A 144,179-nucleotide genomic window follows, 5' to 3' on the forward strand; every position below is an offset into this window, starting at 1 on the left:
GGCTCGTAGAATCACATTTAAGGATTTTACATTTGGATAAATAAATACATTTGTTTTCAGCAGTGTCCTTGGTGGTAAAACTAAGGACAGAGACATCTCTGAATTTAGATGTTTCATGTCTCATTACTGACCACCTTGTTGATTTTAGCAGTATTAACCCACATGGTCACTGAACAGGGATAATATGATCCACTAAACTGGTTGAACTAAAGATTAACCTTTTATTTAAATGGCTGTAATATTTTCAAGTATTATATTTAGCTATCTTAAAATTTCCAGACATGCAAACCCTCATTACACAACAGGATCTTTGTCACGCATATGAAGACAAATTTACAGAGCAGACACTGTGATGGTGTATGCAAACAAGCTTTGTTTCCCTTTGTCAGCTGCTTATTTGCACACAGATGAGATGTTCACATGATACGAGACAAACATGACTGCAGCTCGACATTTGACAGTTGAGTGGATTTTAATGTTGTGTGTGTTTATCCTCAGGCTATGGAGGGCTCCATGCTAACTCTGAGCCTCGCTAACTGGATGGAGCTTCCCGGACTCAAACTGAAGGACTGGATGAGAGAGAAACGCAGGTACAGTACGTCCACAGTAAACCATAACCGCTCTTTATTTGTTTTAAACACACAACAGGGTTAATAAAACATATGTTGGACTTTTCAGTCCACTCCCAGCCAGCTGTGAGTCCATCCAAACAGTAGCTAGCTGAAGCAGTTTGTTGTTTTGTTTCTGTACATCCACACTTAGCTGTCAACGTAAACAAAATGCTGCGAGCTAGCTGACAACATGGACCTAAAAGTTGTTAGCCAGCTGACAACCTAAACAAACTTGTTTGCTCACTTTCAACCTGAACCAAGCTGTAAGCACAGCTGGCTGATAACCTGAAGCTAAAAGGTATCAACGACATCAGGTTGTAGTTAGTAGTTTGTGGCCAAACTGGTACTAATATAACTATTCTTAAACAACTTTAGCTTGGGCTCATGTTAAAGTGACAAGGAGAAAATATTGTTATAAAGTTTTATTTTTGTAATCAGGATCATTAGACATAATAGTGAAGTACTGCATACAGAAATATGGGCCACAGAGCAAAGGATGTGTGTTCATGTGATACTCTCTCCTTCATTTGTTTTTCAAACCATTCCAGCCAAACTGATCCCCACTCACTTCACATAAGATGACAATTTGTCTCCATAGCAACTGATTTGAATTGGACTTTCTTCCTGTCCTGTGTTGTATTTAATCTAATCAGTGTATATGTTTTTTCATTGTTATTTTATTGCAGGAATGTACGAAATGACCGGGCCACACCGGCAGAGATAGCCTCCTACTATCAACACTACGTTTCCCAGATGTCCCTGGAGCAGAGCTTTGCCTGTGGAACCACCGTCACCTCAGTAACCAGACAGCCTGGCAGCCAGGACGGGTCTCCGCCCTGCTGGAGAGTGACGGGACTGCAGCGTAGAGAGGGAGAAGAGCTGGCAGGTACGGTGGATAAAACACTCGGATTGGTGTTTCAGCACAATGTTTGAAAAATCAAAGGAACTTCCTCATTCTCACCTCCTGTTTCCTTCCTCTTTCTAGATGGTTCCTCTGTTTCGGAGGAGGTGCCTTTCTCCCTTCTGGCCCACAATGTGGTGTTGGCAACAGGGACCCACGACATCCCGGCCAGGCTTGGCGTGGAGGGCGAGTCCCTGCCCTTCGTCTGCCACTCGTTCTGGGAGCTGGAGGCAGCCATCTCTCGCGGCGAGCTCGACCAGTCGTCAGACCCCGTGCTGGTGGTGGGGGCGGGGCTTACAGCGGCCGATGCGGTTCTGGCCGCCCACCATCTCAACACACCCGTCTACCACGCCTTCAGACGCTCAGTCACCGACCCTGGCCTCATCTTCAACCAGCTGCCCAAGCTGCTCTACCCAGAGTACCACAAGGTGAGGAGAGGAGAGTTTGATACCTGAAGCTGCTGATAGCCGATTATCTTAAATTATTTTATAATTCAGTACCTGAATTAAAGTTTTTACTCAAAAAAATAGAGATGTCATGAATCAGAGGTTCAATGTTTGCAGCAGAATTTAAGGAAAGAGGAATATTTCAACTGATATTTTTTTCTGTCTTTATACAACCTTCAGTTACACCACATGCTTGATAAATTAATCAAATTATAAAGACCAATCAATTAATCTCATCTGCTCTTTCCTGTCCTTCCTCCAGGTTCACCAGATGATGACTCAGCAGCAGCAGCGGCCGAGCGCTCCACCACAGGACCACGCTCAGAACCGCAACGACAACTCCACCCCTTCCTCTCCTTCCACATCCCCCTCCTCCTACACGGGTTACCTGAGCTTCCCACGCCACCGGGTCGTGGCGTTCCGACCCGACAAGAAGTGTATCCTGGAGTCAGATTCTGGCCAGCGGACGGTAGTCCAGGTCTCCAAGGCGCTGGTTCTGATCGGCGCACACCCCAATCTCTCCTTTCTGGAAGACAATGGTCGTCCACTTGGCATCTACCCCAACGAGACCATCACCTGCCGGAGAAACCCGATAGAGGTCGACCCATTCACGAACAGCGTGGTCACGGCAGACGGGCCTGGCATGTACGCCATGGGACCATTAGTCGGCGAGAACTTTGTCAGGTTCCTGAAAGGAGGAGCGCTGGCTATCGCTAGCAACATAGCCAAGAAACAGAGGGAGGAGAGTGGAAGAGAGGAAGGGGATTTAACCATTGACAGACTAATGGACAGATGGGTTGATAAGCAGGTGACCACACAGGCACGAGCAGAGGTTTGTGTTCTGGATTCGTAGCAGGTTTCCTGGGAGCGGACTGACGCAAACTCCAATTTGATCCAAGCCATGGATCCAGACAAAACAGGAACTGCTGCAATCAAAAGCTAGAGGTCATCCAGAAATCACAGAGTAGGGAAATCAAACACGCTGCTACGCCTGGACTTGCACTGGTTTGAATGCGCCTGATATCTTAACTGCAGATCTGGACGGCCTTCAGATCTGAGGTATTAAGCAGCTTGAAGTATGTCGACAGTTATGTTGGCAAAATCCTGCAGAAATACAGGTCGGTCATGTAAGTTGAAGTGATGGGGGGAGAATGAGAAAGATGCTGTAATCACGAAGGTGGTGGAGGAGAGACGGATGATGCGTTACCAACTGGAAGCTGTTTTTGGATGCAGTAATGACTTTGTGTTGTGACGTTTCACCTAGAGCTTTTCATCAACGCCCCCTGGTGGTCAAATGATGCAATGGCAACACTCATTCAAAAATGACCTCAAACATATCTTCCACATATTTGGCATTTTCTGTAAGACAATTTATAATAATGTACTGGTGACACTTATGTCTGTTTATAAGTTGAAATCATTTTATTGGTTTGACATTAAGTATATGATGGGCAACCGGCAAGTACCAAGTTTATGGTAAATACTGTGTATCCAAATGACAACCCTGACTCCAAAACAGATTGGACACTGTGTGAGACGGTTATAAAAACAGAATGCAAACATTTACAAACAAACTCTATTTTCCTAAAACTGTTTTACAAAGTGTTTCTGAGCACATGTAGTAATATCCTTTATACCAGGGCTGCCCAAAGTGGGGCCCATGGGTCAAAGTTGGCCCGCCGGATGTTTCTAGTGAAAAAAATAAGAAAGGAAAGAAAATGATAATAAGAATAACTGCCGTTTTATTTTTTATTAGGTGAAAGTGCTCTTTAAATATGTAATATCTATGTATTAATCGTTTCTCATCACCTGATACCAATGAACCTGTTGACCTGTGGAACGATCCAAACAGGTGTTTTTTCAGATCATTCCTCAACTGTCTGTCTTTTGTTGCAACTTCTCTGAAACATTTTTTCAGAATAAGCATAACTTAACAAAATCAATGAAGTTGATGAGGCAGTACAATAAATATACTGTCTTTGTACTGTTTTTTAAATTGAGTACAAGTCAAAAAGGATTCGCAAATGATCACATTCTGTTTTATTCATGTCTTACACAGCATCCCAACTTTTCCTAGGAATCAGGGTTGTACTTTATAACATGTTGTTCATACTTCGAATCTCAGTTTATGCCTGGCTCCAGTTATTTACACGCTGCAGTTTAAGGTAGAAGAAGTGATCCTTATCACTCAGAGAGCCTTGATCACTACAGTAACTTCCTGTTTAACCAGTCAGCATCGCACGTGACCAAAACGAGACACGTTGCCTCCGCCTCGCACTTTTTTAACAATGTACGAAGAGTGTAATTAACATGTTTCTGTTGTTAAAAATGTATTTCACTGTGTGCAGTCTTCGGCTACATGTTGCAACACTACACTGTAACAGTTGCTGTTTCACCAAAACAAGCTGGTTAACAGTTGATTCTTGCTTTTTTTTGTTTGTATCATTTTCTACTGATGTATATTATGGGTTTGTGACTCTATGGTGCTTTATTTTTCTGTTAATAAGACTTTTTAGTCATGTCACGGCAACTGTACCTACCTGATATCTTTGTAAATCTTTGTGATTATGAAAAGATTTTATACGTAACAAAACAACAGAGAAACTTGTATATTTTTTTCTACAATTCCTCTCACTGAAAATGTTTAATTTGCTGCTTTTGTAACATCAGAATTTCACTGTGATCAAAGATATAACATGGAATGAATGAAAAGATACCCAGCACTGGTTTGTAAGCCCCATTGTTTTTATTTCCACATGAATCCACCACAAAACTCTCTTCTGTGTTGTGGTTTAAGAGAAGGAGTCACATGACATCATGTTGATTTCAGCTGTAAAATACATATTCTCATAATTTGGATTTTTAATAACCATTGTTGGTTATTATCAGGGAGGACTATGGAAATAACCACATTTGAGAAAAGAAAGCAAGAAAATACATTTAAAAATGACCAATCAATTATCTAAATTGATGCCTACCAAGTTCTGTCAATTCATTAATTAATTGGATGATCATTTTAGTTTGAGTTGTAGTTATCAGTTGAAGAGTTTAAAAAAAAGTCTTTTTTAAACGTACATCCCATCCTACATGTGTTTTTATCTAAGGGTTAACACATTTTTGCCTTTATTTTGTAATTCTGAGTGACATTCGACAGCTGCTGCCTGGATGCTGAGAGTGAACTTTGATCTTCAGCAGTGCCTCGAAACACATTATTCACAGCAATACATTTTGTTTTATGTGAAAACGCCTCCATCTGAATGTCTCTTTTGTTTTAAAAACATGTTTGATCTTTTTTAACACAAGTTGTTCATATATGTTTTTATTCTTTTTGTATAACTGAGGTGATTCATATGTCTAATAAGTTTCCATCTGTATTGGCAGTCAAATCTGTATTTTCCATATTGATTTCTCTGTGGGTTTCTATTAAAAGGCAGTTTTTCATCAAACATATTTTGTCGTGTTTCTCTCTTCTCTTATTATTTGTCTGTGTTGCTGCCGTGGCCAAGCCTGCGATTTATAAACATTTATGGTCTGGGTGAATGCTCGATTCTGATTGGCTGGAGGTTGTCAATTAACTTTTGATATAAATTTAACTCAAAAGTTAAGTTTATATCAAAAGTTAATTGAATGAAAACCTCTGGAACTCCTCAAATAGTTGGCTGCCAAAGTCTCAGTGAATTTTTTACATGTCTTCCTGCAGTGAACATCACAACAGAGCAATTAGTTAAATGTGAGAACTGAATCAGAACACAAGAGGGTGCCATCATCCTGCTAACCAGGGATGTGGTTAGTAATGCAGACTAAATGTGTCATCATACATTGTGGTCAATGGTGTCACACTTATGTAAGTCAACAGAAGTGATCCTTTTCAGTGAAGACAAGAAGAAAATTTGGATATTCCTGGTTGTAGTTTGGCTTATGACTTATGTCTGAGACGAATGAGAGAGGTTACTGCATGCACTCCTACTTTCTATCAATAAAACTTAAACCCTTCACTGATATGAGAAGTGAAGGCTAACGTGATTTAATTTTCAAAGAAAACATGTAGAATATATTCTTCACTACATTTTTTAAAGCATTTACTTATTTTAATTTCTTTTAATTGGTACATTCATGCTCCCCTCAGGACTGATTCATTGGCTTTCCCCATGAAAACTTTGGTATACCTGAAGTCCGTGTGTTTTTTGGTTGTTGAGGTCATGACAGACTCTCAGATGTTTGACAAACTGTCTTCTGCAGGTCTCTCCAGGTCCTCCTCCTTCTCTGCTGCTGTAACCTCTCCATACAGTTGTCTGATGGAAAAAAAAGACATTTGTGGCCCTTGATAAAGGATGTCGAAGTTAACTGCAGTGGCAATAAAGAAAAACAAAATTTCTCATATGGCATGAGTAAACATTGGTAAAAGCCCAATTGTTTCTTTCTTCTCTGCTTTTCCTAAAAGCAAAAAGCCAGTGAAGAAGAGGGTTGTTTGTAGAAACATGATGTGAATTCGATGAACAAACTGAACCAGGTCTGTTTCATAAGGCTGGTTTGGAGCTCATGTGAAGAATACAGACAGTTTAAACTTTTTATAGCAAGATAATTATCAATAAGATCGTAATAAGACAATAAAATAGCCTCCCGCAGGGGTTCCACGCCTGCCGTTCTGCCCCACCTCCTGGAGGTGTTCCGCCTTCGCCGTGGGCGTCCTGTCCTGTCCCGTCCCCCCCTAACCCTTCTCTTAAATCCCTGGTTGCTGTCTGTCACTCCGCTGTCAGGTTTGTTACCAGGGATGCTCATCACTACTTACTGTCCAGTGAAAGCCACAAATCTCCACGTAAGCTAAATAAAGTATTTAAAAACCCCTCTAGGATAAGCTGTGGAGAGTGCATGATCAAAAAGCTGAAAACAGGCTGTATTTCTGACTTTTTACAGATATGTGTCTCTCCCGGTGACCTACAAACACATGATGTCATACAATATGATGCACTGCTGTAGATTAAACTAGATTAAAAAGCTTATAAAGGAGTTAATATTAGCCCAACATTAAACATCTACAGCCATAAAATGACACATACACATTAAGGCAGCAGTAATAAACATCCAAAAACATCAGATATAATGGTAAAACACTGACAAGGAGCATTTTGGCTGTGGTAACAGGAGGCGGAAGCACCGCAGATACTGTACTTTGTTCAACTCACCGGGGTTAGCTCAGGTAATAAGCCAATTAGTGCAAGCTCACCTCAGTAAAAGCTAATGTTAGCTTAATGTCACCTGTACTAGAGGGCTGTAATAATGACTGATCTAAGCCTTCAGGACTGGATTCAAGTCAATCAATGTTAAAATCACTCCAACTCCCACACAGAAATACATGTAACTTCCCTGAGCAGGTAATTGTACAAATAAACCACATTAACACAGGAAAGTTTACTCACCTCAGGTCCTCAGAGAAGCGGTGGGGGGTCCGTCCGGTCAGCGAGCTACCTTTAATGATTTACATTTTTTGGCGCCAATAGTCTGCCGTAAACCCTGAGATTGGAAATTTTGGCGCGAACCGCCTGCTGTCGCCACTGAGCCTGTGGGTGGGGCTTACTTTACGACAGCACCTGAGTGACTGTTATCTAGCAACCATAGCTTCCTAACTATTGACAACATGGAGGAATAATACATACATACATACAATTTTGGTTAAGAAAGTTTTCTTTAACTTTTCACTGATTAATTAAAAAAAAAAAAAAAAAAAAACAATTAATCCGCGTTAGAATGACGTCACAATATCAGGATTCCCCCCTTCAATCTCCAGCACATTGGACTATCCCATTTTACTGCGCATGTGCGGAAATGATCTACAAAACTAGCGAAACAGACCGCGCGAAAATGACGCAAAGGAAAGGTACCCCCAGGGTGCAGGAAGACGGAGGAAAATGTAGTGAGTAGTTTAGCTGATGGGGTTATAATTTCTTGGCAAAGTTTCCTTGTCTATTGGTGCATTTTTTGTCTGTTAAATTTATACCATCTCACATTAAATTTGCCTCAGAGTGTACATTTAGCTGTGGTCTACTATCTCCTCGCAATAACATCAACAGTTCTGCAGGTATAGCGTCAAATATTATGGCAAATTCTTTAGGTGTAATAGGAATTGCATTTTTTTTTTTTAAAAACTCAGTGTAGTTGTACAAATGTCCATTTTCATTCAATAACTGTGTCACAAACAAGATATTTTGGTCAAACCATCTCTTGAAAAACAACGATTTGTTCTTATATCGAATATTTTGATTATTCCAGATAAGACACTTGTGTGGTGAAACATTATAACCCTTCACTTTTAGATAACAAGATTCGTCCACTGATTGACAAATCTCTCAATAGCCACATATCACACTTTTTTAATTTTTTTTCAATCAGTGGATTAAAATTTAAGTCAACCCTTTGTTCTTGATTCTTGCATATCTTAATGCCCAGATATGATAGAACATTTTAATACAAATACCTTCTATTTCTGTCAGGTTATTCGGTCTGTCTTTTAAAGCAAAAAGATCACACTTTTTAATATTAACCTTCAAACCTGACACCAGAGAAAAAGCATCGAGACAGTCAATTGCTTTTTTTTTTTTACCTCCTTTTCATTCGTTAAAAAAATAGTAGTGTCATCTGCTAATTGACAACATTTCAATTGACTTTCTGCAAGTTGAATGCCTCTAAATTAATCTTTATGAATGTGAAGTGCCATAGTCTGAACCGACAGACTGAACAGTTCCACTTTCAGGTGTCCTGTTCACTATTGTGTGTGTGTGTGTGTGTGTGTGTGTGTGTGTGTGTGTGTGTGGTGCTGCTTATGAGCTGACTGAACTGAAATGACTTTGAATCAAAATGTTGGTTTCACACATTTCAGATGGACTTATTGTACTTTTGCTTTATCTATTTGTCAACATTAGTTACTTTGCTGATAAAGTGTTTCCTTATGATTGTTGAGCAGGATGTCCCCAGCCTGTAAAAGTCAGGTACTAGTTTCTCCTTTGTTTTTTAATGCATCTTACAAATACACACACCATCTCCTCTCTTGTGCGTCACTGTAGGTGTGTGAGATGTTTTTCAGAGGTTCAAAGCTTATCAATCAAATGTAAAACATGCAGCAGTCTTTACATATTTCTTTTTACTCTTTCACAACCATATTCAAGACATGTTTTTTGTGAGTATGCATCAGTTACACATCTGGCCCCTGGTTTGTTCCCCCTGCTGTTTTTTAATTAAGATTTTAGCACAGAACTGTGACTACGACCCCTGAATGAAGATGAGTGATGCTGAAGAGAATAAAAGGGATCCAGCAAAGTGCTGTGTAATCCAGTTATTTTTTCTTTACATATGCATTTAAAAATGTGTCGTCTCGGTCCAAATCTAGTTTTAACATCTTGGAAACATGCAGAGACAACCAGCCACCTTTAATTTACCAATCAAGTATAACAACTTTCGTCAAGTGCAAAATTTGTCAGTTGAAAATTTCAGGGCAGCAAAAAATCAACAGATTAGATGTTTTTTCCCCCAATCAGGTCATTTCTTTTAGACATTTTATGTACAGCTCCAGCTTTAGGCAAGATATCAGCATCTACCACCTTTTACCATTAAGCCTCCCTGATTCACCGCAGATCTTTAAAAATCTGACTTAATCAATAGTTTATGTCATGTGACCCAGTGACTCCAAACCAGTGCTGAATTGAAACTGAGATACAAAGATCTGAAACTTAAAGCAAATGTGGGCCAGTGATGTCAAATCGGGGGCCAATGGCTACTTCCTACTTCCGGTGCCCTTGCTCAGACCACATCCACCCTCCAACTCTGGCTACATATTGATCATATTACTTGTTTTCTCACTGTTTGTGTGTCAGCAAACATGCTGCATGGAGCCATATCACATTTAGACAGCTATGAACTAAAGAGCATATCATCTCACAACACTGGAGAAGCAGTAGAAGAGGTCATCAGTAAGTACTCAGTTGGCTTTAAAAGGTTTCTGACCACACTTTTAATTGTGCCTGTTCCCTTGGTCTCATTTAATAAAAGCATTTGTATTTTCAGATTACACTTAGTGATGTGAGAGTGTGAGGACGCCTTCACAAGTAACCGGCTCGGTTCGGTTACAACAGAACTTCCCAGTTAGTACAGAGAAAGTCAGATCAGCCTCAATAAATGAATTTATTTCAGGATTTATACATAAATGATATAAAAAAACATTTCAATACACATCATTGTATGAAAATGTAAAACAAATCCATATAAAAAGGTTTAAAATGTGTTTTTGATGCGAGCAAAACATTTTCTTGTTTTAAATGAATGTAGTAGAAATATGTAAATATACTGTGTATTTAAAAGTATTTACAATTTTCATCAAAAACATAATTTGAATTGTTACATTTATATACAGACTGTTGAACCTGCATTTACACACTGATTCATTCACTCATTTGTAAACTTCACTGCATTTGTGCGGGATTTTCTGAGACTCTCCTGATGTGAATCATTTCATGAATGTATTTTTATTTTCCCTGATGAGCAGGTGAAAAGCTGTTAGAACTGCTTTGCTTTTATCCTACTGTTTACTTTGTTGTTTCATTAGGTCCATTAAAAAGTGTTTCGGTGATCCCACAGTAAAAAGCTCCAAATCATGTACAAGCTGCTTCCTTTTGTCTCTTCCTGTTAGTCAGTATTCATAACATGTGATTTGCAGTCCAACAATAATAATAACGCTTATGATCAGTTACCTCTCGAGCTCTTTGTGACACCAAACAACATGAATATACAAACTAGAAGCATTAAAGAGCTGCATGAACTTCTGTCAGTCACCAGAATTTGATTTCCCAACGTGGGACCTGATGATGCAGGATGACAATCACCAAAATCCTTTACTCCTCTTGGTCTGTTTGTAAAAAGTCAGTGTGAAGAGGAGCCGGACCAGAACTGAAATGCATCACTCTTACCATCTTTTCCCCCCTTGGTCCTGATCGAATGAGCCAGACTCCAGGTGTGACCCTAAACAGCCAGCTGTTATAAAGATTCATCATCACATGTTTCTTGATTTTTCTTCAGCTTAACTTCAGATGTCTGGAAAGAGTTGGATCCGCCTCACGGAGAGCAGCGATCAGGACCGAGCTGGCTCCAGTTTCCTTTTTTCGTATTGTGTCGATCAACTCTCGTGCTTTATCCTGTATGACCGGTTTTGCTTTAACTGACTGCATTTCTTCATCATTTATAAAGTACAGATCAAGAAGTTTATCCAGAAGCTGGTTCAGAACCGGTCCAGACACTCGTCTTACAAACTCTGTCCGAATAGAGCTCAGCTTCTTGTCTGCCGGTACATTGTCCTCTGCTGGGACCCCGTCCTCTGCTGGCACACTCATCTGTGCAGCTCCCCTTCTTGAATCTGGAAGATACCCAAGGATAAAACTTTTAAAGAAAACTCTTAGAAAGTACAACATTTTAAAGTTCGACTGAAATTCCAGCCACCTAAATACACTCGATTATTTTCACCAAGATTCATTATTCCCAATGAAATTAACAAAATGTTGAAAAACTCCCCATCAGTGTTAAAGAAAGTGAGGAAAAGATTCCTGCATCTGTCCATTTATCTGGACCGGCACCAAATGTTAATGAGGTCTACTCTGGACTGTTCACTGCATCCTTTCAGATCTGAATGCATCAGAGAAAGAGCACACACCCTTCAACATCACCGCTTCAAATCTATCCTATTCCTTTCTGTTGTTCCATCAGGTGGATGAAGTCTTACCAGTGAGATCAACGTCATGCTCCCAGACCACCATCTGTCTTTGATCGTTGACCATTAAAGTCACTTCTTCTGTGGCTGTTTCCAGGCGGACCTCAAACGTTGGGAAGTAATCTGGTCCAAACTCCAGGTCGAAATCTGCACTCTGAAAACCAAAGTGTCAAAACCTTTATAGTGTTCAATGATGAATCGTGTCAGCATGCTGCAGCACTAACACAGACTTTTATTTCAAATACTCACCTTAGGCTGTATTTTAATGGCCTGAGGACAGTGAAGAGTGTAACTTTGATCTTCAATGAGTTTACATCTTGAAGGAACCTGGATGTACTCTGAATAACGCTGCTGTGTGCTCACCTGAGAAGACATCAGAATATTTTAACAAAGGGAAAATTACATCATGACAGTACAATTACTCACTTTAAGTACAGAACCTGTTCAAAGACCTGAGAGCAGCTGGAAGCTTTACCTCGTCCAGATGGACGTTCCACGGCAGGAGGAACACGTCAAGTTTCCGCCTCTGTGTTTTTGGGTTTGGTTGTCTGAGGAACAGCAGGACTTTGCCGCTAACTGGTCTCATTTTGTTCAACAAACTTTTAATAAAATTCTTCACTATGCCAAAGGCAGAGAAGTGAGAGACTGTGACAACCACATGAGTGTCTGTCACCTTCAGCGGCGTGAGGATGCCCATTCCATCACCAGTGATGTGGACGACAGACAGCAGACCTTCAGGCAGCGGAGCTGTGAAAACACAGAGCTGTGAACTTTTGCTCATTACAACTATAGTCCTAATTTTATTGAGTCTACTAGAACATTGAGCTGATTCTTTGTACAGCTGTTGTCCAGGTTTAGGGATTTATTGAACGCAACGTTCAGTGATGGAGGATGGGAAGCCGGTGAGGGACTATGCCTTTGCTCGTACAAGGAGAAAAAATAGTTGTGCCTGTGGGGAACTGTTAGTCAAAATTAACAATAAATGGAAAGCCAAATAAGTAAAAAGAAAGAAGAACAAAGTTTTTTTAAATAATATGAATACTCTCCAGATGATAAATCCAATGAATTTGGTGACCTTGTGAACTTTACTTTTCCACCATTCATTTTTACTTAGAAACAATTTCTATTTTTTTTATTTTAAGATTTAATGTCTGGTTAGCTGTTGCTGCACCCTATCCAGCATCCCAAATGTGGCTGTATTTTTCACTTGGTTGTCATGTTTTTATAGCCTGTATGAAAAACACCAAAAAATTATCAAAGATGGGCTATTGGTGGACCATCTTCAGAACACTATAGTTTCACCATGGCCAGAATCACTAACATCTGTAGTTGCATAATTACATTGGCAAGTATGAGCACAGTCGGATTCTCTCAGCACAGCAGTCGTCTTTTTCTTTTTCCTAATGAAATCTCCCTCACATCATGACTCGACCTTCTGACCTTGTCAATCGGGGTTAGGGAAAAGTGGTTCGGTAAAGACTGTTGAAATCGATGTGGAATATTACTTGATTATTGACTGTTAATTAAATAATTCATCGATGAAATGTATGTTATTATCATTCATTAATAATCACCAGAGCACCACCCTGGAATCAGAGAACAATAATGAAATGGGGTAAATCCGAGCACTGACTGTCTCAACCAGCTGTTATTAAAATATTAGATATGCAAAATAATAACTGCTCAGTTACAATCAGCAGTGCAAACGCTGTAGTTAGTCTTCTGGTTTTCCCCACAGGCCTCTCTATTGTCTGCAATATGTGGATGAGGTCCCAACAAGACATAGTGACTATTCGTTGGCAACGTGAGAAAGGATAAACTCTCCATTCATACAGCACAATAAAGTCCTTACCATCCATAACTTCACAGTGAGGCAGGTGGAGCTGACAGACAGCAGCACCCTCTGAACCCTTGATATCGAACAGCAGCCCTGCAGCCATCTTGCCAACTGATCTGAGGAGGTTCTCATCCCACTGGACAGTCCTGTACAGCAGCTCCGCCTCCTGAACCATAACAAACACCAGTCCAGTCGATTCACACTGGAACACACCTGGACCAGGACACCTGAACCTGTGGGACACAGAGGAGCTGTTAACAACAAGCCAGTCTGTTGTCAAAAGATCTGTTATGACATGCAGATGCTTAGCATTTGATGTTTTGTTACCTGTATGATGTCTTTCCAGACTCAGTTAGTAGTTCAGGTAGGAAATGTTGCTTCTCCTAAAATTAAAAGAGTCACAAAATTAGTTAATTAAACTAGACGGGAGAGTTAATTAAAACACATTGAGATGGGGGCAAAGACTGCAGCTCAACTCTCCCAGTGACGTACAGTTTAGTCTATATGCACTCCTTAATATTTATTCATCAGTTCATTATCCCTTGTTAAAAATATTATTATTATTCAGTGAAATTATCCTGCACAAGTGAAGCCTGCAGGACTGTGATGGACAGAATGCAGCAGGTAGTGAATACTAAACTCTGGCTGGGGTGAAACTAAGAAACCCCAGTCTAAAAGTGTGACAAACTGACATTTGTAATTTGAGCCTCCACACACAGAAGCTGATGCTGCTGGTTCGACCTCTCTGGATCATCAGGACACAGCTGATCCACTTTAACCTCTTTACTCTCCTCTCTGATGTCCTCAGACACAGGGAAGTCTGGCTCAGATGTGGATGGATCTAGGGGATGGGAGACACAGCAGATGTCAAACTTTCAGACATCCTGGTGACCCAACATTCATAAACTTTGCAAACAAAACAGCCAAGTCCACAGTTCAAAGCTGTTATCTATTGGCAAACCCTCCAATAAAGCCAAAATGTAGAAAATCAAGTAAAAAGTTTAAGGCCAAGTGCAGGTATGTTTAAGTCAAGACAAGGTCCAAAGGGAGTCAATGCAAATTTAAGAGCCACACTGTATAATTACAGAAAATTAACAAAAAGAGAGATTCAACGCCTAATAAGCATTGAGGCAAAACAAATACAAGACATCATCATTTCACAACAGAAAAGAAAACAACACAAAAGATCTGCTGCTGAAATTACTGAGTGTCATTAACACACAACAGCCAATCTCACAGTTACACTTTAATAACAGTTTACGTTTCTTTATGATCTTCCTGTAAGCTTTTACTCACGTTGTTCACGTCTGTCAGGTGGAGCCCTGTTGACGTTGCCAGGATGGCTGTCGAGTGGCAAGACTTGCCTAAGATGACTTTGATCGTACATGGCAATACTTCTCTTGATATGTGCCAGTTTGTTGTGTAGATCTTCAAGGCGTTTCCTCTCTTGAGTATAGTTCTTAAAGGGATATGAAAAAGCACAGTCACAATCTGATAATGTACTCGGATACATGATGATCAAGATACTTGATAGTCGTTACCTTTTTTATTTTCAAATACTCTTGAAGTAACTGACGATGAATTGTCTGAGAAGAGGAGACACAAAAAGGGCAAAGGACATGAATAAAACTGAACCAGTGAAATATAATGGGGCACTTTTTAATCAAGTTATTGTGGAACACAAGGAACAGATTTGTGGTTATCGTTTAGGGAATCTACCTTCTTATTTTCTTTGCTTTGCTGGACCTGTTTAAGCTCATTTTGAAGCTTAGTTGAGCGCTGGGAGATGAGCTCTAACTGAGCATGCAGACGCCGGTACTCACTGTACTCACCGTTGAAATCATCCCTATACCTCTGACACTGCTCTGGAGAGGTGATCACTGTGTACTTCCTTGGAGGGAAAGAGAGAAAATCTTAGTGAGAGAGGTTAAATATGTATAAATTTCTCTTTTAAGTATTTGGCTCAAGTGAGAGGAAGAATGATCATTAGAGGGAGACTTAATGAGAGGTACTAAGGCCTAGTCCTCATGTACATAGGTAGAAAATAATCACCTTCCAGACGAGCGCTTTAGCAGCATTTCAGAATAATCTCTGTGGTCGGTTGCTTAGTTACAGAATTCCTATGTTACATCGAAAATTGATGGAAATGACCCTTCACTTTCAACAATCGAATTCAAAATGCAGTACTGACAATTTCTTTACAAAGACGGCTCATGGAGGAAAAACTGAACTGACTGAACTAAAGTGATAACACTGGCAAAGATCCTTTCTTGATTTTCTTGGGAAGATGGTTTACTCAGGGAATAAACCGGTGTGTGAGTGTGTATGAATGATTACAGCTCCTGATGAGCATGTGGCACTGTACATGGTAACCTCTGCCACCAGTGTATGAATATGTGTGTGAATGGATGAATGCTGACTTGTGTTGTAAAGCGCTTTGAGACTGAGTCGGTAAGAATAGAAAAGCGTTTTATAAGTTCAGTCCATTTACCACTTAGAAATTCAGTTTGTTACAAAGTAAACCCTCTTCCCAAGCAAATTCGTAAAGGATCTTTGGCAATCAGTTTTTCCTCCACGAGTAAACCATCTTCTTAAATAAATGCACTAGTCCTGCATTATGAATATAAATCATTTAGCAGGACATTTTGTCTTCATCCTAAACACAGCATCTTCAGTCTGGTCAGCTTACAGTATGTTAAGGGTCTTACTCTGTGTCTGAGGGTCCAGTTACAGTACTGGGCTTGAAGAACTTTTGAAGAGGATCTTGGGACAAGTCAGTCTCCAAAGACAGCTGCTCCTCTTGACTCCTCTTCGTACCTCTGTGGAGACAGTCCTGTTTAACTGAACTGATTTTTTGATTGGTTTTTAAAAATAAATAATAAAATTATAGAAAAGTTATTGTTTCTTTTCCGTCTGAAATCCAGCATTCAGTCTGCAATGAAAATTATTTTTAATTTTTATTTCAGCTCCTTCACCGGGATTTAAAAATGTCATCGCTTCATCATTTTATCCTATGGGACATTTTACACATCACATTTTGTCACAATAACTGCATTAATTCTTGGGTTGTGGCCAAAAATGTTCTTTTGTGAGGTCACAGTGACCTTTGACCTTTGACCTTCAAAATCTAATCATCCTTGAGTCCAAGTGGACGTTTTGCTTTCAGATGTAAGAAAATTCCCTCAGGAAGTTTCTGAGATCAGGAACGGGACTGACAGATTTACATTTACATTTAGCTTTTGCAATTAACATTGACGCTTTTGTCCAAAGCGACTTACAATAAGTACATTTGTCACAAGAAAGAAACCACAAAATATCACCGTCGATAAAGTAGAAAAGAAAAAACAGAAACAATTTTCAAGCCCTCATCTGAGCAAAGTAGCTGCTTTTTACCAAGGATACCTTAAATACATAAGTGCTATGGTTTAAGTGCTAAGGGTTAGAACATACAAGTGCATATACGTTTTTCTTTTTAGATTGAAAACGAGGCGCGCTGCAGCGTTCTGGATATGTTGCAACGGTTTAGTCGCCGAGGCTGGGAGCGAGTTGCAGTAGTCCAGGCGGGATGTGACCAGCGTTTGGACAGCGTTGCGTCCTTTGTGAGGAAAGACCGGATCCCGCTACTGTTGATAATAAGGTGGTTTAAAAGTTTCACACTCAGAGGGAGATGTGGCAAATTAATTCCGTGTCAACGTTTTGTGGCAAACACTGAATTAGTATCAGTTCTCTTACTTTGTGAATGATGATCCAGGTTCATTACTGAACATTGGAGTATATTCTTCGGACCACTTTCTCTTCATAGACACATAGATGGATAGTGGAGACTCTGGTCTCTCTCTGTCGTATTGAACTCTGCAAACACCAGGACATTTTTATTCATAACTCATGAATCCTTCTTAAATTCTCTGATTCAAATTAAAGTAATGTAAAATGTAATTTTAGACATATTTTCAACATCAGCCAAACGTCTAGAGAACTTCTTGTGGGTCAAAATGAAAGTTGTGATCACAGCAGCTAACAGAATTGCAAATGATCACATTGTTTTACTTGTGTTTTACACAAAGGCCCAGCTTTGTGGGAGTCTGGGTTGTAAGTAACAGCTAAACCAGCTGCTGTAGACACTTGACAACAGGATGTGTGATCTGGTTATAGCTTGTGATTATGAAATAGATCTGCAAACTAGTGCTTGCTCGAAAATATGGAGGTCTGACAGAGTATTTCTTCAATTCCTGAAGCGTAATGTTACTCTAACATTTAGCAAATGGCAAAATATAATCAGCCAACACTGAATGAGTTTGTGTCAGTCCTCTTACTTTGTGTCAAAGCATGGAGGATGATCTTCAGAGCCGTCAGCCTTCACAGACAGACAGCTCGATCCTGGAGACTCAGCCCCGTCCTCCTCTTGCTTCACAGATTCACTCATCTTCTGGTCTGAAGTCAGTCTGAGAAGATAAACAGTGTAATAAAACCACCTGGTCAGCTTTCTTTAAGTCTGTGCTCGTTTTTGAATCAAATTGTCGAGTTCATAGAGTGGCGTAGTTTGTAGTCCTAAAACCCGGAAATCAGTATTTTTGTACTTCCGGTTCCCTCATCTCAAAGTTAACGCGTCTTTTTGATTTGGTTTTCAGTTAAATGCCTGAAATAGGGTGTGTGGTTACCACAGGCTGAAGATATTTACACGTTTTGTTCTACGACATAAAAAACATCATTAAATGTCCCACAGTTTAATAATAAAGCTCTTATGTGTCATAAAAACGGCGGTTGCTAAGAAGCGTCTAAATGAGACTACAGAAGTTGTCGCGGACATTAAACGTCATCACAGCGAACAGGAGAATCATCTACTCACTATTCTGTCTTTACAGGCCGACTTTAGTTACACACTATTCTAACTTTAACTTTACAACTTGTACATTGATCAGTTTATAGAAAACATGTATAGTGTATATAGTATATAGTATAGTATAGACGCTTAGTGGTGGTGACGTTTAAATCATGTGACCGTGATGTTGTCGGTAGCCTAACATTAGCTTTCCACTGCTAGAGATTTAATTTACGCTTCGAAAATCACAAAAGTGGTGTTCATCTGTGAGGATTATCTTTCTGGACAAAACGTGTAAATATCATAAACTTAGCTATGCTAACTTCAGTTAGCCTTCAAAAATGCGTCGTCCCTCCACCACTCGAACGTCATCGGTTCATTGACTGTCGAGAAAACTGACTCAGAGACTTTAATGGTAAAATAATACAAACGTTGTTTTCACACTCACCTGCCTCAGACTTCAGTCCTGCACCTGCTGCTCCGTCGACTCAAAATGGAGTCTGAACCGACAGACTGAACAGTTCCACTTTTAGGTTCCCTACCTGTTGACTGTGGTGTTTGTGTGTGTGTGTGTGTGTGTGGTGCTGTTTAACATGACGTGTTTATGAGCTGACTGAACTGAAACGACTTTGAATCAAAATGTTGGTTTCACACATTTCAAATGGAATTAATGTACTTTTGCTTTTTCTATTCGTCAACATTAGTTACTTTGCAGATTCTGATGATTAATACAGAAAATATTGATGAAGTGTTTCCAGCTGCTTGTTTTTTGAGTATCCTTTAACACTTGGAGCACAACAATCAACAAGCACAACAACATCAACACGACATTTCATTCACCTGCATTGTACTTGACTGTTATCACTCAGCAGTGTCTTTGCACGTCCATGTATTGCATATGATTGTTGAGCAGGATGTCCCCAGCCTGTAAAAGTCAGGTACTAGTTTCTCTTTTGTCTTTTAATGCATCTTACAAAATCCACACGCCATCTCCTCTCTTGTGCGTCACTGTTGGTGAGTGAGATGTTTTTCAGAGGTTCAAAGCTTATTGATCCAATGTAAAACGTGCAGCAGTCTTTACATATTATTTCTTCTTCAAAGATTCTGATAAAAAGGCTTCAGTTCTTCATTCTTTGGTTCCATTGGCCTTTTTCTGACTTTTATAGTCCCTGGGCTGCTTCAACAACCTCCTCAGTGTCGGCTATAACCTCTTGAAGGCCAGTATCTTCTTTTCGACTGAATTTTCCTTTTTGGTTGAATTTTAATTTACTTGTTTCACCGTTGCAGAAACATTAACTGCTGATATCTTCAGTGGGAGTTTAAACACATTGCTTATACATCGAAACATAATCAAGAATTTCACCACAATCCTCATCGTCAACACAATTATCACAGACAGACGGTAATATCTTCAGGGGGAGTTTGTTTCCCGTGCTAATGACCGGAAACAACTTCTCAGTGAAAGTGTGTGTGAAGGTGTGTATGTGTGTGTTCGTATCAGGATCAGAGAAGGACAGTTCTCCTCTGTTCCAGTCCAGATGAACTCTGATCCTCTGGAGCTCCTTTGGTGAGAAAATAGTGTATGGACCAGGTAGTGAGCATGTTGTGCATTCACCTTGATAGAGCCCTATTCCCCATAATCTGGACTGTAAGCCTGTATCTCCCTTTCTCTCAGCAGACTCTGCTGCCACACCGACAACCCAGACTGGACTTTCTCCAACCTCCACGTCCCAGCTGTGAGTTCCCGAGTCATAGCCCTCTGAGCCGAGGACAAAACGATAGCAGTCGAACCTCTCTGGATTATCTGGAAGCTTCTGTCTCTCTCCACGTCTCACACTGGTCAGATCCTCAGACAGGAGGAGTTCTGGATGAGCAGAGTTTGGATCCAGAATCACAGGAGTGTAGGAGACCGTCTCCTTCATCTTGTTCCAGATGTTGAAGCTCATGTTGCCCAGGTGTTTGGCCACGTCTATCAGAGCTCCTGAGAGCAGCTGTGGATCCTCCAGCAGGGGGCGCTGCTGGACTCTCTTCACTGCAGCCTTGTAGTTCTGCAGGAATGAGACGTCTTCAGCTCTCAGCTCCTCCTCTGTGGCTCTGATTGTGTTTAAAAGTGCTTTCATGTCTTTACTCAGAGCCTTAGTCTTCTTCTTCATCATTTGACTCTTCTGCTTCTCCTCCCCTCTCAGAGCAGAGATCCTGGCCTCCTCTTCCTCTTCTAGAAACCAATGAAGCTTCTTAAACTGCTCCTTGATCTGACTCTCTGTGTGTCGGGCCTGGACCTTGATGTGTTTTGCTGTTTGATCACAGTTTCCTTTAACTTGTTCAAAGACCTTCAGTTTCTCCTGTAAAGGCTTCAGGGACTTCTGGAGCTCCTCTTTAAGATCCTGTGCAGCTTCATCGATGGGTCTGAATCTGTGGTTGTTGTGTGTTTTTGAGTCTCTGCAGACGAGACACACCGGCTGCTGATGGTCCAGACAGAAGAGTTTGAGTTTCTCACCGTGCAGACTGCAGAGAGCCTCTGGTGAAGCTGAAGCTCTCTGATCTCTCTCCAGTAAGAAGCTCTCACACAGGTTCTTTATCACCAAACTAACAGGTGGTTCAAACTTTGATGACCTTCTCTTACAAATGGGACACTCCTGTGCAGGTTTCCTTCTCCACCAGCTCTGCACACAATCTTTACAGAAGCTGTGGCTGCATGTCAGGACGACAGGATCTCTGAAGATGTTATGGCACACAGGACAGGAGAGGTCAGCCTCTGATCGGGATGCCATTTTCTGTTTGAATGAAGCTGGAAACACAGCAGGGTGAAAGTACCAATGTTAATCAGTTATAGCTTCAGTCTTTCCTGTATAAAGTTCAATAAACCTTTGTTGACATATCAGAGTCAAAGGTTTTTACAGAGGGACTGTTGGGTATCTGTTTCTATCACTCTGTAAATCAGAAAATACTTCAAGATTAAGATGTAATCAGGTTAATGTAAGCAGGCGGTGAATGGTATATGAACAACCCTCTCTATAAAAACCATCAGAATATAGATGCGACTGGAAAGTGTGGTGTATGTAAGTGCTGCTGAAGAGATTTCTGAATCAGTCTTAGAAAAATGTCATGTATCTTTTTATAGACAAACACATGAAGGAATATGGTTAAAAAAACCAATAGTCACCATGATGTCCTCAGTTACTTACATTAGGACAATAATCTTTATATGTAAATATGCAAAAGAAGCCATCTTATTAGATATTGACTGCTTTGCATCAATGTCCAGAACAGATTTTGAACTAAAATTAACACCTTAATGTGTATTTTGGAAGTTTTTTCACCACTAGACCAAAAGAAGATGTTATGGAAAAAAAGTACCCACAAAATAGATAATTTTTTTGTTTGTAATTATTCTATAAATTAAATGAACTCACCTTCAGTGTTTGGAGTCGTAGCAGGTTGACGATGTGTTTTCTTTTTTCCCTTCTGAAACTGTTCTCTCTCTCTGGAGGTTTGTTGTGAGATCTTCCTGTCTGTCTGTTTGTGTGTCTGTCCTTGGAAAAACAAATCTTTCCCTGTTTGCTTTTCATGCGTCAGGTGATAGCTGGAGCCATTGTTACCTCTGTAACACATCAAGCGTTTATCTTTTTATACATGAATGACTGAAAGACGAGGTGCAGAGCTGCTGCATTAGTTCTGTATTTTGGTGTAATTGAACATATGTACATTTATGTCTCTCATATTTCACATTGAACAATTCACGTCGAACTGATATAAAGTGAGATCGATGGTCATTACAAAGAAATCAATATAAAGTTCTGTTGAGGTCAGAGACGGTCCAGCCTGGGTTGTCGGTGTTGCAGCAGTGTTGAGAGAAAATGATTAAGTACATTTTAATTTGTTATTTAAATATTATTTCTCTAAGTACATATTCAAAGTACACAGATCAAATGCCTTTTCTATTGTCAGTTGCTGCCTCTTAGCCAGCAGGTGTCACTGTTGTCTCACAGGAAATACAGCACTCAGCTCTGAGTCACACTTGTGGCTTAAATTTCCTAAAAGCTGTTTTTTCTTTGTCCGTACTGTAAGATCTTTAAGGTTAAATTGATCCCATTAAGCTTATTTTTATCAACTGGTGCAGGTGTGACACACACTTGTTCAGGTTTTTAATAACATCTATAGAAACAAATGAGTCTGAGCATTCAAACTAAACTCTCGCCTTAAAAAAAAAGTAAAATACTAAGGACAGGATTGAAAAATAATATAAAATCAGATACTAAAGCATCCAGATATAAGTACGCATGGCTCATACAAATAGTTTAAGACCTTAAGAGTAAAATTTACAAAGCACTCTGATGATAAATCCTCACTCCGGCCCTGTGGGATTTCATATTAAGTCATGTTTTTTCCTCTGTTGCTGAGTACGGAAGTTTAAATAGGACAATAAAACACACATACAGAAGTAAAAGGCCAGAATTAGGTTAAAATTTGTCAAATCAGGCGACACTTTAAAGCCTTCTGTCATCCATTTCATTTGTACATACATATACAACCTTATACAACTTCACTGAGCACAGAAAAACTGTTGGGCCGTCTTTCACACCTGTGCTGCTGCAAACAGTGACGTCAAATCAGTTTGACGATTAAGTAAAATCAGAGACTGTATTTACTGCCTGTTTGAGTGACTGCACCAGTCAGAGCACAGACAAGTGATCACAGGTGAAAAGAGGAAAATACAGTCTGTGAGTTTAAGGAGTTAGTAATAGAAATGATGACTCACCTGTAAACAAGGACGAGATGGATGAATGACATAAATTAACCTGTTATTGTTTATCTTGTGTTTTAATTACATTTTTTGTTTCGGTGTCAAAAACTTTGAGCTGCATTTCTTCTGTTTATTTTCTCTGCAGATAGTTTGTAATGAAATCACTGCTGAACCAGATCCCAGTTAAAAAAACAGCGATTTAGATTTATTATTGTATCATGTTTTATTACCGTTATATGATTCTGTATGAAGTCTGATGCTGCGGCCTCCTGTTCCTGTGATTCAGCAAAACACACACACACACACACTGCTGTGGCATGCTGGTTGCCATGGTAATCAGACTGGTAGGCCGGCTGCTGCAGCTGTGACTCAGCTTGTTGCCGGGTGAATCAGTAAAATACACAAAGTGTGTATGTTTGTGTTTATTGTTTATTATGTGCTGGTTGCTATAGAATAGAGTAGTGCCTGTGTATGCACTGAATAATTTATGAAGTGCATTTATATGATATATATGTTTACGTGGCAACAATTTTAATGATCCCACTGGGTTTAATAAAGGAATATATAATTAACGAGGCAAACCTATAGTCTCAACACTGTACAGCTATAATCAGCCAGTTGAAATCACTCAATAGCAACAGATACATATAATTTCGTTCAAACAGGTGATTTATATGGTCGTCAAAACATTATAGAGATAAAATCCCATGTTTTGTCATAATATCCTTAAAACCCAACTTTTAGTTTTAATGTCCACCAAAATTTGAAACCTTTAGGGGTTTTTTATGCTCCTAAATGATGCTGGTTGATCATTTTGTGTTGCTTAAAGGTACTACAACAGAATCAGGGAGTGTTTGTTCAAATAGTGGAACACAGTTAGGGGGATGGGAGAAGTGAGGAATCGAACACATTGGGAGAAAAGCACAAGCTTTCAGGCAAAATCGCTCCTCAGAGACATTCACGTCACTGCTCATTTGTTCACTTGCAAGGCGATGGAAGAAGTTGCCTGAGACATTTTTTAAAAAAGGAGGTGAAACAACTTTCACACATCTGCATAACTGATCAATCACATGGGGCTGGTTTTTGGTAGCCATTGGCACGTCTGTGTGTCTTTTACCAGAGAACAAACAAAATTGTAAATAATCAGTTCTTATTTAAATGTGAAAGAGGAAACTCATCATCAGACAGCAGTGGTCTAGCAGCAGTTTACACAGGAGCAGATTGGCTCGCTTGCAGGTTGAAGCAGTCGGTAGGTGTGAAGCAAACACAGAGGCTGTAGGTTTTAAAGAGTGCAGTGGTCTCTGTGGGCGTTGAAGGTAGAACCAACATGCACACCTCCCAAATCTCAAACACACGTCATGCAGTCCTGAACAACAAACAAGCGGACAGGGTGACCTGCGTACTGATGACCTCTGTGAGCTCAGACACAGGAGGAATTAGGGAAATGCAACAGACTGCATCAAGGTAAGTAGAAGCAACAATACCACAATGTAGAAATACTCTGTTACAAGTAAAAGTAAATCAAAATATTGCATTTTTTCCACTTGTATTTCATGATATACTCTTTCATTCCTTAATAGTTTTGTTTTAGTAGCTTAAAACTGCACTCGGTGATAATATTAGTTTTGTTTTATGTTTGTTCTGTTTACATTCGTCTCTTCTGTCTCCTCTGTTGTCTTTCTGGACGGTGTCAGTGAAGTTTCACTGGAGTCTCCGCTCTTCTTCTTCCATTTGGGAACATCTCCCACTCCGCTGTGTGTAGCTCCGCCCCCCCCGGCCCGCCGCGTCCTCAACACACAACAAACCTCCACCAGACACGCAGCTGCGTCAAGATGGCGGAACTCAGCGAGGACCGGAAATACTGACGCATTCAAAATAAAAGCCACAAATAACAAGTATTGAAAATCTGGAAGAAGAAAATAAAAATCAGTTTGTTAAACGGACGCTCGAGTTTTAGAAAGGGGCTTCAAATGCTACATTAAAACAGAACTTTAGAATGATTGTAGTAAATAAAAGGTAAGACAAGTTTAATTTCCACATTAAAAACAGTATAAGATGTACGAAACGATGCACAAGACATGTTATTTTTAGATTTTTGACATATTCATGAGATACTACATGAGAAAACAAACTAACAAACTAAATATAACAGCAATACTTGTCTGGCAGAATGGAGAAAACCAGACGTCTGTTCATCACAAATGGCTGTGAGTCAGTGTGGATGTAAAATTCACAACAAAAAAAACAAAAAACAGACATTACATTGTTTTTGGTCATAACAATTATTGAGTGTGAATAAACGTGAATAAATAAACTCATTTCAGAGTTTATTTTTATTTAGTGATTATTAACTTTTAGAGTGAAACGACAGATTTGCAGTAAATCCATTAAACAGATTTGTGTTGCAGTTTGTTACATGGTATTCAGAGCTGTAACAGAGTTCCTTATCTTCCTAAAATCTGTGTCTGAAGCTTGTATGAGCCGCTCTCTGTCAGAACGATGGTTCTCTACACACGACCTGTTTTTTGTGAATGTAGGTTGTGCAGCCTCCTGTGGCTCCGCTCTTATTTATAGCCTGCTGTATTATACTACTTCCCTTTCCCCTATTACATTTTTACTAGTGTTTCCCTCCAGTGAAGCTCTGCCAACGGGGAAATTACAAGAAGTCAACATGTTTTTAATGTCTCTTACCTGTTTTTATAATCTTCATCAATTTCATTTTTCATTCCAGGCTTACATTTGTCATTTTTCATATAATTACACACTTTACAGGTTCCCTTTAAAAACAAATGTTTTCTTTCTTCCTATTTTATGTTGGTCTGATTATAAGCTCATCACCTGTGGTACACTTTCAACTGCAGCAGTTTAAGACGTATTCAGATATTTTACTTACAATGAACAATACCACAGTGTAGAAATACTCTGTTACAAGTAAAAGTCCTGCATTCAGAGTTAAGATAAGATGAGATAAGATAAGATGAGATGAGATAAGATAAGATGAGATGAGATGAGATCAGGGAAACTTGCAAACAATACAGTACGAAAAGCAGCAGCACGTGTTGGTTGACTAAGAGAAATATTATACTCAAATAGATAAAGTATGACAATGAATCTGCCTCATTTTTTAAATTTTTTACTATACACTACCAGGTAGCTCATGATTTTCACCAAGGGATCAAGAAAGTCATATTTGTATTCATCATCATACATTATAATGTATTTATGGTAAATTTTAATAATAATAAAAAAAAGAATAATCAATAGAAATACTAAAATAAAGTAAAACTGTACTCAAATATACTTAGTTACTTTCCGCCATTGTTTGATTTCACTGTATGAAAGCAGCTACGCACATTTTGAGCGATGGACGAGAGGCGTTTTATTTTGAAACTCTTGGCCGGATGTGTTGCTTGTCACCGGGGCTAACATGGCGCGGTGTGCGGGGACTCGCGCACTCACTGTAGGTTAGGACTCCCGCTGGACCGACCGGAGCCGAGCGGAGCTGAGCGGCTGCCTCTCTCGGCAAAACTCGCAAGAAGAACCCCGTGAAATCACTCGGATACACTTCGACAAACAACGACTGGAGGATTTGCATCCGAGCGGGACCTCAGATAAGACCCGTATCGATTAATTTGGGCGAACTGATTGATCAACGGCTGTGTGTGTGTTTTCCTCTTGGAAAGCCAAACACACACACACACGCACACACACACTCAGTCACAGGTTGCTAGCGGAGTTGACGCTAACCTAGCTAGCCGAGTTAGCTAGCTGCGGTTAGCTGCGTTTTCCCTGCTTTACCCGCGACTTCAACCAGCCGGAGCTAAACTTAAAAAAACACTGTCAGACATTTTCCAGACGGCCTGCGCTATGATTCAGTCATGATGTGGTGTTTTTTCGGACGTTTATCAAGTTGGCCGGCTGGTAGCATCGGCTGACTAAAGCCTAACGTTCACTGAGAGTCTCGACCTGGATTTTTACTCCCGTGTGTGTTTTTCCTTCTTTCCCACTGCTGGTGTTTGGCTGTTTCTGTTTTTAAAGGTGGACTTTGCCCTCGGGGTGTTGTAACTCGCCCCCCCCTACCAAATAAAATAAAATAAAAAGCCTCCATTGATTCTTCTAGTGGAGTATTTCAAAACTTGGCTGGAAGCTTTTTTTTTTCTTTTCTTTTTTTCTTTGGGAGGTAAAAAGTTTGAGGAGGATTTTTCCGAGCCTGTGGAAAAATGGATGCGGGTATAGAGAAGGAATGCAGCGCCTTGGGAGGGCTTTTCCAGCTCATCATGAACGACATGAAGGTAAGAAATCTCATTAAATTAACTTTTGTGTTCCCTCCAGATCACCTCAGTGTGACCACTATCATGTTCTCTATTCATTTAGCCTTTTATACTCAAAACTCTCCATGTCTGCACTGCATTTTTAATTCATTTTCACAGGATTTCCCACATTTCTCTTCAATTCTTCTGTCTTTTGGTTGTTCTTATCTCATCTTTTCATGATTTTTGTCTTCTTTTAGCTCTTTACTGTAAAAGTCACTTGCTTTACAAACAGAGTAATGTCAAGTAAAACAAGTAGGTTTGTCTTCATTCATTCCGAGTGGAGTTTTTCCTGCATTTACACGTCCTCAGATATTAAAGCTGCACTATGTGGTGTTGGATGAAGACGTTTAAATCAGAAGAGAAAGATCTTCATTCATATAAACAAACGAAAGGGAAAAAACAAACTGACCTTAAAGGGGGCACGATGTCTTTTTGGTGCAGAAACGGAACACTGTTTGAGGCTAGAAAGGTGGCAGGGTCCGCCACATATAAACAAAGTGAAACAGTATGACATTGTGTTGTCCTTTTGTTTATTTAGTTTGTTTAGACATGAAAAAACTACATAGCGCAGCTTTAAAGGACAGCACAGTGTCATACTGTTTTACTTTGTTTACATGTGGCGGACCCTGCCACCTTTCTAGCTTCAAACGCTGTTCTGGGGAGCTTATTTTCTTCTGAGAACAGCTTGTTTATTCACTTATGAAGAAAACATATATTTCTGAGTTTGTACTCTCACCTCATTTAAATTCTGAGTTTGAATTTCTTCTCCAAAACTACAATGTCCCTGTTTTTTAAAGCTACAATCACAGACTGGAGACTTCATGCTAAGTCTGGTTAATGTGCTGAAAAGCTTTTACAATAATGCTGTAATGATGTTAAACCGATGTGAAATGTAAAATAAGGAGTCCCCTGAAATGAATGAGCAAGCTTGAAATATAGGTTATTATGGACTGGATTTAGAAGGAGTGGATGTGAGTGCTGGCGATGTTGATTGGGTAATGAATGAGCTGAGGTTAAAACTGGAAGTGGGCCATCTGAGAGGGTAACAGAGCTGGATGGGGGTGGATTTTACCAGCTGTGTGCTCTTTGATGTTTGTTAAGCAGGCTGCCCTTTGCTGCCTGTCTGTCTGTATGTCTGTTGGTCTGTGTTTCACTGCTCTCAGATGGTCATCGTTAGCGGCCTCTGTTTTCCAGTCGGCCCTGAACGCATCTTTTTGGGGCCAAATGGCCGGGGGAAGGCTCTGGTGTTCGTGAGGTTGTTGCTCCGACATTCACATGGCCAGTTTGAGTTTTTTTCACAAATAGATTGACGTTGGTGTGTTTACATTGGTCAATAAGCAACGAGAAATTACAGCACAGTGGAGTTAAACAAATACTGGTAAACACAGGATAAATCAATACATCAAGTGAATTCATTATTAATTGGTTATAAGATAAATGTCAGAATATCAGCTCATGACACGTCTGCCCACACCACACATTTAATGTTGTTGTGTTTGTGATCCATTTTAATTATCACTGGCTTTTAATTGTTTGTTTGTTTGTTTGTCATATCTTTGACTTGCGGACCGAAGCAAGACATTTGAGGATGTTGTCTTCGGCTTTGGGAAACACTGATCAATATTTTGTTTCACAATTTTCTGATATCTTATAGACCAAACAACTAATCAATGAATAGAATTAGTCATTGAAAGATTAAGTGACAATGAAAAAAATCCCTAGTTGATCAACAGAAAATGAATCTGCATCTATTTTGATAAATCATTCAGATTTGTCGTCAGTTTTTAAGCAAAATTGCCACTTATTAGATGTTTCTGCGGCAGTCTGACAGCTGAATATCTTTATTGTTGGTTCAACCGGATTTTTGGCTTTGTGAAATTATGTTTTACAGACCAAACATCTAATTGATAAGCAGCAGATTAATCAATAATGACAATAACTGCTCGTTGCAGCCCTAGTTGATATTAACAATCACAATATTTTGTGTTTTTTGTCATCAGCTTTTACCTAATAATTGAAATATCAATATGAGTGTTTGCCTCAGATATCCATTATTGGACAGGCTGTAATAATGAGTACTTATTGACTCTGTGTTACTGTCCAGACAACACAAAAACAGACACGTCAATACTTGTGCAACACATGTGACCCTACTGAAGTGATAATTAGTTTTCCACATGGTATCAGATTTAAAAAAACCCAAAAAAAACCCAGCATGGCCTCCTGAAAGTAAAAACTAGGAGACAGTTTTGTGCTTTGATTGTTTCTATTGTCAGAATATTTTTATGTTTTGATCTTAAATGTTCAATTCAGATACACAAAACTTCTGTAAGTGGACAAACTTCTTGTAAATTGTTAGTTTCAGCCTGATGACAGCCACCTGTCGATGACGAGGTACACATTCGTGAGATTTGATCATTCACATAGTCAATGCTCCTATAGGCTACCTGCTCCTCTGTGGCAAACTTTGATTTGCAAAGATGTCAGCTAGTATAAAAAACGTTGACGCTGCTGAGTTTCAAGTTGTAAACCAGTAGACAAGAGGGTAATAAGTTCACTGGCATCAGTAGTCCAATTAAAGGACCCGAAACAATGATTAAATATTAATAACACAACTGCCAACGATGACTCATCAGAGCGGTGCTGCTGTTAAAGACACATACAGAGGGAGTAGTCTGAGTCTATAAAACCTTTCTATAGCAAAGAGATCCGTCACTGAGATATTATACAGGATAATGTGATAACTTTCGGTGCAAGAGGGGATTATGGACAACAACCTGCAAACAAACCTGAAGCAGCTAGAGCTGCAATAATTAGCTGCATTTATTTATCTTTTATGACAGTAAATGAAGAGGCTTTGGGCCGGGACTGTTGGACAAAAGAAGCAATTAGAAGCCATCACTCTGATGAGCATTTGCCAAAATGTTTTGACATTTTTTTTAGGCTAAATGATTAATCGATTAAGTAAAGTGAAGTATGGTGGACTCACTGGAAGTCTGCAGAAAGTCCGCCTGAGGGCCCTTGTGGACTGGATGACTTGTGACTTTGGACCCACAAGTCTGCAAGTGCGGTGAAATCTTTTTTTTACTTACCACTCCTAGATTTCAATCGTACCTTTGACAAAGCTGGTGAATGCCATAAATTCTCTTGAATCGCTCGTGCGTGCAGTTGAAGAAAAAATCTTTAGACGTTTGTCTAAGCTTCCTATGTGGAAATGAACCGCAGATGATGATTCAGTCTTAAGACACACAGTAATATTGTGTAAGAGAGGATCTTAAGATGAATCACAGAAATCATTGAATCCCTGCTGTGTGCACTGCTGCTAATGCTTTGTGTTTTTAACAACAGATGTCACATTTTTATAGACTGACACCTTTGAGTTTCATCTCCACCCTGATTCAGACAGGAAGGTCACCCCGCTGTTATCAGTGACAGTACGTCAACCGAAATCCGCGGGTTGGACCTCTGTAAGATGAAGAATATGAGCAGAACGAGGCCGTCCTCATTTCACTGTGCAGTTAAAACATTTTGGATCGAACGTGATGGAACTTGCAGACGTCCTGTGGTGAGAACAGTGAGCACAGAACACATGAGTCACTTCTGCTGTCAGATAACAGGGAACAGGGATGGTTATGGTGGATTGTGTGTGTCAGTGTGTGTTTGTGTGTGTGAGATTCAGTCCTTGTGGTATCATATCCTGATATTTCACCAACATGGCAAAGAACCAATGGGGGCACTCCTGCCATCTGCCCCGCACGCACACAATTCATGTCTAATTAAATAGAGAGTTGCTGTTCGGATAAATCTCTCCTCGGGGCATCGCAACACGCCTCACGCTCCGAATCAGTCAGTAGACATGAAGGCAAGGCACAGAGGCTTGTTGCAGATTACAGGTCATTTAGTGAATTAACCAAGCAGCAGTTTAAAGTAAGGCAGGAGATTTTTGTATCATTGTGACACGAATCCACAAAGATAATACTTTGATTACAGTGGGCTTGCTGCAGGAGTTGGCGTTACCAGTGTGTTTTTCTTAAATGAATACTTTGTCACAGACGCTACAATTATAAAGGTGGTTGCCCCGTGCAGCAGCAAAGAGCAGCAGGGGTCACATTTCACTGATCATGTGACAAGAATAAGGGGACGGCACGACAGCGGTGGAGGACTAGTTGTCAGAGTGAAAAGCAACAGCGTCTGTTTGGCAATATTTCAGATTTAAACCCTAAAGGAAGGGAAAGGGGGGCTAGTTTCTTCACTGAGAAGTTGGAGGTGTGCAGCCTGTGCCTGCATCTCTTCATCTAACAGCTCCCTCTTGTTCCATTACAGGGTTCCCGCGGGGTCTTAAAAAGTCTTAAAAGCATTGAATTTATGAATTTGGAAATAATACCTTAAAAAGACTTGAAAAAGTCTTGAATTTTGATATCTGGGTCTTAAATTTTGTGCTGTATGTAACTTCTCCGTATCGCATTTTTCGTCAAAAGTTTCATTTGCATGGATTAAAGTCCTCCGTCGCTACGATGGATTTCCGTCATTCAAACTTGTGAGATCACTGTAGATCAGAGGAGAACTGTTGGCTGATGTTTATTGACAGATTGTCACACTCTACAGCCAATGGTATCGTTAACAGCGTGTGCTCACCTGACCAATGACAGTGTAGAGACCCACCTGGGGCGGGATCTCAACACGGAGCGGCGCTAAAGTTTAGCTGCTTAGCTAGCAGGGACTCGTCGCGCTGCTACGTTATCAGCTGAGTTTAGTCAGCACGTGAGAACTCGTCTGACACGGAGAGTCTCCTGTTGTGTGCTACATGTGTGAAACAACAACTATAGTCTGGACTTTGTCTGCAGTGTATCTGTGTAAACGGCTTCATTCAGCGTCTCTCCCTCCCCTCTGGCACCGTGAGTTACCATGGTTACAGGACCGCCCTGAAACTTTATAATGATGATCAATAAGAAGTGTTTGGTTAGTTTGACTGTACAGAGTCATGAATGTAGCCTGATTGTAGCTCAATGCTTAAATCTTGTATTATAACATACAGAGCAAAGCCTCAGAACTTCTTTGATTATTAACATGTTAGTGATGACAGAAAGTGAGAACTCGCCATCAGACTGACAAGGCTGCATAAGTTGCTGTTTGTATGATGTATTTTTCTGTTAAACGATAAGAGGCTCACTGTAAACAATATTATTAATAATAATTAATGATAATGATGATGAGAAGAAGTAGAAAAATAGCGTGCTGAAAAGTTCTGTAGATGGTTGATTATTTGAAAGAGTAAAACCTGAGAGAAGCTTGGCAAAAAAAAGGCACAGATTGATTTCATAGATTGAAAATTACATTGAATAGACAAAAACATTTTAACTGTGTATAGAACAGCTGTTCAGATCATCCTCCTGTAAAACACTGTCAAATATTTAAACTTGATGTCTGCAATAAAAAAAGAATATGGTGTGGGGTGAGGCTGTAAATCTCAAACTTATTTTTTTAGCACGTGTCAAGTAAAATGCCCTGTAACATGTTTCACAAATTACAAATTGGGAATATGACTTGGCTACAGCTCGAAAAAACATTTCAGTCAAAAGATTTTTTTTTGCTTTAATCCATGCATTTGTCAACCACTATTATTTTGATCAAAGAACGTAAATAAAGAGCGGCTGAAACATAGACTGTATGGACGGAACCAATAATAGCGAACGCAACGCAGCCCAAGTGAAATTGCTCAGAACGCTAGATTTACGCCAGTAAATCACATTGAGACATCTCTTTTGAGTACTGTGGACGTCTTTTGTTTGTTAAATAAATTAACACTCCGAAATTCAAGGATTTCATTCTTTTTTGCCGCTAGGGCCGTGAAATAGGCAGAAAAATAGGTATTAATTTTTGATATGAATGGTCTTAAAAAGGTCTTAAAAAGTCTTAAATTTAACTTGAAGAAACCTGTAGGAACCCTGCATTACTCCCACAGACTTAATAAAACTAACCCCTGGCGTAATTAAATCTCCTGTTAGTAAGAAAGTAATACTGACGCTTTTGGATTGTAGGCTGGGTCGGCCGCCGCCTGAAAGTGTCAGTATTTGATGTGTTGCGAAGGAGACCATCTTACTAACAGGAGCTTTGAAATCGACCTGCTGTCAATAAATGCTGGAAAAAAGTGTTGTTTTGCTCCGGAGGCACTTTTTTTTAGCCTCCTTCACAAAAAACATCAGCTTGCGTTTCGCCAGTTAAATGCTTTTAATGTGAAGCTGCAGCAGTGGGAAACGTTTGGTTTCATTGGCAGTAAATCAATACAGTTCTCAGCAGATAGTGAGCACCTTCCCTGAAAAAAGCCTGACGTGCCTGGTGACTCCCGTGTTGTCACAAGCTTGCTACTCGGTGGGAAACCTTTGTTTTGAGTACAATGTACAATGGACTAAAATGTGTTAAAACAATTGTGGCCTGAAGTGTATTTATAAATCATAATATTGTCAAGATCATACTTTGTTTACTGTGGCACCATTCCTCTGTGGTGCTTTGTGGTCATGATTACGTTCATTTTGTTAACAGAAAAATATTTCTTATAGCATGTTTGCTCAGCAAAGTAACACAGACAATATCAATTTGGTTTGACATCAGAAGTGCTAGTTTTCAGGAATTCAAACAATATATAGCCCTCGTCAAAACAGAGAGTTACTTAATGTATACATCAGATATGGAGTGCTCAATGAAACATAAAGGTATGAGTGTGGGCTTGCAGAAAAATGCTTTTTTTTAATAAGAAACATAAACTTTGGTGCAGATGATTTAGTGACCACACTTTCAGTTTCTGCTGCTTGTCCTGAGGCTTAAATTGGATGTCTGTGCTGTAAATATGTCGTACTGACAGTCCACAGCTCTTATGGGATAACCCACACTTTTTAAATATACACACAGGTGTGACAGCCTCACAACTGGTCAGTCGTCTTGAGACTGTCTGTTTGAGTGAGGAAAACATTTATTAAAATTGTAAATCCGGCCTTATTGCCCGGCCTGATCCAACTTCCTGTAAGAAAGATGTCATAGTTTGGATCCTGAAGCAGCTTCATGAGACCTTCCAGTCCTCCTGGAGAGAGACAGACAGCTTATTGATTTCTGTCTCAGCTATATCAGGAGTGACATTATGAGCCATCGACCTCCCACACCCCTCCATCCCTGCTCTCATCCGTCTCTCCATCCTGACGTGCTCAGTACATTCCTCCACTTTCACTCGTCCAGCCTCACGTTTCCTCCATTTTCCATCTTTTTTCTCTTTAGTCACTTCTTCTTTCCCCTCTCCTACCACAATCCTTGTTTTCTCCCATTTATCATCCATGCTTTCTCGTTGAGTTCTTCCTCTTCTCCTCCCACCTGCTCCTCCTGATGTAATTCGCCGTTCACGAGGATTTGATTAGTGCTCGAGTATTACATTTATTCTCCTCGTTAATTTGACTTTAAAGGAAAATGCCACTCAAAACAACATCGACCTGCCCTCCTTCCCCCGTAATGCATTAAGTGAAAGTGTGTGTGTGTGTGTGTGTGTGTGTGTGTGTGCACTGAAGGTGAACTGAATAAGATGTCAGCAGTGTGTGTGTAGAATAGCAAATAGCTTTCAGCCGTGTTCAGTTTCTACATGGACACACACACACACACACACACACACACACACACACACACACACACACACACAGAGTAAACAATGGATAAAAACTGCATTACTGTATTTTATACTCAGGAGTGACTATAGATAATTAACTGTGTGCATGAGAGAGACAGTGTGTGTGTGTAAGGTAAAATAGAGGTATTTCCCACACGTGCACAATAACATCAAACTCGCACACACACGTATACACTAGGACTTTATATTGCAGTGTTTTGTGTTTTTTGCGGTGACTGTATTATATCATGGTATCATAAAAACAGAAGGGTTTTTCCTCTTCAACATGATTCTGCTTGTTTTCACTCTATTGGCAATTTAAGACGGGAACACGTCTTAAAGAAAGAAAGATTTAAGAAGAAGAACACATTTAGAGTTATATAATTATATTGTATAAGGCTACATGTGTTTTGGGAGGAGTAGCCTGCTTGATGTAGGTTAATTAGTCAAAGTAATGTGATTCATTCTCTGAGTGAGACAAGGGGTGGTGTTTTTTAAGACAATTTTTAACCTCAACAGCATTTATTTGTAGAAAACCCAAAGAATATTTATTGAAGTGCAGTAATCAGCACGCCTCGGGGCTTGTCTATCATGTACATTTACATTCAGGGATCACGGAGCGGCTTTCGTAACGGTAACAACAGGCTGAGCTGTGTTGCAGAATTAAATTCCACAAAGATCAGCGTGACAAAACATTTTCCCAAATCTAGCCGACTGCTGTGGGTAATTAATCGGCTCCAAACGAAGCTTAACGCTCTTTCTCAACGTTTCTTTTGACCGTCCCTTAATACTAAATACCCAAACTTTGCTCACGCCTGCGACAGTAGAGGGAAAATAGCAAAACGTGCCGCAGTGAAGTTAGTTTTAAATTGGCTGACGCTGCTGGATCGAGAGTAAATGTCTGTACAGTATCCAACCTAAAACTGACTTCACTGCGGCAAACTTGTACCAATTCTTGAGTTTGAGTTTTAAAACATATTAACTATATAACATACAATAACTATTTATGTTGCTGTCCTCCATCGAAGAGAAATGATTAGCGAGCACATATAAGAGTTTTCCAGTTGTCGTGGGGTCATTTCCATCACAGTTAAAGTGAATCCACTGGGTCTTTACTTCCTGAGATGGTGGGAGTAGATGAAGACGTTTGTGTTGGTTCTTGCAGATGACAGCAGAGAAATCGCTTCCACATGTGTCTGTTTTTAAGTGGATATTAGCGAGGGAAGCAGTAGCCACTGGATGAAACTTGACTGCATGTTACGGCAGGCACACACTTTTTTAATATGCTAAAACATTTATGACAGTGTTGCAAAATCAGTGTCGCAGCAGAAAGTTGGGAAACGGGAACACTGCCCACCTGCAGTAAACACTCAAACACACCTTACAATGACAAGCCATAATGTGATGTGATGTCATCGAGGCTTAGTCACATCGCTTATATGATACTATGATGAGACTTTATAGTTTCTGATTGTGTGTGTGTGAGTGTGAGTGTGAGTGAGTGGTTGAATCCACAGAAGTCTCAGTGCTGACAGGAAAATAGGCAGCCTCAGGTGAATGTGGGCGTGGACACACACAGTCACAATTGGCTGCAAAACTGAACAGGACAAAGAGAAGGAAGTGACGGTGGAGGAAGCCAAAGCTATGGTGCGTTCAGGTGCTCCTCAGCTTCTAATCAATCAATTTGAACTTTGTCACGAGGAAGACAGATGAAATAAACTCGGTTAAAGAAGGCTGCTTTTTTCCAACTGCATTACGAGAGGCCTTTTAGATCAGATAGATCCTTTCTGACATGTTTAGTGTAGAAATCCAGACTTTTGGAGCATTCAGCTCATCGATTGGGACGCAGCCAGAGACTTGATGGAAAGTTTGGAGGGAAGGCAGAGAGATGGATGAACATGAGTCAACAGGTAGAGAGAGATGGAGGTGATGAGGCAGTATGGATGACTGCAGTTCAATAGAGGGTGTGGATTTATAAAACACACACACATACACACAGACTGATAACGCTGCCTACCCTCAGCAGGACCCACATGTTGAAGACTGTGAGGGCTTTTCCAGGTGGAGATCCATGAACAGATGTTCAGGGATTTTAAAAAGGAAATCTCATCTTTCAACGGAAACATTTTATCAATGGAAGGTGGAGAAAATAAATTGTGCAGAGTTAAATGTTTGGAATGGAAATTGGGTTCATTTCTTTTCTACAGTGAAGTGTTTTTTTGTTTGGAAGGAATTGATGTTGGGCAGTTTTATTAGCTGCTGGAAATAACTTTTAAAAACCGAGAATTGTATTAGTCCAGCCTTTGGATTTGACAGATTTTGCTGGATAACTGTAGCTGTGTTTTCCAATCTTGACCTAAGAATTGTATTGGAGACGGATGCAGAATCGGATACAAAGACAAAGAGATAAACAAATGGTATGCAAAGGAAAGGATCATAGAGGATCGCCACGTGGAGATCAGCTGCCACCTACTTCCTCTTCTCCACACCAACAGAGCCCATGGCAACACTCTGGCAAACGGACAAATGATAGAAAGGAGGGCGATAAGAAAAGAACAGAAAATATTATGAATTATGAATTAATTCTCAAGCTTTTGAGTTGGATTTGAATAGAAAACCACTAGAAAGTCCATCTTGACTTGTGACTCACTTGGAATCAACTTCATAATTCAGCAACTAACAACAGAAACCTGAGGTGCACAGTCTCAAATGGATGAGCACAGCAACGTTTTTTACTTTATATAATTCAAAAACTGCTGGTGAGTTTGCATAAACAGTTCTTTTTGGACTTTGGGTTAGAAGTGTTTTTTGTTCGGTCATTTATTGAAACAGCAACTTATTCATGCTGCTTCTGCTGCGTACTAGTTTGAGAGTAAGCATCATGATGATGTCCAGTGTCATCAAAAGCATAAAAATGCTAACTGTAAGGGGTATTCTGGTGCCTTTCGGGTTTAAGGCTCCAACTATGAACAGCAGTGACCCCAGTCTGAGCCCATCTGGCAACCTTTGTCACACATCTCTCCCCATCACTCTCATTCCTCTCAAGTAGAGCATGACATGCCCCTCAAAATACTTAAAATACTAACAGTTTTCATTGAATACCAAAACGTGCAGACATTTTCCTCTGCTCCTGATTCTTATCTAAAATCTGCAGTCATTCACAGTTGCGTCAGGAGGCAAATTTATATGAGCAAAGGCAATCAGTCTCTACAGTTTGACGTCTGACCATGTAAACAAACTCCAAGTAAAATTTGTTTTGGTTTTGGTTACTGAAACACTTCATGCACGTAAAAACATGTTACAACAAACTCATTGCTAATTAGGGAAATGTTAAGGGCTTTGGAGCAGTTATATTTGCCAGAACTATGAAAGTGTAAAGTTAAGTAAGATTTCCTGTATCTGTGTTTTTGAATCCGTATCGTTACAGAGGAAAAACGTCTTCCTTTGTGTGTTAAGATCGTCATGACACAGCGCCACAGACTCTTTTGCTTGTCTAGTCGGTAGGTGTGAGAAGCTGTGAGGAATTTGCTGGTGATGCTTCATGTCTGTCATTCTGCTGCTAACCTGTCTGTGTGACATCCAGTTGACCTGTCTGCAGGCGAGACGGAGAGAGAAAAAGGGTTAAAGAAAGAAAGAATCTTTCGTCTCGTCACTGCAGACTGAATGTTTTCAGTTTTCACCACCAGATTTTATTCTGGAGATCGATCGTTTGAGCCGATTTGCCTATAAAATATACCAAACTTTGTGAACAGCCCAACTATTTTAGAGATAGGAGATCGCATGCTTAGCAACCCCTAATACCACATTAACAGGAAGAACAACAAAGCTAATGGGAGCGATCTGCCTGCTGTTGGTATTAAAGAATAAAAAGATTATGAGTTATGTAAGAACGATAAGAGGAATGAGAAGTCCAAGCTCTCCTCTCTGTTTGTCTCTCTTAATAAAAACCTCATTGTTTCTCTTATAAAGAAGCAGGCAGTCGACTGAGTTGAGCACATAGACTTCACTGAACAAACCATTAACCTGGTGTTGACACACCCTTCCCGTCTACTTTCCCCTCTCTTTCTCCTCTTTCCTCTTTCTCTCTTTGAGTTAACCAATGTTGCTCAAACACGTTAAACAAACCATCAACCTGCTGTTTGAACAGCCTCAACCTCTCTCTCTCTGTTGCTTCAATATGGCGACTGTTTGCCTGAAACATAACTGCTAGGGCAGCGGTCAAAATGGGCCGTTTCTTTGTTTTTAATATGTATTTTGGGTGATATAGTGTGTATATAGCGAGTCTTTTTATGACGACTATATATCTGTGAGACGTTTTAAAGATTTACGCCTTCAATAGGAGCCAACGGGCTCGGGGCACAGGCAGAGAATAAAGTCATATAGTGTTGAGAGATCGACTCACATGTTGTTGCGTTTGGTCTGTTCATGAAAGTAATTGACAACAAGAGCAATAAAGCCTGAATGAAATGTCAGATACAGACATGAGGGAATGAAATGCACACACAAAGTCTTGACAGTATTACCTTTATGTTTTTTTCTCCTTTTTAAAAGGAAGGTAAACCAAAAGTGATAGTTGTGATACCTCTCTGGTGTGTAGTCATGCTAAAACTGGTTTCAGAGGAATTTGCACCATCACATTCTTTTGGCAACTCCCTCCTCCGCTCTGTGACAGTCGGTGATTTGTGATGAGATGGTCATCAATATTCCCATAAATCACATCCCAGCTCGTTTCCCCCCTCCTGCAATCAGTGAGTCAGAAGGAGTCATTTCTCAGTCAACACTGTGGGAGAAAATCTGACACAGACATGACTTCCACTGACATCAGAGCTTTTTATTTTATATTTTCAAAGTGATGGATGTAGGACGAGCACAGCGCAGGAGATTTTTGTAATGAGGAAGTGAACATTTAAACAACCGACCAGTGTTTGTAGTCCCAGTGTATTCTTATCACCTGTTTGGCTGCCACACAGCACAAGTGGCAGGTCAGCAAAGTAGGAATTATGCTTCACATAACAGTTCTGCAGATTTGTGCGGAGGAGGGTGTTCACAGCACAGGACTTAAGCCCTGATTAACCAGTGGCTGATGTTTTTTGGTGAGTGGCAACAAAAAGTACCAGTTGCACTCCTGTGAGCGACAGTTAGCTATGTTTGAACTGACCTGCTGCCGACGCCCGCTGGATATTGAGCAGACACCCACTTTTATCTGAGTATTTGAGTTTGTTCGTTAAATGGATGTTATATTGTTTATATTTAGAAAGAGACAAAAGGGCTTAGATAATACAGTGATGGAAGAGAGAGAGACAAAATGGCTGTTTACAATATTGTGCTGACCCAACAGCACCCTGCCTGGTTCATAGTATTTACAGAGTATAAAATCTGCTTCCTGTTTACAACAGCATGCACATGCCCAATGTATGTGAATAGTCAGAGGATATGTGCGGGTGTATGGACAGAGATTATTTCTAAAACACTCGTCTGGACGGAGGTCGTTTTTTTTAAATCCCTGTGTGGACCAGGCCTCAGTATCTGCTTAAGTTGCTGATGGTCCAGGGAGACATGAACAAGCTACAACTAATGAGAGCAGACACTCCTCTCCTGTCTCCCTCTGTCATCAGCCTCATCATTCATGTATTTGTATGGAGTGGGCTCAATATTGGCCGATAGTTTCTATCAGAATACATACACATAAGCTGTTCAGTGTTTGTAACCGTGTTGCTGAAACCCAATGCGAGCAGACAGTTTCATGTGTTTGCACAAACAACTCGGACCACGTCATTCCTGTGTCACGTCTTGCATGTGTGATCTTGTAATGGGGGACACCGTGTCACTGATCAGTCACGTAGTGAGCAGAAGACTCCTGATACAAGACATAAACTTGTGCAGTGTGAACAGCACAGCGATCTGATGACTTTGAAAGCTGTATACTCTCACCAAGGTTGTAGAGGAGCTGACGCACATACGTCCCAAATCACAAAAATTCTTTGCGCAGCGTTGCCTGCGAAACAAGCCGATTGATTGAGCCAGCAATCCTGTCAGGCGGCAGGTTAAAAGAGGACAGCCTTGAACAACATATGAGTACAGATACTGTCCTCTCTGCAGGTATCCTGAGGGTGAACACTTCAACTGGCTCACTGGAATTTATTTTCTTTCCACTGAAAAATACTTAAGCTCTCAGTAATTGTCACACCTCCTCAAACTGTTGTCGGATTATCTGGAAGTTAACAAACGCACAAACACTCAATCACAAGTACTTGGCAGTCAGCTGAATGCATGACTGCACATGCTCGAGGTATGACAGAAAGCCGTAAACACCCACACAACAAAAATCACGAGCAAGTATTCACACACATTTATACCAACATACAGTAACAACGTGTTTCTGAGGCAGTTGGAACAGTTTCAACGCTGCTGGTGATTATTATCTATTATCAGTTATCTATTTGATTGTGGTTCATCCGCTCACGCTACTCTGAGCTTCAAGTTGAACATGTTTAGCCACCGCAGTGTGCAGCGTGTGTGTTTTATTGTGGAAATGTGCCTTGAAAACACACCTAATGTTTATAATGACACTATAAGAACACTTATTTACTCATTGCACATTCAATATTTTGGGGTTTTAGTCAGACAAAACCAGCACGTTGAAGAAGTTGCCTTGAAAAAAATTATGAAAGACTTTTAAAACTATTTTCTCACGTTGATTTATAATAAAAAAATAAATGTTAGTTGTCTTTCTTGCTGACTGACTGACTGAACAAATGAAAGAATCACCAGCTCATTGGCTGAATGACTAAATAAGGTCTTTCTTGAGTCAGTCAGGACAAAAGTCAACAGGGGAGCGTTCTCACTTTCCTGACATGTCACGCCGGTCTTTCCTCCTCTGTCTCTCTTCTCTCTGTCGGTCAGTCGAGCAAGTCAGGATTATCATGGTAGGATTAGACACTGAAGGCAGGTGACAACACTCACAAAGAGACTATAAGTAACCGTATACCTGGTCATGCTGTCTGGTCGACTAGGCAGATAGGGTGACAGCTCTGTATATCTTCTATACATGGAGAGCTCCGGCTCTGTGAATAGAGTTTACTGTGTCAGTGCCAGCGGAGCATGGAGATGGTTTCCACTCATCTTTTCAGGCAGGTACTGAAGCAGTTTATGAAGAAAATACAATTTACCTCAACCAACACGGATAAAAGCAACCAATGTTTTACTTTTGAGAGCCGGAAAATGTATTTGTTCAATAGATATTTGGTATTTTAACTTTAAAAAACAAGATTTTTCAATTAATCAGATTTGTCATCAATTCATCTCGTGCAAGTAAACAGTTTAATTGACTGTCCTCTTTACCAGTACACAAAACTAATCTATTATTCTTTTTTTATATATATATATATTTCATAGAATATTGGCATTAGGACTTCAGCCAGCAATTATTGTCAATTGTTATTTTGATTATTTTCACGATTAATCAATGAATGAAATGAAAAGTTTTCAAAAATTATGAAAAATGCTCATCACAACCTCCCAGAGCCCAAAGTGACATCTTCAGATTGCTTCTTTTGTTCAACCAACAGTCCACAGAGTGGTGTGCGTGTTGACTTTAACTCATGTTACAGAATTATAGCTAAGATAAATACTGAGCGGGTCGTTTTACTGTTGAAACACTGTCCCTGTTTTACCTCACCTTGGCTTTTCCATACCACAATTTCTTGTTTGTTATTGACCAATATCTAAGCCAACACTTAAATCTCCCTGATGACCTAATGCAGATTTATTAGTCAGGCTCTGAAATTAATTGTGCTTCTTTTCAAACAATCGCCTTTACTTTTGACTCGGGCTTCCCCCTTAAAGTCAATGACCCCGAGTCGAACCACAATTTGTCAGTCCTCACAGTTCAAAGACCCGAGTAGTTCGCTCAGACTAACTCTGCCTTCCAGTCAGTCGAAAGTTGAAATTTCCAACTTCCTACCTCCAAGCGTTCCAGGTGTACGACCTCGACCTTTGGGAACAGTTGAACTGTCAGAAGTGCTGCCTCCTTACATATATACTTGAAATAGAGGAGGGAAAATCAGCATGAGGTATCAGATGCTATTATCAATTTCAGTCCAGGTAACCTTTATACTTGGGAATGTATCCAACTATTCCTTTTACTAGCCTCATAAAAATACTTAAGTCTACTAACACATGCTACCACTCTCATCATGGATGCTACCATTGGTGAGTGACATCCGACAACTGCCGCTTCATAAAGTCGGGGAAGATTTCTAGTGGGAGGTAAGAAAGTCTCGAGTTTTACTTGTCTGGAACACAGCGTATCATTTAATTAATTATGTTGTTCAGTCACTACCTTTATGATATTTCCTACTTCTGAGAACAGACGGCTGCTTTGTTGGCAGCTGTCAGGGAACCGTCTGAACACCATCAGCGACCCTTGTGGTTCCCAGGACCCTAATTTAGTAACCGCTGCTCTAAAGCTCTCAGTATCGAGCTTCAGCTGACCCTCATAGTCTGTCTGTGGTGTTTTCAGTCTCGCTGCTGCAGAACCACCGCTGGAATATTTTGTCTGCGACTGACTGTGACATTCCTGGCAGTCACAACAAATCCTGACAGAATTTAAGGTTTAGGCGAGAAGTGGCGAGGGAACAAGAGGGGCCTTCCAAGAGCTGCACAGACTGAAATATAAGCAGCAGAGAGGTTTTGGAGCATACGCTCGTAGTTTGTACTTTGATACTCTAGTGCAGACTGAGCTTTGGTGACGGCTCAAGTCGAATAAACTTCATTTCTTAGATAACCAACATCACATGAAGGAAGTCAAGAGTCAGAGCTACAGTGCTGTGATTATATTCCTGTGAACAGTCTGTCGGGGTGTAATGGTACACAACAGCCAGTGTTTGGTGTGTATCTTGGTTTGAGGGTCATGGTTTGGTATGTTTTCTGTGCAACAGTGCGTGCGAAAGAAAAGCAGATCTTTCTTACTTTTAACAATGTCAGCACTAAATGGTGGCTCATTGGTCATTATTGCATCAACCAAAGAGGTTATTTTTTCGTCAATGTCTGTTTGTTGGTTGGTTTTTTAGCAGGATTACACAAAAACTACTGAGCCGAATTCCACGTAATCTGGATGGAGGATGTGTCTTTGCCCAGAATAGACCCCATTAACTTAAAGGGACGGATCCAAGGTCTTTTATTTGACATTGTGAAATAGGGCGTTTCTTGACATTTGCATCAAATTCTCAGGGGAAAATGAGTGAATCTTAATTTCTTTTTAAAAGTCTGGTATCTGAGTGAGTACACAACTTAAGATAACATAAAATTGTTAAGTAGTTGTGAGTGGTTTAAAATTCAGAGTGTTACAGGGACTGTTGGACCTTGCTGTAAAAAAGGCATACAAAAATGAGCATATGGTTAAATAAGAGCTTAAGAGAAAATAAACTGTAGGTACGGCAGCAGTTGTTCACTGTAGAGCTGCAGCTAACGATTATTTTCATTACTGATCAGTTTGTCGGTTATTCTCACGATTAATTGATAAATAGTTGAGTGTTTAGTCTAGCCGACAGTCCAAAACAAAAAGACTCTTTATTTACTCATGTCATAAATGACAAAAAAGCAGCAAATACTCACATTTCAGAAGCTAGAAACAACAAACATTTGACCCATTTACTTGAAAAATAAAAAAAATAGATTGATTATCAAAATAGTTGGCAACTAATTTTAATCAGATTGATTTATTGTCTAATCGATGCAGCCAAAGGCCCCTGTGTCTGGAAATCATAATGCTCTTACAGGATCCATCTCAAGGACGTGGTGGACACCTGACCTGCTTACACTTTCGAACTTAGGTTTACATCCTAACATGTGCAGAACATAAGTGTATTAGTGCTAATTGGACAGTAATTGTTTGATTGCAGGCTGCGCTGAACTGAATAAAGACTGGACGTTCTGTACTGAATGTTTCAGGGCGGACACATGTACCGATACACCCTCTGATCAAAGACTAAGCAGACAAAAATGTACATAAATATGATAAAATACCAGCAACAGCGCACAAGAGGTACAAGAGATTTGAGTCTAGGCAGATTTACACATGACACAATTTTCCATGCATGGATTTTGTGGAAGATTAATACGGTGAAAACCCCCTTGCACGAGATGAGGTTTTGTAAAGATTACTTCAATACAACACACTCTATATTATTACATCTAGAAGTGATTTACCACCTGAAATGCACCATCATTCACCCTATATCAGCAGTTCAATACCCACTGATGATGTCAGCTCCAAGAACATTACGCTCAGTTCGGTCTACCCTCGATGTGCTTCATCTTAAATTTTACTTTGGGGCTTATGTTCCTCTTTTCTCTAAATCCCAATATAAATTTAGTCCAAGCTAAAACCCATTTCGTCCCTGCAGGGATCAATAATGTTTTTGGAGTGCAACCCATTTCTAATCATTTCCTTCCTCTTCCATTTATCCTACTTGTTTACCAGAGGCATTCAGCCGGTCACCTGCAGTATTTCATCATGTAGTGTTAAGTCCCTGCAGCTAGTAAACCTGTCAGCCCCATGCCGTGTGCATGCCTGGCTAGCTGTGAAGTGGGGGCAGGCTAACAGCTTTAGCGGTGTGGAGCTAAGAGGCTAATGGTTTGGCGTTAGGGGTTAAATCGGTATTATCCCCTCGGTGGTGGACCAGCAGATACAGAGGACAGACAGGGTGACTGGGTTCGGGAAAATGAAGAGAGAGAGAGAAAGTGGGATTCAGCCCTCTGTTCCAACAGGGCTTTCCTGCATTTTTAATTGAATAACCAGAGCAGCACACCAGCAGCTGTTGGTCACAGATGTAACCCAAGGTCAGAGCCGGCAGCACCGACCGGCCTTAGATTACATAATCAATCAGCTGCTGTTCCAAAATGCAGAAACTGTTTTTTACCCCCTAAAGGAATCGTTCAGCACCAGCAGGCGACAGAAACAGAAATATATTTTCCTTTCATACTTCAGTAATGTTTTTGCTTTATCGGTGATATGTGCAAAGTCCTTTTTTGTAAGTAATTTAATAACGGAGTGTAAATATTCTTAATTTCCTTCTTAGTTTGTTTTCATTAGCGCTGCAACAAATGATTATTTTCACTGTTGAGTAATCTGTATATGTATTTATTTCTCAATTATTAAATCAGTTGTTGAAAATGTCAGAGTTTCCCAAAGCCCGAGATGATGTCTTCAGATGTCTTGTTGGCATAGAGGAGTGAAGAAAACACACAATATTCACATTTAAGAAGCTGGAATGAGAGAATTTAGATGTTTTTCCTTAAAACTTTAATACTTAAATCGATTAATCGGTCATCAAAATGGTTACTGATTAATTTAATCGTTGACAACCAATAAATGAATCAATGAATGGTTGCAGCTTTAGTTCCTGTTCAAGTTTGAAACATATTACTGGAATTTCAAAGTAAAAAGTAAAAAACTTTTAATTAATTACTCAGTTGACAACTGTTTAAATCATTTGTCATTGTCAAGCAAAACAGCTACAAATGACTTAGTTCCAGTTTCGCAATTGTAATGTTTTTCTGGCTTTTTGAATTTCTCGTGTTTCCATTTGTTTTTTATTGTCCAAATTAAAAATATGTGTGAAAAAGTTGCACTAAAACAGTTAAAGTTCATGCTACTGTGGGGTTTGAACAGGATTTTGGAGCTCAGTGGTGATAAAACTGCACGTTAAGATGAGCTCAGCGTAAAAGCTTCAGTTTCATGAAGAATCAATCACAGCTGCATGACTGAGGCTTTAGTTTGCTTATATTTGGCTCTGCCTTCTTCTGTTTGTTTCTATATGTTTACGGTCGGCCTGAGGGCCCCGGCCTCGTCCTCATGTGTAACCCCGAAGCCAAAAATAACACGAGTCAGTCAGCTGTTGAAAGGTTTTTACGCCGTTCACAGCTGCTGCTGCTGCTGTTGTTCAGAGGAACTCCGAATGAAAACTGTGAAAGGAATGTTTCACTCAGTGGTAATAAAGAACGCACACGGAGCTGCAGCTATTAATCGATTAGTCGACAATAATTTCTATGTTGAGCATAACCCTGACCTTTGACCCCAGAGGATAATCTCTCCTGAACTGAATTAACACTCATTAAACTGAATATTATGTTCCGTCTCATCCTTCATTCTTCTATTTGTTTGCTTTCATTCTACCTCCTCTTCCCTCCTGTCGTCTCTTTATGTCCCGATACGTTTTGTTCTTGCTCTCTCGTTCTTTGCAATTCTTATTTTCATTTGGATCCAACCTCTAATTCATTTCAGTTCAGTCCATTAATCCCAGGTTACATCATTATGTTAGGATGGTAGAGAGCTCTGTGGTCGATGACTGCCAACCATTAGTTCTGTCTCCCCATTAAGGTCATAAGATTATCTATATATAAAACATACTGTTAAAACAGAATTCAGCCTTGTGTGAAGTTGTCAGAGGTTTAACGTCATTGTTGTTTTCTGTGTTTTCTGCAGGCCAGTTATCCTACATGGGAGGACTTTGTAACCAAAGGAGCCAAGCTACAATCACAGCTCAGGTAAAACACACATTCACACACGCAAACACATGCATATAAGTTTAAATGTATAACGTTGTTTTGTCTGGCCACGCATCATCTGTCAGCTAGAGCTGTACAGCTGCCCAAGACTGAACCCCTCTCATAACCTACATGCCGAGTCTCTTCCCTCACGCTTTAGCGTATTTGGTCACCATCAGTCATACTAAAAATCCAGAGTCAAAGAAATACAAGGTGTGCATCCTGGTCGTAGTTTAGTACAGGGCTCAGGGCTCAGGGACATGTGAAAAGAAAGCTCATTGTGCACATCAGGGTATTAGGTTAGGGGTGTACTACAGTACCTAGCTGCAATTTTCTGGCAATTATTCGCCAACATAGGAGCATATGTAGTCAGAATGTAACCTACATGTGAACAGTTGATTTACATATTAACATCTAGCTATTTGTACTCGGATATAATAATACTATGATAAAAAATAATAATCATAATTAGAATAATAACATAATAATCTAGCACCTTTCTTTCCATGATCACGAGGTGCTTGTACAGTGAAATGATGTACAATTCTGTACAGAAAAGTGAAAATGCAATTAAAAAAATATCAAAGCCAGTAATATTAAAAAGGTTAAAACCAGGACGATGACAGAAAACATTTAAAAACAAGCATTAAGACTGGAAAAGAAAAGAAATTTATTCAGACCAGTCGGCTACGAAGTTGGCTGAAGTTGGACAACCTGACGTCCTCGGGCAGGCTCTTCAAGAGTCTGCGGGGCATCACAGCAAATGTCTAAGATGTCAGATGTGGTCTGAAAAATCAAAAGTTTGGGTATTTGAGTCTGGAAAAGTGTGAAACTTTGAAATTGAAAATGTGGAGGATCCCTGTCAGTAATAAAATCCTCACACAGTTCAGAGTGTGTCTAGTGTGACAGCTCTGTCGATCAAAGCGCTGATTGCCCTGGAAGGCAAAAGAAGAAGAAGAGATTTCAGAGTGCGTTCACTTGACAGCGCTGTTGGAAACACTGTCTTTGACGTTGTCACTCATTCGTCAGTCAGATTTCGTCTGATCTGAATCTCAGTTTGTACGTTTTATCCTGTATTTTTGAAGCCCTTAGTGTTAAAATAGCATTACTGCTAATGAGAAGTTTGGCTCCAAAACATGATATTTGCAGATTTATCAAAACAATAACAACGTTCTCATGTCAAGCCGTTCCTGGTTATTGTTCTGTACTCGTTCTGTCCTGTACATGAATGCTGCATGTGTTCTGCCTCTCTCTGTCACATGCACACTGACCCAGTAGCTGGCTCAGTGTAATGACAGTATAATGGCTGTGTCTCCCAGTAGGCCAGTTTACTTTGATAAGCATCACCCTGCCTGCTGCACACAGTCACAGTCCATTAGCCCTGCCAGTCAGCCAGTTGCATACACACACACACACACACACACACACACACACACACACACACACACACACACATAAACGCAGGCACAAATAGGACATCCACCCTGTTCAAAGTGCTCTTACGTTTAATGCCACTCAAAAGATTTGCTGTGGATAATTTGCACACATAAAGCTTCAATCCAGACTCCACGATGTGTTTGTTTATTGGGCCACCATAAAAATCAAATGCCCTTTGAAATGTAAAACATAAAAACAAAGACGAGCCGGGAATTGTTTTTTTAAGGAGCTTAAAAGGAATGTTTGGTGCTTCTGAATGGTTCAATTTAGTGAACATCATCAGGACTATTAGGTCCGTACCTCTCAGCCTCATTACACTGAATCTTCACTAGAGAATATTAAACAGTTTAATGAAGTCTTCGCACATTTAGTGAAGGAAACGTTTAGTTGCCGTGGCTTAGAATAGAGCAGGACTTCATATGATTCACATGAGTTAACCTGTAGACAAATCTAAAGGCTTCAGACAGAAACACATCTGCAACAGTAGATGTGGTTAAAATGACATAAACGTGCCCTGAAGGATGGAGTGGAGGAGTTTTTAGTGCAGAAGGTCGCAGCGACATTCTCCTGCAGGACTCACTAATACGGTGGGTCTGTTTTTTATCAACATCATGGGAAGAAATCAAATAAATGAAAAATACATGAGAGTATTGTAGAGTAGTTAGTAGCAGGTTTTTTCGGTTCTTCAGACAGTTGTTGTGGTGAAAAGAAGCAGGCTGAATATTTATAGACTTATCCCATTATTATATATAAAGTCTGTATTCATCCATATGACTATTTACCGTATGATATTTATCATTAAGCTCATTTTGAGCACTTTTGGTCTCCATAGTTGAGTAGTTGGATACATGAATTTCATTGAAACATCAGTTTTATTTGTAAGTAAATCTTATTAGAAATGCATGATATGGTTATGCCAATAACTGATAATTACCTGCTTCTCACGGCCGATACTGATAATTTCACATTTTTATATTTTAAATATAAGCTTCTGACCTGTAGATTATGCACACCTGAGGGTTAAATAGGCTTAAATGTAGTGAGAAAATATAAATTATTTAATATTCAGTAGCTCTGGAAAGATTTGTGGTGTTAAACCTCGTAGACCTTTTCCCTGATCTATGAACCCGAATTGCAAATTGCAGTCGTGTTGTCATCCCCTTCTTGTTGACTCATTACAAAACCAACATTAAAGATTAAAGAATTTTCTTTTTACCAGAAAACGTTGTTCGGGGTGGGGATGATTATAATTTCTTCTCGTGCAGTCTCAGCCTGCAGTGCCTGAACTTAGGGTGTCGCGACACACAGGTATTGACGACTACAGTGTTTTTAACAAAGAAATATTGATATCATGTGAATAATTCACTACCTCTTATTTCTCTTCTCGCTTTGTCATATTATTTGTGGGTAACGCATCTATTACCACTCACAATAAAATATAAAAAGGACACAGTAACTAGCTAGCTGCTACCTCATTTTGCGGCTACTACTGCAGCGCAAAATCATGTCAGAGGAGATGACAGACGAGTGCGAGACACTTGTTATCGTGAAACATAACGGCATAATCGTGTAGTGAAAATCTGGTATTGCGACAGCCCTCGTCTGAACTTTAATGCAGCGTGCAGCAGCTGAGAGCAGACAAACCAGAGCTCCTGTCAGGCTCCACTTGGGTTTCTAGTGTCTTGTTGAGGAATGTGGGACTGTGAGTTTTCCCGCAGCGTCACCAGAGTGTTCAGGCAGCTGGGGATCATGAGACGGCAGATCAAACACGTCCGTGCACACATGAGGCAGCAGCAGTGAGTTTTAATTTTACGTTTCTGGTACCAGAACTTCAACACAGATGTTACAACACTGTGTTTTAGCGGCATGTTTGTTGCATCGCTGCTACTGTTGACTTGTTGTTCTTCACCACACGCAATGCAAACTTTGACTTTCAGGAATTGTGTGTGTGTGTGTGTGTGTGTGTGTGTGTGTGTGTGTGTGTGTGTGTGTGTGTGTGTGTGTGTGTGTGTGTGTGTGTGTGTGTGTGTGTGTGTGTGTGTGTGTGTGTGTGTGTGTGTGTGTGTGTGTGTGTGTGTGTGTGCGTGCTAATATGAAAGACAATTTTCTCTTGGTTCAGACAGACACACACTCGCACACAGAGACACACAAACTATTGACAGTGTCATCTGATCTTCTTAGTTAGGTTTGCAGGGGTAATGGCTGGCTGTGTGTGTGTGTGGGTGTGTGCGTGCACAGCTATAGAAACATAGACCTGACTGGTAATGGAGCGCACACACACAGACAATAGGTCCATTGATGATGATGATGATGTGTGTGTCAGAAGGTCTCCAGTTGCACTCCCAACACTGGCCTTTGAGGAAGTCTGGCCTCTCATGTGGCTCCAAAATAAAAGTCTTTTCTTTTTTCCTTTTTAAAACCCAAGCAGAGTTTGTTTGAGATGTGTCTTCTGCTGCAGCCTGTCGTCCACCTTCTGCTGTGTTCCTGCGAATCGAACCAGGGAATAAATTATTTCTGTTCTTTGTTTTGGTTCACACCACGCAGTTATAAAAAACAACATGACTCACATGACTCACATGGTCACCTGCCACCCGTCCTGCAGGAGCGGCGCTGCTTTTCTCTGGTGTTAACACCAGTTAAATATAGGGATGTTTATCTTTGCAATTACTTGGGTTCTTTATCTTTCTTTCAACTGTTACCACATAATTTGTAATTTCCAGTTGCATCTGCATTACACTTTTTGCTACTTTATGTCTTCATAGGAACTGATCCAAACTGGAAATCCTAGTCAAAGACAACATGCGTAGATTAAGTTTCCAAGAATTGTAACCCAATCTGAAAGGCAGCTGAGAACAGACACCAATCCCTCACCGGCTTCCCACCAGTGAACACATTTAGTGATGTTTGATGAGGCGCATGAAAAGTTGTCCTGAAGATCAAAGAGGTCCTTAGGAAACGTGGCAAATGACGGTCTTTGTTCGGTAAAAAAAGACTTCCTGTTATTAATTTGGTTACTGTGAGCATTCAGCAACAACACTTTAAATGAATGAAAGTTTCCCTGAGGTCTCTTGGATGTTCAGACAAAAATTACAACCCAGTCCAGTGAAAAATAAGCGATTGCTGAGGCTTAAAATACACAGACAGAGAATCACAAAAATCCTGAAATTTAGCTGCTTAAGCTAAAAAGTATTTGGAGTACAGCAACAGTTTCAAAATGTTTTTTTTTTCTTCTAGAAAATCCGTGACATGAACTCGTACACGTTCTGTTTTTTGGTTCAGTTGGCATTAAAATTACCCGAATGCGTATGAGTCTGGACTGAAACCTCTTTGTTCATGTTCAGTTTCCAAGGATCGTTACCAGTGGGTGCAGACTGAAAATGCCTACAGACAAAACCAATTTCTGCCCAAAAACCACAACCAATCGGTGCAACAAAACATGATGTAGCACCAGTGACAGTGGCAAAAGAAAAAAATGGCAGTTTTATTAGAAACCTCTTTCATATTACAGCTAAACACAAAACTAAAATGTGATTGTGTAAACATTTGAGGCGGGAAATACGCAGTGCAGTATCAGAATTTTGGACGGACTGGTTGCAATTGGATAAACCTACAACCAATCAGAAGACTGTCACCAGTCAAAATTTGAAAAGTCACATGATTCACTGCTGTGTCAATCATCGTATCAAACCCGTCACATTAGATAGTTGGTTGTGATCGGCCTGTCCTGGACACAGGTCCGTCTGAATGCAAGCATGGATGAAAGCTCAGATTTGTCCAGTTTGTAAGCTAGCTTTTAGTTTTTAACTGCAAACCAAAAATATCGCAGCTGTTCATGCTACATTGACTGTAGATTTCTGTTGTATGTTCAACAGCTGCTTTAACTGAAATATTATATTATATGGCAACAAGTCATCATCAACTCCAGGGATGCCCAGACTATAACATATTCACAGCGTGGTTGCAGAGTGGCTGATGGCAGCTCCACATGACACATTTGGGGGATGGTGCATAATTGCCAAGCACAATTGCTCTGAATCACAAGCCATTAGTATTGAAAGATAAAGTCAAGTCTTTAGTAGCCTATTTAGTTACATAATTACTGTTTAGTTTCTTTGCCAGTCAGTCGTCATGGTTTGGTACCAAATGTTCTGTTGCCTGGTGCCAGCCTGCCGCTCATGAACCACTGATCAACTTGCTGAGTGTAAACTCATTTGAGCATTTTGTTCTCTTTTTCATGTGTGATGCGTTTGTGTTGACTGCTTTCTGTTCTGTAAGCGAGTGTCGCTGCTCTGCCTGTTGTACAAAGATGGAGACCGACGTTTTGAATGTCGTATTTAATCCGTTCAGTTACATAATGTTTTGCTGTTTGTCTGTGACTCAGGACGACCATCGTGGTGACCGGAGCCTTCCTCGATGCATTTCAGAAGGTGGCAGACATGGCGACCGGGACCAGAGGTAAACAACCACACACACACCCCCACACACCCATGCAAACGCACTCATACAGATACCGAGACACACACAAACACACAGACACACAGTGTGATACAGCCACATGCAGTTAGACTGAGTTCTTGGCTGTGGGACAGAAGAACTCAAGAGGAAAATCATTCTGGGATCAGCTTCAGCTTTGTGTGTGTGTGTGTCTGTGTGTGTGTGTCTCTGTGTGTCTGTGTGTGTGTGTGTGTGTTTGTGACATCATGCAAGAGAGCCAAGGGACCTGTTCTCCCTCTTCTGTCTGTTCTTTCCTTCCTTCTTACAGTTTGATCTCTTTTTTTATTATAAATAGTGAGATCACGAGGGAGCTAATTAGCTTCACTGTGGACCAGGCTCTCTCTCTGTATGCGTGTGTGTGTTTATGTGTGTGCCTGCGATATAATATAATGTAGAAACCATTAAGGATTGTGCTACTGGAGAATAACATTTCTCTGGAAAATTGCCCCAGCCAATTTTCAGTAGGCTACAGTACATCTCTCTTTTTCTTTTCTTTCCTCGTCTGTTATTTTTGTGTGCTGTCGAGCTAACTCGCTCTGTCTGTTCGTGAGCCTGTCTTTCTTTTAAGTTTTTCCTTTTGATCTTCCCGTCTCTCTCTCTCTCTCTCTCTCTCTCTCTCTCTCTCTCTCTCTCTCTCTCTCTCTCTCTCTCTCTCTCTCTCTCTCTCTCTCTCTGAGACCTCATGTGCAGCTGTCTTGTTTCACCCTGGATAAGGTTACACACATTCACACATATACAATTCATAGTGTAGGGAGGTTCTTGGTTGGTTGAAGGATTTCCCCAGTATTGTGGGAAACACTCTTGTATTCAGAATTAGGTAGAACAATCAATAGCTGTTTTTATACTGGACAGCAACCTGCCAATTTGGCTGTCTTTTTTGCATCTAGGTCCACAAATTTAGACAGACTGCGGCATATTGGGGGTCTGTTTTGGTCGACCAATATGACGCCTCGGAGGGTACACTTTTCGCCGCCTCCATTGCTATGTAAATCCAAGGCGTCGATGTGCCGGCAATCGCGTGACGTGGGCGGAGTTGTGATGACATGCACTGTTGTGCGACCCACAGCCGGGAGTTTTAAAAGCAGGAAACAGCTGATCACAGCAGTCAGTTCATCACTTCATCCGCTGACGTCAAGATGAGCAACTGGAAAGCTAACCATGATGCTCGGCTGTGATGCTAACCATCACAGCCGAGAGAATCGTCAATAACCAGATCTTCACGTCACGTCACATGTTTACGCCTACCCCAGTGGCGGCTTTATGGCAAAGGATGAATATTACACCTCCGTTTCACATAGACAAGGCGGCAGATGTGGCGCATTTTCTAACTAAAAGGGGCTAATGTCAAGTACTATAGAGCTAAAGCTCTTGGCCATGTTGAAACATTGTAGCCATATCTGATAGCATTGTACTCCTGCAACATTGTTGGACTCACAATGGACAGTTAAAACAAAAGAGATAAACATTGATACAACAGAAGCTTCTACATTACCCACAATGCAACGTGACCACCGATAACTTATGCTACATCAAAAATCGCACACTATGCACTATATATAAGATACGTGTTCTCTCGTTCAGTGTACTTTTGTGTGAATGAATAGTTTGCACAGTTTGTATCTTCTGAAGCCGCTCGCCACATATCACATATCAGGTCATGCCCGAGAGCCTCCTTGCTAGTTGGAGTCATGTAACCGAGGTAACCCATGCAATGATTAACTTATTCTATGAAATATTTCATGTTTAGCAAAGTAAAACTTTGTACCAACACTTTACGTTTAGAGCTGCAACAATAGACAATTGATCGGTTAGTTATTTGGAAAAAAAAAAAAATTGTTGCCAACTGTTCTGATTGTTGATTATCATTTTAGTCATTTTCAAGCAAAAATGTAAAATATTTGCTTGTTCTGGTTCCTTAAACGTGAGAATTCAGGTAGGTAGGTTCAGGAGGTCAGGTAACTTCTTCACTTGTGGCGGTTTATCAGATTTCACCAAACTCACCCTGTAGCCTCAACAGACTTTATCCAGTTGTTTTCACATTTGCAGTAGTGCTACCTAACTGGCTCGGCCAGTGTACTGCGTGGCGACGGCGTTAGTGTTTGTGTTCACGTAGGCTGCGTGGCAAGGAGGGAGAGAAAGTGAAAGAGTGCACTGTTGTGTGTGTCATCTTCATGTCTGTGACATAATCTTACAGATACAGACATTAAAACTGTAGTAAAATGCTGGTATGATGTCGTTTCACTTCAGTTTTTTGCAGAGAACAGCCGCGGTGTCGTGGTAGAAATAGGCCGGACTCTGAATCTCTAGATGACGCGACGCAGCAGCCACGCTTGACACGCGTGTGAGAAGCACCAGGCATCCAGTGTCAACGGTCTAACCTGTTAACATGGATGCCAAAATGAAAAGCGAGAGGTAACGCCACGCAGCAGCGCTGCACAGGCATCCAGTGTGCCCAGCCTGTAGGTCCTGTGTACAGACTTTGGTGTGTAAAATTGGTTATCTGCCACAACAGCCTCCACTCTACTGGATTCAGGCCTGCCTGAAGATTTGGGAATCTTGCTACAGGGACTTGATCCTTTTCTGCCACAAAAACATTAGCGAGGTCAGACACTGGTGTTGTGGAGACAAAGTCCAGCTCACACTCCAGATGTTCCACTCTGAACTTGGAAGACCATTTCTTTGTGGATCTGGATTTGTGCACAGGATGTTTGCGATGTTGAAACAAGAGCATATCTTCCCCAAACTGTTAACACAGAGAAAGGCACTGTTGTGTGAGATACCTCTGGATACTGTACAGAGATATCTCCCCTTCATTTAAACTTGCAGGTTATATTTATGGACAGGGGTTTGTTCATTGTGTTTACAGCGATTATAAACCCACGTGGACCATTTTAATTGAAGGCCCACTTCAAACATCTTCTCTCCTGTGATAAAGCATCAGTATCCAGCCCTGCTGATGCAGACTACAGGCTGTATAAATCCATGGAGGAATGGGACAGGGACTACCAGTGTATTCAGCGCTGCAGTGCCTGTGTGTTGGGGCTTTGTTGAGACAGTCAGCTGCTGGTATGATTATGTAACACAGAAGTCGGTTGGTATTTAAAGGAAATCCAGTATCATGTGGGTGTGTGCGTGTGGGAGGTAAATCACAGCCGCTCCCCTCCGTGGAAGCCTCTGCAGACGAGCTCTGTCATGTTTGTTTTATTATATAAAAAAAAAAAAGGCAGCAAATGATAAAAAATAAAACAAACAGGGCAGATTCAGCTGGTTTGTGGCTGTGCAGGTCGTACACAGCAGAACAGACTGCAGATAAATAACAGCCCAGATGTTAAATACAGAGGTTAATGTCAAACAAGCAGCTTCAGGCAGCTGCAGAGCACATTCTGGAGCACATGACATCACCTGAAGCATAAGTACAGCATGGACATCCCGACATCATAAGGTATCATCAGGCATCTCACGTCACAAGACATACAGTATAGTTAAACACCAGGAGGAGAAAGTTTCGACATAGTACAGCCACACACAGAGCAGGCAGCACCTCCAGCATGTGATTATCTCTGGTAAACTTGCACGGACAGTGGTTCATACCAATATAATATGTACTTTCTGTGTGTGTGAATGACAACAGGTAAGGGGTTGCTTAAACCTACAAAACCCTGTGGAAGTCATTCTCATTGATGTTTCAGGAGCAGGAAGTTTACAGGCTCAAAGTCTGCAGCCAATATGTTTTTTTACTGTCAAAGTGTCTCCCAAACACTTCAGCCTGCTGGGGATGTGTCTCATTAAAGCTGAAATCACAGTCAGTGTGAAGGTCCAACTGGTGAATATTTTGTCACCAAGGGGCTGTACTGTCCGTCTGCACAGTACGCACCGACAAATGCATTAATTTGTCAGCTCTTCTGTTCGGAGACCTAAAGTAGTACAGCGGCATGACTATATGTGCGTCTGTTGTCCATGTCGGTCATTTAACACGTGTAAAAACTCTACGAGCTCTACGGTAGAAAACAAGTGTGATTCTTTTGGTTCAGCCCTGCTTTGTCTTGCTCTTGGCCTGGTTTAGCCTCATTCGGCCCGCATCTGGTTTAACCCCGCTTGGCTCTGCAGCGTGTTGCCATCTGTTAGCAGTTAGCTCAGTGTAAAGCTAATGCAGACTACACACACACTGCATGTTGACCAAGCACATTCCACTGTTCTCTGTGTGTGTGTGTGTGTGTGTGTGTGTGTGTGTGTGTGTGTGTGTGTGTGTGTGTACCTGTGAAGTGTGTTTTAACAGCTGTCTCGTCCTCTATAGAAGTATACTGACGGCAAAAGATCTGAGGGAGCACAAAAGAAGTCCGTCTCAGTCTGCAAGTCAACATCTGAGCATGCTCGGTCACAGAGTCGTACTCGCAGAAGTAGATTTGAGCGTGCAAATCACGATCTGGTGCTACGCTGGTTTCTGAGCCTGCACTCTCAATTATCTCCAGCTGCTTTGGCAGCTTCTAAACACTCGCTATCATGTAAGATTTCCTTATTATCTGCAACAAGACATTTCCACATCCAGACGTTAGTCATGTCTTCAAGTCAGCAGCATATCGCTCCTCTGTAACAATATGACTAATCAGGACAACTTATTAGTTGCACATTTTATGTCTATCTGACTTATGTAGCCTACAGCTTTAATTACTGTGTTGGATGTGGATGTGGATCTGCACTGTAGATTGAACCATCCTGATTTAACACAAAGCTGACGAGGCCACTATAATATTGGCTAGCAACTACTTTTAATTAATTTAACTCCCAAAATGACTCACGTTCAGTTGGTACAGTATGCACCCCATGTGCAGAGGCCTTGTCCTCACTGCAGCGGGAGTCCTGTTATTTGCAAGTCATCAGATTAGATTTGTGTACGCAGACATCTCCAGTCTATCTGCATGGGTTCCTGTGGTAACGACTGAGGTGTCAGTAACTACGTAGACTGCTGACGTGGCTTTCCAGTGCCAGCAGACAATTTATTTCAGCATCTGTCCACGGGTGGTTGTTTTCTGTGCTGTTGTCCTCCATACTGAGCTGATACCGAGCCGCTCCAATGCATTTCCATCACTCTTGACCTTGTTGTTTGACGTCAAGTTGCAAATGACACTTCGAAATCCGACTTGAGCGGCCAGAGCGTCTAGACTGAGAGGCACCGGTAGAAATCCGATTGGATATGCATATCAGATCACCTCCAAATGTGGTTTGGATCCAGATTCAAAAAACTGTTTTGGGCTGGTTTTTCTAAAATACGATGATACAGACACTAAATTCTGCTCTGTCTCTCCATTTGGTGGTTAAAAATTGCCACTGTCCTAACACTTATTTTGAAAGCAGAAGAAAGGGTCCAACAGCATGACCCTTCACTTCCAGGTCAAACTGAACAGGTGAGGCTCTGCTCTCAGTTTGAGTGAGTGGCTTTGATCATTACGAGCTTCAGAGACCCAGTTGCTGCTCAGATCATCTTTTTACGATTCTGTCCGTCCTCGTGGACAAATCAAACCCGTCCCTGTGAATCTGTACCTGAGCTTTCTTAGAGGTTGACTTGCAGACGGGGTAGTGTTTTTGTTTCTTCAGCCTGACAGCTGAGAGTCAAAAAAATAATTCAACAACTGACTTCAATGAAGCCGCTAATTACCTCTATTCTATTCCTCACACACACACACGCTGTTACACCTGTTGACAAGCCCTGTCAACATGTAAAAACACTTAATTGTTTTCTCCCCTTCAGCCCCTAATAACTCCTGCAGGGGTTTTTGTGTATATATGTGTATATATGTGTGTGTGTGTGTGTGTGTGTGAGAGAGAACCGGTCTGATGGGTCCGTGTGTGGGTTTTGTCGTTGGTTGCCACGGTAATACCCATGTTCTCATCTTTCTGTGATCTGGGAAGTGGAAAATACTGCGTGGCTAAAGATTGTTTACCAGGCCAGACAGACTGCTAGCTGGAAGCCCGGTGCCTTGCTCAAAGGCACCTCAGTGGTTTTGCACACCTGATGTGGGAACGTATTTCACTGTCAGCCGACTTTAACTGTAGTTTATCAGTGTGTGTGACTTCTAGACACTGACAGAGTCCTCGTGGTGTGTCACCTACAGCTGACCAAAGAACATATATTCTAATTAATGGGTATATAAAATTAAATTGATAGACAACAACCCACTTAACAAAAAAGTAAACTGCTGCAATCGAGTAAAACTGCGAGTTGATGTCTCTGATGTCACTGTTAACAGGACAGTACAGCTCCTGACTGTCTGAGTTTTTGTGCAAAAACTGAATAAAAACACCTACGAATGGCTAACATCACTGTCAGTACTCGTATGTGTTAAAGCCGTTGCACACCTGGTCAGAACCGAAATGTGGAAAGCCTGCAGCCATAAAGTTCAGATAGAACCGTCCTTTTGTACAGCTGGTCAGAAATGTGAGTCTCTGAGCTCCAGCAGTGATGATATTTTGATTTTTAACACATTTTGCAGAAGAATCATGATGTTCGTAGTTGTTTACAGAGCCACTAAATCGTTGTCGTATGAGGCAAAAGAAATTTCTTTTGTAGTCACGGGAGACTTCAGACTGCGGTGATGACTCGGATATAGACAATAAAGTGGAGAAAGGGTGACAAACTTGCTCTTATTGATCTCAATCCCATAACATAATTAAACAGACATGGATTTAATTTGGTCATTAATGACGTCAACATTTCAGAACAAAGACAGTTTCAAACAAAGTTGAACGTTTTGAGAGCGTTCCCATGCGTCCTGGAAAACCTTGAAAATCTGGAAAACAGTTGACCAGTTTTAAGTTTAAAGATTGAACAACAGATTACAAAACCCTTTGGGGCATAATGGCCAAAAGCAGGCAGCTTTGTGCTGACACTTATTGCCAGGGTAGCTGTCGAGGATCTTAGTGTTGGTGAAGAAACGAGTTTGTGATATGAAACAGGGTGGGACCATTTAAATAAAGAGGAAGGACTTTTAAAATCAGTTCTAGTAGAAACGGGAAGTTTTACACAACAGTGAAGTTGCGTAAAATGGGAGTTATGCGATTTGTCATTTCAGCTCTCGTTGAAAATCCTGGCGGCAACATTTTGACTAGTCTGCAGTAAATAGTTTTGCAATGGCAAACGTTACGTTAGTCAAATCAAGGATCGTGCATATACATTTGGAATTGATCTGGAAATGGAAAGTCTTTTCATGGCTGGCACAACAGTGGGCCGTGACAGTTAATGTGCCGTCTCTATTGTTTGATCAGTTTTTCCAAGAATCAAATTTAACGACCCCCCGGCCGAGCCGCTGAGCCATCGATTGTCTGATATAGATCAACAACCGATCGATCAGCGTGTCCCTAAATAGAAGCTGCGAGGCGTCGGTCTGTCTCTGCTTTTCACTGGCTGATGTGAGCTCTTTCCTCTGGGTGTGTGTTTGTGTGTCAAGTTCACATCAAATCAAATCACGAGACTTTATTCTATTATATTTCAGTAAAACGGAGACGAACGATCGGTGCTGTCTGATAACGCCAATCACTTTGTTTGGTCTTCTTCTAAATCGTCCTCTTTTCTTTTTCCTTTCTACACAAATTGTTTTAATGATCGGACTTCTGTTTTCTTCTTTAGAATAAAAGTGCAAAAGTTGAACACATAATACACTGACTTCTGCCTTCCCAGAGCGTTGACTGTACGTGTACTGACTGGATGTATGTGTAACGCTCAGAAACAGCTCAGTAATGTCTGTGGATGACTGCAGGCATCGGTGCTAATGTTCAGACGTGATGATAAAAACAGCATCACAGCTAAAAGTTGGCATAAATCTTGTCACCATCAGCTGATTTTGAAGCAGGTTCCTCTTGTCTCTTCTCTGGTGATTCCACATGACCGGTCTCCCCGGCAACGAGGGAACAGTTGACGTCTTTGGCATCATGGGGCTCGAAGCACGCACGCAAACACACACACACAGACGCACACAAATCACAAGACGTCTTACTGAGAGCTGACTAGGTCTAGCGGAGGTTTCCTGAGGTCGACTCTGTGCACGAGTTTGTTTTGGGTTTCAGAGGTGAGGAGACGGTTTGCTCCAGCCTGACTGACTGGTCAACTGGTTGGTTAATCAGTAACTGGATCAATATAAAGAGGCCGTGGGTGGGTGAGTTTGGGGCTGTTGCTGTTTTAGACTTGAGATGTTGTCATGGTGACAAGTCTAGTTTTGATCCAAGATGGGAGTGGTAGCTGTGTTTCAACTAGGAAAGTTTTCCAGGGACCGGGAACCTTTGGAGGAACATTTCCACCACATGGACCTGAATTGAAATTGAGCTTGTGGAACATTATTTTTCCTAACTTTCCTAACGTATGGTTACTTTAGGGGTGGGCCATCTCACCAAAAAACAATATTTCATCAAAATTGCAATCCGCAATATAAATTGCAAACTATTTTCAGAGTTTTGAAATACCCTGTAGACCAGACATGAAATAGGCTATGATTTTCTCCATTCACGCCACTAAAACTCACTAGTTAGAACCGCCTGAGGTATTGTTGTTTACAACACGGCATGTACTGAAGTTTCAAAATGGAAGTAAAAGGACATTAAATACAGCAATCTCCACAATATGCCTGGAAAGTAGTTAGGGACGTGTTCAAGAGTGATCACAATCTCAAATCAGCAGATTGTTTGTGATCGCATTAACATGAAATTACAGGAGAAAGTGTACAACAGATGGAAAAGCGATGCTCTTGCAAAGTGTTTAGGCTGTTTCGCAGAAAACAACATATGTGTCTCTATTTTGAAATCTCTACAGCACTTCATAAATCCTACCTCAATATCAGGGCGACTACGCTGCTTTTTTGGGTCGAAATGCAGCTGTAGTTTTAGGAGAAGTTACTGGGCACAAATTCCACATTTCTTAATATTGGTCAAGTTTCAGTCCAGCTGGATGTTTGTAAGATCACAATGTTTGACAGAAGCTCGTCTACCTGATGGTCACATTGAGAGCGTCAGGGAGCAGATTGAGAGAAAAATAAATCCTTTGTGGAAATAACCTGAGAGCAGAGAAATCAACAGGAGTTAATACACACACACACACACACACACACACACACACACACACACACACACACACACACACACACACACACACACACACACACACACAGGGAGACAGACTCACATGCACACACACACTCTCGCAGACTTCTCTGAAAGGGCCACATTATGAGCTGTGAGGAGGAGAGGGAAGCTGGAAAATCTGGGTTTAGTAGGAGGGTGAACAGTTCCCTCTCTGTCTCTCTGGCGTTGTGTCTTTGGAAAATGGAGGGAAATTATAAATGACTGGAGCAGCTTTTTATTTTCCTCTTCCTCTTTTTCCACACACAGGAGTTTATGACTGATTTTAGTCAAGTCATTCATACTTTGTGTCATGAGCATTTTTTACAGCAGGTAACAGAGTCTGCTTTACAAACAAGACACAGTGTGGAAATGATAATAAATGATTCACAGCGAGGCCGACGAGTGAGGAAAAGTAAACGTACACGAAACCGTAAATGTTCTGCTTTATATTCAGTGCTGAACTTGACTCAACACTGTGAAACCAGGATTTCTTTATACAGCATGTGTACACCCTTTCGTACTAATAAACACAAATCCCATTCTATTCTTATGTTGTTACGCTACAACATACAATGATATTTTAGACAGTAGTTTCAATTCACCTGTTTCCACTGGAGCCCGGCTGATACATCATCGTCAGCTTATACGTGGGCCGGTATGATATATTTCGTCTTTACAGAACACGTCGCAGAAAAAGATGCTCTTTTAGTGCACTGATGTCACTTTGGGCTTTGGAGTTTATTGTTATGCAAATTAAAAATGACAAAGAAAGTGACTGTCCAGCTTACTTGCCAAGAAAGTCCACGGTACATGTAGGCAGTCAGGCTCGCTGATATAATTAAAGTTATTAAGTTATTATTAATTCAATGGATACACCTACGAGAGTCTTCATCAGGGCAAGTTTATTGTTAAACTGCAGAATATCCTGCCTCCATTATGTAACGTTGTCACAAGTGTTCAACATGTGAGGATTTCTTGCAGTAATTATGTATACAGATAAGAATATCAACAGGATTTATCGATAGCTGAATTTTTTTTACACCCTAATATCTGTATTGGCATTGGCCCCAAAAATCTATTACAGGTCAAGCTCTAGTTTCAACATGATCGTTAACTCGTGCACAAAGTCAGGTCAGGACAAAAGGTTGTGGTGTCTGTATCAGAGCAAATCTCTGCAGCCAGCTTCCAAAATCTGGTGGAAACATTTCTGAGAAAACAAGAAACAAAACATAAAATGGTACAAACAAGATAAAAAAAGACAACACACCATAAATAAAACGATACAACTGATTACATAATAAAACCAATAAAATAACAGTAAGACAGGAGGGATAGAAGCCAGAACAGCAGCTTTACCATAAAAAACCTTCCTGTAAAAGTACGTTTTGAGACAAGATTTAAAAAAGGTAACAGACTTTACAAGTCTTTTGTCTTTTGCTCAGAAAGCCGACGCATAAACAGAGCTTTGTTTGTTTAATGCGCATAGTTTTAGAATGAGATATTCAACAATCACATGTAGATTTGTGTTGTGTTCATCTGTCAGCCTACCTTTGACCACGTGGTGTGTTTACATGACATGGTTCACCCACAGAAACGTGCATCTACACACAAAAAAGCTCGCTGGATCAAAATGTTTCACTTCTCCTCGATTCTGTGCTGATGGACTCAAACAGATAATTTATTCAGCTCAGTCATCAGGACATTTAAACCACAGCAAAACAAAATGTGAGAATCAAAAACAAACCGACTCCCACACTGATTCTGTCTGATCTTGTCAGGTTGCATTTTTCTCTAAAGTTACCTCCAGTCGACTCTGCGCTCCATTAGACATGTCTGAACACAAACGCAACGAACGCCTAGAGTGTTAAGCACCTGGCTACAGCACACACTCGCACACACACGCTCTATCACACGTCGTAATTAACGTGTCGCTATGTGAATATTCACCGCACTTAACAGGGCTTGGTTGTGATACTGAGTTTTATAATGATGTCTTCAATAAAAAGGCTGTAAATATTTATTCTGTCTGAGTGAAATGTCACAGGGAGGCATCAATAAACAACTTGTTGCGATGACCAAACGAGCAGACAGCAGGATGGTGTCTGTGCAGCTTCAAAATGAAAAACTCGAAGGAACAACTTATGTCTATCATTGTACTTGGGTTTTTTTTGTGTTGCAGTTGTAGTTTATTGATGGTGATGGTTTAATGTCCCAGTGCTGGGAACATGGTGACATCATTGTAAGTTATTTTGGAGCAGAAAATGAAATTACTACTCACGCTGTTGTAAACAGCCGCCACAGTTTCCAGACTCACAGCTTTGATTATTAATATAACCAGCTATTCATCTGTGATTACTTTCAGTTTCTCCTCCAAATAGAGCGGTTTGTATCGGTGTTTCCAGCCCGTCTGATCACCTGACTGCTCGAGTGTCTTGAGCTGTTCTTTGTGGCGATGACGCCATGTTGCCATTTTTAACGGGCCCTAATGATGCAGGAAAACATGCGTACAACAGAGAATCGCAAAACATTTCCATAGCAATATTGTATCAATACACGGACACGTGCAAATCTTTAATTATGAACTCTCAGGTACTAAAATAACAACACTAATTGCCTTTTAGTTCACTAGATTGTACTGAGGTGAGGTCAGCAGAGGTCACGGTCAGCAGGATTGGTTTTGTCTACGACAGTGTTGGTTAATCTGTGTCCGTGATAATCCCATTTTCCTGCTATGAAAAATAAAAGTGAGTAGAACAGACTGAAAAATGTATCTCTGTAGATAAAACAGATGATGGCGTAGATGTTTCCCTCTGGGGACTTAATTTACAGTTGAAAAAAGTTAATAAATTGCAATATGTCGCAATAAATGTTATCATTATATCACAAAATGCTTAAAATTGCAAGGGTATCATGTTGTGAGTTTGGTATTGTGATAATATTGCATCGTGGGGCCTCAGATGATTCCCACAGCTAATATTTATTCTATTTTTTGCTCAGGTTTGGTCTCCAAAAGTGCGTTTGAAAAATATCTGTCTCTTTAGCAGCTAGATTTCACTTTCTTCACCAGCTAGACTCTGAATTGTTGTTTGGTGCCTGGCAGGTAGTGTGTGGCGGGTTTATCAGAGCAAACGACAAATGATGGTCACAATAATATTTATTAGAGCATCTTTAAGAAAAGGAACATTGATTTGGCAAATTTAATGCTTTTAAACCAGACAGGATTTAACACAAACTCTCCAAACATCGCCCGACAGACTTTTGAAACCTTTGCTTTGGGCGCATTAGGATAATGTTGCTGCTGCAGTTCACTGTCCTAGACTTTAATGTTCCCTGAGCTCAGAGCTTCAAACAGGGAGGGACAGGCAAATAAAGCAAACATACCTTCGCCACACCTTCAACGATTAACCCACGCCTCATACCTGTGCTTGTGAGTGTGTGTGTGTGTGTGTGTGTGTGTGTCTGTGTGTGTGTGTGTGTGTGCCTGCCCTTGCCACGTTTCTGCTCATATATGAGAGCCGATAATGAATGTTTTGTTTCTGAGCAGTCGCAGGAGGATGGAGAGAGAGGAGAGGCAGAAGGACAGATGGAGGATGAGAATGAGAGGATGAATGGAGGCTAGATGAGTTTTGTGGGAACGAAGGAAGAAAAAGAAGTAAAGCAGCTGCTTCAGTATGTACAGGAAGACGGAGGGATGGAAGGAGTGAGGGTGGTGAATGAGTGTTAAGTGTTTATAGTCCAGGTTTGACTCTGACATCACTTCCTGTCAGCGCACACACCTGATCTTTCACTGTGTTTGCTCTCTTTTTTGATTTTATGTAACTCGGCAGTGACTCAGCGCGTTGCAGCGTGTGTGTGTGTGTGTGTGTGGCTCTCAGATTTAGATATTCAAATGACATGAAATGAGTCAGTGTGAACTCTCACATTCAGACTCTTCAGTGTAAATCTGCTGTGTCACTTTGTTCCTGCTCAGAGTGGAGCTGAGTGATGCAGATAAAATCAAAAAATGCCCCTGTATGCTCGGACTTAGTCACGGTTAATCTGGCAGTTATATATCTATTAATCATGCATTCATCGCGATGTCAAGTCAAAAACGCTTGTTGCAATTTCCCGGAGTCCGCGCTGACATTTTGAAAAAGCTTGCTCAGTCCGATCAATCCTCTGACTCACAAAGGTGTTCAGGTGTCATTGATTCAAATCAGAGAAAAGCTGCAAATCCTGATATTTGTGTTCCTGAAACCAGAGAATATTTTGGCATTTTTGCTTGAAATAAGACTCAAACGAGTTGCCCGTTCATTCTGATTGATTGACTCATATTTCATCTGTAATTAATCCTCTTATCACAGTAATATACTCTTGATCTTTATCAGGTAGTTCAGTGGGTAGAGTTACATCAAACATCCAGGACAAGAAGAAAACATGTACAGTATAAATGCACAACAGATTCCATTTATATACAGTACTTTTACAATGGGATGTTTATTAAGTACCACTCGATTTTATTGATTTCACGTGATTGATCCTGGAAAACGATGCGTGTCTGTGTGTGTGTGTGTGTGACAGAGAAGTCAGTTTAACAGGAAGCGTCATGTCCACAAATGTCTGAGTGCCACAAAGAAGTCATTGTGTGTGTGTGTGTGTGTGTGTCTGTGTGTGTGTGTGTGTGTGTGTGTGTGTGTGTCTGTGTGTGTGTGTGTGTGTGTGTGTGTGTGTGTGTGTGTGTGTGTGTGTAAAGATGACAGAGGACCCAGTGTGGATGCAGCTCTTTTCCGTGTTTCTCTCTCTGTCAACATTTATGTTTCCCTCCCAGTGTTGCACAAATCTGAATAAATGTAAAACAAAATGTAAATCCGTGTTTGTCTCCAGCAGCGTTATATGAATCTTCTTCTGTTGCATTAATTCATGTTTATGAGTTTGGAAAAAAGTTCCAGTAAACACATGTTTTTATTGCTTCTTTCAACTTTGATCAACCAGCTTCATGACAACGACTGTCTGAGATAGTTGGTGCTGTGTTGGTGCGATGTGTTGCCGGCATCCCAGCTATTATTGTCTCATGAAGTGCCGTCGGTTTGTTTGTTGTTGTTGGTTTGTCTTGGTGTGTGTGTGTGTGTGTGCGTGTGTGTGTGAGAGACTTAATATTGTTCCATCCAATTAAGCGAGGCCGATTGTGAAAGACGGTGGTTTCTTTCTTCTTATGTAATTCATTAACAAAATGAGACGCACACACCTATTGTTTCAACACACATTACAACACTTGTCATAAGATCTTAATCAGATGGTATTTCCTTAATGCCACGCGATGAAGCAATGATGACACACACACACACACACACACACACACACACACACACACACACACACACACACACACACACACACACACACACACACACACACACACACACACACACACACACACACACACTCTTTGTTAAACAGACTGTGTAATGTCGTTCAGCTACTGTTACGTGCTGGTTGTACATGAAAATACTGTCAATCACTTGAATAAGTTGCTTCAGGTTCACTTTGTTTCAATGCAGTTTCTCTTATAGTCCACAGTGTATTTTAGTTTGTCAGAGTTCACACACCAACTATAACAACAACGTCAGCGTGGAGCGATACCGTTAGGATCACTTCCAGAGCGATTCAATGAATCATAGAAGCACCAACAGCCAATCAGAATCCATGTTAATTTGCAGCTTGATTCCCGGGACTACAAAATAACGTTGCAGGAGTGCTTAAAAATATTGGTTTCTAACTGTAGCCGACCTCTTTTATTTAAGCTTATTGATCTAAAAGACACTTAAGACAACTTACTCAACACTTATGTAACGTATATTAGGCTGCAAATGACCCATACATAACACTATTTCACCTGATACATACTGCCACACTGGTCTGTGGTGCTGATGGAGACTCTGAAGTTTGAAGAATTTCATAAAACCATATGTTTTTTTTTTTGCATGGTTATGATTATAGTTACAGTTCTTAGTGTGGACAGACCCTTTAAAGAGGAATACATGTACAAAATCCTATTATGTCATCAGCTGGTATTTTATTTTGTAGTGTCGACGCTGCATCCTGAGCTTTATTTTTGAAACATTTCAGTTTCTGATTAAAACGATACTCATCATCTGATGGCTGTGTTGTTGTTTCGTCTCTTCAGGTGCGACCAAGGACATCGGCTCAGCGCTAACCAGGATGTGCATGAGGCACCGCAGCATCGAGTCCAAACTCAAACTGTTCACCACGTAAGAGACACACACACACACACACACACACACACACACACGGTAGCATCGCATGTGTTATTTACTAGACGATGGGAGAGCAGGTGAAAGTGTGAATGACGGTGTGATGACGCCTTTTTTCTGACGGTGCTGGAACGAGACGCTTTAATTACCGTCGGCTGACATATGCTCACACACACACACCAGCCAGGAAGTGTGTGCGTGTTAGTGTGAGAGAGCAGCAGTTGTGTGTTGTCCTGATTTCACCTGTTATTACCGTCACTCCTGCTGCTGCTGCATTCACTTTACTGTCTGCTGTCATTAGAGAAGCTGTCACTCAGATGATTCACACACATTAGCACTGAGGCTGAATGATGTTGGACAGTCAGGGATGATAACGACAGCCTGGTTTTAAACTCATCATTTACCTCAACAGAGGTCTAAAGCTTTCCATTACAGTGACAATAATTGATATTTTTATAATAAATATGTATCAAATGAAAATATGAATGAGGTCGCTGCTAGCAATGGACTCTGAGAGATTGATCACCTGAATCTGCAGCTCCCCTCTGCTTCACAGAGCTTATATAGTGTCTGTCTGCTCGTTGTTTATTGTCTAACTGCAGCTTCACTGTCACCGCTCTCATATCATCGAGTTTGGCTGCAGCAGACAGCTGTTTTAATAGAAAAAGCTAAAAACTAAAAACCCACTGTACACTACCTGCTCAGCACCAAACAGAAGACAGACACAGTTAGAAGTGAACTGAAAGTGAAGCATTTAGGAGCTAAAGAGCCAAATATTTCCCACAAGAGTTGTTGGAGACCAAAAATAGAGCCAAGAGGGACTAAATGTTTGACTTATATTCATCAGGTGACATGACAAATATCTGATAATATAGATTGTTAGTTGCAGCACAACATACAAATAATACTAAAATTAATTATTCTGACCCAAACTACCAGAGAGATTCTGGTGTAAATCCCAGATTCCTTGGGAAAGTTATTTTTTAGGATTAATTCAAAGAAAATGAAGCTGATTAAGTGAGACTTTAAATTGTCTTCTTCCTCAGAGCGCTCTCAGAAGGTCTCATCACTCCGCTCGAGTTGAAGATGGAGGAGTGGAAAAAAGTGGCCAGTCAGCTGGACAAAGACCACGCTAAAGGTATGTCCATATACTAACACACACACAGACACACACACACACACACACACACACACACAGACACACACAGACACACACACACTAACTCTACCTCACTGCCGGTCTGTTCTCGTTGTTCAGAGTACAAGAAGGCCCGAGCAGACATCAAGAAGAAATCGTCAGACACCATCAAACTGCAGAAGAAGGTGAAGAAAGGTAAGAAGAACGTCTGTCGGGTTCGACATCGCCTTCGTCTCACATCCTGCAGGTTTCCAGCAGCACTGAAACAAACACTGCGACGATAAAACTGTCTGTCGAGTTGCGTTAGCACAGCTGAATAGAAGGTGAAGGAAAGCAGTCGTGGTTTTACCTTCCAAGCAAAGCTCCAGCTAGCAGAGCTTGTTTACTTGAGAAGAAGATGCCACCTGCTGAATATTAAAACCATCTTCCACAGAGTGAGATAATCCTCCACAGTAAACATGACGCGTCTGTTTGATCCTGCCCTCATTGTGCTGAGATAAGTGTTTTCTGTGTATTATGTTATGCTCTGCCTCCTGTCAGTCACCTGACACCCCGAGGGAAGAAATAATCCCCTGGGAACATGTTTCTTTGCTAGCTGCCACATCCATTTTTTATGTGGTCTTGTTTTTAAGAAGACAGTCGGTTTCTTTATTTTCTGTCTGCTGGGTTTCAGCATTTATTTAAAGATCAAACCCTATGTCAGCCCTGCCAGTAGTCATTTTACTGATCTCTTTTAATCCATTTAGTGGTAAATATTATTTATTTTTACCCTCTGGGTACAGAGTCTGTAACATTTTAGCTCCAGTGGAAGATTTGTCAAATTGGCAAGTATTATAAAATGGATGGAGCCGGCTCACTTTGTACAGAACGAACATCTTGATTTGTACTTGTTGGATCTTTTATTTATTTGGGCTCGTTTATTTTTTTGACCCGGGGCTTACCAGTCTAGACTTGGGACAAATGTTAGTCCTCCTTTTGGACCTGTTGGGTTCAACTTGGTTCTATTTAGTCTTGACTTGGGACTTCTAGCTTTTGACTTGGGACCTTTTAGTCTTAAATGTGTTCCTTTTGACGTGAGACTTAACAAGTTCTGAGGTCTTAACTCAGAACTTGTTAATCTTGACTTGGCACTTGTTGGTCTTGACTTTGGGTTTTTGTTAATCATGACTTGGATGTTGTTGGTCTTGACTTGCGACTTGTTGGACTTATCTCTGGCCTTGTAAAACTTGTCCCGGCTCTGTTTGTGAACTGTTTCCAGAGGGTTTTCTTTTTGTGTACATGTCAGGGTTTTATCTTGTTAAATGTTGGACACTCAGACCTTCAGAGTAACGTTTTAAGGTTCGAAATTGAAGCTGCTGATTTCAGTATTTTTAATTATCATGTCTATGAATCGTGACTAAATTCAGACCGTCTGAGCAGCTTCTGTGCTGTGAGGCCTGTACTCGCTCTCAGCCTCGTGGTTCGAATGTTGCCATAGCAACCTAGACATAGTGCCAGGTAGGCACCTAGGCCACACCCCTTCCCGTTATCAGAGCACCACACCCTGTGGTTGCCATGGTTGCACCTGGCCCCACCATGGCATAATCAAAGACACTGAAAGCTGAAAGCTTGCCAGGAAAGACTGCAGATTGGCCTTATATGGCAGAAATAGAACCGAAACGCCCAAACACGTGCAGGCACACACACACACACACACACACACACACACACACACACACACACACACCACAATCAAAATGAAAACTGGAGGCTTTTATACAAATACTCTCTCTCTCTGTCCTCCCTCTCGACAAATCCACATGCAAATGCACGGACACAGAAATAGTCGGTACACACATCACACGCGCACTGACACACACAGACACACACAGTCTCAGCCCGGACCCGCCCATGGTAAACAGAGTGATGTCTGATGTGGCTTTAACATCTCTGAACATGTTTTCTGCTACGTGTCTTATTTTTCGGTCCGCTCTCTCCACACTCCTCTGTTCACTGTCTTTCCTCTCTCAGTCCAATCGATCATCTCGACTCTTTTACCACAAACTGAATCACCAGAACTGTTTAACACGGTAAACAATCAGAAAGAACTCAAAGCATTTGACGGATGGTTTCGGTTTATTACAACATGGTTCTTATTTTGTCATAGTTTTGCTTTCTGTTGGTTATGATCACACTGTACTCGGCGTGTAAATCAATTTTAAGCAAACCACCGTGAACTTCTGCTGCTTTATTCAAGTTTCATTTAAAGGAGCAGTCCTCTGATTAAAATATCTTCCCCAAAACTACAGAGAAGGATCTTCATTTTTCTGCCTAAACAAACTAAATACACAAAGTGACCTTAAAGGACAACACCATTTATACTGTTTTACTTTGTTTATATGTGGCGGACCCTGCCACCTTTCCAGCTTCAAACAGTATTCTGGGACCTTATTGTCCTCTGAGAACAGCTTGTTTATTCACTTATGGAAAACATACATATTTCTGAATTTGTATTATCACCTCATTAATATTGTAAATATTACAAGTCTGAGTTTGAATTTCTTCAACAAAACTACACAACGCCCCTTTAGCGATGCCCGATGGTGAAGAAACACAAGCAGTCAGACGATCTGACCAAGAAACAAACCAACAGTTTAACCAGATGACACTTTATGTTGAGGTCAACCTAAAATTGGGAACACCTGAAGTCTTTTAAGGCGAGGTTTGCCGCTCGGTAGCCATCTTAGCAGCGTCCCTGTGCAGTTATTTTGGGCTAACAAGGCGGCATATCTCTGGTGTCACAGACTTTACTGACAGTCCTGACCCAAAGTTTGTCTAACCACATCTCAACTATTAACTTGGTGAGTACGATGCTGTTATCACTCAAATAAATGGTGGACAAAACTTTAAAAAAATAAAACCAGAGTTGTAATAAAATCGCAGCACTGAAATCAAAGAACCATCCGACTGTAAGGCTCAGGGAGACGACAAGTAAACAAGTAAGCAAAAAGAAACTCAAACACAGGGACAGAGCCACAGCTTCACATGGTGTCACCACGTAATGACACAGCCCACACACACACACACACACACACACACACACACACACACACACACACACACACACACACACACACACAGCACTGTACAGCAGAGATAATTATAATGTGAAGCCTTGATTGGTGACTGTACAGAAACTGTTTTGGTACACTGTGCAGGGGAAAAGTTGTCTTCTTATGGGTGTGTGTGTGTGTGTGTGTGTGTGTGTGTGTGTGTGTGTAGACACCATATAATAAGTAAGGACAGACAGAAGGACTAAACTGCTGTAGCTGTTGTTGGTAAAAGAAAACTACCCCGAACAAAACTCAACAATAGACGTTCTGTTACCTTTCAGTCATTTTGTGGATGGACTGTGTTGAGTTCTTGTTTTCTGCTCAGTCTGGAGCTTTACAGTTCGCTCCACCTGTTTGCAGTTGGCACGTTTCTCCTCCATTAAAAGTACGATAGAGTCTCGGCTTTCTAATGGCTGCAGTTCAAATCCGGAAACTCTCACAAACTCAGGTTTTATTACAAGATGTAAAGAATTTTCTTTCTCTGTCCTCAGTTCACTTCAGTTCATTCTCCTTCTGTTATGTTGGTAAAATAGAGCATGCAAAGAAAAACAGTAAACATCTGTTCCATTACTAATCATTCCATATGATTGTGTGTGTTTGCTTTTGCTCTGTCATTATGTGGTGTGTAACCACTTCACATAGGGAATCTTTAACTGCTTAAATAGAGACATGATGGGAGGAGGCAAGTGGAACAGAACTACAAACATAAAGATGCTGTTTGTTATCCCTGTTGGTCTCAGCCTTTAATGCCTCGGTGTGCAAGTGGTGGTCATTATGAAATCATAAATAACATAGTTACTGTTTTAATGTTTATGTTTTAGTGCATTTAACTCGCGCCACTCAAAGCATCTTTTTTTTCTTTTGCCGGCAAACATCAAAAGCAAACTGACCCGTCTGCACCTACAGTGACGGTACAGACTGTGGTTCAGAGCTGTTTCCACCCAAATTACCAGAAAACTGCAGCGTTGATCAGGCAAATAAGTTCTCCGGCGTATGAAAAAGCGACCGCTGTTTTACATTTAATTTTTGTGTGTGACTAAAGCCGTCCGTGTGTTGTATGCTTTCCTTTGTTGCTCTGTGTTGATGTGCCGAAGCACAATGAACAAAAAGCAAACTTGTGGCTAAAATAAAATGTTGTGCGTACTCAACCAATCAGAAATGTCCAGCTTTGCAAGCCCCACCCCCAAAATTGTTTCAATTTTGTGAAGTACTACTCAGGTGTAAAATAATGTCCCGAGTCAAACCGAGCCGCGCTGGTTTGCTTTTCCATCACCAGTTTTACTGCGCAGAGTTGAGCTTCTCAGAGGCGGCGTACGTCCCCGGTCTGGAGGTGTTCCTGCTGATTATCAGAACATTTGTTAGCAGTTTCTTTAGCAACTAGTAACGCTACATATCTGTCAAGGCAGAGCAGCCCGAGGGCAGGAGAGGGAAAACCATCAAATCTATTCCCCAAAAAACATGACCCGGTTTCACCCAAATCACTGAATGAAGTGATAAAGACGTGTTTTTGTACAGTGATCAGTGAGGTCCGGTCCCGAGCAGCATTCGCCTCTGGCAACTTTCCTCTTTTTATACATCCAAGACAGCACCATAAAATAAAGAAAGCGTTTACTGGACGGGTCATTTATATACGCCCCCGAGTGCAGGATGAGTCATCAACATTTTTAATGATTTTCCATAAAGCTACAAATTCTAAAATATCATAAAAATACCTACAAAACAACTTTTTTGCCACTGTTGGGCCGAATACTGGTGAATAGATGAGATGTGGAGCAAGACACATGCTAAAAAGACTTACAAAGCGTTTTTGCTGTCATAGTCTGTGAAGTACTTGAGTATAATAAATCCATGAAGAAGAAGATGGAGATATGACAAGATCAAAATGGCTGCTGACCTTGTTCTCTGTGTGGCTGTACAAAGAAGAGGAAGGAGGACAAGACAGGGATGGAGGGAGGGGTTGAAGTCATCCTCTCATGGCGGCAGATACTGTGGTTAGAAAGATAAGAAGAGAAACAGGGAGTGAGAGGAAGAGGCTGGTAGAGAGAAGAAAGAGGAAATTAAATGTTTATAATGATAGAGAGAAAATAGGGATTCCCCAACCCCAAGAAAAACAAAAAGACAGGAGAAGAGGGACACAGATAAAAGGAGAGAATGATGGGTGATGTAATTATCTGTTTTTAAAGTGGTTGCATCAAAGAAGGGGGGGATGACCGAGTAACAAGATGATGTCATGTGGCTCTCATGAGGAGAGGAAAAGACGAGGAACGGAGAGGCTGAAGAAGGACGAGGAGAGGCTGAGAGATAGGACTGGGGGGAGGAGTAAACAGAAACGTCAAATCAGGAGAAAAGTTAAAGGACAAAGATGTGGAAGGAGAAAGAGTTTGGAAGAGATAGAAAGTGAAGAGAGGTCGACGGAAGACAAAGAGGAAGTTTGAAAGAGAGGAAAGGTTAGTGAAGACGAAGGTTAAGAAAAGAGAAGAGCTGAAAGAGGAGGAGAGAGGTTGAGGAGGAGGAGGCAGAAGGACAGAAAGGAGGACAGCGGTATGAAGCGAGTGAGGAGCTGTGAGGAGCTGTGAGGTCAGAGAAGGTGAATCGTTGTCATTTGAATCTCGAGGCGTTTCTTTTTGCACACAGCTGCTTCGTGTCTCGACCTGCTTCACAGCTCCACAGAAGCCATTGTATCATCTGAACTAAACTAGCTGCCCACCTGTCTGACGTTGATGACATCATCAGCGTGTGACGCAGGCGGTCTAGACTGTCGGATGAATAAGCCTTTGAAAGCAGAAGGTTAGCGTTTAACTTTCCCAGAAAGCTGAGCTCTCTCATGCAGCAGTCTAGTCACCGTGATTAAAAACACACTGAATGTTGCGGGAGTCAGCAGAAAACACATAATATCACTGACGCAGCAGTTATGTGTCATCATAAACTGTTCACCAGCATCTGCAACGTTATTAAGAACATGTAGCAGTGAGTCTATCAGACAGATTCACAGTTTGCATTAGTAATTAGGGGTGTTAATGAGTCCATGGTGACAGCACGGTCCTGGTAATCAGCTTCAGTTAATCGTTAACAAGATGCTTATTAACTATGTAATTTATTGACATACCTATTATGTCATAGAACCATTTAACAAGATATTTCACAATCACAATTATCGCAGCATGAAAATATGATACCAGCTCGCACCGACGTTTGAATTTCACATTTTGCGTCAGTGTTGCAGTTTTTATAATACGACCAAAATAAACCAAACTCCAGAGAAATCTTAATGATCTCCCAGCTCTGTTTCCCCGACACCAAGCTGAAACCAAGCTGAACACCGCTACCGTTATATCTTTTAGCAAAAAACATGTATTGTCTAAATTAATTTCAGAATAATTGTCAAAGTAGCGTTGAATCTTATCTAAAACATTACAGTGCACCAGACCAGATACCTTTGGTGAACCTCTGTAGTTGTTTCCATGAACACAACATAAACAGGTTGAGGGGTAGATTCCCTTTAAAGACGACGTGCTGAAAACCCTGCAGTCATCATCTAAAGGATCTGAACCAACACACAAACTCTCAGCAGCTTGTTGTCGCTGTCGGTGACTCCTCAGTTACTCCAGCCTGAGGCAGCAGCACCTGAGCGAGCGAGTGAGGAATGCTAACGGACCAGTTTGACTAAAGAAAGTGTAACTAATGAGGCTCTGGAGAGCTGATGGGTTGTTACTGTTGGTTTCACACTTCATGCCTCAATACAGGCGACTCTGTGATGTTATTTAAAATCACATTATTATCAAATAACACAATCCCCTCCTCTCTGCTAGTGTATCTCAGCATTTGGCAATATTATCTGTTTGTCTCCTATTAATAAATCCTATGAAATAAGTTTGAAGAGTGTTTTTGGCTTCTCACATGTGAAGACGTAAATCTTTAAGAAACGGCTGTATAAAATATATCGTCTCATTATTTAAAATAATACTCAGCAATGTAGATTTTGCCAATATTTCTCAAACAGGAGATAAAAGTGCATTTGTTGGGGACTATTTTGGGCGGTGGAGTAATACACATTTGGTGCTCTGGTGAGTATTTCCGCCAGCAGGAGGATGTGAGACTGAGTCAGAATAAACTACTGTGCGTGTGTGTTCACAGTAATGAAGGAGAACCGGACCCAGTGTGACTCATTGATGTGTTTTTTTTAAATAGTTTTTGACAACAATGGAGTTCGAGGACACAGAGAATTTAGACGTATCACTACGTAAACAACACTTGTGAGGAGGGTCGATTTACTTTTCACGTTTGTTTGTTGACATAAAGGAAAAACAAAGTGTACTCTGATGTTTTGTTTTAAGTTCTCAGTTGGAGGAAACAAAAGTGGAAGACGTGTATAATCAGTCTGAGCAGCGAGCCGAACAGAAAAGTGATAAAAAGTAAAGACGCTCAAACTTTATCAACAGGAAACACAAGAGACGGAAACATCACAGTCCTATATGTTCATATCCAGTCTTAATGTTACACACTCTGATAAAACATCTTAAAGTGCGAAAAATAAGAAATAAGAAGGGGAAAGTGATGAATGACTGAGGCTGCATGTTTATACAGAAGAGAGGAGTTAAACAAATGTTCATATGAATGTATGAAAAGATCGTTTTAAGCATCTTACTGATATATAACTTAATAAAGTGTTATGTTTTTATTTACCTGACACTAGTGAGTTTAACTTAAAGTTATAGTCGGGGTCTTTTGATGTGGGGTCGAATGGGGAACTTAATTCTCGTCCCACCTAAAATATATTTGTTAAACAGCCTTTTCCTTTGGCGTGACATTCCCTTAACCGTCCGTATTCCTACGCGCAAGCCGAATGAGCGATGTTGAGATGATATTGAGATGATATTTCGTGCAGCCCTGAACCGAACCGAACCGAACCGAACCGAACCGGACGGCTTAGTGGAGACGAGGGTTTTGATTTTGATTGACAGTGACAGGAAGAGACCCCTCTCATACTTCCTCGGCTGGTGACGTGTTTGTCTTAAATAGAATTAAATCAGGATTAAGTTATTAAGACTCTGGCTGACACGAGGCATTGCGTTCGTTAGCTCTTCAGTCACTTCTGTAATATTTGCTGCCACATCAGAGCTCGGTTATGTTACAATGACCGCATGATCTCCTCCTCTGAGTCGAAGTGATAATCGAAGTTGCTCCTAACCTGTTTGGATGCAAACATGAGGTGTTACAGCACATTTTCCCAGCTGGTGAGGATAAGTTTCGTCTGAACTGCGTTTCACCTCTAACGGAGTGAACGAGTCGACTCGGTGCAGAGCCGAGCTTCTGAGTTCAGGTCTTTGTGTTTTTGTGGGTTTGGAGCCAGAGCCTTGTAGAAACAGTCCGACAACACGCAGCCTGTCTGTGTGTTTCCACAGCGGCCAGACGTCAGGCGGACCAACAGCACGCCGACACTGAGCTTCTGTTCGCAACGTGGAAAGCTCCCCCCCCCACACACACACACACACACACACACCTGAGAGAACAGGTCGTGTTTACGTTGAGCTTTACGACACAAAGTCTGCAGTGTGTGTGTTGGGCTGTGGAAACTGCTTCTCTCTGTTTTCCACAGGATTTACCGCCTGTGTCTCTGTTTTTTCTGCCTCCTTCTGTCTCTGGAAGTCAGAGAGAGGTTTTGTTTTGACCGTGTTTGCTAGAAAAATACCTCAACGTTTGATAAAGAGCAAATTCAACCAAAATCAGGTGAACAGAAAAGCCCAGAGATCAGTTTTCCAACCAAAACAGTCACGCTGTGTTCATGTGAAGGTGGGAAACAGCAGTAGAAGAAGTGTTCAGGGTCTTTACTGAAGTAAAAGAAGAAATATTGCAGTTAAAAGTTCTCAATCACATTTGTAGTCAGTAAAGTTAGACAATAAGCAAAATGTAATCACGGTATCTGAGTTACAGTTCTCATGATGCAGCGGATGGCCCCTATCTTTGTGATATAATATGATTATCATTGATGAACTATTGCTGTCAAGTAAAAGTAAGAGAAAAACTTCATTTCTTTGTTAGATGTGGAAGTTTAAAGGAGCATAAAGTAGAAGAACGAGTCCCCAAGTTCAGATGTAGTTAATGAGACGATGATGGAGGCTGCAGCCCTGTGAGCTGTACTTAAACTCCTCTGTGTCGGTGAAGCTCTGCGCTCTCCCTCCTCCGTCTCTGGACTTATTTTTACATTGAGTGGGTGTGTTTCCACAGCTGGGTGGTCCGCAGGTCAGAGCACCGTCTGTCCCCTCTACCTGCAGGTCCGAAACCCACCGGGCTCGGGGCAGATCGGGTGAGGTCTGAGACATCCTGGGTCCATCAGTGCAACTTTGTTAAATATTAAATGTTGGTGTGTATGTATGGAGACTGCTGGTCGAGGAACTGAAGGGTCTTTTGGTCCAAACACTGAAAATGTGTGACGGCTGAACATGTAACGGGCCGGTTCATGTGTGTGACGGACTGCAGTGATGATGAGGGGGTGTTACATGTGTTACATTTGTGATGAAAGAGCCACAAAATGTCCTCGATCCCCAGTCAGACGGCTCCTCTGGTCTCTTTCTAAGAAAGATTGGAAGTTTTTCTGGCGCGGCGAGCTGCGCTTCAGTGCGCTGTTCTGGTTTCAGGACCGGGATCGTAGGATGAGGCCGGTCTGGATCACATGCCAGTGGTGGAGTCCAGTAAACAATGTAGTAAATCACATCAGAGAGAGAGAGAGAGAGAGAGTGAGGTCTCATCTGTCTGTGGTTCTCAAATTCACATTCTTTCCCTACAGTATCACCATTTCTCTGCGTTCGTCAGATGCTGTACTGTCATGAAGCTACTAAGGAGCTGTAACTGAAGTAGTTGTGTAGTAAAAATCAACTGATCAGGTGGTCAAATTAATGTGAACAGACTGAGACATGCTTTTAGGGGAGTAGCTGTTTTCTCATTATCTCACATTTCAACACAAACTGCTGCTCAAACAGGACGAGAAGGTCAGGCAGCATGTGTGTGACGAACAGCTGACACTCACCGCTCTGTGTGAACATGTGTGTAGTGTGTGTACATGTGGTTTTGTGTGTCTCTTCATGTCTTCCCTCCCTGCAATTACACCAGAGTGTAGTGTTGTGCTGCCTCCTGCTGGTAGGATCTGGGTCTCACAGCCTGACAGTGTGTAGTAGTGTCTTTGCTGCTCATAAATAAAAAAAACTTTGCTGAAAAGTTCGGATCAACTTGCTGTAAATCGCCAGAATTAAACAACATCGCCGGAGGAGGCAGTCGGAGATCTTGATGACCTGTCTGAGATGTTCGGTCCGAACAGGAACCAGATGATGTTCTCGCTGCTCGCCTCTTCATCACTTCCTCCCGTGTGTGTTTCTGTAGGGAAGGACGAGGTCCGGGGTCAGCTGGACAGCGCACTGCAGGACGTCAACGTGCGTTACGCCGTCCTGGAGGAGACGGAGAAGCGGGCTGTGTGCAGGGCGCTGATCGAAGAAAGAGCGCGCTACTGCAGCTTCGTCACCATGCTGAAGCCTGTCCTGGTCAGTGTGTGTGTGTGTGATGAATCCACCTCTACAGACTGTTGGACTACAATAAAAACACTGATCATCATTCTCTGTGTGTGCAGGACCATGAGATCAACATGCTGGGTGAAGTGACTCACCTGCAGACGATTCTGGAGGATCTGACCAACCTGACAGCTGAGCCCAATAAACTCCCAGCAGCCAGCGAGCAGGTACCTCCTCTTCCTCCCTCAGACGTTTCCTCTAGCGCCACCCTCAGGCCACATGTTACACATTTAGCTCCACGACTGTTAAAAATCAAACTATTTATTTGTGAGACGCATCTTCAGCAGGAACCAGTTGGTTTGGAGACAGAATAACACATCACCTTTTCTTTTCTTTGTTGTCAAACATCTGGAAGACTTCCTGTCTTATCCTGTGTTGTTTTTGTGTCTCTCAGGTGATTTTGGACTTGAAAGGTTCCGATTTCAATTACACCTATCAGACACCTCCAGCTTCTCCTAGCAACACCATGTCCAGGAAGAGCAGCATCAGCAGGTAAAACACACACACACACACACACACACACTACACACTCTGATTATATCCTAATCTTGTCAATCATTTGATTTAACCAATTTCTTGCATGGTGGCTTCTGTTGAGACGTCTTTAAATATTTGCAGAGTCAGCTCTCTTTTGTTAAATGAAGGAAAATGTTTTGGAGAAAAACATGAAGTACTGTACTACTACTACTACTTTACTTTTTTGGGTCATTTTGATGAACAGAGCCTCAGTGATGTTTATTCTGAAAGGTTTGGTTTGTGTGTGTTTTGTAGTAACTACCAGTCTGGATCAGTGAGACACGTTCCCTCTTTGGACTCTATCAGCTGTGCAGTCGATGGAGTACACATCCAGGTAACACACACACACACACACACACACACACACACACACACAGTGACTGACACACAACAGTTTGTTTCTGTGCAGTATTTTAACGTTTAGCTCAAAAGAAAAAACACAGAATGAGTTTGTTCTTTAAAAATAGCTGAATTCTTTAGATTTCCTTTAATCCTTCTGAAAACGACGTTACATGTTTAATGGTTGTTTCAACAATATGTGGCCAAAAGTATTTGGACACCAAACGTTTTAGCTTACTTTATTGGTCTGGCAATCTTCCTCTTCTTCTTTTTTTCTGGTTCCTTGAATGGGAATCTTAAAACTACAGCGTACAATAAAGTTCTGGATAGTGTGCTTTGAACGTCATCATAACAGTTTGTGTTTGGCACAAAGCCGGGTCCATTAATAAAATGGTATTCCCAGCCAACAGAGGCCCGACCTTAACACCGTCAACACCCTCCATTAACTGGACCGACGACTGTGAGCCCGACCTGACCCCCCAAAATCAGTGTTGAAGGTCATTAATGCTCTAAAGTATCATATTTGGATAAAATGTTATGGTGTCCACATACTTTTGGCCATGTACTGCACATCAGCTATACAGAGAATTATCTTATTTCAGGCGACTCAGTAAATGTTTGCTTTCAAACCTAAATCCATTAAAATGCCAATTCTGTTTCAACATGTTTAATATGTTAAAGGTACATTTCACTCAAACATTCACTCGTTCACCACCCCACACTTTAAAATGACTGCTGGCTTTGAGGACCTACAAAATAAAAGCTTTGTCTCCGTGATGAAGACGACACACACACATCGCTCTAACCCTCTCCTGTGTGTAGCGCTGCTCCTCCCCCTATCTGATGATTGGCTGTGATGAAACCAGCCGGTCCCTCAGCGAAGGGAACTCCCCCTCTCGCCTCGGCCGTCAGGGCAGCCGTGGTCGCTACGGTTACGCCGCTGGCCATGGCCCCCGCCCCGCGCTGAGCCGCCGCGTTAGCCGCAGGGATATGACCACCGTGAGAAAAAAACTATTACATTCCTCCCAACCCGAGTACCGTCCTGTGTTCATATCGTTTGTCTTCCATCGGTTTGAACCCATCTCACATGACTCCAGACGTTTTATTCCTCATGTTTCCATCGGGTCACTCAGGACCGAGTCCCTTTGATTCCACCTTAAATGTCTCCGACTTCATCGTCTCCACGTGTGTCAGTGAACCTCGTTTATCTCTGATCCAGCTCCGGTTTCACCTCATAAAATCTGGAGTTTACGTCTCATGTTAAACTTTATTCTTCTTCCACAAAACTTTGTACATTTGTGTGCGTTTCTCTTTTGCAGTGATAGTGTTTGCCTGAGTGTCTGTGTGTTCATGGTATATTTTCTGCCTTGTCGGTGTCTTTTAAACGTGTTGTTATGTCTGTTTGTATCTACGATGTGAATCCGTCCGTCGTTTCGTGTCTGTTTGTCTCTCCGTCTGTATGTGACTTAACAATTCAGTGGAGTCTTTATCCAATGACTGATAATGTTTCTTACTTAAAGCTGTGAGCATAAAGAGAATATTCTCACATTTGAGAAGCTGAAACCAGAGAGCATTAAAATATGATCATCGAAATCATGCCTGCCAACACCAGGCTGCCAATCAGGAGCTCAGCGGGAGAGAGGGTCAGAATCAGCAGTGTTGGCAGGAATGGAAAATGAATTATTGACTAATCGTTTCAGCTTTTAATTGTTTTATTCTTCTGACTTAATATGTTGAAATAGCTGCAGAATAATCAAACAGCCTGTGTTGATCTCCAGACAGTTTCAGGGCATTTCCTCCTCGAGTTTTAATCAATCGACAGTATCAATATGTTGCACCTCCTCGCTGTATATCCAACTTATCCGCATGTGATCACCTCGTCCCGCCCTGCAAACCTCAACCAGCCTTCGTCCCACCTCGTCATATATCTCTCTCCTGTCACCGAGTGACTGTCGTGGAGCTTTGGTGTGATTTACACGGTGTTGATATTGCTGTCAGTGGCGTCTCGTCCGTGGTCCTGTGATTACTGAGTGTTTTCTTTGCCTGTGTAGTCGAGATGGACGTATATCAGTTCTGTTTGCTTTGAAGGTCCAGTGTGTCGGATTAAGGAGGATCTATTGGCTGAAATAAGATCAATTAATCAAAATATTATCGGATTTGCAACATGTTCAAGTGAAATATCAACAAACCGTTATAACTGATGCATTGAGCCTCGGCTTACAAATCATATTCTCCAGACTTGGGATGTTAATGATTAATCATCAATCGATTAATCACTGTTAAGAATTTAACCTACGCTAAATCCTACAGACTGGACCTTTAAATTGAGTTTATTCCCAAAGTTATATTCTGTATTTTTCTTGTCGTTAACAAATCCCAGAGGACCAAAACTAACAACTAACTGATCCAACAAGTGCTTTCTGTTTATTTAATATCTAATATCTTAGTGACATTAATCACACGGAGCAATGTTACCCAAAAACTGTTAAACACACATCGATGACTCACGCTGTTACACTGACATGTTTTCCTTCAGCACCTTGAACACACACGATCCCCCCACACACCGTCCATAAGCACCAAATGTGGATTATTCCGCCGCTGAAAATAGTCCCCAGCAAATATACTATTCCTTTCTGAGTAATAAACTACAGCGAGCAGCTGTTTTAGGAAATTATTTAACCTTTTTTGAACAAGAAACTACATATGTGTAAGCCGTCAGACAAAAGAAAGTCATGTCTAGTTTTGAGAGACGGACTAACAACTTTGTTGGTATTATTTTTTATTTATTTTTTTTTCATGGGATTTGTTGAGAATAAGAACAATACAGGCAACACCAGCTTCTTTAAAAGTGTTTTAGCTGTTTCAAAGTTAAGATTTCTCTCTGGACACTGTGGAGTAGAAGCAGATTTTCTCTCACGCTGTGTTGATGTTCAGACCTGCAGCCAATGTCGAAGTCCTGCTTCATACAGTCAATACGGCATTTATCTTAACAGTTATCATTTTAAAAATTTACTTTATTTTTTATAACATGTACACAAGGAAGTAGATGTTAACAGCTTTGATTCAATGATGTTAAACCATGTTCATACCTGCTGTCTCAGCTGCTGTACAGAGACGCTGTGTTGATGTGTGTTGGACTTCTACGTCGGCTCCATGGGATTATATTCTGTGACGTTGTGTCGTTCACACTGACTGTACCTGATCATTAAACTGACTGACTGGTTTATTTTTGACAGGATGCTGTCGGCTCCACCAATCAGCTCGCTGCTGGGGGGAGCGGAGGGGCGGAGAACGGCTTGTTGGCGCCCCCACACGCCTACTCACACCACGGAGAGAGAGCTCGGGCCATGTCTGCGTCTGGGAAGGTAATTAACACGGAGCAGCGCGGTTATAACTGAGGTCCAAACAAACATTTCACTTCTAATTAAAACACCTGGAGAGTTCATACTGATTTAGAAATCAACATGAACCACAGGTGGGCAGCAGGAGACCAGACAACGACACCTCCTCATCTGATCTCCTCTCCTTTTTCCTCATCACCTTTTCCTTCCTCTCCCCTCATCTTTTCTTTTCTCCTTTCTCCTTGTTTTCTCTCTAAACCTATCCATTCCTTGTCTCCTTTCCTCTCCTTGTTTACCCCCATCTTCTCCTTCTCCTTTCCCCTCTCCTCCCTGTCCTGTTATCTCCTCTCTTCCCTCCTCCTCTTGTCCCCTCATTCCACTCCTCATCTCTGTCCTTGTTTCCTCTACTTTGTTCTTCTTTTTCCCTCCTCCCTCCTTGTTCTCACCTCCTCGGTTATCTCAATAGCCCCTTTTCCACTAACACCATCCTGGTTAAAGTGGCTCAGAACTCGAAAAGTTGGTTCCCAGCAGCCCTCTGTTGATGAGGCGTCCTCGACTACAATCATTTGGCTCAAAACTGGAGGACAAGCGGGCGAGTTTGCTTGTTTACAAGGTTACGAGAATCTTAAACAGTCAGTTCAAGAACCGGAGTTGATTTGGTGGAAAAGGGGGTAAACGTTCCCTTTTCTCCTTGTTTCATCCTCCCTTGTCTCCTCCCCATGTATCCTCACCTCTCTATTTCTCTTGGTTAAAATCTCTCCTGTTATTTTGAAAAACCTAAATGTAATATCAAACATTATAACCTCACCCTCTCTTCCTCTCAGTCGTGCTCGGCCCGGGATCAGCTGGCGTTGACGTTGGGTGCGTTGAATTCGGACGCCCCGAGGAGCAGCAGGGACTCTCTGCATTGTTCCAGCGGCTACAGCACTCAGACCACCACCCCGTCCTGCTCTGAGGACACCATACACACACACAGTGAGTACACACACACACACACATATGCACGATTAAAAACACACACAACCAAGGAATCCAAAAAAAGAAGGAAGGGTCATTACGTCACTGAATCTCACTCTGGTGCCAGGTTGTGGTTCCAGCTGTATTGAAGTCAATGGGAGAAACATGCAGAAACACTAAAACACGACATACAGCATCTACATTGTTTGACTTCTGGTGAAGAAAGGCCTCCAGAAAGGCGGAAGAAAGAAATCAGAAGTCATACGACATCGAAATGTTGGGTTTTATTGTGTTTCTCCTGTTGACTTCACCACAGTCTGGCCCCAAAGCGAGATTCAGTGACGTAATGACCCGTCCTTCATTTTTAGATTCCACAACCAGGAAGAACCAAAACACATTTCTGCCAGAAAATAATAATTGGTTTGGTTTTCTGCATCATTCAGCAGTCACAGAAAAAAACGAGAGAAAATGTCTTATTGTGCACTCTGAAGCAACTGAAAGCTGTCTGACTTAAAGCACTCTGTGATCACATAGACACTAAATAGGCAACTTCACCAACAAACACAAGTCTGTTATATTAGATCAGAGCATGGACACGCTGACTGAGGAGCTCTAACACTGAACCTGATGAACTGTCTGAACCTCTCAGCCGTCCTCTGCTGGTGATGAATCTGACTCTCAGTCTGTCGTCTCACTTGATCACTAGTTTCTTCTGTATCTCTCTGTGTTGCTGGTGTTCTCTCTCCTCTCTGGTTCTCTGGTTGTCTGTAGTTTTGTGTTTTCTCGGCTAAACTTCCTTCCTTCTCTTCCAGCTGTAAGGAGAGATCCTCCCCTCTATGGTAGGTCTCTGACTACCTGTCTGTTAATGAGCCTGTCTGTCTGCCTGCCTTCTTATCTCCTCAGTTAGAGTCAAAGCTTCAATCGCATGTCATGATAAACATCATGAGTAATGACCTATCAACACTGAATCATCTCAACCATGTAACTAGCCAATATAAAATAAATATAAATAATAAAAAGTCTCTAAGTCTCAAGTACAAGTACCACAAAGTTGTACTCGTAAAATTCCATCATTGTTTTTTCTCAATTTTGACACTAAGATTTCAGTTTTTACTGCAAATACACATCAGTTATCGGTCTCCTGGATCTGCATCAGACCTGAAACAACATACTGGTCGATCTGTAATTATTAGTCTGTAAAATGTTAGAAAATCTTTTTCCGTTCCCAACGTTCAGAGTGCCGTCTTCAAATTACTTTATTTTTAAAACTCGGAGATATTTTTGTTGCTTATTTTCACAAATATAATGACCAGAAGCGCTGCAAATCCTCACAATCAACTTGTTTGCTTAAAAAAAAAAAAAGACATAAATGTTTTAGCGATTATAAAAACTGCTGATCATCATCATTATTATTTTTGTCAGTGAAATGTTTTGGTACTAAAACGAACATCCTTTATGTAAATCATCCGTTTGTTACTGTTGGCTGCTGATGCATGAAGAGAATGAAATGTTTGATTATCATTTTGATCAAAAAATCAAAAATTAGGAATGTTAGTGATTAATTGCCACTAAGAATTAAGATATGAGATGGGCACAAACACATCAAAAAGTATCTTGTTACTTTAAATGTGTATTTTTTTAAATTTAAGAAACACAAAAAACATCCTGTACCGATATTAGTACATTTTAGCTGCTAAGTATCATTCAAGTAACCAGGTGTTTAACTCACCTGTTGTTTTAACTCATAACCTCCTGATTAAAATAGTGTTCTAATAGAAAAACATCCAATATTTCACACATCAGGCCAATTAATGATTAACTAATAATTGATTACAACAGCTATTGATTAAAGAAATTGCTTAAAATTGTCATCCCTAATCAAACTACAGAGAAAACAAACTCAGCAGGGTTGAACATGTGATTTACATCCTCGCCTTGTGTTTGTTTGACCTTTGATGATGTTGTACAGTTTTACGTCATTCCCACGAACATGGTGTCTATTTATAATTTCATTATTCAGAACATTGTGCTGGATCTGTGTGTGTGTGTGTGTGTGAGACGTTAAACTGATTGGGTTGTGTGTTCCCTGTTTGTTAGGTAAGAGTTTCCACAATGATGCATCTTATAATTGTTCACACGCAGACACACATCGACCGATGAGTCACTGATGTGATCGCGTGTTCTGCTGCTTCTGTTTGTCTTGTTCACGAGGACGTGAGAACATTTTATCAAATGTCATCAAGATAAGAAATAACAGAAGTCCAATATCTTCTTTGTCTCTCTCTCTAGTTGACTACGAGTCCATCTCTCTCCATGGAGACGCCGACTCTATCTCCTTACATCACCTCTCCCACGGCAACAACCAGTCGGACTTCGACAAGTCCTCCACCATCCCGAGGAACTCAGATCTCAGTTTCCAGTACAGGAAGTTTGCTCAGTCCAAGCGACCCTCCTCCACCGTCAGCCTATTGGCCGAGCCCGAACTGATGGGCAGGTCCGTCCGCCAGTTGCCCTCCCAGACGGCAACCATCAGGCGCAAACCGTCGTCCAAGCCGGCGTATCGCAGAGGCACGATCAGCGGTGGGGTTCCCATCCCCATCTCTACCCCGCAGGTCCCGCTAAAAGCCCTCGCAGGAAATGGAGGGAGTGATGAGAATGTTTTCACAGCGCCCTCTGTTGGAGGAGCAGGAGGTTTAGGTTACAGTAAACTCTGCACCTCCACACAGAGCCTCAGTGCCTTACCTCCCTCCTTCTCATCATCACCGTACTACCAGCTGGTCCCTGGTCAGATGCCCATCCCGGTGCCTGTACCTACTGTACCCACCCTGCCTCCAGAGGGCAGCAACGCCAAGCAGCTACAACAGAGACAGTACCAGCAACATCTACAGCAACAGCAGCAAATCAACCAACTAAATCATCAACAGCAACACAGTCAACTACAGCAGCAGCAGCAGCAATATCAGCAGCAGCAGCAGCTGCAATATCAGCAACAACTACAGCAACGGCAGACAATCAACCAACAACTCAATCATCAGCAGCAACACAGTCAGCTACAGCAGCAGCAGCAACACAGTCAGCTACAGCAGCAGCAGCAACTTCAGCAACAGCTGCAACATCAGCAGCAAGTGCAGCAACAGTTTCAGCATCAACAATCACTGCAGCAGCAGCAGCAGCAGCAGCCGCCACCACATCAACAGGACCTTCAGCAGCAGCTGACCCAGCAGCAGAAACAGAAGCTGTTCCTGCAGCAGCAGCAGCAGCAGCAGCAGCAGCAGCAGCAGGCCCAGCTCCAGGCCTCTGCGTCCCAGGGAGAGCCCTCCAGTGTGGGCCACAGTGCTCACTATCAGCCCCAGGCTCCTCCACCCTCCAGCCAGGACCAGGACCCGGAGCAGCTGCCCCAGGGTGGAGGAGGAGACATGCTGACCCAGATCAGAGGAATAAAACTCAAAAGGACCATCACCAACGATCGCTCCGCCCCTCTCCTGCCCCCACCGACCAATCACAAATGAGGCTGACCGGCTGCAGGTTTACTGTTCAGTTGAATGTGTTCAGAAGTCCAACACACAGACTTCCTGTTGGACTGATCGATCGCTGGAGCTCGACGTGTGTCTTATTTTATTTTCAAAAACTCTGCTTCCTTTTAGGCCGTTTAGATTTCTGTTTGTTTTAAACATTTTTTGAGACTGTGTTCATTTCCTGTTGCTGCAGCAACCATCTTTTGCCTTTTTTCAGTTCATGTTTGCATTTTGATTGTGCATAAAGTTTTTGTCTGACGCAGTCTTACCCATAGAACTGTTGATTGTTTTAGTTTAGTCCTCACTTCCTGGTCAGATGATCGTTATGTGGCTTGTTAATCAGCCACACAGGAAGCTTTAGTGTCTCAGATCCTCTTCAGTCCGGGGTATGTTTGATTTGCCTTTTTGCATAGACTCTCAGACGGGTGGGGTTTAGTAATTAGTCCAGTAGCTCGCGCTGTGGTTGAACCATGGTGTGTGGAGGTTTCAACAGTGTCGGTCCAGTGTGTCTGAACGGCGAGTGTTTGGTTTCTCAAAGAGTCGAACACCAAACAGGCGCTCATGAATAAACCGTCGACTGGGTCTGTAGAACGTAAATACCTTTGAACAAACAAAGCTTTGTGAGCACCTGAGGAGGTTGGATGTTTGCACCGTGCAGAAATGTGAACTGAAGAGAATTTTGATTCCCTCACCTTCAAGTGGCAACAGTCTCCACTCCTGGGACGCCAAACGGTGCCGCCGAGAGCTCCTGTTCGTGGAAAAAGGATTAAAAACGTTACTGTGTACGAATGTCTGGTTTACTGTGTAAATAAGTAGCTGTTAAACATGAGGAATGAGAAGAAGAGAAGACGGCGGGTTTGTTTGCAACTTTTAGAGGCGACGCTGTTGTTTGCGACTATAGCTGACGTTATTACTGAGAGCATAGCGGGCGATGAGAAGCAGAAGTATGAAGAAGGGTCGAGACGGTCACAGCTGCTGGTGACCAACAGATCTGTGATGTTTGAAGGCAGATTTATCAGCTGTTACAGGAACACGCCGCCATGTTGGAACATAAAACTGATCATTTAAAATCTGAACCACAAGATCTTTGAGGCTGACTTTGATATATGGGAGCGATACTGACGATTATTTGCATTTTAACATAAATAAAAAGATTTGATGGTCTATAAAATGTTAAATCATATGTTCCTGAAGCCTGAAGTTACAAAGTTTTGTCCGTCTGAAACCAAAAGATATTTACGTTACTGTCACATAAACTGAAAAAGCAAAAATTCCTTGTGAATTTTTACCGTGACAATCAATTAATGATTAATTTTCTGATGATCAGGTATTAGTTTCAGCTCTCATTGTCTATTAATACAGTTTCAACTGACATTTTCACAAATGAATAGAGTCAGTTGTTTTATTTTCCTCAGGTCGACAGAGGAAGAGCTTTCATGTGTTTCCTTCTAAACTATTAGAAAACAAAACTCGGTGACTTTACACATTAAAACAACTTCCTGTTTTACAGTTACAGGATCTAATATGGTCGAGGAAGACTCCGCTAGAATTAGATTTTGTTTGTTTGAGTTCAGCTCCCCCTGAAATCCACTTCAGTCAGCGTCTGAACTGGGAAAACTCAGCACACTTGAGTGTTTTGAGTTCTTGAATTAGCTCCCGACAGCCAATCAGAGAGCAGGACTGTGAGGACTTTGTGTTTGCTTTAAATTAAAGGGTATTTATCTACAGAGGTTGGTTGGGCTCCAATAGCTGGTTCTATTTTGGATCCTGTTTAGATCTGTTCATTTGTTAAATCTCTGTTTTATCTCCTGTGTTCTTCGTCTTTTTGACTTAGATCTTGTGTAAGATAAACTGATTCCACCTCTCAGTCACTGCTCAGCTCAAATATTTAGCATTATAAGTTCACTTAAAGAATTAAGTCTTAATCCCCCTTTCCCCAAACTGGATTTCAGACTGAATAACGACGTGTCGCCTCTGAAAGTTGCTGCCTGAATGTGCTGGGACGCAGAGCCGTAGCTTCTACTGAGGACTGAGGTCCTCCGTTAATTTCAGGGAGGATTTAAGGAGTTAATTGACACAAGGAGCCTGCAATCAATGATTGTTTTAATAAGCAATTAATACATAAAACATTTGGTCTAAAGAATATCAGAAAACACTAAAAAACAATGCCTATGACAATTTCTCAGAGCCACGAGTATGTCATGTTTTATCCAAGTCCACAGGTGTTCAGTTTACAATCATAAAGACTCGGCAGACATTTAAAAAAACATTTTTGGCTGTTTCTGATCTATTTTTAGACCAAATATCTAAATGTGACATTTCCAGCAAGACATTAAAGTTCAAATTAAGGTCATTTAGTATTTTCTACTAGAATTACGAACCTGAATGTGTAGAAGATTATTATTATTTTTTTTTTAAATACGCAAAAAAATTGAATGGAGTTTGGTTGGCGGCTCATCAAACATTAGTCTTCATTGTGACGGGCTCTACTGTGGGACCTCAGTATTTTCTCAAACTCTGGCTTCAGCCCTGCTGGGAAGCTGCCAGCAGAGACCAGCTGCATGCTGGGAAATGCAGTCCAGTCTCTGGTCAGCTGGTCCCAGTCTGCTCTCAGAAACATTTCTGTGTCTTTCATGATTCCCTGCAGCTGATTAAAGTGTTAATATTGTTGACGAGAGAGAAATGCTGCCTTCTGAACAATCTGAGAGCTTCTGATATTCAATTGATTGATTGATTGACTGGACCCAATAAGACAGACAGCAGTTGTGTGTGTGTATATATTAGTGCTTCTAATCCTGGGAGAGATCTAAATCTATATATAAAATGTATGTAAACATATCCTGATTGTATTTTTGTTGATTTATCGATCAGACGACGTGATCAGATCTGACACTGCCATCGGTCGTCACTCGTCATATTTTTGTAGAAAAGCTTTAAAGGAGGAAACCCGGTGAACTTCCTGATGATCGAGGATCTGAAACCTGATTGGATGTCTGACTGTCGACAAGCGAACGAAGGACTAAACCGACGCACGGACGACTTGAACCAACAGAATGTAGAAATGTTTTGTTTTTCATCTTTTGATGTTCGCTGTGGGATCAATAATAATAATGATAATTGATTCATCAATCCTGGTGGTACTGTTTTCTTTTCTGTCCTGTATTTACTGTTAAAGCTGGAACGGTTAATATTCAGATGTTTAGCTGCACATTTGTTTATTTTTTAGAACTTTTTTGGGGAAACACACATTCAATAAGTTTCTTGAATATTAAATTTTAAGCAGAAGTTGAGTTACAGCACGATGTTTCCTGCTGACAGACATGACGCTCATCCTGCCCTCACAGCTGTTGAACAGTCGGCTGCTAGAATATTTCATACTACAGTTTTTTTCTACATCTTTTAATATTTTCATTATACATATAATATATGTCTTAAACACACCCTGAGCCCTCTGCTCTTAACAGTAGGAGAGATTCAGTGTCAAAAGATTTTACAAGCCTTCATAAACCTGAGTTTGTGCTCCGGCTGCAAATAAGGATCGTCTGTATTATTGACTAATCTGATGATTATTGACACAATTGTTTGTGCGATGTCTTAAAATAGTGAAAAGTCTCGCAACTTCACAGTTGTGTGAATATTCAGTTAACTATCATATAAGATAAAGAAGATTTGGCATTTTTAACCTAATCACTCAAAATTAACACTGATAATTTTTATCTTAATCGACTTAATGTTTAGTTCTTCATTTATTTCAATCTTGTTGGAGTGTGTTGTAATGCTGCCCTCTGCTGCTCACATCTGGGTTGTAAACATTAATTAGCAGGAATAAGTCGGTGTACGTGATGGATGATCGACTTAACTGGCCACGAATTGCCTTTAATTTTAAGGATAAGAGGAAAATTATATGATTCCTAGTGGGTGGTGTAAGAGTAACTAGCAATTATCTTTATTATCAATTCATTTATCATCAGATGTTTAGCTAAAAATGCCGTTTAATTTCTTCGAGCCCGACCAGATTTATTTATATTGCTCAGGAGCACTTCGTCAAACTGCTGTCAGTGAACGCAGCTCGTCTGAAAATGACTGCATCCTGTTTTTAAATCCTGTTTCACAGCCTCACAAATGTTTAGTAATCGACAATGTAATATCTGATCAAAGCGTTCCCACACTGACATCACATATAAAGTGCTAAAGTTGATCTAAATAACTTATTAGGATCAACACATTTTTTAAAATAAGTGGCTTCATACGCACCAGACAAAGGTACAATTTTCAGTTACTTTACTTTTATTTCCATTTTCTGCTGCTTTATGCTTCCCCTCCTACATTACCACATTTACTTGGTACATTTAGTTACTGGTTACTTCGCAGACTCTGATTATTCAGTGTTTATAGGCTGTTGCACATTTTTTAAATAGTTTATTTTATTGGCAAGAAAAATCTCAGGTACAGATAATCAGAAAAATGCTGAATATCTATCAGGATAATCTTGAGTCATGTTTTTGTCCACCTCGTCAACATCAAGTCCAATCTTTGCTCTCTTGTACAGTAGCTCCATTTTTGGTCTCCACCAACATCCTGGTGAAATACATCTGTCTTTTTTTAGCTGCTTAATGCTCCACTATGTTCACCAGCTGCTGTTTGGTTCTGAGCAGGTAGTGAACAGTGGCTTTTTAGACAGACGGCTATAAAATAAGATGAAACTCAACATAAAGCTCTGTGAAGCCAAAGGGAGCTGCAGATTCAGGTTATAACTCTCTGCAGCGCTTCATCCACAACAAAACAACCCGACACCACAGATCTGTTTCAGAGCAGCAGAGCTCCTCTGAGTCACACTCACTGTGGTTAAACATCCTCAGTGATTACCCATGATCCTCGGGGTGTAATTTAGGCAAGGGCAGGGCGCACACACACACCCACACACAAACACCAAACTCTCCAGGGGTTACTGTGAACACACCATGTGTGAGTGTCAGCCACTCACAGCAGTAGGTTATGATTAGCTCCCTTTCTTATCATCATGTGTTGTCACTTCAGTGAATTATTTCCCTTGTGGGACACACATGCTGCTGCCAGGACAAGGTAAATCACACTCACACACACACACACACACACACACACACACACACACACAGACACACACACGCACACACACACACACACACACACACAGACACACACACACACACACACAGATGAACTTGTTGACCTGAGTTGTGTCTGGATTCACACGTCGATCTGAGCTGTGCTGCTGTGACAAACACTGAACAAACATCTTTTCTACTGAAGCTTCCAGAAGTAGCCACGGCCTCGCACTGACAGAAATAAAAAAAGTGTCTCTGGTCTCAGGCCGACCAGCAAAAGACATCTCGTCACATTTTTGTTCCTGTGTCACATCTATCTCGTGTCATCAGCTCCATCAAATGGGATTAACATCACAGGGGAAGGTCAGGGATTATAATCTGGGCTCCTCCGTTGTGTAACTAACTGCTCCAGACTCTATTTTAAACACCAGGACATGCTCTGTGACAAAAAACCTGCAGGACAAGCTGAACGACAGAGCCAAGAGTCTCCACGGGGGGGCGCAAGAGAGCTGAAGGTGACATGAGGCAAAGATACTGCATGAGGGCGTCATCATTCAACTCATAATAATACAAGAATGGCCCAGCAGTCCTCTTTAACCACCATAACTGCTTAACTATAATTTAAGGTCACCAGATACACATCAAACTATTCACTCATAGATACCAGCCACCTGAATACATTAATGATGTCTATGGGGTTAGGGTTAGGGTTGACCCTAACCCCAAAAAAAAAAGGCTTTGGTCCTATGAAATTTTTTTTTATTCAGTTTCACACACAAAAATGTTTTACTCGTTTTTCTATAATGTGAAAAAAAGTTTTTGTTTTTGCGCCAAGGAAAAAAAAATCACGATTCACAAATGAAATAAACAAAAAAAATGTAATCATTTTTCTAAAATGTAAAAAAATATATAGTTTTGTTTTTGCTGATCACAGACGAACCAAGAAATATTACAAATTACTAGAGGATCACAGGTAATACTGGGGCTAATGTCATATAGTGTGTTTTCAATCAAATTTGCAAAGCATGTTTTAATTTTTGTTACCATTTTCACACAAAAGTCCATATTTAAACAGAAAGTCAGTGATCCACTTCAAAATACAAGGACTCCTCTCTACAAACTGATTTGAATTACAGCAGAACAAGCAACTTTACATCGTTGTTTACAGTAACGACAACTGATGAAAATCAGACTTTTCATGCAGTGATTCACACCCTGGATGGGGTTAAACTCCCTGACAAGTGAAGTAACATTAAGGTCACCCCTTCTGACTGAATGAAGTGTAATATATGAAACCCATGTGCATAGATTAAAAAAATTAAAGTAGTAAACTCAGAGAAGATAAAGAGGAGCAGTGTATTGTGTCAGACGTTTTCCAGGATTAAGGCCAAACTTGAACGTTATCTAATATCAACAGTGACTCATCATCTCTCCTTTGATCACCTCCACAGCAATGACTTATCCCACCTCTTATTTCTCTTTTCTTTTCTTTCCACATCTGCTCTTTCTTTTCTCTCTTCACCTGCTGCCTGTGAGTCATCTGATGCTCGGGGGGGGGGGAGACAGGTGGACGGCGAGGGGCTTGGATTACACACACACACACACACTCCTCCATCCAGTAAATCAGATGTTATCGTGTTGACATCAGACTGTTTACAGGCCAGAAGAGGCACCGAGCGAATGAGAGAGAGAGCAGTAAGACAGGTGACTCGGTCACGATCAAAGGCGCTTAGTCATTGTGAGATATAAACACACACACACACACACACACACACACACACACACACACACAGGCAGATGTCACAGTGGTGAGTCAGACCGACCCAGATACTGAAGTAGACAAACTCTCTCTGTGTGGCAGCTGCTCGATGACTCAAAGCTCACATCACTGTGACTCTGCACAAATCTGTGTGTGTGTGTGTGTGTGTGTGAGTCAGGTGTGTTGCACCAGTGTTGCACCAGCTGCAGTTCCTCTCTGCTCCACCAGAGAGCGCAGCAGACCACTGACCTCTTGCTCGTCTAATAAACACTACTGTTTCTCTCTGACAGTCTTTGAATTTGTCCTCAGAAAACAACGACTGTCTAATGTTTTATATTCAGCTGCAGTGCTGGATGAAATACTCACATCCTTCACCTACAGTGAGTAAAAGTACAACACTGTAAAATGATGTACTGCATTAAAAAATCACAAAAAAGTACATACGTATTGAAAGTTAAATATGTTTAAAGTACCAAAAGTAAAAGTACTTCTTGAGAAGTAAAAAGATTTTCCCATCAGACCCAGTTATTATTCCCTGAAAAATGAATGAACATGTCAGGACTTCTACTTGTAACTGAGTATTTTTCCAAGTGTGGTATTAATACTTTACTTGTCAATGCTAGCAACACAGCAAGGAGAAAATATACACAGAGGGTCATTTTACAGGACAAAGAGACAGACAGATGGATGGAGATGGGTGTGTTTGACTCACGTTGACTGACGTGTTGATTGAAGTTCATTCACCTTTTCGTCAGGATGGCAAGCTAACTGCTAGCATTAGCGGAAGTTGGACGTGTCCATTAGTGTATTCACTGTGAGGCCGGAGAGCGATTTACTTCATTTAACTCACAATTACTTTTAGTTACTGACCGGGCTTAACTTTTCTGTTGACGGGTTCCTGAAGCTCTGTGTAATTTCCCCCGTTTTTTTTTTGGCAGTGAAGGTGGTTCATCAATAACGGATAAATGAGCAGGTGTAACCGCAGCAGGTTGACCTGGAAGCGGACTGGGGTCACCGCCGGGGGAGCTGACTTCCGGGCTAACCTTCCGGGCAGAGGCGTTTCTTCCTCCTCAGCTCTTAGCCTACTGTTTTTTTTTAAATATATTAATTCTATTCAATTTTATAATCACGCCTCAATCATGCTTGTTTCGCCATTGTTGTAGCTAGCATTGTTAACGTACACCGCCAACTAACGTTAGCTAGCCAAGGAGGAAGAGCTGTGTTGTTACCATAGGAACCAATTAGAGCCGAAGTCACGCCCCTTTCCGGGTTTGTCCCACGGGACCTTCCGATAATGTTGATCAAAATACATTATTAAACAATAAATATTAAAACATACATATAAAATAAAACAAATAAAAACATTTACTTGATTTATTGCTGACTTGTGTGTGTTGAAGATTTAAAAGGGAGCTGTTGAAGCAAGTCGTGGGAATCACCGGAATGTGATTGGTTCCTATGGGAACAACACTTCCTTCCTGCCGTCAGCCGGCTAGCTAGCGTTGTAAGTTAACAATGCTGGCTACAACAAAGGCTAAACAAACATTATTTAACCGTTATTATAAGCAAAAATAATGTATTTAAAAACCAGTAAGCTAAGAGTTGAGAAACAAGAAACGATACTCCCTCCATAGAGATCTGAAGCCACAGCACTTCCGGTTTAAAAAAAGATGGGGGAAACCGGAAAGGGCCTTATTTCATAAAACGTTGTATGTTAGTGAATGAAGAGACAAATAATTTATTGATGCTGTTTGAATTTGACACTGCATTTCCAAGATTTAATTAACTTCATATATTTTGCGTTTTCTAGCACCTGTCTGACATTTTAGGAACATCACATCATTAAAAATCAGAACCAGGGACATTTCCAACACCGTGGAGTCACTTCCGTCTGTGTATTGTGGCTGAATGTTATTTAAAGCTGTGTGTGCATATCTGCAACTGCATTAGTCAAGTTTGTGCATGAGTGTAAATCAAAACCTTAATGCTAAGACAGACATGATGACCTTTTTTTCTCCACTATAGTACTGTTGGCTAATGTTTTTTTTTTAAATAAATAAACACTTCTTTGGGCTTGTGGCAGTGATGTGTATTAATTTACTATAATTTTAGTCTCTCTTTATTTGTAGAATAATTGACACTGCTGTTGGATTATTCCTATTGTACATTAAACTGTCAAATATGAATCAAGTGAATTGTTTCAGTGAAATATTCTGCAGCTATGATGCAAGAAGTTCTTGTGTGGGTGATAAATATGAGGAAACTGAAACTTGCACAAAGTTTATTGCACTTAAGAGGAAGAAATGATGTTACATAAGTCAGCTTCTCTTCTGAGTTACCATATGAAGAGTCCACATAAAACAGGTCCTGATATCAAAAACACAGAGACAATTTGATGGTGATGAAGTGTTGCCCTAGTTTTAAAGACTGAGGCTCTGAGCAGAGACATAGCAGCTCTTTTCAGACACAGTCAGAACCACAGAGGAGGAGCTGAGAGCTGAAGACGTCTCATTCCTGCAGAACTACAAGGCTGCAGTGGAAAGAGTCCAGCAGCGCCCCCTGCTGGAGGATCTACAGCTGGTCTCAGGAGCTCTGATAGACGAGGCCAAACACCTTCAACACCTGGAACAAGATGAAGGAGACGGTCTCTCCCACTCCTGTGATTCTGGATCCAAAGTCTGCTCATCCAGAACTCCTCCTGTCTGAGGATCTGACCAGTGTGAGACGTGGAGAGGGACAGATTCTTCCTAAAAACCCAGAGAGGTTTGTTTACAACACTGCTGTCCTGGGCTCGAGGGGCTTTGACTCACGACTGGGATGTTGAGCTGTTAAATCTGGTCTCTGGGTGCAGCTGCAGAGTCTGTCAAGAGGACAGGTGAAAGTGGGAAATAAAACTGTCAGATGGTAAATATTAAGCCTGCTCCCCATCAGCCCAAACAATTATTCTCTTGGGGAAGAAGATGTTTCATCTGATCAGAGTCAATCTGGACTTTGAGGTCATTCTATGATCGTAATACTAACACAAACATACACACATGCACGAGCACTTTCACTCAACAGAGATCAATCCACAATTAGGATTTTACCAAGAGGAGGATGAGGACGACTCTGATGACAACAATGATGATGATGGTTAGATAGTGTACGCATACAGCAATCAATATCTTAAAAGGGAACTACCATGTCATTTAATCTAATGTAATTTTGTTGTATTTGAAGACACGAGACAGCGTGGACAACTCCACAATGTTCCTCTAAAAGTTGAACGTTTTGAAATTCTGCTTTAACCCTAATTTTATCTTATTTGTGTTCACATTGTTTGTGATTTAAAGACTAAAACTGTCTCTGCTGTTCAGTCACTCTGAATAAGAAAATCACAAAAAGTTACAAATAGCTGATTATGTAAGCAGAGTGATGAAATATGAAAACAACACCAACATATGGATACTGACTGTAAAAGAGTTTTTAGACTTAAAGGAAGTTTAGTTCTGCTGTAGTTACACATGTGATCTTGCTGTGAGGTTTTCTACTGACTCATCATGACTAATTGCACCATCACACTCTTTCCCACCACCTAGCAGGTCTTTGTTGTGTATTGTTTGTGTTTGTAGACCAATAAAGAATGAAGGAAAGAGAGAAATGTGTTCAGATTCACTGACTATATTTTTACTATATTTTGATTTATCATCACGTCTCAGAAAGTCGACTGAGCACGAGCCAAAATCAGCCTGGCTGTTTAAAGTTCAGATCAAATGTCAGAATGACTTCAACACAGGGTTATAATATTCTAGTTTCACATAAGACTTATTTCATTTACTTGTGTTTATTCAGTGGTGGTGAAAGAAAATCTCATTTAAATCGTTTTTGTGCTGCATTCACAGAACAAACTGCTTCATTATATGTGGATGACACAGAATCTAAACCAAAGACAGGCAGAGAAACACCTCATTGCTCTGCCGGTGAACTTAAAAATTAAGTTAACAGTTGGCAGCAGTTAGCAGTGACTTTGGTGATATGCTGCCCCCTAACACCTTTCTGAAAGTTTAAACAAAAAGTTTAACATCATCATCTTGAATTTGTGGTAGATCTGTTGGATTACAAATTGCATTTATTGTTTAGTACAAAAGTATAGTACAATAAGTACAGAGTAAAATTACTGATTACTTATTTTACTGGTGGATCTCTGTAAGAGAAACTGAAGAAGAATGTTGGGGTTGTTACTCAAAAAAAAAAAAAAAAAAAAAAGAATTACACACTGTTTTACAAAAAGTATTTTTTTTAATTTTATTTATTAATTTACTCCCTGTAGAAAGTAATTTACATTACTTTTGTGTTACTCCACAGCTTCACACAGTGTGTACACCTCATGAGTCTTTAAATAGCTTAAATTAGGAACAGTAACTAGTGACGTTACTGCGTTAGAGACAAATGTAATGTGATTACAGTACACACAAAATATCTACTTAGAATATTAATTTTACTTCACTTAAAATATTTATTACATGAATCATAGTCGAGGTTTTTACACCTATTTGTGTGTCTATGAGCAAAACTGTGCAACTTTTTACAGTGTGTGTTAGTATAAATACAAAACAGCCATGTTTACGATGCGTTCTGTGAACTTACTTCGTCCCACTAAAGAGGCCATTTTGATGAAACATTATCCAGCTACTGTTCAACTGGACGGTTTTAAATAACAACTACATTTACAAATAAAGTAATAATATGTAATAATAATAATAATAATATGTTTGAGTGGTTGTATGGTTGTGACCATAACATTTCATAGTTTGAACTGACTGTAGTCATGACGATGTGATAAAATTCCATCATCAACCTGTTGAGGGAAAGATCTTCAAACTAAACTAAACTAAACTAAACTAAACTAAACTTAACTTAACTAAACTTAACTTAACTAAACTACTCAAGATGACTGACCGAGGCGCATCTTCAGACCAGCCAGGCTCCGTGTTTAAAGAACTCCGTCTGGAGGGCCACCTCTGTGATGCAGTCATCAAAGTCCAGGATGTGGAGTTTCAAGTCCACAAGATCATCCTCTGTGGATGCAGCCAGTACTTCCGGTGAGTCAGTAATCTGATATGAGGGGGAAAGATTATAAATTAACATTCCTTTAAATAAGCAGATAAACAAAATGATAGATTCACGAGCAGGTTTGATTCATGAGCAGTTGTGATGAAACAAGTTGACCTAGGAGTTGGGACATGAACGACCTGATGGAGAATATAGATAACATGCTTTAAAAGATAATTCAAAAGTATAAGTTTAATTATGATGCAGGTTCCCTGTCTGCTCACACAGTCAGATGTAAGTTTAAATGAAGGTCTTGTGTACAATAACCTGTTGTTGTTTTTTCATTTTGACTCTGTTGTTGTATATCCTGTCTCTCGGTGCCATGCTACAGTACTTTTAATAACTGAATAAAAAGGGGCTGAATAATATATACTTAATGGAAGTTATTATGCACACTTGAAACAGCTGACTGTTGATGTACTTTTGTCCAAACATTCAGTACACAAATGGAAATTGAAAAGCTGATCCCAGCTGCTTAAAAAAACAACAACAAAAAAACCCCAAAAGAAAAATATTTTCGGATGTTGGAACAGTGCACTGAAACAGTAACCTCACTTGCAATTAAATAGTTATAAATCAGTGTGCGGATGAAAGAAAGATGTTGAATACTGTTTATTTTCAATCCTCTCCTGTGTTTTCATCCTGACCCACAGAGCTCTCTTCACACGCTGGTCAGCCCCAGACAAAAAGGTCTTTAACATCCCAGGCCTGTCTCCTGACATGATGCAGATCATTATTGAGTTTGCGTACACCGGCTCTCTCTCTGTGACAGAGGAAAACGTACAGGAGCTGCTGATAGCAGCCGATCAGTTCAACATCATGGACATCGTACGAGCCTGCTGCGACTTCCTGGAGGAGCAGCTCAGCCCGGAGAACTGCATCGGCATCTGGCAGTTCACCAACGTCTGCCCCTGCTTTGAGCTGCAGGGAAAGGCCTTCAAGTTTGTCCTTGATCACTTTGAGGAGGTTGTTTCTACTGAAGAGTTTCAGGATCTCACTGTGCAGGAACTCACTGCCATCCTGGAAAGAGACGACCTCAACGTGAGAAAGGAGAATACTGTGTGCGAGGCCATCCTTCAATGGATCACCCACAGACCTGAAGAAAGACAAGGACACCTGCTTGTGCTCTTGTCTAAGGTAAGTTCTGCCATTAGCTTTAGCTTGGATTTAGCTGACAGCAAAAAAAATCAGTATTGTTTGATCACCTGGTTGCTTTCAAACCTGCAGCTCCACTACAAACAAGCCTGAAGTCATGTTAGACCGACTGTTTATAAAGAGGGCAGAGCTTCTGGGAAGGAAAAGTGAAGCCACTGCAGTCCAATTCAAGGATTTTCTCTTGTTTTCTCCGTGTAGGTCCGACTGGCCTTGATGAGTCGAGATCACCTGACAACTGTGATGTCCAGTGAGCTGGTGAAGAGCAACGCTGAGTGCTCTCAAATGGTGATGGACATCATGGACAACAAAGACCACCTCACCTCACCTGCCCTCGTCATGTGTGACTCTGTCGCTCGTCCTCGCCTGCCTAACGCCATCCTGTTGGCCATCGGAGGCTGGAGCGGAGGTGATCAAACTAACGGCATTGAGGCGTATGACATCCGCGCTGACCTCTGGATCGACCTGACAAATGATCAGGAGCGCCCTCGTGCCAGTCACGGCACTGCCTTCCTCGATGGGTACGTCTACTGTGTCGGTGGCTGTAGCGGGGAGGAGCATTTCAACAGTGTTCGCAGGCTCGATCTGAGCACACATACCTGGCAGGAGGTCACACCCATGCACTACCGCCGCTGCTATGTGTCCATCACTGTGCTGAACGGATGCATCTATGCCATGGGAGGTTATGATGGGGATGTAGACCTCAGGACTGCAGAGCGCTACAGGCCCGACACCAACCAGTGGACTATCATTCCATCCATGCATGACATCAGGAGCGACGCCGGCTGCGCAACACTCGACGACAAGGTGGGTGAAGTGAAAGAGCAGCTGGGACTAGTAACAGAGAGATGTATGGTGCTGACTGAACATTGCTAGTTTGATTTTCTACCTGCTTGGAAAAAGAGTCAGAGGGAATTCAGACCTGGTATTAACATCCACCCTGAGTTATCGATCACAGGTGGTCAGCTCAGAACCCTCCAGTTCACACCTCGAGTGACCAATTGTGATGTGACTCTTAAAATCATCTGAAGTTGAGAAGTGCCAAATAACTTAATGTCCCTTCTGTCCTTCCAAGATCTACATTTGTGGAGGGTCCAATAGGGATGATTACCTGCAAACCTGTGAATATTACAGCCCTGAAACCAACCAGTGGACGGTGATCACCCCCATGAACAGCCAGCGCGCTGGAGTTGGCGTTGTGGCGTATGCAGACCGCGTCTTTGCAGTGAGTACATAAATGTCAACCTCTTGAGACCAGATTTCTGCCAACCCGTCTTATAGATTGTTCATTGAGAGCAATGTGCTGAGAAAGTGTTTCCATTTCCTCACACAGGTCGGTGGATTGGATGGCAGCGCCCATCTGCGCAGCGCTGAGGCCTATGATCCCCTCACCAACACCTGGCTTGAAGTGTCCTCCATGGTGACCGCCCGCAGCAACTTCGGCATCGAGGTGATCGATGATCACCTCTTTGTTGTGGGCGGCTTCACCAACGATGACTTAAACACCATGTCCAGCGTCGAGTACTATGACGTGACTACGGATGAGTGGTCTGAGGCCTGTGACATGGAGATTTTTCGTGGCGCCCTCAGCTGCTGCGTGGTGCGTGGACTCCCAAACATGGCAGAGTTCACTTTGTGTCGTGACGCCAGGCCACTTTTAGAATCCACTTAACAGTCCTTCACACGGTCCGGCCCTGTACCACCATCCACACCGGCAAGACTTAGTGACAAAGACTTATCAGCAACTGTAAATGAACTGTGCCCTTTGTAACATATTTAATTGCCTTCTGAATTCAAGATGAGTCATAAAAAATATTTTTATGTTTTACAGGAGTAAGAAAAGAGAAAGATTTTGATTTAAAAGCTGCAATGTATTCTTAATTTCACTGTGCCTTTAAAGCAACGTAATGTAACTTTAAATAATTTTTGATGGTACAGTTGACAAATTGTTACCAACTTGGGATTTGTATCTACGACAGTGGTGTACCTGTAACTGTGGGGATCGCCAAATGACACAAAATGTTTTGCTTTAGTTTAAAGTTTTGTATTGTTCTCATTGTTCTAACTGTTGTTCAAAATGACTGCTGTCCCTGTCATTTGAATTCACTTTGAATATTAAAATCAGCTGTAGACTAGGCTGTAAATGCCAAAGCTTTAAGATTTTGATGCTCGCAATGTAATGTGTAACTTGTTGTGATTGTTTTCAACTACTTTTATTTATATGTTTTTTTTAAGAGGGGGAAAGAGGTAAATGTGTTCAGATTTATTGAATGTTGTGGTGGATATGATTGTATTTCCTTGTAGAGAAGTTCACAAGTAAAAGGTGAATCAACAACAGGTTTTTTCTTTTTTGAAAGGACACAGCTGAGTACACAGGAATGTATTTGTTGAGCCTGACAAAGAAGTTTTCAATAATGATAATTCAGTCATTATCTACTCCAATGTGTTCAGCAGCAGGCAGGTTCAGTCAGGATATCTTGTCCTCTACACACACACAACACAGTGTAAGGTAACAGAGTACATTTCCTCAAGTACTGTACTTCAGCACACATTTGAAATACTTGTACTCTAGTTGAGTATTTGTGTTTATGCAACTTTATACTTCTACTCCACATCTCAGAGGCAAATATTGTACTTTTTACTCTTCTGCTACTTTGACTACATACATCTGACAGCTTTAGTTACTAGTTACTTGACAGATTGTTTTCCTGTCCAGTGAAAACCCTGTGAATCCAAACAATGATTTTGAATATGAACTGAAGGATGAAATCCCTCTTGGATCAGCAGGAAACTACATCGTCACAAAGCTGAAAACAGGCTGTTCTTCTGACTTTTTACAGATAAACGGTTCTCACAGTGCAGCCACACTACAAACGTATGATGATCTTACACACTATGATGCACTGCTGTAGATTAAAGTAGCCAACCTTAAACATCTACAAAAAGAAATGACACATACACATGAACGCAGCAGTGATATTAATCCAAAAACATCAGATGTAAAAACACTGACAGGGACCATTTTACTGCATAATGAGTACTCGAGGTCGACCGATACGTTTTTTTCAGAGCCGACACTGATACCAAAATTAATCATCAAGGAGACCGATAATCGATAGACATTTGCAGTAAAAATAAAAAATCTAAGCGTCAAAATTGAGAATAACCACTGCTGGAAAGTAACCAACTACAATTCACTCAAATATTGTACTTGGGTATTTTCATTTTGTGCTACTCAACACTTCCACTCCACTAAATTTATCTGATAACTTTAGTTACTAGATACTTTGTAAGGCTGATAAGCGGTCTACCCATTATGAGTACTTTTACTTTTCACTCTTTCCAAGTTTAATTTTACCGATAATACTTGCATTATTACTTATTAAGTAGCTTGTAGTGGAGTAATATCATACAGTGTGGTGTTAGTAATTTTATTTAAAAGGTGCACTATGTAGTTTTGGGGAAGAAATCAAGAGAAAGATCTTCATTATTCTGCCTAAACAAACTTAATAAACTGTCTTTGTTTTCACGGCTGAATAAACTGAATGAACAAACACAATTTCATATTGTTTGACTGTGTTTATATGTGGCGGGCCCTGCCAGCTTTCTAGCTTCAAACAGTGTCCTGGGACCTCATTTTCCTCTGAGAACAGCTTGTTTATCTACTGATAGAAAAAAATTGTGTTATTACCTCATTAATATTGTAAATATTAAAATTCTTTGTTTTTGATTTTCTGCTCCAAAACTACGTATTGCGCCTTTAATGAATAGAATGTGAATATAGGTCAATATTCAGTTTAATTTACCATTTCGTCGGTTTTAATACTCACTAGTTGTTGCTCGTCATGTAGAGTGAGACTTGTGTTAGCATCTCCAGTCGAGCCATCCTGCTAACGTTAGCCGGGTTGACGCTGTTAGCATCGCTAGTGCTAACACAAGCAGCGCCCGCTCCTTACTGCTGTTCAGTAATGTTGTCATCAGTCGTGGCCACTTAAAACAAGTTAGTCGTTTTTGGTAGTTTTGCCACAAACTTTCCTTTTTCCTCCCGCTTCCTCCGTTTTTCCGCCCCGTTGAGGGACTTTAAGTTAGTTTAAACTCCGCGCCATTCAGTTTGTTTTGCCACTCTCTTCCGGAATCATTTCCGCGCATGCGCAGTAAGATGGAATGGTCCAAAGTAGTAGGGACTGAAGGGGGCGGGCAGAGATACTCAAAATGGATTAAGCCTTGTGAAGCAATTTTAGCGCATGGGTTTTTAGAGAAGCTTAATAAGTTAGCGAAAGGCAAAAGAAAACTTTCTTAATCACAGGTTTATGAGGCCTTTAACGGGGCTCTTGGTAGTTTGGAGCCTAAGGCGACCCCTGCCTGATGGTATGTACTATGAAACAGCCCACTGGTCCATCTCAGTTTACAGCTCAGCAGTCACAACACCAGCTGGTGAGGTTCCTCCCCTGCATGACTCCCCAGAGACAAACCCGGAAGTGCAGTGAGTTAACTTTCGTTTCTCAGTAAAAAGACACTCCCACACACACACACACACGGGAGAGAGAGAGAGACGGGGACAGATTCACAACTTCACTGAGAGGACAGAAACAAGAGAAAACCTGTGTAACAGCTGACTTCACACACTGAACGTGAGTTTACCACTAACAAAAGAATAAAACTTAAATGTTAACTTTTCAGTTGATAGACACGATCGATTGATTTGCAGTGTGCTCACTTCCTGCTTTGTTTTCAGCATTTTTCAACCACAATGGCCTCCATCTTAGAGGACGATCTCTCCTGTTCTGTCTGCCACGAGGTCTACAAAGATCCTGTCGTCCTGGCATGCAGCCACAGCTTCTGTAGAGACTGTCTGCAGAGATGGTGGAGAGGGAAACAAACAAAGCAGTGTCCAGTGTGCAAGGCAAGATCTTCAACAAGTAATCCACCTCGTAACCTGGCATTGAAGAACCTGTGTGAGAGCTTCGAACTGCAAAAAGACCACAGACCTTCGACGGAGTCTGCGGCTCTCTGCAGTCTGCACGGTGAGAAACTCAAACTCTTCTGTCTGGACCATCAGGAGCCGGTGTGTGTCGTCTGCAGAGACTCAAAAAAACACAAGAAACACAAATTCAGTCCCATCGATGAAGCTGCACGGGATCTTAAAGAAGAGCTGCAGAAGTCCCTGAAGCCTTTACAGGAGAAACTGAAACGCATTAAACAAGTTAAAGGAAACTGTGATCAAACAGCAGAACACATCAAGGTCCAGGCCCGACACACAGAGAGTCAGATCAAGGAGCAGTTTAAGAAGCTTCATCAGTTTCTACAAGATGAAGAGGCGGCCAGGATCTCTGCTCTGAGGGAGGAAGAGAAGCAGAAGAGTCAGATGATGAAGAAGAAGACTGAAGCTCTGAGTAAAGACATCGCAGCTCTCTCAGACGCAGTCAAAGCCACAGAGGAGGATCTAAAAGCTGAAGACGTCTCATTCCTGCAGAACTACAAGGCTGCAGTGAAGAGAGTCCAGCAGCGCCCCCTGCTGGAGGATCCACAGCTGCTCTCAGGAGCTCTGATAGACGTGGCCAAACACCTGGGCAACCTGAGCTTCAACATCTGGAACAAGATGAAGGAGTCGGTCTCCTACACTCCTGTGATTCTGGACCCAAACTCTGCTCATCCAGAACTCCTCCTGTCTGAAGATCTGACCAGTGTGAGACGTGCAGAGGAACAGATTATTCCCAAAAACCCAGAGAGGTTTGTCTACCACCCCTCTGTCCTCGGCTCTGAGGGCTTTGACTCAGGGACTCACAGCTGGGATGTTGAAGTAGGAGACGGTACAGACTGGTCTGTGGGTGTCGCTGCAGAGTCGGTCAAGAAGAAAGGGAACGTAAAGTCCAAATTATGGAGAATAAAATTCTCTGATGGGAAATATAAAGCCTGCTCCCCTGCAGCCACACCAGTTGTTCTCTCAGGGAAGAAGAAGAAGCTAAATGAGCCAAAGTATCATCTGATCAGAGTTAATCTGGACTGGGACGAACACGAGCTGTCGTTCTCCGATCCCGACACTGACGCACTCATACACACCTTCACCTGCGCTTTCTCCGAGAAGCTGTTTCCATATATATGCAACAAAGATAAAAACCCGATCAAGATTTTACCGCAGGAGGACGACAACGACGATGATGATGACGATGACGACTTGTTCGGTTAAAACCCTGAAATAGACCGTAACACACAAAACATGGGTGATGATCCTGTCTGAGCTCAGCCTCAATCAAAATGTGAATTGTAAATTACTGACACCGTTTGTGAGCAGACACATGTCTTCTGATGAAATGTGAAAACATCTCCAACACATAGATGCTGTCTGTGAAAGAGTTTCCAGACTTTAATGTCTCTGTTGGTCATTTTGTCAGAGTAAGAGACACTTTATTGAAAATTGTGGGATTGTACTTAGTTCCCTTCTCAGCTGAGTCGGCCTTTATCACAGGAGACATTTTGACAAGTCAAAGTAGAATAAAGCACAGATGTGAACGGTAACCTTTTATTACGATGAATTACATTTAGCTGCTACAGACTCAGAGTCCTGCTCTGTTGCACGATCACAGTTTACAAGGACATTTGAACAGAGCTGTTGTTTACAATATCAGTAACACTGAGTGTGTTTTCCTACTGCGACGAGTCAAAATGTCGGCTGTGACGAAGACTTAACGGCCAGCTGTAAGTGAACTGTGCCTTTTAACGTGTTATTGCATTTTGAGTTCAAGATGAGTCATACAAACTATTTTTGTGTTTTACAGGAGTGAGAAAAGAGAGATTTTGATTTTAAAGCTGCAAAATGTAAGAATTTTGATTTAATACATACATTTTTTTGATGAAATAACAGTTCTGACATTTTGTCACAGATGTGTTATGTTGCAGAGATGTCCACTGAAGTTAGCATGCTAAGCAGCTAGCTCCGGCCTTGTTCTGTCTCGCTTTACAACCCCAAACTCAGTCTGGACCGTTAGCTGCGTGGCTAACTGAGCTAAATAGCTAAAGGCAGCTGCAGTTAGCGACTGTTTGAGATTGAGGTGGCCAATTCTTACATATTGCACCTTTTAAAGGGGATTTTTTTCACACATACTTTGCATTTCTAAGAGATAAATGAATAATGAACAAAGGGACACAGGATTGAAACCTGGAAAATGTATTCTTAATTTCACTGTGCCTTAAAGCAACGTAATGTAAATTTCTTTTAAAACTTAAAATAACAGCTTTAAATCATTTTTGATGGTACAGTTGACAAATTGTCTTGTTTTTTCTTTGTTTCTTGTGTGAATGCAGAAAAGTTTCAGTCTAGTTTTGCTTTAGTTAAAGTTTTGTATCGTTCTCATTGTTCTGAGGTTTATACTGTTTGAAGTGAGGAGCAGAAGGTAGACAGACGATTAAGATTGTGGGCCTGTTGTGGAGTATCTGTACGCCTTAATCACATCATCACACTCCTGTCCATGACTGGTTATTGTGGGCGTGGAGCTTTCACTGCTGTCGCTTTCATGCCAAAGCTTTAAGATTTTGATGCTCGCAATGTAATGTGTAACCTGCTTTCAGCTACTTTTGGATATATATTTTTAATGAAGGAAAGAGGTAAATGTGTTCAGATTTATTGAACGTTGTGGTGGATATGATTGTATTTCCTTTGAGAGAATGATCAAATAAAAGGTGAATCAACAAGAGGTTTTCTTTTGTATTATTTAATAGAACGATAAAACAGAATAACAGAAGATAACAGAGTCGATCTGTTTCAGCTCAGTACACAGGAATGTACTTGTCGAGTCTGACAAAGAAATACAGTCACAGTCACTTTACTCAATAAAGTGATAAAATGGAGGTCTCAGGAGGAAGGTGCGACGGCACCGAGCACAATCACAACACCTGCTGTTGAGCTGATAAGTTTCATGAAACGGAAATGTTCATCTGTCGCCTCACGCAGTGAAGCACCTTACTTACACGACCAGCTCACTACAAGTACACACTGTAGAGGGTGATGATACGCTTCATTACTACAAATGTCATCTTGTGTTTTGCGTTAGTGTCTGTTCTTCATGTCTCTGCTCTGCTGATAAGAGATTGTACTGAGCATGTGCAGAAACAGCCTGACTGTGTTCAAAGTTCACGTCAAACGTCAGCATGACGTCGACACAGGGTCTCTAGTCCCACTTAAACTCGTTTTTATTCAGTGACACTAACTGTGGGAAGAGAGCGTCTGCTGCCACATCTGTCGAGGAAACTGGATTCAAACCAGATACAGACAGAAAAACAGCTCGTTGCTGTGTGAGTAAAATGAAACCAGGATATAAAGAAAGACTATGAGTGTACTAACCTGTTGATCTCCTCCTCACATGTATTAAAGGAAACATTTTATGCTCATTTTCAGGTTCATAATTTTATTTTAGGTCAATACTTCAATAGGTTTACATGCTTTAATGCTCAAAAACATCAGTTCTCTCATTTTGTCCAGCGCTGCAGCAGAAACACTGTTTTAGCTCCTGTCTCTTTAAGCCCCGCCCCTCTCCTGAATACCCAGTCTGCTCTGATTGGTCAGCTCACACACGCCTGAGCCAGCACTGCTAACAACAGCAGAGCCAAACTAGCTGCTAGACATTAATTATGCAAATATGTGACATGGTGACATAGTGTGATGTCACAGAATTAAAGGCGGGGCTTCTGACGAGGCGTTTCAGGAGCAGTGTTTTCTGTGGGAGGGAGGAGCGTCTGTTGGTGCAGACTGTGACCTCCACTTCCTAGATCTTTTCCATGAAGAAGAACAAATATAAAACAGTGAAGCAAAGGAGAAAGTGAAAAAGCGTAAGAGGTCTTCCTTGATAGCATACACAAAAAAATCTCTGTGTGTCTGACAATCTTTAAAATGGCTCCTACTCCTTTTCAGAATATATGACTATAATAAGCCACCTCTTAAAACCTGTTTTCACACTTTCAGTAATGAATAAGGAAACAGTGTCAAACTCTACTCATACATCATTCTGCACAGTGAAGCTCAAACACTCGACTGCAGGAACAAGAAGAAAAACACATTTCTGACTTTAACCAAAACCAAGAAACTGATGGTTGATTTTAGAAAGAGCTGAGCTGAGGTGGAGCAGGTGAGCAGTGATAGGACAAGGCTCTACTTCCTACAGAAACTTAGGAAGACTGGATCTCAGAGCCAGATTCGTGTCAGCGATTGTCAGCAGAGTAGCAATATGAAGCATCCTGACTGGAAACATCACAAACTGTCCTGGTTCATCACAGTCCAGGACAGGAAGGCTCTACAGCGGCTGATTAAAACCATCCAGAACATCACTGGTACCATCTACAGAGCATCAGTGACATCAGTGAAGTGAGATGTCTGCACAGAGCCCAGAGGAAACTAAAACACAACACCCAAACACAGTCTGTTCACCCTGCTGCCCTCTGACAACAGATACAGAAGTATCTGCTGCTGCACCACCAGACTACACAGCAGCTTCACTCCTCAGGCTGTGAGACTCCTCAATATATCCTCCGTACTCGACCAAAAAGTTTTTACTATTTTTCTTTTGCGTGCATCATCAAGGGATTACAACAATCATTTGTTTTTCACAACCCTCTGTTGTAAAATCATAAAAACATGAACCTTGTACCTTTTAAATGAAATGTGCCATGTTTGTAAGGCAGCCTTTATGTCTTCACTTTGAAAATCTGACTAAAGAAGGACAGCTAAGACTGGCTGGTTTCAACCCAGATAGGTTGTGTTAACACATTAGTATTTGGCCTCGACTCCACTTGGAGCAGTTATATGACAAAAATGAACATATAGACTATTACAGGTAACAAACCTACGCCCTGCGTGACTCACCAGAGATAAACCAGGAAATATAATGTGTAATTTTTCAGTGCTGTGAGACGGAGAGACAGCCAAGGAGAGATTTACCTTCGTTGCGGATTGGAAACTGCTTCTTCAACCTGCAGCTGACTTCACACACTGAACGTGAGTTTACCACCAACAAAAAAACACCAACGGTTAACTTTCTAGTTGATAGACACGATCGATTGATTTGCAGTGTGCTCACTTCCTGCTTTGTTTTCAGCATTTTTGAACCACATGGCTTCCATCTTAGAGGAGGAACTCGCCTGTCATGTCTGTCAGGAAATCTTCAAAGATCCCGTTGTCCTGTCATGCAGCCACAGCCTCTGTAGAGACTGTCTGCAGAGCTGGTGGACAGAGAAACAAACACAGGAGTGTCCAGTTTGTAAGAGAAGATCATCAAGAAATGAACCACCGTGCAACTTGACACTAAAGAACCTGTGTGAGAGCTTCGTACTGAGGAGAGATCAGAGAGCTTCAGCTTCACCAGAGGCTCTCTGCAGTCTGCACGGTGAGAAACTCAAACTCTTCTGTCTGGACCATCAGCAGCCGGTGTGTGTCGTCTGCAGAGACTCAAAAACACACAACAACCACAGATTCAGTCCCATCGATGAAGCTGCACAGGATCTTAAAGAGGAGCTCCAGAAGTCCCTGAAGCCCTTACAGGAGAAACTGAAGGTCTTTGAACAAGTTAAAGGAAACTGTGATCAAACAGCAAAACACATCAAGGTCCAGGCCCGACACACAGAGAGTCAGATCAAGGAGCAGTTTAAGAAGCTTCATCAGTTTCTACAAGAGGAAGAGGAGGCCAGGATCTCTGCTCTGAGGGAGGAAGAGGAGCAGAAGAGTCAGATGATGAAGAAAAAGATTGAGGCTCTGAGTAAAGACATAGCAGCTCTCTCAGACACAGTCAGAACCACAGAGGAGGAGCTGAGAGCTGAAGACGTCTCATTCCTGCAGAACTACAAGGCTGCAGTGAAGAGAGTCCAGCAGCGCCCCCTGCTGGAGGATCCACAGCTGCTCTCAGGAGCTCTGATAGACGTGGCCAAACACCTGGGCAACCTGACCTTCAAGATCTGGGAAAAGATGATGAAGGCGTTGTTCTCCTACAGTCCTGTGGTTCCGGATCCAAACTCTGCTCATCCAGAACTCCTCCTGTCTGAAGATCTGACCAGTGTGAGACGTGGAGAGAGACAGAAGCTTCCTGATAACCCAGAGAGGTTTGATGACCACCCCTCCGTCCTCGGCTCTGAGGGCTTTGACTCAGGGACTCACAGCTGGGACGTTGAAGTTGGAGACAGTACAGACTGGTCTGTGGGTGTCGCTGCAGAGTCGGTCAAGAGGAAAGGGAACGTAAAGTCTGGTGTATGGAGGATACGATTCTCTGATGGTGAATATAAAGCCTGCTGCCCAGAAGCCCAACCAATTGTGCTCTCAATGGAGAAGAAGCTTCAGAAGATCAGAGTGAATTTGGACTGGAACAAAGGAGATCTGTCGTTCTCTGATCCTGACACTAAAGCACAAATACACACCTTTACACACACTTTCACTGAGAAGCTCTTTCCATACATACGCAATAGAGATGAATGCCCAGTTAAGATTATACAAGAGAAATATGAAGTTGATGATGATGATGAAGATGATGATGATGATGATGATGATGATGATGATGATGATGATGAGGTTGTGGAGACAGAGTAAAGTACCATGCAGCAGAAAGATGTAATTTCACTGTATTTGTCTTGAAATGATGAGTCGAACAGGAGAATAGACAACAGGAAGAACATGAGACACAAACATGAGACAACTCCAGAGATGATCCTGGATTTAAAAGCAGATGAATGTTGATTTTACTTTGTCGCTCATGTTATCTTATTTTGTGTTCAGATTTGTGGTGATGTTGATTTACAATACAAGTTCAATAAATAGAAGATAGAAAATAAATGTGTGTGTGTGTGTGTGTGTGTGTGTGTGTGTGTGTGTGTGTGTGTGTGTGATCAGATCTGCCTCAGCACATGAGCAGCAGTTTGTGATGATGTTGAAGTCATTCTTAGCTTGTGGATCCAAACTGTACCTGTGGAAAATTAATCAACAAGTATTAATCTGTTCATTAAAAACAATGTAATAATAATATTATTAATTATAATAATAATAATAATAATTGTAACTTTATTTATAGAGCGCCTTTAAAAACAGAGTTTACAAAGTGCTTTAACAGACAGCAAAAGCATCTAATCTATAAAAACCTCCATTTTATTGTAAACTGATTATACTTTTATTAAAATACAGTCAAGTTATTATAATAAACTGTACGACATGATACGATATGATACATCGCTCATAATGTAACAGTATCTATTGTTGGTCAAGACATTTAGTTTTCTGATGAAGAACGAGGGAAGCAGACAAACATATTTATGCACCTGCTACTCATTTAGACATCTCGTCATAAAGGTACTGGTAGTTTTTTTCACTAAAAAGTGCACAAATATACACTATACAATTTTATAAAATGGTGGAGGGTGTATGCAGTGTACTACAATGCAAATATCAGAGGTAGGACGACTGATTTTAAAGTCAGTGAAGAGACAAACACACATTTCTTTTTACAGGAGGAGAGATTCACACTCAGAATTTTAGTTTTGTTTAAGTGAATAAATAAGCTGTTCTCAGAGGAAAATAAGGTCCAGAACTACGTTTGAAGCCAAATATGACATTAACATTACTGATCAGCAGTAAGAAGCAGGCGCGGCTTCATTTTGTCGAGAAGTCGGGACATTTATGGCGACCGAAGCAGACATTTTAAGCCAAAACATGATCTTTCTCCAACCCTCACCTACTGATTTTGTACGTAAACCTAAACAGAGTATAATCGTGTCATTGTGACATGAAATTGAAAAACACAAAGTTTCAACATATCCGTGGTTTACAGGAATGTTGATAGCTAAAATGTACTGTGGTGACTGGTGCTGCTGAATATTAGAGCAGAATCGACTTACAAACGACTTGTGATGTCACAAATCTCACCTGTAAGCCGCCTCTTACAGATTTCACACTTTCAGTAATGAATAAAGAAACAGTGTCAAACTCCACTCACACATCATTCTGCACAGTGAAGCTCAAACACTCGACTGCAGGAACAAGAAGAAAAACACATTTCTGACTTTAACCAAAACCAAGAAACTGATTGTCAACCCAGGTAGGAAGTGTTAACACATTAGTCTTTGGCCTCCACTCCACTTGTGGCAGTAATGAGAGAAAAATGTACACACAGTCTATAACAGGAAACAAATGCACGCCGTGCGTAACCCGCCAGAAATGAACCAGGAAACCAGTTTCCTTTCTGTGCTCTGAGGCGGAGAGACAGCCAAGGAGAGATTTACCTTTGTTTCAGATTGGAAACTGCTTCTGCAACCTGCAGCTGACTTCACACACTGAACGTGAGTTTACCACCAACACAGAACACAAACAATAGTGAACTTTTTAGTTAATAGACATGATGGATTGATTTGCAGTGTGCTCACTTCCTGCTTTGTTTTCAGCATTTTTCAAACACAATGGCCTCCATCTTAGAGGACGATCTCTCCTGTCCTGTATGTCAGGAAGTCTACAAAAATCCTGTTCTCCTGGCATGCAGCCACAGCTTCTGTAAAGACTGTCTGAAGAGCTGGTGGAGAGGGAAACATGTAAAGCAGTGTCCAGTGTGCAAGGCAAGATCTTCAACAAGTCATCCACCTCGTAACCTGGCGTTAAAGAACCTGTGTGAGAGCTTCGTACTGAAAAAAGCTCACAGACCTTCAACGGAGTCTGTGGCTCTCTGCAGTCTGCACGGTGAGAAACTCAAACTCTTCTGTCTGGACCATCAGGAGCCGGTGTGTCTCGTCTGCAGAGACTCAAAAACACACAAGAAACACAAATTCAGTCCCATCGATGAAGCTGCACAGGATCTTAAAGAAGAGCTGCAGAAGTCCCTGAAGCCCTTACAGGAGAAACTGAAACGCATTAAACAAGTTAAAGGAAACTGTGATCAAACAGCAAAACACATCAAGGTCCAGGCCCGACATACAGAGAAGAAGATTAAGGGGCAGTTTAAGAAGCTTCATCGGTTTCTAGAAGAGGAAGAGGAGGCCAGGATCTCTGCTCTGTGGGAGGAAGAGGAGCAGAAGAGTCAGATGATGAAGAAGAAGACTAGGGCTCTGAGTAAAGACATAGCAGCTCTTTCAGACACAGTCAAAGCCACAAAGGAGGAGCTGAGAGCTGAAGACGTCTCATTCCTGCAGAACTACAAGGCTGCAGTGAAGAGAGTCCAGCAGCGCCCCCTGCTGGAGGATCCACAGCTGCTCTCAGGAGCTCTGATAGACGAGGCCAAACACCTGGGCAACCTGAGCTTCAACATCTGGAACAAGATGATGGAGAGGGTCTCCTACACTCCTGTGGTTCTGGATCCATATAACATTAGAATGCAGGAGTACTACTATGAAGATAATGATGACGACGTGTTTGGTTAAAACCCTGAAATAGACCATAACAGACAAAACATGGGTGATGATCCTGTCTGAGCTCAGCCTCAATCAAAATGTGAATTGTAAATTACTGACACCGTTTGTGAGCAGACACATGTCTTCTGATGAAATGTGAAAACATCTCCAACACATAGATGCTGTCTGTGAAAGAGTTTCCAGACTTTAATGTTTCTGTTGGTCATTTTGTCAGAGTAAGAGACACTTTATTGAAAATTGTGGGATTGTACTTAGTTCCCTTCTCAGCTGAGTCGGCCTTTATCACAGGAGACATTTTGACAAGTCAAAGTAGAATAAAGCACAGATGTGAACGGTAACCTTTTATTACGATGAATTACATTTAGCTGCTACAGACTCAGAGTCCTGCTCTGTTGCACGATCACAGTTTACAAGGACATTTGAACAGAGCTGTTGTTTACAATATCAGTAACACTGAGTGTGTTTTCCTACTGCGACGAGTCAAAATGTCGGCTGTGACGAAGACTTAACGGCCAGCTGTTAGTGAACTGTGCCTTTTAACGTGTTATTGCATTTTGAGTTCAAGATGAGTCATACAAACTATTTTTGTGTTTTACAGGAGTGAGAAAAGAGAGATTTTGATTTTAAAGCTGCAAAATGTAAGAATTTTGATTTAATACATACATTTTTTTGATGAAATAACAGTTCTGACATTTTGTCACAGATGTGTTATGTTGCAGAGATGTCCACTGAAGTTAGCATGCTAAGCAGCTAGCTCCGGCCTTGTTCTGTCTCGCTTTACAACCCCAAACTCAGTCTGGACCGTTAGCTGCGTGGCTAACTGAGCTAAATAGCTAAAGGCAGCTGCAGTTAGCGACTGTTTGAGATTGAGGTGGCCAGTTCTTACATATTGCACCTTTTAAAGGGGATTTTTTTCACACATACTTTGCATTTCTAAGAGATAAATGAATAATGAACAAAGGTACACAGGATTGAAACCTGGAAAATGTATTCTTAATTTCACTGTGCCTTAAAGCAACGTAATGTAAATTTCTTTTAAAACTTAAAATAACACCTTTAAATCATTTTTGATGGTACAGTTGACAAATTGTCTTGTTTTTTCTTTGTTTCTTGTGTGAATGCAGAAAAGTTTCAGTCTAGTTTTGCTTTAGTTAAAGTTTTGTATCGTTCTCATTGTTCTGAGGTTTATACTGTTTGACATTAGGAGCAGATGGTAGACAGACGTTTAAGATTGTGGGCCTGTTGTGGAGTATCTGTACGCCTTAATCACATCATCACACTCCTGTCCATGACTGGTTATTGTGGGCGTGGAGCTTTCACTGCTGTCGCTTTCATGCCAAAGCTTTAAGATTTTGATGCTCGCAATGTAATGTGTAACCTGCTTTCAGCTACTTTTGGATATATATTTTTAATGAAGGAAAGAGGTAAATGTGTTCAGATTTATTGAACGTTGTGGTGGATATGATTGTATTTCCTTTGAGAGAATGATCAAATAAAAGGTGAATCAACAAGAGGTTTTCTTTTGTATTATTTAATAGAACGATAAAACAGAATAACAGAAGATAACAGAGTCGATCTGTTTCAGCTCAGTACACAGGAATGTACTTGTCGAGTCTGACAAAGAAATACAGTCACAGTCACTTTACTCAATAAAGTGATAAAATGGAGGTCTCAGGAGGAAGGTGCGACGGCACTGAGCACAATCACAACACCTGCTGTTGAGCTGATAAGTTTCATGAAACGGAAATGTTCATCTGTCGCCTCACGCAGTGAAGCACCTTACTTACACGACCAGCTCACTACAAGTACACACTGTAGAGGGTGATGATACGCTTCATTACTACAAATGTCATCTTATGTTTTGCGTTAGTGTCTGTTCTTCATGTCTCTGCTCTGCTGATAAGAGATTGTACTGAGCATGTGCAGAAACAGCCTGACTGTGTTCAAAGTTCACGTCAAACGTCAGCATGACGTCGACACAGGGTCAAATTCTAGTCGCACTTAAACTCGTTTTTATTCAGTGACACTAACTGTGGGAAGAGAGCGTCTGCTGCCACATCTGTCGAGGAAACTGGATTCAAACCAGATACAGACAGAAAAACACCTCGTTGCTGTGTGAGTAAAATGAAACCAGGATATAAAGAAAGACTATGAGTGTACTAACCTGTTGATCTCCTCCTCACGTGTATTAAAGGAAACATTTTATGCTCATTTTCAGGTTCATAATTTTATTTTAGGTCACTACTTCAATAGGTTTACATGCTCTAATGCTCAAAAACATCAGTTCTCTCATTTTGTCCAGCGCTGCAGCAGAAACACTGTTTTAGCTCCTGTCTCTTTAAGCCCCGCCCCTCTCCTGAATACCCAGTCTGCTCTGATTGGTCAGCTCACACACGCCTGAGCCAGCACTGCTAATAACAACAGAGCCAAACTAGCTGCTAGACATTAATTATGCAAGTGTGACATGGTGACATGGTGTGATGTCACAGAATTAAAGGCGGGGCTACTGACGAGGCGTTTCAGGAGCAGTGTTTTCTGTGGGAGGGAGGAGCATCTGTTGGTGCAGACTGTGACCTTCACTTTCTAGATCTTTTCCATGAAGAAGAACAAATATAAAACAGTGAAGCAAAGGAAAAAGTGAAAAAGCGTAAGAGGTCTTCCTTTATAGCACACAAAAAAATCTGTGCGTCTGACAATCTTTAAAATGGCTCCTACTCCTTTTCAGAAAATATGACTATAATAAGCCACCTCTTAAAACCTGTTTTCACACTTTCAGTAATGAATAAGGAAACAGTGTCAAACTCTACTCATACATCATTCTGCACAGTGAAGCTCAAACACTCGACTGCAGGAACAAGAAGAAAAACACATTTCTGACTTTAACCAAAACCAAGAAACTGATGGTTGATTTTAGAAAGAGCTGAGCTGAGGTGGAGCAGGTGAGCAGTGATAGGACAAGGCTCTACTTCCTACAGAAACTTAGGAAGACTAAATTCCTGAGCCAGATTCGTGTCAGCGATTGTCAGCAGAGTAGCAATATGAAGCATCCTGACTGGAAACATCACAAACTGTCCTGGTTCATCACAGTCCAGGACATGAAGGCTCTGCAGCGGGTGATTACAACCATCCAGAACATCACTGGTACCATCTACAGAGCGTCAGGTGAAGTGAGATGTCTGCACAGAGCCCAGAGGAAACTAAAACACAACACCCAAACACAGTCTGTTCACCCTGCTGCCCTCTGACAACAGATACAGAAGTATCTGCTGCTGCACCACCAGACTACACAGCAGCTTCACTCCTCAGGCTGTGAGACTCCTCAATATATCCTCCGTACTCGACCAAAAAGTTTTTACTATTTTTCTTTTGCGTGCATCATCAAGGGATTACAACAATCATTTGTTTTTCACAACCCTCTGTTGTAAAATCATAAAAACATGAACCTTGTACCTTTTAAATGAAATGTGCCATGTTTGTAAGGCAGCCTTTATGTCTTCACTTTGAAAATCTGACTAAAGAAGGACAGCTAAGACTGGCTGGTTTCAACCCAGATAGGTTGTGTTAACACATTAGTATTTGGCCTCGACTCCACTTGGAGCAGTTATATGACAAAAATGAACATATAGACTATTACAGGTAACAAACCTACGCCCTGCGTGACTCACCAGAGATAAACCAGGAAATATAATGTGTAATTTTTCAGTGCTGTGAGACGGAGAGACAGCCAAGGAGAGATTTACCTTCGTTGCGGATTGGAAACTGCTTCTTCAACCTGCAGCTGACTTCACACACTGAACGTGAGTTTACCACCAACAAAAAAACACCAACGGTTAACTTTCTAGTTGATAGACACGATCGATTGATTTGCAGTGTGCTCACTTCCTGCTTTGTTTTCAGCATTTTTGAACCACATGGCTTCCATCTTAGAGGAGGAACTCGCCTGTCATGTCTGTCAGGAAATCTTCAAAGATCCCGTTGTCCTGTCATGCAGCCACAGCCTCTGTAAAGACTGTCTGCAGAGCTGGTGGACAGAGAAACAAACACAGGAGTGTCCAGTTTGTAAGAGAAGATCATCAAGAAATGAACCACCGTGCAACTTGACACTAAAGAACCTGTGTGAGAGCTTCGTACTGAGGAGAGATCAGAGAGCTTCAGCTTCACCAGAGGCTCTCTGCAGTCTGCACGGTGAGAAACTCAAACTCTTCTGTCTGGACCATCAGCAGCCGGTGTGTGTCGTCTGCAGAGACTCAAAAACACACAACAACCACAGATTCAGTCCCATCGATGAAGCTGCACAGGATCTTAAAGAGGAGCTCCAGAAGTCCCTGAAGCCCTTACAGGAGAAACTGAAGGTCTTTGAACAAGTTAAAGGAAACTGTGATCAAACAGCAGAACACATCAAGGTCCAGGCCCGACACACAGAGAGTCAGATCAAGGAGCAGTTTAAGAAGCTTCATCAGTTTCTACAAGAGGAAGAGGAGGCCAGGATCTCTGCTCTGAGGGAGGAAGAGGAGCAGAAGAGTCAGATGATGAAGAAAAAGATTGAGGCTCTGAGTAAAGACATAGCAGCTCTCTCAGACACAGTCAGAACCACAGAGGAGGAGCTGAGAGCTGAAGACGTCTCATTCCTGCAGAACTACAAGGCTGCAGTGAAGAGAGTCCAGCAGCGCCCCCTGCTGGAGGATCCACAGCTGCTCTCAGGAGCTCTGATAGACGTGGCCAAACACCTGGGCAACCTGACCTTCAAGATCTGGGAAAAGATGATGAAGGCGTTGTTCTCCTACAGTCCTGTGGTTCCGGATCCAAACTCTGCTCATCCAGAACTCCTCCTGTCTGAAGATCTGACCAGTGTGAGACGTGGAGAGAGACAGAAGCTTCCTGATAACCCAGAGAGGTTTGATGACCACCCCTCCGTCCTCGGCTCTGAGGGTTTTGACTCAGGGACTCACAGCTGGGACGTTGAAGTTGGAGACAGTACAGACTGGTCTGTGGGTGTCGCTGCAGAGTCGGTCAAGAGGAAAGGGAACGTAAAGTCTGGTGTATGGAGGATACGATTCTCTGATGGTGAATATAAAGCCTGCTGCCCAGAAGCCCAACCAACTGTGCTCTCAATGGAGAAGAAGCTTCAGAAGATCAGAGTGAATTTGGACTGGAACAAAGGAGATCTGTCGTTCTCTGATCCTGACACTAAAGCACAAATATACACCTTTACGCACACTTTCACTGAGAAGCTCTTTCCATACATACGCAATAGAGATGAATGCCCAGTTAAGATTATACAAGAGAAATATGAAGTTGATGATGATGATGAAGATGATGATGATGATGATGATGATGATGATGATGATGATGATGAGGTTGTGGAGACAGAGTAAAGTACCATGCAGCAGAAAGATGTAATTTCACTGTATTTGTCTTGAAATGATGAGTCGAACAGGAGAATAGACAACAGGAAGAACATGAGACACAAACATGAGACAACTCCAGAGATGATCCTGGATTTAAAAGCAGATGAATGTTGATTTTACTTTGTCGCTCATGTTATCTTATTTTGTGTTCAGATTTGTGGTGATGTTGATTTACAGTACAAGTTCAATAAATAGAAGATAGAAAATAAATGTGTGTGTGTGTGTGTGTGTGTGTGTGTGTGTGATCAGATCTGCCTCAGCACATGAGCAGCAGTTTGTGATGATGTTGAAGTCATTCTTAGCTTGTGGATCCAAACTGTACCTGTAACTGTAACAAGTATTAATCTGTTCATTAAAAACAATGTAATAATAATATTATTAATTATAATAATAATAATAATTATAACTTTATTTATAGAGCGCCTTTAAAAACAGAGTTTACAAAGTGCTTTGACAGACAGCAAAAGCATCTAATCTATAAAAACATCCATTTTATTGTAAACTGATTATACTTTTATTAAAATACAGTCAAGTTATTATAATAAACTGCACGACATGATACGATATGATACATCGCTCATAATGTAACAGTATCTATTGTTGGTCAAGACATTTAGTTTTCTGATGAAGAACGAGGGACGCAGACAAACATATTTATTCACCTGCTACTCATTTAGACATCTCGTCATAAAGGTACTGGTAGTTTTTTTCACTAAAAAGTGCACAAATATACACTATACAATTTTATAAAATGGTGGAGGGTGTATGCAGTGTACTACAATGCAAATATCAGAGGTAGGACGACTGATTTTAAAGTCAGTGAAGAGACAAACACACATTTCTTTTTACAGGAGGAGAGATTCACACTCAGAATTTTAGTTTTGTTTAAGTGAATAAATAAGCTGTTCTCAGAGGAAAATAAGGTCCAGAACTACGTTTGAAGCCAAATATGACATTAACATTACTGATCAGCAGTAAGAAGCAGGCGCTGCTTCATTTTGTCGAGAAGTCGGGACATTTATGGCGACCGAAGCAGACATTTTAAGCCAAAACATGATCTTTCTCCAACCCTCACCTACTGATTTTGTACCTAAACCTAAACAGAGTATAATCGTGTCATTGTGACATGAAATTGAAAAACACAAAGTTTCAACATATCCGTGGTTTACAGGAATGTTGATAGCTAAAATGTACTGTGGTGACTGGTGCTGCTGAATATTAGAGCAGAATCGACTTACAAACGACTTGTGATGTCACAAATCTCACCTGTAAGCCGCCTCTTACAGATTTCACACTTTCAGTAATGAATAAAGAAACAGTGTCAAACTCCACTCACACATCATTCTGCACAGTGAAGCTCAAACACTCGACTGCAGGAACAAGAAGAAAAACACATTTCTGACTTTAACCAAAACCAAGAAACTGATTGTCAACCCAGGTAGGAAGTGTTAACACATTAGTCTTTGGCCTCCACTCCACTTGTGGCAGTAATGAGAGAAAAATGTACACACAGTCTATAACAGGAAACAAATGCACGCCGTGCGTAACCCGCCAGAAATGAACCAGGAAACCAGTTTCCTTTCTGTGCTCTGAGACGGAGAGACAGCCAAGGAGAGATTTACCTTCGTTTCAGATTGGAAACTGCTTCTGCAACCTGCAGCTGACTTCACACACTGGACGTGAGTTTACCACCAACACAGAACACAAACAATAGTGAACTTTTTAGTTAATAGACATGATTGATTGATTTGCATCGTGCTCACTTCCTGCTTTGTTTTCAGCATTTTTCAAACACAATGGCCTCCATCTTAGAGGACGATCTCTCCTGTCCCGTCTGCCACAACGTCTACAAAGATCCTGTCGTCCTGTCATGCAGCCACAGCTTCTGTAGAGACTGTCTGCAGAGATGGTGGAGAGGGAAACAAACAAAGCAGTGTCCATTTTGCAAGGAAAGATCTTCAACAAGTCATCCACCTCATAACCTGGCGTTAAAGAACCTGTGTGAGAGCTTCGTACTGAAAAAAGCTCACAGACCTTCAACGGAGTCTGCGGCTCTCTGCAGTCTGCACGGTGAGAAGCTCAAACTCTTCTGTCTGGACCATCAGCAGCCGGTGTGTCTCGTCTGTCTGCACTCAAAAACACACAACAACCACAGATTCAGTCCCATCGATGAAGCGGCACAGGATCTTAAAGAAGAGCTGCAGAAGTCCCTGAAGCCCTTACAGGAGAAACTTAAACGCATTAAACAAGTTAAAGGAAACTGTGATCAAACAGCAAAACACATCAAGGTCCAGGCCCGACACACAGAGAGTCAGATCAAGGAGCAGTTTAAGAAGCTTCATTGGTTTCTAGAAGAGGAAGAGGAGGCCAGGATCTCTGCTCTGAGGGAGGAAGAGGAGCAGAAGAGTCAGATGATGAAGGAGAAGACTGAAGCTCTGAGTAAAAAGATAGCAGCTCTCTCAGACACAATCAGAACCACAGAGGAGGAGCTGAGAGCTGAAGACGTCTCATTCCTGCAGAACTACAAGGCTGCAGTGAAGAGAGTCCAGCAGCGCCCCCTGCTGGAGGATCCACAGCTGCTCTCAGGAGCTCTGATGGACGTGGCCAAACACCTGGGCAACCTGACCTCCAACATCTGTAGCAAGATGAAGGAGACGGTCTCCTACACTCCCGTGGTTCTGGACCCAAACTCTGCTCGTCCAGAACTCCTCCTGTCTAAGGATCAGAGCAGAGTGACACGTGGAGAGAGACAGCTTAATCCTAGAAACCCAGAGAGGTTTGGTAGCAGACGTCGATGGAGGGATTCACCACCTCCTCCTCCCTCCCGATCCCCCCTCCGAGTATCCAATGCACAGCATCTTGAAAATCTACAGAGGTCGCTCAAGGGCGTCCAGGACTTAAAAGGGAAGCTTATGAAGTTTGTAATGTACACAGAAAACCCTTTTCAATCCAGAAAGTAAAACAAATATCTGTAATGCTATTATTAACAATAAGCCTATTAACAGTCTAACTGTTGCCAAGCTTCTACAGGTGCTTATAGATGTATTATAATCTAACAATAAACATGTTCATGATGTTATTATTGACTTTATTATTGTTAATAATTGTTTTCACTGGATTATAAGAGCCTTTAAACCTATTAACCAGCACTTATTACAGGACTTTATTATAAAGTGTTTCCCATTTTCATTCTGTAATATTGTTTCACACGTGTACAGACTAAATGAATGGTGGGAGTAACCATCCTGTGAAGTCATACCGACACCCCACAACTATTGAAATAATGTAAGTACACATGTCAGAAAAATATGCATGAAAGGTTGATTTTAGACATTTAAATGCACATATTATATTATTTAACATTTTAAATCTTAAAAGTGGATTTATAGATGTTATTTAATCTGTAACCTGGTGTGATTGTTTTCAATTTCTTTTGGATAACTTTAAATTGAAACCAAAATGAAGAAGAAGGAAATGTGTTCAGATTTAATGTCTATAATAACAAGAGATGACTGATCTTGAAACTCAAACTGACGTCCAGAGTGAGACGTGCTGAATCGTTAATTAATGTGTAAAACATTACAAACTGTACACAATGTGTTATTTGAAAATAGATGATTTTCTGCATTTCTATAAACAAAATGTTTCCTCTCAAGAAATAAAAGATGTGTGTGTGACAGACCTGAGTGTGTGTGTTGCATCTGCGTCACCCCTGTTTCTGCATCACCGGGACGTCATTGGTCAGCACTCGTGTTTTTTATAGGAACACACACACACACACACACACACACACACACACACACACACACACACACACACACACACACACACACACAGGTAGTAAGTGTCCCTGTGTTATTTTTGGCTGCTTACCTCAGAATGATATATAATATATTCAGAGAGAGAGAGAGTGTGTGTGTGTGTGTGTGTGTGTGTGTGTGTGTGTGTGTGTGAGATCAGATCTGCCTCAGCACATGAGCAGCAGTTTGTGATGTTTCATTCTTAGCTTGTGGATCCAAACTGTACCTGTGGAAAATTAATCAATAAGTAATAATCTGTTCATTAAAAACAATATAATCATAATAATAATTATAACTTTATTTATAGAGCACCTTTAACAACAGAATTAACAAAGTGCTTTGGCAAAAGCATCTAATCTATAAAACATTGTGAACTTATGACACATTTATTTAAATAGTCAAGTTATTATAATAAACTGTACGACATGATACGATATGATACATCGCTCATAATGTAACAGCATCTATTGTTGGTCAAGACATTTAATTTGCTGTCACACAGGTACAGGTAGTTTTTTTTCACTATAAAGTGCACAAATATATACTATACACTTTTATAAAATGGTGAATGGTGAAACAGTGTACTTCAGACCAAACAGAGTTTTACAGTGTTCAGACAAGAAGAAATGCGGTAGGATGACTGATTTTAAAGTCAGTGAAGAGACAAACACACATTTTTTTTTTACAGGAGAAGATATCTTTATATTTACAAAATGAATGAGGTCAAAATCAAACTCGGAAATACTATTTTTTCCCAAAAACTGAATAAATAAGCTGTTTTTCAGAGGAAAATAAGCTCCCAGAACACTGTTTGAAGCTAGAAAGGTGGCAGGGTCCGCCACATATAAACAAAGTAAAACAGTATAAACTATGTTGTCCTTTAAGGTCAGTTTGTTTATTCAGTCATGGAAACAAAGAGAGTTTGATTATTTCAAATTTCAAATCAGTGAAGATCAGAACATTTCTTCACCAAAACTACAGACTGCTCCTTTAAAACTGGCATATAAATGGCCGACAGCAGACGTTTCTGTCCGTGCAAATCGTTTCGTTGAGCTGATAGCGAATGAATTACATGTTCTGCAAAGTGAAGCGTTCATCACACGAGTGTGTTTCCGAGTTATTGATCGTGGCGACAGGTGTGCAGGTTTCCAGACGGTCAGTCAACAAGACTCCGCTGCAGCTACGAGAGCTAAACGTCTCGCTGGGTGGAGCCTCCATGAACGACTTCCTTTAATGAGTGTAATGTCAACATTTGACACTTCATACACAATACTACGAAGAAGTTTTATGACATTTCTGTTCATACAGCATCTGACTCACTCACTCACTCACACTCACACTGCAGCGTTTCCTCTATAAAACACTTCAGCAAACAAACTTTGAGCCTGAGAGCCATTATGATCACAGCAGCAGGAACAAACTCAGCATCGTGAGTCACAGGAAAGGTTAACTGATAATATGAAGATCAAACAGTGTGTGCCTGACCGCCTGTTATCTGCAGCTACACACAGCGGCAGGATGAAGGAAGCGGAGCAGCCTCCACGACTCCCACAGATAACGGACGGGTGATGGAGGGAAATGAAAAGAAAGCACCTGTCTGCTCCGACACATACCGTCAGAAACATTTCAAATATAATCACTCACTTTTCTCAAACATACAGGTAATATCTGTCACTTTCAGGTTTAAGTGTAGTGTTTTATAGTGTCGTTAAACTGCTGTGAGGACAGACGAGTGTGCTGATAACAGGTGGGAGTCAGCAAGCTGGACAAATGTGACGAAATGTTATCAGGTGACTGACTGTTGACACAGACTATAACTTATTTCATCCAGTATGTTGTCTGTCTCTCTTAATGCTGCATTCAAGTGCACCTGGTACACTCTGAAATTCCAGTTTTCATCTGTGTCCATATGTTTGTTGGTTTGCGAGCAGGATTACACAAAAACTACTGAACGGATTTACACCAAACTTGGATGGAGGATGTGTCTCGGCCCAGAATAGACCCAACTAACTTTTGGTGCTGATCTGACTAAAGGGACGGACCCAGGAATTATTTTTCTCACTTTTTTTCAAAATTGTGTAAAAGGGCGTTTTTCAAAATTGTTAAAATTCTCAGGGAATAATAAAAATCAAGACATATTGTGTTGAACGACTAAACTACCTATAACTATACATAAAACAGATAAAACAAGCTTTAGAGCAGCAACGTGCTGTTCTCACAGAGCTGCATCAGTATTAACAATCTAACTAATCCAATTCATTTCATTCAGTATGTTGTCTCTCTCTCTTAGTGCTGCATTCAAGTGCACCTGGTAAACTCTGAAATCTAAACCTGAATTGATTGTTTTAAAGTCTGCCAAGGAGGTTAAGTTTTCATCCGTGTCCATGTATTTGTTGGTTTGTGAGCAGGATTACACAAAAACTACCGAACGGATTTACACGAAACTTGGACGGAGGATGTGTCTCGGCCCAGAATAGACCCAGCTAGCTTTTGGTGCTGATCCGACTAAAGGGACGGACCCAGGAAGTTTTTTTCTCAGTTTTTTTCAACATTGTGAGAAAGGGTGTTTTTCAAAATTGTTGATATAATAAAAAATGAAGACATATTTCTGTTGAAGGACTAAACTACCTATAACTATATATACAATAACAATCTAATACATACATACAACATACATTTATACTTTTAAACCTGCAGTGCGAGACAGGTAAATCTCTCGGTATTTTACCGAAAACCAGACTTTTGAATCTGGAGTCTGGTTCTGATGCACCGGTGGTACTTTTAAAGCCTTTTCAAAGGTTTGCCGGAGCTGAAGGCGGAGCAGCCGAAGTGATGGAGAAGGCGACAGCGAGACAGCGAATAGTAAAGTGTGACGGAGCCGATGAGCAAACTGACAGTGTTTGTGTGATCTGATCACTGACCCACTCGACCTTTAAACCTGTAAACGTTTTGCATTATATTACACAGGAACACACCGTCCATGATGACCTTTGAGCTGAGATCATCCCCTAATCATGTTGCACACACACACACACACACACACACACACAGTTTCACACATTCTCTCCTATTATCTACACAAACACACAGCCTCTGTTTTGTCCTTTCTCTCTTACTCACACACAAACTCACACACACACACACACACAGTTCCCGCCAAACCTGTCTCCTCTGGGTCGGCCGTGCCCGCAGAGAGAGCGTACCGACCCTTTCAGTTGGCCCTCGCCATGGAAACGGTTTGTCTCATGTTGCCGCGGGCGCCACGTGGCGGACGACGAGTCTGCAAACACAAAACACACTCTGACGCACACTGCTGATCTGGAGCCTGTTGCACACACACACACACACACACACACACACACACACACACACATTTTGTATACTTAGCCTGAATGCATTTTGTGAGTCTGTTTTTGTTACATGTTCCTGTGTGTGTGTGTGTGTGTGTGTGTGTGTGTGTGTTTATCATAGAAACATCATCATCATCATCTTACAGGAAAATTAGGACTCTGTTTACATCCACTGTCGCACAAACCACACTAATGACGTCAGACAGGTGCACAGGTGATAAAAACTTCCATCTACCTCTGAAGAAGAGGGAAGATTTAAGGAATATCTTCGTATTATGCAAATAATTTTAAGTTATTGTGTGTTTGAAAGCTGCTTTATTAAAATAAACATGATCCGTCTTACCTTAAATAACAAGACAGACAGTTAGGAAAGTGTGTTTTTATGGTGTCTCACTGAACGTGTCCTTCTGTTGTCTCCAAGGAGGATTAATCCAGCTTCATTTTATTTTGAAAATCGCAGAAATCATTGAATGAAGAAGCGGGAAAACAAACGCAAAGAAAAAAGAGAAGTAGAGTTAACGACAGCAGAGGAGACGAACATGAAGATTATGATGTTTTCAGTGTGTGATGTCACTCAGTATCAGTGTGAGTCTCACCACTAGAGGTCCTCGGTGAGTCGCTGTGCAGTCGGACTCTCTCACTCTCTCTCTCTCTGATCCGTTGACCGAAAACACAAAACCCTCTGATCCGTCCAGTAAACAGACGTCATTGTGTCCCAAACTTTCTGCCAAGTTTCACCTCGCTCTGTTTGCTCTCCCCCCGTCGCTCTGACGCTGATAATCCTTTTTTCTCCACAGCAGAGAGGGAATAAAAGTCTGCTCATCCAGCTGCGGGTTTGGATTTGAAAAGCCAGAACAAACTTGATGACCAGCTGCCTTTTTTGTTTTTTTGTGATATCACATTCAGTTAAAGCCTAACCCTGACCAAAACGGACCACAGGGGAGTCAGCGGTTACTAAGATCAGGCCCCAACTCAGAATTTCCACGATTACTCAACCAGAAGATAAGACTTGAGTTTACTCAAACAAAAGCTCCTGTGATACAGACTCAGGTCAGGTTCGGGTGCAGCAGGAAAAAGCTGGAAAAAGAAAATACAAAAACTGAAAAAAAGAAGAGATATTGATGAATTAGATTCTGGACTCCATAGTTTGAGTCACACTGTTGCTCTTGGTGACATTTTCCTTCATTTCCCAGAACACACACACACTGTAGTTTATTTTAACTTAATCCCACACACACACACCCTCCTGCTGCTGGAAACACTCACCTAAGCAGCAAATGTGGATTCATCCACAGCAGAAAATAGTCCCCAACAAATGCACCATTTCCTCTGTTTTGATAAACATTTTGTAACATAGCATGTTTGTACAAGGTTTGGCTTAAAATACCTGTTTTGTTGCTGCCGTCTTGTGAGAAATAGCTGGTTTGGGTCTCCACAAAAACCCACAGAGTCGAGCTGCAGTCGCCCCGATTGACGGCCCTCCTTCACCTCCTGCGACAGGTGGCTAATAAGCAGATAATCTGAATGTGATATGCTGCGTTTGGTACAAACAAACTTGGACGTATCTTTTTTATCATGGTAACAAATCACAGTGGTTTGGACCTCTGAGGAGCTTCAGGCAGCTGTGGGTGTAGTTCAGATGTGACGGCCTGCGAGAAAAGTGACTGTTGGAAAACAACAATGGCGGCTCCTCAATGGGTTAGCGTAGCTGCTGCTAGCATCAGTTAAATCAGGACTAGAGAACTTATGTCATTGAATTTGTCATTTTCCAGCAGCTTCTTGTGGCACAACATGGACCTTGAACTTTTTAAAAACATTTTCTGAATGTATAAAAGGAGCTCTTTTTCATGTCAATTTGCAGCAATTAACATGACTTAATCACTTTTTATTGGCCGTATGTGAGTGGATTGTAACGTGACGTGAGAAATGAGTCCGTCCTCGTCTCTCTCGGTCGTCTATACAAGCCTGTGGACGTTTGTTCAAGTTGTTTGATGCAACAAAGGTAAAATCTTTATTTATGAATTAACTGAATGAGCATGTTGTAATGAGGCAACCACTAGGTGTGTGTGAGTGACAGGCCGGCCACTGCTTTTGCCGCCGTTTTCACTTCTCATGCAAACTCCACCCTATAAATAAAATGAATATGTGAGAATGAATGAGCCGACCTCTCCTTCTCTGAACAGACTTATGAGGCATGTGTTACGTGATATGAGCAGCGTCATGTGATATCTGGTTTTACAAGGTCAAGATATTTATACATGTGCACTCTGTTACCAAGTAGTGATAACATAAGAGACGACTTACCTAACCTACTTCCAGAACAGCCTGCACACATCATGACGCTGCAGCTCGACAGGCAGTCCGTCGTATTTCACAGTCATGCTCGTATCGGCTGCATTTTAATTGCCGTTCGGCAAAGAAGGATTTGAAATGTAGCCAGTAAAGAAATATAGATGTCTCAATTAAATTATTAAATCACACATATGTGAGGATTAGTTTGATAAAGTTTAAAATTTAGAAGATAGGTGACTAAACATTTTTAAATAGCTACATGCTAATTGCTAATCCTGATTTGTAAAAAACCCACAGCTTTGTTAAATGTTATAAACTTCTAACATCAGGTCATAATTCTACTGTGTTCATCAGGTATTTGAGGATATAGCATGTGATATATTTTTATTTTTAGTGCTAATAGCGGCCATTTTCCTCTGACGTCACACGTCAGGATGGGAAGCTCGAATGTTACACTGCTAAGCTCCAGGCTGCGAGTCGTATAGATACTGTGAATCTGACAAATTGTTAAATATTTCACTGCTTCCTGATCGATCAGCAGCTGAAACAACAAAGGTTAGTGAACATCTGGAGAGACAGCGAGGCCTTATTTCAACCTGTTAGCTTCTGTTAGACAAAAGCTAACGTTAGCGTTCAACAACGAGTGTTTCAGTGTCACAGGAAATGATCACCTTGAAGTAAAATGCACTGGATGTAAGCTAATCATCAAACAGTGATTTTAGCTAGGATGTGGATGAATGCTAACGTTCGTTGTGTAGCTATTAGCAAATGATAGCCTGCTAACATGCTGAAGTGGATGGTGGTAAATAAATAAAAGTAAATAAACAAAGTGTAACAAAAGCACAAGTAGAGAAGAATTATAAATACAGCGAGCTAACTAGCCTACACTACTGTATGTAGCTTGTGTTTGGTAGCTTTAGCTAACATTAGCCACGATTAGCTGGCTTATTATAGTCTCTCTCCAATTCATACATGTTGTGTACTCTAACACTGTAAATGCACATTATCCAAACTACACGTAATCAACTTATATTTCAACATTCATCATCTAGAAACACTTTATAATAATAATATTAATAAATGGTGAATGTATAATTAATTTAACCTTAGTTAATAGTTGTTTTAACTGTTAACAAACAATGAAATGCTTTATAAACAATATATTATGTGATTGTAAACATTAATAAATACAAGTTTACTTTAAAATGGCCGTCCACATGTTTATTAATGAACTACACAGTATTTATTAACCATTAACAAAGAATTTAAACAACATTTACAACTTTACAACAATAAACAATGGTTCTTATGTCTGTATCTTAGTGTCAGAATAAAAACATCTGACATTATTTTGATGCTAAGATGATGTGACGGTGTGAAACAGTGTCAACAAGAATAAAATCACATATTTCAGAGACACACTGAGTTGTGTCGTCCTCGCAGGCCGCCGGTTGTTGGTCCATCTGTGAAAACTGTTTCTGTTTCTGGTTTCGGCCTCTTGGCCTCGAGCCTGTTGACAGAGCAGGTTGTGTTCGGGGGGATGCGTCGCCACGACAACCACCCTGCTGAACTTTTGTTCCCGCGTGTCGCCTCGATGACCGCAGCGGCAGTAGTAGTCACGAGGAGGAGCGGAGCCCGCCAAACACCGGCAGCCAATCAGGAGCCGGGGGAGGGAGGAGCTGAGAGAGAGAGCGAGCAGTGGGGGAGACGCAGCAGCTGGGAGTGTGTGTGTGTGTGTGTGTGTGTGTGTGTGTGTGTGGTCACACGCTGTAAAAAGTGACTCACTGTGTCAGAGAAACAATGTTTTCACTTTGTTTTGGTGCATTTATTCAGAATAATTCAACAAAAATCACAAGTGATTCATAAATGTTGTTTACTAAATCTGCAGTATGTAGAAATTTGCTTTATTATTTATCACAATCTGACTTTTCTCCTGTTTCATTTTTAAAAACAACAACTGTTGGACGTTTATTAAATATCTTAAAACATCACAAATAAATAAAATAAACTCTCACAGAGTTGTCTGACTGAAGGACTTTTCACACCGAGTTCTTACTTTCTATTGATTAAAAACAAATACAGACGGATACGTAATCCTTCTGAAAATTCATAATACGAGACAGAATGGAGTCCTCGAGCAGTGCAGATGATTTTGAAGTAAAAAAAAAAAGTAAAATATTGGGTCCATCCAACCCTGAAATCCAATCATCCCTTCCCGCTGATGAAGGCGCTGTTCAGGTCGCCTCCAGGTGTGTTTCAGGATGTCAGCGTTTACACGCTGACTCCCGATCACATCGAGTGTGTTTGCGTCCCTGCTCTCTCCCTCGACGTCCTGCCAGCAGCAGCTCAAGGTCGACGGGTTCTGGGAAATTGGTGGACCTCTTCATGTGTGTGGTTCCTGTAAAGCAGGCAGGGAATCAGACTGGATGTAAGTGCCCTCAATTTATGCTGATTTCTTTTGGTTGGATGATTATGAAAAACTTCAGGAGGGGAACTTTTTCTGTTGCAGAGGAGGCAGAATAATTTGTCACTCTGTCATGAAATGTAACGAACTGTTTGACTGCTGCAACTGTATTTTTGGTGTCTTGTAAACCCACGAGGGTTGGGCACCCTGACATGTAAATAAAAATCAATCAATCAATCAATCAATTGGACCCTCTGACATCATAAAATACCACAAAGTACCACAGCTCCTACATCAACAGCTGAAACTCTTCTTGCTCTCGCGGGCTACTGTCATTTCCTTTTCTCCGGAAATGAGGACGTAGACTCATCGTCACCAGCTGACGTCTCTATTTTGTCTCGTGAACTTTTGCAACGAGTAGAAAAATTAACACATCGGAGTCATTGTGCAAAATGTTTTGGTGCGTAATGTTTTTATTCCCAAGAAAATAACGCCAGCCTGTATGACGAGTTTACACTATGTCATAAGCCTTAAAAACAGGGAGATGAACCTGTAAACTTTGACCCTGCAGGTTTGTATCAGGACCCCCAGGATGAGCACCAGGATCTGAAGCCAGGTTTCATAGCGGTTCGTAGTCGTAGCATCTGTAAAACACCATATTTTTTTTTTTAGCGTCACAACCCCTGAGACATGACTCACTTCACTGTCATAATTTGATCCGATAACATCTGGAAAGTCTAAAAGACTGGCACGATAAAATCATTTTATCTTCATTCAAGTTAGCCGGGCGCTAAACAGAAAGTTAGCCGGCTTCATGCACCTCTGAGCAGCTTTCATAGAAATAATTGGGACTTTGCCTCCATGACTGTGTCCAGGTATAATTATAACATCCTTGGTTTGTATTTTCCATCAACTTACATCATCTACATCTTCACATATATCAGCTATTTATTTGGTATAAAACTTTTCTTTTTAATTTAACTTTTCCTTCTTTAATAAAAGTGAGCTCAACTCTCACTGACCTGCAAATACCTACTACCCCCAGTGCATGCTGGGAAGGATCGAAGCCCTGACAAAGAAAAACAAAAACACAGACCAATCCCCAGCCGCCGCTCGTCGCTCTCTTGTTTATCTTTTACAGCGTGGACGTGTGTTTTCCCGCCGCTGAGACGTTTCTGGAGTCGAGCCAAGAATCCGTTCCAGCGAGCGAGAAACAGAGAAAAGGAGGAGACACGAAGTCTTTCATTCACAAATGTGAACATGCTGCTGTTATTCACTGGAGCTGCCTCCCAGCGTGTGTGTGCGTGCGTGTGTGTGTGTGTGTTCATTTCGGCTTGCTCGAAAAAAAGCTTGTTGAGTTTCGCCCGCAAGTAAAACTGTGAAGGGACGAGATGCTTTAAATGTGTGAGAGGTTTGTGTGTGTGTGTGTGTGGCGGACAGAGAGTGAAGGTGTTATTGCTGCGCACACACACACACACACCCACCCACACACACACACACACCCACCCACACACACACACACACACACACACACACACACACACACACACACACACACACACAGTAAATTCAGGTCAGGAGGATGTTTAAAAGGACCTGAACAAAGAAAAGGAAAGTGTTGTCGGGAATCACTGAAGGATTTTAAAACTTCAGCGACGTCCCACAAATAAAACCAAAACCTCGAGTGTTGGTCTTTAATTTATCTAATCTAAAGTATTTTATTTTAAAATGTGTGAAAGTCTTTTGTAATCAAAGTCTCCAGAAGCTCCGGGGATCCTAAAATTCTTCCCGGTAGCTGATGAGGTAAAAACATTAGCGCCCCACCTTGTTTAAAGAGGGAACACGAGCTCGAGGTGTAAATACAAAGGAAACTGAAGTTATGCAGGACGAGCCGTTTATTTGCGAGCCTGACCGTCCATCAGCGTCTTCGTCTTCATCACCTTCCACTACATGTAGTTGTAGTTTCTGTCACCGTGACGGTCAGACCTCCCGACCCAGACTTCAGCCAACTCTCCCCCCCGAAAAACAGCATCCCTCTCTGCCAGTGAGAGCCAGACAGGGTCCTGTACTCACTGATGAGGGTGATCGTGTAATTATGTAATGCAGAGCAAGTCTCTTTGCCACTCTCCACGATGCATGGTGGGTCTGGATCTCAATCACAAGAGAGATTTTTAGATCGACAAGTGGAAACGCTATCACAGATCTCATCGTCGTGATCTGTACCGTCACGCCTCTGTTGGTTTCGCTGCGGTCAGTATGAACAAGCGAAGACGAGCCTTCGCTGTGGAGACAACGTCTCTGTGTGAGAAGAGCTGATATGACTGTGGTTACTTTATTAATTATCTCTCAGTCTCTCTTTCAGACTCTCAGACGTTTGTGGGTGTTGGTGGGTTTCAGTCCGGCGTCAAAGCGATACTGCATATGAAGTATGTGCTAATAACAGCACTTGTGTAGTTTCTACTTTTATTTCTCTTATTATCTGTCTGACTTTCATCATTTTCTTCTTATAATGTAATTATTTTTTTATTTCTTTAACCTCTCTGTTCTTGTTCACGTCTTGATGCTGCTGCAACATCTGGATCACACAAACATAATCCAAACTTTAATACTCACAACCACCAGCAGACTACTGTGCAGTGGTTCAGTAGCATGGAAGCAGTTAAGTGTGTTCATGTATGTGTGCATGTGTGTACGTGTGTGTGTGTGTGTGTGTGTCTGTGTGTGTGTGTGTGAGTGTGAGTGACCTTGTAAAATGACACCACCTCAGACCATATTCTCAGCAGCACACCGACACATGTTGCTCAGCTCACATGTTCATGTTCACACACTGTCAGTCACTTTCACCTTTCTCACACACACACACACACACACACACACACACCCACCCACCCACACACACACACACACACACACAATGTGGTTGACGTGGCTTCAAAGTGGAGGTTTTGCCTGTTGACAGAGAGGCATGTCGTGCGCCTCGTCCTCTCACGCTCGCGCCTCTTTGTTATATTTCTAATTTCGTTTTTCTCCTCTGATTCTTCGCTGTTCTTCTTCTTGTACTTTTGTATTTTCAGGTGTTTGTGTTTTTCTCACTGACCTGCTTCATGTCATCGATTCATTTTTAGCTTTGTGTAACAGTAGAGCAGGGGAGACGGCGAGAGGGTTAAATCTGACGAGCAGCGTTTCTGGGAAAACTCTCTCTGACATGTGAAGTCCAAGTCACACCTCAGCTGGAAGTAGGCTGGAACCTGAAACACCACCACCGCACACACACACACACACACACACACACACACACACACACACACACACACACACACACACACACACACACACACACGTCCAGGGGCCGGCCTTTAAGGTTTAACTATGGTGTAAAGACTCTGCTGGGCTGCTCCACATAAACCTGAATGAGTGTGTGAGTGTGGTTTACGTATACCTGTCACACACACTCCCAGGTGACCTACATTGAGTAACCCGAGGTGCTCCCTGACAGGTGAACTACTCTAACTTCTATTTTCTACTTAAGAAAGTACTGATTCAACTTGTTTACTCCAGTAAAAGTAATAGAGTACAGGCTCTGACATGTACTCAGAGTATCAGAGTAAAAAGTCTCCCTCTGAAGGACATTTGTGGTCAAAGCTAACTGAAGCTCACGTCATATTAATATAATTCAAAGACTATTAAAGTTAAAGGTAGAGTCAGTAGGATTTGTCCCAGCTGTTCCTGAACGCACCACAAAGATAGTTGATTGCTGAGTTTCATTCCCAGGACGTCAAATAGCCACATGTTGGGTTGGTAAAGCGTCCCGAGCAGCAACAAAGAGAGAAAATAAGAAACTCTGCAGATACGAGACACTAACACGCCTTTTCTCCCCGTTCCAGCCTCCCTCTCTGTCTGTTTATGTCTTTGTTGCGCACTGAGAAGTTGAAATCAGTCTTGTGATGAATAATTCCCCTCAAATGCTTTTAAATTTTGAACAAAGCAGCACAAACTCAGCAGTAATTGTCCCGTACATGATGAACTGCAGATGAGCTTTGTGCAGGTTTAAATTCTCGATCACACAGATCACACTGTTTATCCTGCTGTAATAGTTTCCTGCTGTATAATTGCCGCCTGCTGTTTTGATGAGTAAACTGCTTTTTTTTTAGCCGACAGTAAAAATCCCTAAACTCAGAGTAACAGAGGAGGAAGTAAAGCTGGAGTTCAAGTGTGAAGCAAGCGGAGAGGTTCGTGTTTCTGTGGAAGACACAAAGAGGAAGCTCCTGTTTAATAAAGGTCATAACCACAGGGTCAGTTTATACACATCATAATAACAGCTGCCACTCACTAATGGACATCTAACTGCAGTCTACAGATCTACTCAGTATTTATTTACTGTTTACAAAGTTTTGCTGCAACTGTAATAGAAACAATTGCTTAATAAATGGTTAAATAAACATTTTATTGTTTGTAAACAGTGAAATAACTATTAACTAAAGTGTAATTCACTTTAAACTGATCATTTATTAATAATGGTTATTGTTAGCAAAGTTAGCAACAGTTATTCTTGTGTAAACGTAAAGATATCGTGTTGAAATATTAATTTGGTGAAAGTAAAAGTCGCTCATGCAAAAAGTACTCGAGTAAAAGTATCTGATATCAAATGTACTTAAGAATCAAAAGTGGTAAGTAAAAGTTAATTATATGTAAATATTCACGTGCGTTCGACCAATAATCAGATCCAACACGTCACATTTATCTGATTATTGGAATCTGTGGTTTTCGCAGAACGCAAGAGTCAACAAACTCTCAGGCGGAGAGTTAAAAACATCTCTGTTTCTGGAAGTGTAAACCCAGAGTGTCCCCTCCGCTACAAGTTCATAACCTAAACCAGCCTTTTGAAAAATGGGTCAGGTCACAGCGCACAGCTTACAGGTCAGAGGTCAGAGGTCAGGGGTGGGTGAGGCCAGCAAAGATGAGCATAACTCAGCAGTGACACTGAGGAATGCCACTGAAGCACACACAACATGACCCCCAAATATAATTATTACATTTTAGCATCGTATATAACCTCCAATTAAAGCAGCAACAACATTTAAAACATTTGTGTTGTTGTTGTTGTTGTTGTTGTTTCTGGCGACCCCTGTGGACAAAAGCGGAATGAGCACCACCTCCAGTCGTAAATAAGATCTTGCTCTGGCTCGACTGTGTGTTTGTTTTCTTTTCTTTTTCAAACACAGCTGTTTGCAAGAAAATGATCATTAATAGAAAAATGGTGGCTTTTGACATGCAGCTGAAAGATTTCACCACGTTTGTGATAACCCATAATTTATGCAGAGTTGAGCCGCGTCAACACACTCAGTAGTAAAAACACCAAGAGTCCCTCCGGAGGGTGATAAACTAAACTCGAGCGTCTGCAGTATTTTTATGGTTTCTGGAACGGCTTCGACATTTAACAGAAAACGCAAAACTGCTTTCAGGGAAACGTTTCTCTCTTTCAGTCACCGCTGCCTGTGGTTTGGACCGTTTCCTTGGCAACAGAGGATGCCAGGCGCGCCTCCAGCAGTGGAGCTGTGGGTTCAAATCCCCCGATCGCCCCAGATGACTTGTGCTGCGCTGAAGCAACACAGACTCCATCAGATGAAGTAAAGCAGAGTGAAGAAAGCGTTAACAGCAGTCGGACTCTCTGCAGACTCTCTGCTGCCAGCTGTGCATCTGTTTTGAAACTCATTTTCAGGTTGTGGTTGGGAAAAGACTCGATGTACTAAAGTTGGGTAACAGTTGGAGGTTTGGAGAGTTCTCCACATGTTTCAGGCTCTTGCATCACAAAACTTTTCTCTTTTTTTTTTTTTTTTACGGTTATTCCGTCCCCCAGCAGATGATTTCAGGATTTGGGAAAATACCCTGAAGGATAAAGTCTGAGTCTTTAGTTTTTCTTCAGAAATTCTGCTGTGATTCTCCTGAACTGGCAAAAAGAGTTTAGAAAGCAGAAAATAAGTAAAAATAAATAAATACTCAGGTACCAGAATCTGTTGCTGAAGTAAAGAACTGGATTACAACATCATATAGTTATGAGGGTCGAGCATCTGTACCCGAAATGGGCCGAGCCTAAACTGGTGGGCGTTGCTAACTGGAAGTTTTTTAGTCTTGAGCCTGAAACTGATTTTGGTTGATCAGAAGTTCGTAAAGTTGTAATTTTTACGGCCTCAGAGTTGAGCTTCAGATCGACGTTTTTAATCACAAGAGAACTATTTACAGAGCAAAAAGTACATTATCTGTACTCGCTCAACCTGCTGAGCCCGGCCGTCAAGCCATCAGAGGGTTGGTGGTTCTGTCCCTGGTCCCTGCAGCCTACGTGTTGAAGTGTCCTTGGGCAAGACACTGAACCCCACAGTGCTCCCGGTGACTAGCCTCCTCCACCAGTGTATAAATGCTGACTTGTCTTATAAAACACTTCGAGTGGTCGCTCAGACTTTTCAGCTTTTACTTACGGCAGATGTAAAACTTGGATGATTACAACAGAACACGTTTGTGGGTCAAAGTTAAACTATGTTAAAATATCCACTGATCACAACGATTTCACTGAGATGAACTGATTCTGGTGTGAGTCAAGGTCCTGAATCACCATGAGTCATAATATCGTAGAAAGAAACTAAAAACACTTTGATATTGATGGAAAATGCTGCATGTGAAGCTCATATACACGAGACACGCGGTCAACACAACCCGGAGTCGTGATCTGATGCCGACGGAGGAGCTCAACTTCATTTCACCCACCTGAATGCAATTATAAAATAAACCTCAGAGGTTCACGCTGTCAGAGCATGATAGCATGTAAACACTCACAAGTCACTGTGACCTTGGTCGGGTACATCATGCACACCACACACGCAGCAGTTACACATTAACTCATAGTGCAGCCCCAGGGTGCTGACGTGGATCTGAAACACACCAGCTGACACACTGAGTGATGAAGCAACACACTCAGCAGGTCTGACCTGAGGGCGGCGCTAGTGTAGTGGAGACCTGAGTCATTAAAATCATTAATATCATGAGCAATATCTCCATTAGACCACAGCTGCAGTCTGTAGCTTTACTACCAGACCAAGAAGTATGTCAAACATGTCCCACTGCACCCAGTCACATCAACTAACAACATTTATTAATGTTGCAGCGACAAACACAATCGCTCTCGGGATTAAGGAATTGGTAGGAGGTGATTAAGGTGGACGATGAGCGACACCAGAGTCCAGTCTACGGTCAAACGTTAACAGACATGTTGCATTCAAGTCACTGCAAAACAGTATTAATATTATGTCCTTCATCTCAGCTTCTCTTCACTGGTCGTCGCACCTAAGCCACGCCCATAGATGTCCGTAGTTCCTCGCTGGAGACTGGTTGGTTGAATCTCTGTGTATTTGGCCACAAAGGCATCGCTTATAGTGCGTTCATGTGCTGCATGCCCTCTCAAGTCGGAACAACGACGCGTAAAGTTTTGATGCAAGAGTTCCCGAGAGTTGATGGGAAGAAACTTTTACCAAAGTCATGTATCGTTGGTCACTGTATTGTTTCCTTCGCTCTTCCTTCTCGCTCACATACAAGAAACAGCCGTCAGTGTGTTTTATTTAAACACCCTGAGCCACAGACATCTTCTTTTTGGCGTCCGTGTTGATCCCACAGTCTGACACGACGCACATGAACACAGTTGGAAGAACGACTTCCCAGCTCGGTAAATGGGACCGACCGAGGAGCGAGTGAATGAAGTAATAAAGCCTGAGAGGGATGTAGATCACACATCTAGCTGCCTCACAAGGTGAGTGCCGAAACATAATCACAGACACTTCATAATAACGCTACAAGATTCACGTGTTGGTGGAAAACAATTAAAATATGTTGTAATATTTCTGCGACTTTGCCAGAAACATTTATTAACAGCATTTCTTCACCTTGTTACCAGACAACATGATCTTGTCATCATTACATTTCCTCATTTCCAAGTTTTTGGGGAAACATCTTCATTATTTCCTGCAGCAGAAACAGCCATCAGTGTTTTTCACTCTCGTACCGTCGGCGTCCGTCTCTTGTGTTGTTGTCGATAACTGAACGAAGACGCTGGAAGTCTTCACAGCTTCACGTGAATTCAAACGTGTGAAAGAGAGACGGCGAGGTGTGACGGCGTCTCAGGTTCACTGAGTTCATGTCAGCTGTGCTCCACTCGCTCATGTTACAGCTCAAACACTGATATGTTTCTGAGAGCTGCTTAATGCAGAGTTACTATAACATTAACTGTGTCAGATTAATATACTGGAAATTAAAGAAGTAAATTGTTTATAGTTGATAGTAAAGACTGTGTAAATCTGTATAAAGTGTAAAGAAATGGAGTAAATCAGATCGTCTCGTCTGAGCTGCTCGTTGTGATCGCTGCTGCGTCTCATCTGAGTTTTAACCGTTTTCAGCTTTTCTCTCAGCCGGTGTTTCACAGCGCCTTCATCATCATCTTCCCACTCATCTTTCCACTGAGTTCACAAACATTTCTCCTCAGCGATGGTGCGAACACGCTGTGATCTTCTCAAAGGTTTTTTTTTGTTAAACGCGGGGGATGACGCACTATCAACATCCGAGCTGTGGCGCGTAAATCAAATCAAATTTTAATTATACAGCCCGAAATCACAATCACATCGCCTCAAGAGCCACAGAGGAGGATCCCTCTCTCAGGACGGACATGTGATAGATGTTGCATGTACAGAAACAGAACAACAAAATCACAGTTTACAAGTTGCATTGACAGAATATCTGATACAAGTTATAAATAAGGGATGTGGACGTTTAATTACTGAACCCAGCGCTGGAGGTGGAGCCGCCTTCATTCCTAACCTGGATCAAATAATTTAATCATGTGGCTCCTCTAGACTTTCCAAATGTTATTGGACCGAATGCCTGGAAATTATGACAGTGAAATGAGTCATTTCATTCAATTAATCCACCATTTACAGACGCTTCTTTCTCTTCTGTTATAATTGTTTCCGGTGCATACGTGACGTGACATCAGGGACGTACAACGTAACGCTTCAGATAAAAATCCCAGAGGGGCTGCCTTGCCTGCCGGCACTGGGAATGGGGTCAACAGACGTTTAAATAACCTGCGTAGACCCTCAAATTTTGGTGGACAAACAGTATTAAAGGGGCAGTATGTAGTTTTTGAGAATACATTCAAACCCAGAATTTTAATATTTACATTATCAATGAGGTAATAACACAAATTAATTTATTTTTTCCATAAATGAATAAACAAGCTGTTCTCAGAGGAAAACACTGTTTTTCAGCTAGAAATGTGGCAGGGTCCGCCACAAAGTATAACGGTATGAAACTGTTTATTTAGTTTGTTTAGGCAGAAAAAAAATCAGTCAGTGAAGATTTTTCTCTTCCCCAAAACTACGTAGTGCACCTTTAACTTCAACAATGTCGACAGACAACAAACTCTCACACACACTTCAGGTTCACACGGTTCATGTCAGTTTCACTGTGCGTCTATTACCAGTATACATCTACACACACACACACACACACACACACACACACACTGTATATATAGACTGTATATGTATCTGTGTGTGTGGGTGTCTAAACCTGCATGCATGTCAGCGTGCAGGCAAATTTCCAAGTAGCTTTAGATTGTCAGGATGATAAAGTCTAAACACACACACACACACACACACACACACACACTTGTGCCTTCAGCTATTACATGAGAGCGTGGCACATTTACAGGTGTGTTGGTCCACACCTGTCGGGCAGAACGACGGTTAGATGTAAATCCTGGAAATCCAAATGTGGCAAACAAAGTTTTTCCTTTAACTGTCCATTAGTGGTCGGACTTATTTAAATGGTGTCAACTGTTGGAAAAAAAAGAGCTGAAACAACGAGTCATTCATTCTCATATTTAAGCTTCAGGACATATTTTTCGTACAGTAATGAACCGTTCGGTCGGTCGTCTCAGACAGTTCTGCTCAGCTTTGACGGTTTTGTGGCTCCGGATCAGGACGCTCTGTCTCTTAATCCCATCAGTCAAAGCTCTGACTGTCCCGACTGTTTTCTTAACGTCCATAAGTGGGTATAGCTATAAGCATGAACATGTT

General features: G+C 41.3%; 8 protein-coding genes and 3 long non-coding RNA genes across 18 annotated transcripts in view; 6 read left to right on the plus strand and 5 right to left on the minus strand.

The window, feature by feature from the left end:
- osgn1 (oxidative stress induced growth inhibitor 1) overlaps positions 1 to 5,408 on the plus strand; it is a 14,330-nt gene extending 8,922 nt beyond the window's left edge. Inside the window, exons 5-8 of the mRNA XM_084349005.1 lie at positions 499 to 590; positions 1,298 to 1,497; positions 1,597 to 1,940; positions 2,221 to 5,408. Of these exons, the coding sequence (XP_084205131.1) occupies positions 499 to 590; positions 1,298 to 1,497; positions 1,597 to 1,940; positions 2,221 to 2,811 (1,227 nt within the window). The 3' untranslated portion in view covers positions 2,812 to 5,408. The remainder of the gene's footprint in view (positions 1 to 498; positions 591 to 1,297; positions 1,498 to 1,596; positions 1,941 to 2,220) is intronic.
- The window catches only part of LOC311254954, a 7,827-nt gene extending 222 nt beyond the window's left edge, over positions 1 to 7,605 (minus strand). Inside the window, exons 1-2 of the long non-coding RNA XR_014622296.1 lie at positions 7,376 to 7,605; positions 6,125 to 6,250 (exon numbers count right to left, since the gene is read on the minus strand). This is a non-coding gene — a long non-coding RNA (uncharacterized lncRNA). The remainder of the gene's footprint in view (positions 1 to 6,124; positions 6,251 to 7,375) is intronic.
- A 2,679-nt stretch (positions 7,606 to 10,284) lies between these two features.
- On the minus strand, positions 10,285 to 18,894 carry LOC311254930 (caspase recruitment domain-containing protein 8-like). Of its 4 annotated transcripts, none has more exons than XM_084349003.1 (14): positions 18,811 to 18,894; positions 17,857 to 17,985; positions 17,276 to 17,395; positions 16,252 to 16,362; positions 15,263 to 15,434; positions 15,085 to 15,129; positions 14,840 to 15,002; positions 14,236 to 14,384; positions 13,871 to 13,926; positions 13,559 to 13,776; positions 12,380 to 12,453; positions 11,956 to 12,069; positions 11,719 to 11,860; positions 10,285 to 11,355 (listed from the first exon to the last, which is right to left on the minus strand). In XM_084349003.1, exons 2-14 carry the CDS (start codon positions 17,964 to 17,966, stop codon positions 11,018 to 11,020), a joined length of 1,812 nt encoding a protein of 603 aa, XP_084205129.1. In that variant the 5' UTR covers positions 17,967 to 17,985; positions 18,811 to 18,894; the 3' UTR covers positions 10,285 to 11,017. The 4 variants fall into 4 exon arrangements, with proteins under 4 accessions (XP_084205129.1, XP_084205126.1, XP_084205128.1 ...); XM_084349000.1 differs by having other exon boundaries at positions 12,182 to 12,453; XM_084349002.1 differs by lacking the exon at positions 17,276 to 17,395 and having other exon boundaries at positions 12,182 to 12,453.
- A 787-nt stretch (positions 18,895 to 19,681) lies between these two features.
- Positions 19,682 to 21,211, minus strand: LOC311254819 (nuclear factor 7, ovary-like; the record flags this gene model as incomplete). Its single annotated transcript, XM_084348814.1, has 1 exon — positions 19,682 to 21,211. Exon 1 carries the CDS (start codon positions 21,131 to 21,133, stop codon positions 19,682 to 19,684), a length of 1,452 nt encoding a protein of 483 aa, XP_084204940.1. The 5' UTR covers positions 21,134 to 21,211.
- Positions 21,212 to 26,541: 5,330 nt separating this feature from the next.
- Positions 26,542 to 92,489, plus strand: mtss1 (MTSS I-BAR domain containing 1). The gene is given in 16 exon segments (XM_084348999.1): positions 26,542 to 27,398; positions 47,552 to 47,613; positions 53,432 to 53,505; positions 68,813 to 68,897; positions 69,947 to 70,038; positions 70,159 to 70,233; positions 80,505 to 80,662; positions 80,749 to 80,856; positions 81,084 to 81,181; positions 81,461 to 81,539; positions 82,367 to 82,543; positions 84,784 to 84,912; positions 85,713 to 85,863; positions 86,658 to 86,684; positions 88,135 to 89,316; positions 89,319 to 92,489. Coding segments are annotated over 16 exon segments (2,766 nt in total). The 5' UTR covers positions 26,542 to 27,326; the 3' UTR covers positions 89,516 to 92,489.
- On the minus strand, positions 82,553 to 97,408 carry LOC311254952. 5 transcript variants are annotated; one of them, XR_014622290.1, is made up of 5 exons: positions 96,916 to 97,408; positions 90,053 to 90,108; positions 85,697 to 85,839; positions 84,637 to 84,904; positions 82,553 to 83,587 (listed from the first exon to the last, which is right to left on the minus strand). It is a non-coding gene; the product is annotated as an uncharacterized lncRNA (long non-coding RNA). The 5 variants fall into 5 exon arrangements; XR_014622291.1 differs by having other exon boundaries at positions 83,585 to 83,665; XR_014622292.1 differs by lacking the exon at positions 82,553 to 83,587 and adding an exon at positions 83,685 to 84,503.
- Positions 97,409 to 98,467: 1,059 nt separating this feature from the next.
- Positions 98,468 to 106,571, minus strand: LOC311254953. The gene is made up of 3 exons (XR_014622295.1): positions 106,277 to 106,571; positions 101,142 to 101,297; positions 98,468 to 99,063 (listed from the first exon to the last, which is right to left on the minus strand). It is a non-coding gene; the product is annotated as an uncharacterized lncRNA (long non-coding RNA).
- On the plus strand, positions 101,061 to 104,790 carry LOC311254931 (kelch-like protein 10). The gene is made up of 5 exons (XM_084349004.1): positions 101,061 to 101,284; positions 101,948 to 102,431; positions 102,648 to 103,253; positions 103,522 to 103,671; positions 103,780 to 104,790. The coding sequence occupies exons 1-5, from the start codon at positions 101,133 to 101,135 to the stop codon at positions 104,116 to 104,118; spliced, it is 1,731 nt and encodes a 576-aa protein (XP_084205130.1). The 5' UTR covers positions 101,061 to 101,132; the 3' UTR covers positions 104,119 to 104,790.
- A 354-nt stretch (positions 106,572 to 106,925) lies between the features above and the next one.
- Positions 106,926 to 114,009, plus strand: LOC311254820 (uncharacterized protein; the record flags this gene model as incomplete). Its single annotated transcript, XM_084348815.1, has 3 exons — positions 106,926 to 107,077; positions 107,182 to 108,628; positions 112,532 to 114,009. Exons 2-3 carry the CDS (start codon positions 107,197 to 107,199, stop codon positions 114,007 to 114,009), a joined length of 2,910 nt encoding a protein of 969 aa, XP_084204941.1. The 5' UTR covers positions 106,926 to 107,077; positions 107,182 to 107,196.
- A 1,650-nt stretch (positions 114,010 to 115,659) lies between these two features.
- LOC311254821 (E3 ubiquitin-protein ligase TRIM39-like) lies at positions 115,660 to 122,182 on the plus strand (the record flags this gene model as incomplete). Its single annotated transcript, XM_084348816.1, has 3 exons — positions 115,660 to 115,748; positions 115,851 to 116,811; positions 120,705 to 122,182. The coding sequence occupies exons 2-3, from the start codon at positions 115,866 to 115,868 to the stop codon at positions 122,180 to 122,182; spliced, it is 2,424 nt and encodes an 807-aa protein (XP_084204942.1). The 5' UTR covers positions 115,660 to 115,748; positions 115,851 to 115,865.
- A 1,628-nt stretch (positions 122,183 to 123,810) lies between these two features.
- On the plus strand, positions 123,811 to 125,895 carry LOC311254941 (E3 ubiquitin-protein ligase TRIM35-like). Its single transcript, XM_084349019.1, has 2 exons — positions 123,811 to 123,894; positions 123,997 to 125,895. Exon 2 carries the CDS (start codon positions 124,012 to 124,014, stop codon positions 125,173 to 125,175), a length of 1,164 nt encoding a protein of 387 aa, XP_084205145.1. The 5' UTR covers positions 123,811 to 123,894; positions 123,997 to 124,011; the 3' UTR covers positions 125,176 to 125,895.
- Positions 125,896 to 144,179: the final 18,284 nt, after the last annotated feature.

Source organism: Pagrus pagrus, assembly GCF_965226575.1.
Source record: "Pagrus pagrus genome assembly, chromosome: 3".
NCBI lineage: Eukaryota > Metazoa > Chordata > Actinopteri > Spariformes > Sparidae > Pagrus > Pagrus pagrus.

Excerpts from the sequence above, each read along its gene's own strand:
- LOC311254930 (XM_084349000.1), bottom strand. The coding sequence starts at position 17,966 with ATGAGTGAATCTGTGAAGCAAGAGGAGGACGGGGCTGAGTCTCCAGGA. Across the intron at positions 14,385-14,839 it reads ACCTGACAGACGTGAACAAC|ATCCATCCACATCTGAGCCA; the intron begins GTGAGTAAAAGC and ends CCCATCCCCTAG. Across the intron at positions 11,356-11,718 it reads GCATGACGTTGATCTCACTG|ATTCAAGAAGGGGAGCTGCA; the intron begins GTAAGACTTCAT and ends GGTATCTTCCAG.
- LOC311254931 (XM_084349004.1), top strand. The coding sequence starts at position 101,133 with ATGACTGACCGAGGCGCATCTTCAGACCAGCCAGGCTCCGTGTTTAAA. Across the intron at positions 101,285-101,947 it reads GGATGCAGCCAGTACTTCCG|AGCTCTCTTCACACGCTGGT; the intron begins GTGAGTCAGTAA and ends CCTGACCCACAG. Across the intron at positions 103,672-103,779 it reads ATGCAGACCGCGTCTTTGCA|GTCGGTGGATTGGATGGCAG; the intron begins GTGAGTACATAA and ends TTCCTCACACAG.
- LOC311254941 (XM_084349019.1), top strand. The coding sequence starts at position 124,012 with ATGGCCTCCATCTTAGAGGACGATCTCTCCTGTCCCGTCTGCCACAAC.